General features: G+C 40.3%; 5 protein-coding genes and 2 long non-coding RNA genes across 8 annotated transcripts; 4 read left to right on the top strand and 3 right to left on the bottom strand.

Annotated features, from left to right (window-relative positions):
- The first annotated feature begins 8,679 nt into the window (after positions 1 to 8,679).
- On the top strand, positions 8,680 to 36,728 carry LOC108678238 (extensin-1-like). Its single transcript, XM_018166605.1, has 3 exons — positions 8,680 to 8,786; positions 34,734 to 35,036; positions 35,192 to 36,728. Exons 1-3 carry the CDS (start codon positions 8,680 to 8,682, stop codon positions 36,726 to 36,728), a joined length of 1,947 nt encoding a protein of 648 aa, XP_018022094.1.
- A 25,808-nt stretch (positions 36,729 to 62,536) lies between these two features.
- On the bottom strand, positions 62,537 to 67,179 carry LOC108678237. Its single transcript, XM_018166604.2, has 5 exons — positions 67,010 to 67,179; positions 66,551 to 66,708; positions 65,028 to 65,147; positions 62,926 to 64,348; positions 62,537 to 62,696 (listed from the first exon to the last, which is right to left on the bottom strand). The coding sequence occupies exons 3-5, from the start codon at positions 65,101 to 65,103 to the stop codon at positions 62,537 to 62,539; spliced, it is 1,659 nt and encodes a 552-aa protein (XP_018022093.1). The 5' UTR covers positions 65,104 to 65,147; positions 66,551 to 66,708; positions 67,010 to 67,179.
- A 1,216-nt stretch (positions 67,180 to 68,395) lies between these two features.
- Positions 68,396 to 76,847, bottom strand: LOC108678235. The gene is made up of 10 exons (XM_018166603.2): positions 76,566 to 76,847; positions 75,381 to 75,475; positions 73,827 to 73,966; positions 72,932 to 73,261; positions 72,018 to 72,355; positions 71,238 to 71,387; positions 70,757 to 71,052; positions 70,294 to 70,449; positions 69,396 to 69,480; positions 68,396 to 69,204 (listed from the first exon to the last, which is right to left on the bottom strand). Exons 1-10 carry the CDS (start codon positions 76,675 to 76,677, stop codon positions 68,396 to 68,398), a joined length of 2,511 nt encoding a protein of 836 aa, XP_018022092.1. The 5' UTR covers positions 76,678 to 76,847.
- Positions 76,848 to 85,195: 8,348 nt separating this feature from the next.
- Positions 85,196 to 89,119, top strand: LOC108678239 (glycine receptor subunit alpha-2-like). The gene is made up of 5 exons (XM_018166606.2): positions 85,196 to 85,303; positions 86,493 to 86,820; positions 87,051 to 87,304; positions 87,895 to 88,068; positions 88,606 to 89,119. Exons 1-5 carry the CDS (start codon positions 85,196 to 85,198, stop codon positions 89,002 to 89,004), a joined length of 1,263 nt encoding a protein of 420 aa, XP_018022095.2. The 3' UTR covers positions 89,005 to 89,119.
- A 12,459-nt stretch (positions 89,120 to 101,578) lies between these two features.
- On the bottom strand, positions 101,579 to 107,976 carry LOC108678242 (28S ribosomal protein S10, mitochondrial). Of its 2 annotated transcripts, none has more exons than XM_018166611.2 (5): positions 107,812 to 107,976; positions 104,228 to 104,332; positions 103,659 to 103,792; positions 102,614 to 102,812; positions 101,579 to 101,712 (listed from the first exon to the last, which is right to left on the bottom strand). In XM_018166611.2, exons 1-5 carry the CDS (start codon positions 107,899 to 107,901, stop codon positions 101,620 to 101,622), a joined length of 621 nt encoding a protein of 206 aa, XP_018022100.1. In that variant the 5' UTR covers positions 107,902 to 107,976; the 3' UTR covers positions 101,579 to 101,619. The 2 variants fall into 2 exon arrangements, with proteins under 2 accessions (XP_018022100.1, XP_047736102.1); XM_047880146.1 differs by having other exon boundaries at positions 102,688 to 102,812.
- A 24,465-nt stretch (positions 107,977 to 132,441) lies between these two features.
- On the top strand, positions 132,442 to 136,662 carry LOC108678243. Its single transcript, XR_007156655.1, has 6 exons — positions 132,442 to 132,591; positions 134,576 to 134,688; positions 135,056 to 135,163; positions 135,696 to 135,795; positions 136,097 to 136,230; positions 136,636 to 136,662. It is a non-coding gene; the product is annotated as an uncharacterized LOC108678243 (long non-coding RNA).
- A 5,021-nt stretch (positions 136,663 to 141,683) lies between these two features.
- Positions 141,684 to 143,647, top strand: LOC125177767. The gene is made up of 2 exons (XR_007156654.1): positions 141,684 to 141,787; positions 142,244 to 143,647. It is a non-coding gene; the product is annotated as an uncharacterized LOC125177767 (long non-coding RNA).
- The last annotated feature ends 532 nt before the right edge of the window (positions 143,648 to 144,179 follow it).

The following is a 144,179-nucleotide window of genomic DNA, read 5'->3' as shown; positions in this document are numbered from 1 at the left end:
ATATTTTCCCGATTCATTCGTCAAATACTTCGAAATCTTTCGCGAGTAATTCATAAATAGTATTGAAGGTACCACGGGTACCAATAACAGCCGTACCATCTCCTGCTCATCGCTATTAATTTTATTAAAAGTAAAGCATTATAAATGAAAAAAAATCTTAATTTCAGAACCGGCGTTCATTTCCGTGTGACCTGCGAAGCTTCCTCATGGGCGCTGTGCCATTGGCCACGGCTTCGATTTTCCTCGCCGATTGATTACGGTCATAATTCCGGTATTTTTGCGGTGCCTTCCGCTACCAAGAATTCGGAAAATCTGGTCTTGATAATTCGGTGTAAAATGTTTCCGTGGTCATGATCTTCCCGTGAAAAGATGACATTAGATATGAGTTGAAATTGAGTCCCGTAGCTTGAGAATATGTTAGTAGAAAGGCCGGTGTGACTCGTTAGACTTGAAGCTGGCGAGTCTTGTGGTGGTGAGAACAAGTTTAACTTCTATCGCACTATCACTATTTCCATGCGAGAAATAAATTCGATTTCATGAGAAGAATCTCGCAGCCTTATAAAAATTTACATGGGAATCCGAAGCTTTAAATAATATTTCTTAGTCATTCGTCATAACACTTACAAACGTTAAAGTGAGAAAATTTTCCCAGTCAGGCCTCAAATTTGTTCGAAATGTGAAACTTCAGCAAACATATCGGGCTCAGTCGTCAAATTACTTCGAAATTTGAAACTCTAAAACCTTTTCATATGCAGTTATCGCGTACATTGAAACGTGAAACTCAGGCAGCGTTTTTTTTTTGTTTCTTGAATTTACGAATCGAAACTCCGTTTCTTTATCAATTTCAGACAAGCCAAGTCGATCGTCGCACGAAAGTAGCACATAGTATGTATCAATTTCCCAATCGTATAATATAGTTTACGATAATCTCTCCAGGTATTCTTTCCATCAATGATTTTATTTTGAAATTCGCCCATTCTCCACCATGCGATCGCTTTGAGTTCATTAACTAAAAATCTTACTGTTATTGCGAGCAATGTTTTTTTAATGCCCCTTTATTACAAAATATATTTTTTTACGTTATTTTATTCCAGATCAAAAATTTTGTATGAAGCTTTTCGGCCGTTACTGCTTTCATTTCCTGATTCGCTTCTGCCAAAATGTAACCGAAGTTCGACCGCCCGCACGACCACGCGTGGATAAGTAATTATACCGAGACAGGAAACCGCTATTTAGGAAGATTCAAAACGAAAATCATAAGATTCAAATAAATCTATTACGGTTTTCAAATCAGTTGCCATGATTGATTAATTTAATTTAGTTCACTACAAGCCAGGTCAAATCTATGAGGAAATTCGTCCTTGCCTAACGTGTCGGAATTTTTATCTACACTAGAGATCGGTTATACAAACGATCGGTAGCGGTCGCAAAGGCAGGCGTGGAATATAGGATTTATTTCTGTGTTGTGAAGAAACATCAATACTGAAATTATCTACGGTAACTTAACACGCTCGCTATCATACCAAACGCCAACAAACCTTTTGTTTTTATTGTCGTCTATTGTGTGCTTGGACTTGCCACCGAAAATTCGACAACAACTCCACTGAGCTTACATAAGATAAGTCTGGCTTCTGTGGGCTGATAAAGGTTCGATTTTTCGGTAAAATTTATTGAAATCGAAAATGTAGTAAGAAATGTATTGAAATTTTTTGGAATTGAAATATTGAATTTAATTTATTATTTATAAAATCGGTCAAGGAAGATTATGATAATACATACGAGGATAGATGAATTTTTTTTTACAAAAACAAATAAAGTGGTTCTTCTTTGGATGTAAATAAATTTCAAGAACAAAATTTCGATGTTCGGGAATTATAGAAAATATTTTAGATTTTGACGATAAAAGACCTCCCAATGCTGCAACAAGAGCCATATAAATTAAAAAAAAATTGATACATCTTAAAAAATTTTTATTATTATTTCAGGAAAATGTGCACTATTGGCATGCATTTAATAATTTGGATGTTTTCATTTCTCTAAATATGAATGTGAAGATTCGTATGTTTTTTGTAGAAAAGAGTGCGACTACTAATGCCATTGCCATTGCGAAATAAATATTAGATTGATAGTACCATAGCTATAAATTTATTGTTGCCAATGCATTGCTGAAGTATTTCAAAAATTGGATTCAAAACTCAAAATTAAAAGAGAATTCTTAAATTCATTTTGACTTCAAATTATAAGATTTCACTTCTGGTTAGTTTGGTAATGTCAAGGCATTTCCGGGTAAATTAAATCCTTACGAACGACTGTTACAATTTGCATGCATTTCACCGTGAATAATCCTAGTAAATCCACATTTTTAATCCCTCTCTACACTCATAAAACTGACCGTGACCCGACCGAATCTACCCGGCCTAAGCTGGACATTGGCCTCTTGGCCTCTCTCTTGTAGCTGAAAAAGGCCTGCGCTGTTTGGACCTAAAGGTGCATCAGGCTAACCCACAATAAAACTGTGAGGCCGAGGCTACCTACCTTTTGGCCTCTTTGTGGAGACAAAACGATGCATCATGGTGACCAAAAACAAAGTTTTTTATAACCCATATTAACGAAGCAGGACGAGGCTTCCGGGCTTACGCACAGGGGAAGAACGAGGAACGCACATGAGTTTTTGCGGCTGTCTTGAATTTTATTTTTTTATTTATTCTGAAGTATATCAGATTTTTCACTAGATTTTAAATAAGCTAATGAGACTTGTTAAAGAATTTTTGAAGCAACCTGCGCGGCTTAGGATTGTTTTGAATGTTTTTTTAGCTTTTACCTTGGCTTGATTAAATTTTTTTAATTTTCATTGATTACAATTTTTCGTCTACTTGCGCCCAAATCGTAATTTTTTTTGAGAAAAATAAGGTGGCGTTTGCGATGCACGCGTGTAGTATTGCACTATTCTGCTCTGTTGATAAGATGTCTTGCGTTTCTGTATAATTACGATGATAATTTAGTCAGAAATTCATTTTAATATTATTCAGGATTCAAAGAAAAAGCCGATATTGGGAATTTTAGGTTTTAAAGCAAATAAATTGAATGACAACATGGCGGCAACAGTGACTTTATCAATGAACCTAACACATTTTTTACCTCGGCTTAATCACTAATTTTTGGAACCCAACCCTTTTTTGCATCGACTTAATTTTAATTCCCTGAACAAATATAATCCGGTATTCTAATATGCGCCCTGTACTGTAAGAGATAAAGCGGCAAACGAGAATTGTTTTTCTACCAAATTTATTCATAGCTACCGGACATGTCATTCATATGGAAGGCTCATGGGAATTGTTTCTTTTCTCCTTATATTTTTTTCCGAATTTTCCCTAACTTCAGAATAGGTCGAAGCAATCCATCAATGTCGTTACTTTCATTCTTCATGTCTTTGATCTCTCAAAGGTCTTAAAAACAAAACCAAGTCTCGGCATGAACGACTTACATTTCAGGATAGAGACAAGCCAACAATCCTTGTACTATATACAATGGGATCAAATATCCTTTACATAGTTTGATCTCCTCTTGAATTTATGGTGCGGGCGTTTGGGTGGTAGTTATTTGAAAACTACAATATATGCAGCTACTGGTTGTCTAGTTGCTATTTATCGTTAGAGTAGTTTTATCGTCTAATTTTTATTGTGCGCCGCATTACAATTTTTAGCTTGGCTGGCTGTTTAAGGCGGCAACGATTTCAAAAATCAAGTAAAATTAAGACATCAGTTAGCCAAAGAATTGACTGCATGGAAGTGGAAAAATAAGTTTAAAAGTTGAATAAGGATCTACCAGTTAAAAATGTATAAATAATCATACAATAAACAGAACATTTAACAGCTAGAAGCTCCAATAAAGAACGAAACAATGTATGCACATACCCGCGTACGAGATTTTACTATCTTTCCGAAAGCAGGACTGGAACTATAAATTTAAAATTAATAATTTCTGGACATGTCATTTAAAATTTCAATAATGTGCCATATCTTTGGCATATTTAACACATGTTCAATATAATGGGATGAAGCTCATGTTTAATTTAAGAATAACTGATCTGCTCATTTGTAATCGGATGCCGCACAACGCTGAGAAATCAATTTTAATTTCATTCGAAAAATATTGTACCTATAATCAGGTTTACTCCGTGCCTAAGAACTAAAAAAATTAGACTATTTCAATACTTATGAAAAAATCGCTAAGTGAAAACTTGAAACATCGAGAACGCCGACTCCTAAAACGTGAAAAACCAAAGGCAAAAAATTGTTTAAGACAAAAATTTGGAAGACCCATTGAGGCTGGAAGGGAAATGCCGGCAGTGACCTCGTGCATGAGCCTTGTTACCATTTCCTGACCTACAGCACTTGTTTACGTCGTCCCGAGCCGTCCCGAGATGTCTCGACTTGCCCTATAGCTATTCCAAGCCGTCCCAAGCTGTCCCGAGCCGTCCCGACTTGCCCTATAGCTATTCCAAGCCGTCCCAAGCTGTCCCGAGCCGTCCCGACTTGCCCTAGCTGTCCCGAGCCGTCCCGACTTGCCCTATAGCTATTCCAAGCTGTCCCGACTTGCCCTAGCTGTCCCGAGCCGTCCCAAGCCGTCACGTGCTTTTCCGGCTTGCCCTAGCTGTCCCAAGCCGTACCGTGCCGTCCCATATTTTCTTAGCTGTCTCGAGCCGTCCCGACTTGCCCTGGCTGTATCGAGCCGTCCCATATTGCCCTAACTGTCCCGAGCCATCCCGAGTAGTCCCAAACCGTTTCAAGCCGTCTTAACATGTCAAAAGCCATCCCAGTCGTTCCGAGCCGTCTCGATCTGTCCTTAGCCATCCCGAGCCGACTATAGCAGTCCTTAGCTGTCCCAAACCGTCCCTAGCCGTCTCGAGTAGTCCCGAGCTGTCCTTATAGTCATCCAGAGACGTCCCTTATCGTCTTTAACTCATTCCGGCCAGCTGCATTTAAAAGACAAGTAAAAAATGCATCTTCCATCATAAATTGACTATGCTTTAAATTCCAAAACGTGCCCCTCTTGATAAACACTATAATAAATCAACGATATTTTCGTTGTACGCAAGCAGTTGGACATCGGCACCCTGGTGTTCTTCTCCTCCCTTAACGCTGGACTCGAATTTCAGGCAGAAAAAATTTCCCCTGTTTTCATGCTCTGTTTTTTGGTTTCAATTTCGTATAGTTTTTTTGATAAGGTGGCGGGATGGAGGAAGGCGTCCTATGGAAAATGGACTTTAAAATCCTCAATGGTTACAATCCTGATAATTTCTGTTGTTTCATTTAACTGTGAATTTAACTTAATGGATAAATGTTCACCAACAGGAACATAACATTAATGAATGTTGATCAACATGATGAAATTATTGATCAGAATGATCAATATCTCAGCATAATTGGATTAATATCTTGGTAACGGATTAACAACATTGGATTAACATCTCTTAACAACATCATGTTGATACTGATTAACATCTTGCGAACGTCGATCCATATTTATATGAGCCTCATTTGGGCATTGATCACCTCCAATCAACATGATGACAACATTGATTGGTATGATCAGCATAACTGAAAATTTATCAGCTCGATGGAAACAGTGATTAACAGTAATCAGCGTAATACGAACGTTGACCCACATTGATCAGAACAATGTGAACGTATGCTAACATTGATCTGCATTGATCAGCCCGAAAAAATGTTCGATTTATCATCAACTTTCATATTGTACCAACAGCCCATGTTGTTCCATTAATCTTGATTATTATGTAATTAGGCCATTTTATCAATTAATTCCGCATAATCATGTAATTTTTTATGCGTTTTTCATACCTGCATATGCAGCTATAATCGTTAATTTATTACACAGAAATGACTATTACGTGACATGAAGTTATGACATAAGCATGAGGCCATTTATCCAGAACATCAATCCCATTCACTGTTCTTATTTTTTCTGTCATTAATAACGTTAATTAATATTCCTAACGAAACCGTTAAATGAAAAGGTAAGGTTAAAAACTCTGATTAATCAACCATTATATCAGACAGTTATTTTAACTGATAAATGCTTTTTTCTTCTGTAGCTGAAATGTTTTGGGACAAAATCTAACATTAATGGTAAGACATTTTTAACTAAGTTGTTAATTAGTCCATATTTTCAATTTTCAAAAGTTAAATCATTGAATAAGTAATTAGATTTTCAATTATCATTCCATAAAATTCCAGCCATAAAACGCATGTTTTAATAGAAGCTGAGATATTTGGCCACACAACAAAAGGCTGAGTAAGTTTGGTTGTATTTAGAATGCGGGTTCAGACCTACACACCTACACAGCTACATACATACACAGCTATACACCTGCAGACCTTTCTACCTGCTCTACCATGTACACTTGCCGTACACGTACTGTGTCATGAATCTTGAATGATGAATTGAGGTTAATTCAGTCCAAATTCATGGGAAAAATAATTGAGATTTAAGTGTGAATTGGTTTTTTATTGTGGGATATACAATAACTAAATTTCAAATAAGTTCGTTTGAGTTTTTTTTTCGATAAATCGAATAGGATTTGTAGACCTTTTAGGTTGACGGTACTTTTCGAGATCCTCGTTAGTGTTTTTGTTTTCCACTTTTCTTTTCAAAGTTCTTTAATTTATCTGCTGTCGCTTCTTGCGGTCATGTCATTCTCGTACTCGTATACTCATACGAGTGAACGTTTTCTCATTGTCGTCTGTCACGGTAAAGCGCGTTATTTAATGAAGTGGAATACAAGTGCTAAAATGATTATTGGACCGCAAATTTTTTTCTGTTGTTTTGCTTATGAGATTAACTGTAGAAATAAACTCACCTGTTTACATGGCTTAAAAAAATTGCGGTGGAAAAATTGCGGAAATTGCGGTTAAAGTGGAAATGAAGTTCAGTTTTGCAGGTATTTGAGAATACTTATAATTAGGGACGGCAATCGAAAGGTAAGAAGGTAAGTTTTTATTTTTTAAAGGGAAACCAAACACGACACTTGAGGCTGAACAGCTGGGGACTGACCATATGGGCTTGACCACTCATACTTCTGAATCTTTTCCAAAATAGAAAACATGTGAAATTATTTAAATAATCGAATATTTAATGAAGGAAATATTGAATGAAGGAAAATTGATTCGATTGAATGAAGGAAAAATATTGTTCGGACTTTAGACCACAACGATATTGTTGTTGTCTAAAAATAAATATTTTTAACCTAACAATGGGTTTATCAATGAAAAATACACAGTAATTTATCAGGAGTGTAGAATTACAATACAAATGCCTGTTCTGAACTGGAAAATGGTTGAACTGAGAACTCAGAATTGAAAAAGTCTGAACTAAAACTCAATTGAAAAAGGCTGAATTGAGAACTCATAACTGCAAAAATATAACTCAGTACTCACTGCAGTGAGTGACAGAGAGCGCATTTTCTCGTCGACGAAAACATTAAGTTACGGACGGACAGACAGACGGACAGACGGACGAACATGGCGAGCACAATAGTGCATTTTTTCCATAAATGAGAAAATGCGCTAAAAAGGCTGAACTGAGAATTCAGAAATGAAAAAAAAGACTGAACTGAGACCTTAGAACTGAAAAAAGACTGAACTGAGACCTTAGAACTGAAAAAAAGACTGAACTGAGATCTTAGAACTGAAAAAAGACTGAACTGAGACCTTAGAACCGAAAAAGGTGAAATGAGAGCTCGTTCGCCACAGAGATAACGCTTGACTACAAGCGCAAATTCATCGAAGTTCAAGATCTTGAGACTAAGAGACTTGAGACTTGACTTTTTTTTTAACACAACAGTACAAATTAAACGATAATTTTATATCTTTATATATAAAATAGGTTTATCCGAATTTATTCTCATTTGAAAATAAAATTAAGTATGATTTAAACTGCTAAAAAAGTCATGTGCAACCCAAAGCTTTTCAAATAGAAGCTTCTGATTATCAACCGAAAAGTCATTAGCTCATTATCTACTTCAGGTTATTTATGATCTTGGGTCAGGACTAAAATTCTCATTAACTCCAAAGCCAAGAAAAGGAGACTGAGAATGTTCCTTTCTACCTGCCTTTGCTAATGAATGGAAACTGAAGGACAGTGAAAGGGAAGTATTGAGGCCGGAGAGGCACGTAACGGGTGAGGCTTGATGGACAAGACGCAAGTGAAGGAAAAGTATTGAGGCGTGGGGAGGCACGTAACGGGTGAGGCTTGATGGACAAGCCGCGAGTGAAGGGAAATTATTGAGGCGGAGGAGGCACCTAACGAGCGAGGCTTGATGGACAAGCCGCGAGTGAAGGGAAATTATTGAGGCGGGGGAGGCACCTCGTTGGTGAGGCTTGATGGACAAACTCTAACGGGAAACAGTAAAAGTAATTGTTCAGCTGACACAGTATATTGAATAAGAAAAAAAAAATTTACGAAAATCCAATCGGAAGTTCTTTGATATATTGTAATTATTATACAAACAACAGAATATTACTCACCCCAAATATGAGATGCCTTCGCTATAGTCGAATATTTTACTCCTTACGATTACGAAAAATTAAACTACGCCCTTCTTACGAATAAAAAATTGAAATTAAGTAAACCTACAAATCAGCACAACGTGCATACAACATGTGCGTGTACCACATGTGCGTGTACCACATGTGCGTGTACCACATGTGCGTGTACCACATGTGCGTGTACCACATGTGCGTGCACCACATATGCGTGTACCACATGTGCGTGTACCACATGTAAAAGTTAATGTGCATGTAAAAATTAATTAACTAGCAGAAAATTTCCCAAATCTCGAACAGCTTCGTTACCTTTCGTATCGGAGCTCAACTTCTATACGTTTTTTAATAGAGTAAAAGGTGAATTTATGGGCCATTTCATTTACTTTAAATTTCTGAAAAATGTGCTATTAAAGTAAGCAAGTGATTTTATTTTTTGTGAACATTCAGAGTTCGCAGCAACACAACGAACTTATTTTAATTAATAATTGAAACTATTTACCTGTAAACCGCACTCCGTGTGTGTTTTGTGAAACAATTATATATGAAAATTTCGCGCAGTGCGCTTCGAAACATGACCGTTATAATGTTAACATCTTCTGAAATCTTAGTTAGTCAGGCTTATACAAACGAAACATGAGCTAAAAATTGCCCGTTCATATGAAGACTTTTGCTCAAATTTAATAATTTAATTGAACTTCACTTGACCCACTTTCATAAAAATGGTTGTACAAATTTCATACGAGCTTCACATGACACACTTTTATAAAAAAACTGACCATAAAAACTGCAGGCTCTACGAACGCTCTCTCACGTAACCCTTCTCTGGAGCCGCTGATGGCATTACTGCAGTAATGTCATAGTAACTCCTAAGACAGTTATATCAGTTTTGCTATCACCTCTTCACTTATCTCGTGGCCGTTAGCGTTCGATGCTCCAGTTATGTAAACCACGTCTAAAATGCACTTCAATTGCCGTGCTCTCAAACAACCGTAAAAAATACATGGAAGGGTTACCACGGCTGCCGGTAAATCCGTTTTGGTCTAAAACTAGACGGCTGCTAACCCGAGTTTAAAAAAATCAAAATTTCTGCATTGGGATGTGAAAAGTTCGGTAAATTCTTTGACAAAATGCGAGGAATGAATACTACTTATAAAAGTTACAGAATTAGTTATGAGTTATCATGAATGAGATGCATTGGATTATATCACATAATCGTCCTGATAGCAACTGAATCAATGCATAAAATATCATCCGCTGATGCTACACCTGATCTGTGATACTCTGGATCATCAATTCATGCCCCAAAGTAAGTGCTAAAAAAGTACATTTTTACATGAAAGATATGCCGTGAACAAGTACCATCAATTTTTGCCATGAAAAACTGTTCATTGTTAGAAATGCATTCATGGTTTAACATTGAATATTTGCCGATATTTTGCTACCAAACTCATTCAAGTTTCTGAAAATGTTATTAAATGAGAAACTCATTTTAACAGCCAATCAAAGTTTAGTAGCAAATTCTGGTTCGATTACCTGATTTCTGGAGAAAATTTCTAATTTCTAGAAGTATTTTCTAATATTTACAGGAATTGTGTGATTTCTAGGATTTATTTTCAATTAATAATAATTTTTTAATTTTGTATTTTTAATTAATGTGTGTTTTATTGCAAGCTCGAGTGTCAGCTTGGGTGTATCCTATGCATGTCGTCGACATAACAAAAATTCAAATAATGAAAAACGCGTGTAAAAATTATTCAGTTAAATGATGTCAAGGAACAATCATATCTCGTGCTTGAAAAAATTTGAAGGGAAAACTTTATTTGGAAAGCAAATTGTCGGATATTTACGCGATGTGATAACTGCCTGAAATATATTTTTGAAGAGAAAGAGGTTCTTCAGAATTTATGCATCGTCATGACATTTTATGAATAATTTTTGTATGAGATTAGAATCTGGATTACGTGGATATATTTTTTATACTAATTTAAGAAAGACTTAAAATAAAATTTAACTAAGCCAATTGTATGTTTACATCCCAAATTAAAGTGTAAAAACACTAAAATATAAGAACTTGATGAAGTGCAATGAAGTGAAAAAACTGATGGAGTGCAATTTTTTAGAAAAACCTCTTTTTTAGAACCGCTTCGAACTACTGAATATATTATCTATTCAAATTCAAGCATGCTGCTTGTATGCAGCAAATATTTTTATACGAAGTAAATATTGCATTCGTAATGGTGAAAAACTTTTGGGAGCACAGCGAACTTCTAAGAAAATAATTAACAGAATTTTGATACACATGGGTCCGATAGGGGGGAGGAGGGGGGGGGGTAGACTGGATAGAGTTTTCTCGTATAAAGCGTGACAATATAAAGGGTTAGCACATAAAGGGTTAAGGCGTAAAGGGCTACAGTATAAAGGGTTAGGGCGATGGAGGTTACGGACATTAGTTGCGGTTGTAAAGCAATAAAGCTGCAGTCCTGTTCTTACAAGATTACTTCTGTGACTAACTCGCTGCAGTTGACTAGCCGCAGCCCAACGATGATTCAAAACACGAACTTATTTCGTGTGATGGCTTCATGTGTGACGTAAATTTTATACATAACGACAATATTTGCATTTAACAACAAAATGTAAAAGGAAAATCTCACAATGAAACAAACCTCACATGAAGTGCTACGACTTAAATGAGACAGCATGTTTAACGTGCCAAGGTCTCTGCATAAAAGAAATCGAATAAACATTTTCTAATACAACCAATAATTTCCACCAATGATACAATTTATATATTTCACACTATATGCTCAATTTTCACTCAGACAAAAAATTTCAATTGATTCACCATGGAAAAATATCAGATCCTAGGAGAGCATAGGAATGCATCACAAATCACTTAACGAATGGCATCGCAGTTTTGTACGCGTCTTAACCCTTCAGTTTAAAAACCTGCTCAACCGCAACCCGGCCGCCGCTCCGCAGCTGCAGCAGCGCGGTGATTCGCACTAGATTTTAATTTAATTTGTTTTAACAATTAAAAACTCGTAGTTCTTTGCACTTGAAATCCGTTATTTCATGTTAATTCATTTAAAAAAGGTATTTATTTGCCCAAAATCACTTTAAATCTTATCAACCGGCTTAGAAAAATTTTATTTTATTTTTGTTTTATTGCGTGAGAGATAACAACGATTCTTTCATTTGTCTATTTAACAGAAATAAGTTTAACATTATATTTTTTGACAGCGTTATCACCACAAACGACAGCATATCACTATTACTATGAACAGCAACAATATCATTACCTCTAAAACAACGGCAATATCATCATTACTACAACAACAACAATATCATCGTCATAATTAACAACAGCAATATCATTACCAACAAAACATGAACAATATTATATTAGTATATAATTAATGGCAGCAACCGTACCGTAGTGGGCGCAAATATGCAGTCTGCACATCTATACTCACATACTAAATAAATTCATGAAAATGATGAATATTGTTTATGCTTTTAATCCTCTGAATAGATTCTTTCAATTTTAATGAGCAGAATATTGCATGCTAATGATGAATACTCAGAAATGATCATTTAGATGCTAATAAGTATAATGTTGTATGCTGTTAATTAATCCTCTTACATAATGACTTCGAGGTTAATATATGCTTTTACTCGTAGAATATTGTCTCCTTTTAATGCTCCAATATGTTTTAAAGCTTCAATATTGTATTCTTCTAATGCTTCATGGTATAGAAGAGCGGCAGGGTTCACAAACAGCCATATATTTTTTTGCATTAAAATGTCCTAAAAACGCGAGCCGTGCGTTGCAGGTATCAAAGTCTGTCGGTGAGAGTCGAGAGGTGCTCGGATATGTGAAAGTGTTGGTAAAATGTATAGGCAAAGTGTCGTTGAGGCGTCAGCGAAGTATCAACACAACGTAATAACAAAGAATTAGCGGTTTATAATCAATGTAGCGATGTAGTATCAACGAATTTTCGACATAGAATCAGCGAAATTGCGATGTAGTATCAACGAATTTTTTAAAAAGAATCAGCGAAATTTCGATGTAGTATCAACGAAATTTCCACGGATTGTCAACGAAGTGCGTAACGCCTGAGTTCAGTAAACTGGGCCCATAATTTCATGGAACTAAGCCCAAATAATGAATAAAAACTGTCAAATCTTTTTAAGATCAATCACACATAAAATCAAAATACGGGTACTATTATATCTGAAAATGTGAATTAAAATCAAAACAAATGCAAACGGGCATAACTAAAAATCGGAAAAAATCCTAAGAAGACATAGTTTGTGTTTTCGAACAAAAGTAATGCGAGTATCAATGAACGAGTGAGAGTGAAAGAGAAAGAAAGAGAGTGAGAGAGTGCGGGGGGAAGAGAGATAAAGGTAGGAGAGGATGATGGGGAGAAGAGAGGGGGAAGAATGTTGGGGTTATCGAACCCAAGGTTGCAACGAACGCTTCTAGCGCTGCAACCACAACAGGTTTACAGACTCCAGTGCAGCCCCAACCCCCCGGGGTTATAGCAACCCCACCCTACCCCTCCACACCTTATCTATCATCTTCTTCAACTTGAACATATTGAATAACCGTGAACAATCTATTGATAATGTTTGTTTCTTAACCTGAAAACATATTATAGATATAAGGCAATTAACACGCATTGTCATTCTAAGAAAGCCAGTTCTGTTGCCAATTCTTTTTTTCACTTTCGCAACACAAATTTTCATCTTCTCCTAAAAATTTTTACCTAAAAATTTTGAAACTATGGTGATATTTAATAACCATGAACAATCTGCAGAAATGTGTGTTTCTTAACCTGAAAACATATTATAAAATTAATGTAAGGCAATTAACACGCCTTGTCATTTTTAGTTAGCCAGTTCTGTTGCCAATTCTTTTTTTCACTTTCGCGACACAAATTTTCGTTTTCTCCTAAAAATCTTGACCTAAAAATTTTAAAACTATGTTAATTTTTCCAACGAATATCTCATATGCCATCAGTTCATTAATATGAATGGAACCGCTAATTCGTTTAGAATATTCCATGGATATTTTAATGGCTTTTGCTCATTGTCACATGGAAAATATCCTAGTCTCGACCACATGAAAATTTTTTTTATAACTGAACTTTCCTGCCGCGCCTAATTTTGGCCTAGTCTTGATAACCACAATTTGCATGAATTTGTTTAGCTCGGCAGAAGTATCATAAAATTATAGAAAATGTAGAACTTTGCTCTATGGCAAAGGAAAAAAACTGGAGAAGAATATTCACCTTCATTTGCATCGTGCGGTTGATGCGAGGCCAGCGTCTCTCAGGACTCTTTGATATGTGGCCTCATGAGACATGGGGCCTCTTTGATATTTGGCCTCATGAGACATGGGGCCTCTTTGATATGTGGCCTCATGAGACATAGGGCCTCTTTGATATGTGGCCTCATGAGACATGGGGCCTGTTTGATATGTGGCCTCATGAGACATAGGGCCTCTTTGATATTTGGCCTCATGAGACACGGGGCCTCTTTAATATGTAGCCTCATGAGACATGAGGCCACTTTGATATGTGTCCTCACGAGACATGAGGCCACTTTGATATGTGGCCTCATGAGACATGACCCCACTTTGATGTGTAGCCTCATGAGACATGAGGCCACTTTGATATGTGACCTTATGAGACATGACCCCACTTTGATGTGTAGCCTCATGAGACATGAGGCCACTTTGATCTACGGCCTCACGAGACATGGGGCCTCTTTAATATGTGGCCTCATGAGACATGACCCCACTTTGATATGTGTCCTCACGAGACATGAGGCCACTTTGATCTACGGCCTCATGAGACATGGGGTCTCTTTGATATGTGGCCCCATACGACATGAAGCATTTTTGATATGTGGCCTCATGAGCCTCTTGCGGCCTCTTTGATGTGTGGTGTCCTCATGAGGCATGGGCCGTTTCAATTGATATATGTTTTAATGAGACATGAGTGCTTTTTTTGTTGATATATGGCCTCTTTGATGTTTGGCCTCATTAGACGTAACAATAGTTAATGATTCAAAAATCATGTGTTTAGCCTCTTTTTTTTATCTCACTAAGATCAAAGTCGATATTTTCTAGTTCTTTACGCTTATTAGTTAACATTTTAATAGAACTTTGTTCATCTCATATATTTTTTACGTCAGCAACGTTTATTGTTCGCAGTTCATTACGACGTTACAACGACAGGCAATACAACGCTTTACCGCCTGCACGTACATGATTTATTAACAATTCAGTGAAAACCCATTCATTTTAAAGTTTTTCCGGTTACCCTTACGTTATTTGTTGCCAATTCTTTGAAAATCCGTTAAATTTATGTTTTTTTCCTGCCCGTATTGGGTATTTTGTAAACTAGTACTAGTATATTTTGCAAACTAGTATTAGTATTTTTGCAAGCTAGTATTAGTATTTTTTGCAAGCTAGTACTAATATTTACTGCCAGTTAGCACTAGTATTTTGTGCAAGCTAGTATAAGTATTTTTGCAAGCTAGTACTAGTATATTTTGTAAGCTAGTACTAGTATTTTTGCCAGATAGTACTAGTATTTTTTTGCAAGCTAGAACAAGTATTTATTGCAAGCTAGTACTGGTATTTTTGCAAGCTGGTACTAGTATTTTGCAAGCTAGTATAAGTATTTTTGCAACGTAGTACTAGTATTTTTTGCCAGCTAGTACTAGTATTTTTTGCCAGCTAGTACTATTATTTTTGCAAGTCAATATAATTATTTTGCAAACTAGTACTAGTATTTTTGCAAGCTAGTATTAGTATTTTTTGCAAGCTAGTACTAGTATTATTTGCAAGCTAGTATTCTCATACTAGAGAACCTGCACCATATATAGCGCTGGTCTACCCCCGGCAGGACCGACATAGTGCGGCCGGTTCGTTCTCCGGCTCGTGACTGATCCCAAGGGCAGGGCGAAGCTAGAACCAGTTTTGGTCGTGTGAATTCAAAAATATTCATGCCATCGGTTACAAATTTCGCGTAAAAAATTTGTATATAGCTAGAACTCATAACCAATACTTATCTAACACTTACATCTATCCTTAGAGTAAATTCAGAAATATTCGTGCCATCGGTCACAAATTTTTTGTAAAAAAATTGTACTTAGCTAGCACTCATAACCAATACTTAGAGAACACTTATATCTATCCTTAGAGTAAATTCAGAAATATTCGTTATGTTGGTTTCAAATTTTGTGTACAAATATGTGAGTTAAACTAACACTTGATACTATACCAAAACAACTTATAGCTAATAATGTCACTTGTTTGCTTTAATCGCAAATTCACTAAAAACTTAAAAGCAAAGAAAACTGCACAAAAATTCATAGTATCTTTAAAGAAAACGTTTCGGAGTCCAGCTCCATCGTCAGTTCGAAAATTCTAGAACACAGATAAATCAGTAATTATTACAGTCATGATTGCAACAAAAAACCTAAGCTGTAAAACCTATCTATTTACAATTTCAAGCGGGTAAGAGCTAAAAGCTAAATTCAAACTAGGCCTCTGTTTAAAAATATACAATGATTCTAAAATGCGCAAATCAGAAACACCGGAACTGGAAGCTAAAACTTTGAAGTCACTGTCAGACACTGGAACATCGCACTGCTCGGCGTGAGCCCGCACAGCTGAATGAGGTGGGCGCGACAGTAAGTTACCAGTTCTACAACTCCTGCCCTTATGTTCTGCGACCCTAGAATAAAGATTGCGAGACGTCATCCCGACGCACGCAGATGCACATCGTGCACAACTATATTCATAAACTAGGGACGCTCGCATATGCATAGGGAGAGTATCTTTGTACCTAAAAAAAGAACCGATTTTAAAATGGTTGACCAATATAACACGTAGGTTAACATTTGCGAAATACTTAGTGCATCTGCGTACGTCGGGATGACGTCTCGCAATCTTTATTCTAGGGTCGCAGAACATAAGGGCAGGAGTTGTAGAACTGGTAACTTACTGTCGCGCCCACCTCATTCAGCTGTGCGGGCTCACGCCGAGCAGTGCGATGTTCCAGTGTCTGACAGTGACTTCAAAGTTTTAGCTTCCAGTTCCGGTGTTTCTGATTTGCGCATTTTAGAATCATTGTATATTTTTAAACAGAGGCCTAGTTTGAACTTAGCTTTTAGCTCTTACACGCTTGAAATTGTAAATAGATAGGTTTTACAGCTTAGGTTTTTTGTTGCAATCATGACTGTACTAATTACTGATTTATCTGTGTTCTAGAATTTCGAACTGACGATGGAGCTGGACTCCGAAACGTTTTCTTTAAAGATACTATGAATTTTTATGGAGTTTTCTTTGCTTTTAAGTTTTTAACTTATAGCTATACTAAGATAAAATTTACTGCTGTGAATTCCGAAGTTTTCGTCATGTTGGTTTCGAATATTAATTACAAATATCTGAGCAAAAGTAACACTCAATGCTATACCAAGATAACACATATAACTATATTTAGGAAAAACTTTTACTGATGGGAATTACGAAATATTCGATATTTTGGTCTTGAATTTTATGTGCAAAAATACGATGCTTACATCTATCCCAGTAGCACAGATCAGGGAGAGTGAGGAACTACGGTAAGAGTTCTTAGCTATGACCATACATCTTGAATAACAACGAAGAAAACTATCATGAATGGAAAGTATTTATTTATTAATGTATTACAAAAGACTATTCATGTGTTTATAATATATTAATAAATAACTAAGGAATTATTTGCTGCTCTACTTTTTTATTTCTTCTGTTCACAAAGAAATTTCAACCTTAAAAAATGGTAGGCAGCCTTAAAATTTAAATCCCTTTAAATAGAAATAAAAAAAGATACGATAAAAAATATCATCCTAGGCATTGCTTCCATTGAGCTCTGAAAAAGTTGGTGGATAGTAAAAAGGGAAAGTTTGCGGTTGGAACTTTCGTTCAAGAGCTAAAGATTAGAAAGAAAAACCATTAGAAAAAATTGTTAAGGGTATTTGATAGGATTTTTTGCACAACCGTATCGATAGCTTTTTAGCTTCTGAATTAAATGGCTTAATAATTATCGGGAAATTTGTTGACATTCAAACTCTGGTGTCTAATGACGTGGATAGCTGAAAATTTAAGAATTTGAGGCATTTTTATCGTTCAAGTATTTTGAATTACGCAACGCAATTTCAGTGACACAAGCTGTGATTCATGGGTACCTCATTGTACAATGCAGCGAATTTGAATTTGTATTAATGCCTTATTATTTAGAAAATGGAGGAAAATTTTAAAAAATGTTGTGGCAAGCTAAGGCAAGCAAATTCACCCTATTTTCATTTAAATGTTCTATTCTGCAATGGACGTTTTGGTCTGATGGTGGAGCTGGTCTCCTAAACGTTTTCAATTAACATTCGATGAATTAATTAACTCGTAATTGTCATTCCTTCTCAGTAATTGGTCAGTTTGCGAAATAAATGTACAAACTAAGTAGGTATAAATAAATATTTACCTATTGAACAATATCACCACGTAAACGTTAACTTCGGGCACATTATAAAATTTATTCAAATCCTTCTTTTTTTTGCATGCATGTCCCAATACTTTTGATTTTAATGGTCCATTTCTTTTTTCTTTTCCGCATTTTGAGTCACTTAAAGCAACGGAGGGAATTATAGAACCCCCCCTCCTCCTGGTAAACGATGTTGAAATAACGTTGATCCCGGGATAATTTCGTTGAAACAACGTTCAATCAACGTTATATTATCACCAGCGCCAGTATTGTAGAAGTTCAACCTAAGTTGCGCGACGATCTCGCATTCTAGATCCCTAATCTGGATTTGTGAGTGAAATTTGCAATTAATATTAAACAAATTTTTTTTAAGTAACGCGTACAGGTTGCGACATGCATGTTATACAGGGTGACGTGTGCATGTTGCGGCATGCATGTTATACAGGGTGACGTGTGCATGTTGAGGCATGCATGTTATACAGGGTGACGTGTGCATGTTGAGGCATGCATGTTATACAGGGTGACGTGTGCATGTTGAGGCATGCATGTTACATGTTACAGTTTGGCAGGGTGCGGGCGCAGGCTGAAGGTTCTATAAAGACGTAGGGGTAATGCTGCGCAGAACGCAACGCTGATACCATGTGTAGGACGCAGTATTAATCCTACCTGCATGACTATGTATTAATCCTACGTGCAGGACGCTGCATCAATCCTACGTTCATGACTATGTATTAATCCTACGTGCAGGACGCAGCATTAATCTCACGTGCATGACTATGTATTAATCCTACGTGCAGGACGCAGCATTAATCCTACGTGCAGGACGCAGCATTAATCCTACATGCAAGACGAAGCATTAATCCCAAGTGCATGACTATGCATTTAATCATACGTGCAAAATCATATATTAATCCTACGTGTAGGACGTAGCATTAATCAATCCCACGTGCCATCACTACGTCTTATTTTTATTTTTTTTTGCGTCTCGTCAAGGCAGGAAATTTTTTCCCGATATTTTTCGTGCAACGAAGTCGCTACCCGTATTTTTTCGTATTCTAATGACGGCCTGGTATTATTGTGGCCTTGAAAGTAAGGGCTGGTCTTGCCCTTGAACTTGAGGAGCGCCCTTACAGAGACCTTGAAACTTGGCCGGGCAACAGGCATGCAAGCCTTCGTTGTTTTCTGGTCAGTTTTTAGGCTTCATTTCATTATTCTTGCAGATTTAGAAGCTTAAATTCGGCAAGATGATGGGTTATCAGACTTAAAGTAAGCTGGCTGCCCAAACTCACGTCAACCGAGTCTTAATCTAGGCTGGCTTGTTTTGCAGGTTCACAACTCAGGATGACTGGGTAATTTGTAAGGGGCTTAGGCCCTGGTTTACTTATTTGCAGCTCCACGTTGTTTTCTTTCTAATTCTAACACAAAGATTAAGTTTGGGTTTTTCCAAACACAAACTAGCGTGCTATAGGTGCCAGTATTGAACACAACGTTTCGATTTCAGGATAGAATCAAAGGCATGTGTATTTCCTTTCACAGTAATGAACTGCAATTATTTGCCATTTTTCATTCAAAGACCTTACAAATAAAGACTTCCTGTATTTCCATTCTCCCTTTATCAGAAAAAAGGTTTAGTGCCATATTCCCATTGCAAACTCAACGTTACTTTTTGACCCACGAGTATTCAGGTTTTCATATTTTTTTAATAGCAGGGTTGTAGATTTTTTTGTAATCAATAAACCATTATTTTGTGCTTAGTTTCAATACACTTTTGCTCAGTCACTTTCTTCCAGTAATCCGGCTGTTGCCGGGCTAATACAACAGAAGCGGAAGCTACCGACAAGCCAGGCATCAAATTATCTATGGTTCTCAACTTCTTTTCAAAATGAAAAACTGAAAATTCGGATTTGTTTGGGTTCCTCACAAGTGCGAGCTTTAACTCGAAAGTGACCATGAAACTTTCGTTAATTATAAATTTATAACATTCTTCAACAATAATTTTTTCCGAGGCACCTATACGTATGTTAACTAGAGCATAATATTATATATTCATGAATTTTGATGAACTTAAAATCATTTATGTTGAACGTCCGTACGGGCAAAAAAGTTTGAATGTATCTCCTGGCAAGCCACAGTCGGGCCGCAGGCGCGCGACCAGCGACCGACTGACCGCAAGATTTTAATTCCCATTCATCGAATTCAGTTTTTCTCGAGTGATATTTTGCTCGGTGCACTCATGGGGAATATTTGCGGCCGCATGTTTTATGACCAGAAAAATAATCGAAAAAGAAGCAACGCTTGTTGCCGAGATCGTTAAAAGCCGGTGGTGTCATAAGCTTTTGAATTGCACCGTGGAATGGAAAATTAATGATATTAGATATTATGAGTTTGCGAAGATAACTCAACAATGTATTAATAAAAATTGTATTAGGAATAAAAATTTTTAATGATAGAAAAAATTAATAGAAGAAAACATCGCATGTATCGGCTATGCTTTTGACAAAAAAGTCCTCTTTTGCTACTGAGTTCGTAGTATAATTTTGCATAGCAAGTAACATGAAAAAAACATCTTATTCGTTAAATGTAATTCAATTAAATTGGTATCACAATGTTGTGGATAAGTTGAGTTAGGACGGCTGATGAAAGCCTTGAGTTTTTCCGTGCAACTTCTGAAGAACTTAAATATATAAAATACTAGAAGTTTACCTAGGCGTTGCCTCTAACATTTTGAAAAGCAATTTGGAAATCCCGTTGTTTTGAGTCGAGATGATTTTCTATGCTACCTATTCTCCCATTCAAGTCCCCTTAAGAAATTTGAAATGACTTTTTATTGTTCGAATAAAATTCACATTTATATAAGAAACAATTTTCTAGTCCAACTTCTTCTCCTATTTTTAAAAATCTCGTATCTAGATCACTATCAAATATTTTATTCCATGTAATATCCCGACATGAAATCTGTCACGGATACGCACTCTGAGAACCTCTATATATTAAGTGAGCAAGTTTACAAACACACATAACCTCTGACAAATATATAAAAAAACACTTAAAAAGATGTGCATAAATTAGTTCCCTTATAATATTAACATAGAGAAAGTCTAGACATAAAATTCTCATACTTCTCGCTCTTCTGCTTCACGGCTTTTAGTTCCAGGAAGATGTGAGAGTCTAGGAAGAATGACAGGTTCTAGGCATTACTCGCCTTAATCTTATGCCCTTGAATTCTTCAGAGATCGTTTTTAATGATTTATTATATATATCATACATTGTCTGATGAAATAATTATTGTCAACGTTGTGCATGTTGTGCATCCACACTCCTCCAAAATAACTAATGTAAAGGAGCAGGGTTCAAGTTCATAACTAATGTAAAGGAGCAGGGTTCAAATTCGCTCCACGCAAGGCATTTTCTCAATATGCCTCAATTTTAAGTGAGTCTACTGGAGCTTAACTTTTATACGAATTAATAACGGAGCAGATGATATTTTCTTTCCATAATGTTTTCCTCAGATTTACATCAGTCCTCCCCTCAATTCAATCGGGAATTTATTCTTCTGCAAGCTTTGTCTATTTCTGCAGAATTAAAAAAAATCGCCATTCCACAAAAAATCGTGATATTTATTTACAATACTAGGCGCTTCATTGAATAAATTATTTATTTGTTCCGACTTTGTTGATCCGAACAATTTGAGACATTTCCCTATAATAATTTAACAACATATAAGGATATTTGTTAAAAATATAATTATAGGATATTACAGCAAAAACTCAAGTAAATTCAGCTCAAATTGCAAGTAAATTCATTTTTCAGTTCAAATTGCACGTTAATTACTATCATTGCTATTCGCAAGGTATTAACTAAAGTTGTCTGGAAATCTTGACCATTCCAACACCAAAATGGTAGAAATGATGTCAAGGCACGGCAGGAATGATGTTAGGGCACGGTAGAAATGATGTCAAGGCACGGCAGGAATGATGTCAAGGCACGGTAGGATTCACAAAGCTGTTCGCATGGCAAGGCTTAGGCCTACCGGCGCTTGCAACACGAGGCCTATCCAAATTGGCGAGACTCGCGCACGACACGGACCCCAGACGCCCGTAAGCCTATACAGTTTTTCCGTGTCGCGAATTTTTATAATCGTTCATATAATGGCATCAATACAAGCTATTTCCCAAGCAGAAATTTACACGGATTTATAATCTAATTTTTATTAATTTATCTCTATTTCCTCGTCATAAGCGTAATTTTGCAAATTTAATTGTCCTGAATAATTTTAAACGTGTGTAAGAAATTTTTTTCAAGAAGACATCGTTCGCTCGAGCAACGTGTAAAACAGAGGATATACTCGTTCATATCAATCAAATTTTGCGCTTCAATTAAATTGAACGCCTTTTTTATTAAATACTTCTTCAGAGTTTATTTTCTCAAGCTGTCTAATAATTATAGCTTAGCTGTAGAGTGAACTAGTCTTAAATTTCTTCAAAGAAGAGCTTGGTAAAATCAAGTGACGCATTCGCTCTTTAGTGAAGATATTAAACAAATGTTTAAAAATGTAAAATGAAGAAGCTGAGTGGCAAAAGTGCTCTTTAATCGTACTTGTCTTCATGGGAAGCTCTACTCTAAATATACGAATATATATATGTTTTTTAGAGAGAGACAAAAATATCATTAAGATTTTTTTCAGTGGATGCTCCAGAGTCATGTGAGGAGAAACGAAACAACATTCATTTTGAATTAACACGTACATTTTAACGATGAAAATCGTTTTGAATGATGAAAATTATTTTTGATGATGAAAATTATTATGAATGATGAAAATTATTTTGAATGATGAAAATTATTTTGAATGATGAAAATTATTTTGAATGATGAAAATTATTTTGAATGNAGGCAACAGTTACAGTCATTTCACCACCCCGCACTGTAGGCGACAGGTACATTCATTCCACCACCCCGCACTGTAGGCGACAGGTACAGTCATTCCACCACCTCGCACCTGTCTCTTATACACATCTAGATGTGTATAAGAGACAGAGGCAACACGTGGGGTGAGAAGGCAACGCGTGGGGGCGAGAAGGCAACACGTGGGGTGAGAAGGCAACACGTGGGGTGAGAAGGCTAGCTAACGTTGATTGAAGCTAATAACAAAGAAGTAGCAGCGCAATGATGATAAAATAAATGCTGAATTTTTATCCTGTACTGATGGAATGCAGAATCACGATACTTAAGAATCTTGTTTATAATATACTTGAGAAATATCATCCTGATATCCAGGATTGCATATCACATTTTCAGGCATGCGATTACTGCCTTTTGATGCCTGGGGAATTCTACATCAAGAAACTTCTTTAGAATACGGAATTCTGAGACATTGAAGTACCGAATCATGATATTCTGAAACACTATATTCTGTTATTGTTTATTATGATTTGAAATACAGAATCCTGATATTCTGAAATACTACATTCTGTTATTGTTTAATATGATTTGAAATACAGAATTCTGGTATTCTGAAAGACTACATTCTGTTATTGTATAATATGATATCACCACCCACAGCATTCATCCAAGTCATCACAATCACCCTAGGCGCCTAAACTTTACACTCCCGCTACTCATGCCACTCACTATCGCGGAACTGATTTGTCTGCCACTCAGAACAGACCTGTCGTGTCTGTAATTAGGAGTAGACCTGCCATGTCTGTCATTGACAGCAGACCTGCCATGTCTGTCATTGACAGCAGACCTGCCATGTCTGTCATTGACAGCAGACCTGCCATGTCTGTCATTGACAGAAGACCTGTCATGTCTGTCATTGAAAGCAGACCTGCCATGTCTGTCATTGAAAGCAGACCTGCCATGTCTGTTCTCAAACACTATTTACCTTCCTTCAACTTCCCACTCTCCCCACTCCTTCCCTCTCTCCGCTCCTGCCTCCCCTCTCCGCTCCATGCCCTCCTTGCTCCCCACTCTCCCAACTCCCCACTTCTCGCTCCCCTCTCATTCCTTCCCACTCCCCCTCTCAACGCCCCCCACGCAGATCTGGGTCAATGGATCAGTTTATCGCAGCTGGGCGCTCCAGCAGCCTGGGCTGGAGCATCCGGCATCATCCCTCCTCCAGCCGCCTCCACTTGGCCCCTGTTTCATCCACTCTCCTAGCCGCCTCCACATGGCCTCTGTTTCGTCCACTCCTCCAGCCGCCTCCATGCACTTGGCCCCTGTTTCATGGCCTTCTTCATGTTTATCTCTATCGACTGTTTCATTCCATACTACTTTTGTCCTGGCAAGCTTCCATTCCATCATGAAACGTAGTGCAGCTTCTGAGGTCATCGGGCGTACGCCACCGGCATGTCGGGCACACGACACTGACAGGTCGGGCACACGGGACCGACATATCGGGCCCACGGGACTAACATGTAGGGCACAAAGGACCGACATGTCAGAAACACGGAACCAAGATGTTGAGCCCTCTTTCATTGCAACATTTAATTTTCTCCTCGTCTGTAAGAATTCTCATCATCAAACAATTAAAATACAATTTTCATTTACTGATTCCGGACTACTTATAGGTATAATACCTTATCGGGGAAGTTTAGTTTAGCATGTACATGGCATGTACAATCAACTATCTTGTAATCATCCTCGCCTCATCTGACTATGAGGGATGATTTATTTGCACTGAGCGTTTATTCTTCGTGGACACAATCTGTACACACAATAATGTCTAATACAGGCGAACGCAATCCCTGTGCGCCTAATCCCTTGATTAAGAGCGAATAATCAATAGATTCGGAGCGTATTAGCAATATTTCAGGCACGCATGATATTTACACCAGGCTCGTTGAATCTCGTTATCGTGTATACGCATAATCTTTTTTCAGGCACGCATAATCTTCTGCTCATTTTAGCATAATATACATTTCAGGAACGTATAATCACTAGATCAGAAACACATAATCTCTGTATCAGGCTCCTTAACCCGTACGTGTTACGTATCCTTAACCCTTGGTATGTATTATCTCGCGATCGAATGCGTCTCATTTCTAGATCAGGCACGTATGATCTCTTGATTAGGAGTCGTATAATCTCTAGAATAAGAGTCTATAATCTTTAAATCAGGCATACATAATCTCTAGATCAGGCGCTCATACTTTCTGTATATCCGCCCCTTATGATGCTGCTTTTGGACAAGTTTCATCTGCAGGTCAACTGTTATCTAAAAATTGTGATTTTTTCAATATTATTTATCTGTCGGTCACACGCAACCAATCATGTCTAAGATACACCAATTTCATTATTGGGAACTTCTTCTTTATCGAGAAATGTGACAAGTGACAAGTGCAATTATATGTGTCAAGTGTTATTATATGTGACAATTGTTATTATATGTGACAAGTATTATTGTATGTCACAAGTGTTATTATATGTGGCAATGTTACTATATGTGGCAAGTGTTATTATATGTGACAAGTGTTATTATATGTGACAAGTGTTGTTATATGGGACAAGTGTTATTATATGGGGCAAGTGTTATTATATGTGACAAGTGTTATTATATGTGTCAAGTGTTATTATATGTGACAAGTATTATTGTATGTCACAAGTGTTATTATATGTGGCAATGTTACTATGTATATGTGACAAGTGTTATTATATGTGACAAGTGTTATTATATGTGACAAGTGTTGTTATATGTGGCAAGTGTTATTATATGCTGCAAGTGTTATTAAACGTGACATATGGATATCGTAAATACTCCCTTCATAGCTCACGTATTTTCTAAGCATCGGCCCGTGTCATTCGTGTTTGCGTGCCCATGTTCGTGTTATTTAAACCCTAACCCGAAACTCCATTGAATTTGCGGCGAGAGGTTTGCAGTGAACCGCTTTCGGCCAGACTCACTGAGCAACATTTTCCTCTTAGACGTCGTCTTGTATTCGTCCTTATCTCATATCGCCTTCTGTATTTCAACTGTGTATCTTGTTTATTACTTTTATTTTCATTTTTGGTATTTTTTGTAAATTTTTCACTTTTTTCTCATCCGCCTCCTGCCCCTCTCTTGTATCACTGTTACTTTTCTGCCACAATTATTGTCGCTTTTACTTTTATACAACAATTATTACTATTTTTGCCCTTCATCATCGACGTTTTCTTCCATTTTTCATGCAGCCTTTTTTACTTTACTTTCCTAAAGCCCGTGCCACTTTGTTCTATTTTGGTATCAGAATTTTAGCTTCACAGCACTCATCAGTTCCACTCTCTCTCAATCCTGCCTTCTTATTAATTTCTTCTCTAATACCACGAGTCTTGAATTCTTATATCCTCACTCTCTTTCTCATCCTCGCACTCTCACTCACTCTCTCACACTATCTTTCACACGCACTCTCCCCATCACTTCTCACTCACTGTCCGCATCGCACCCTCCCCTCATCACTCTCCCCCACGCACTCTCACTCACACTCCCACTCAACCTGCTCCTCAGACGCGTCCTCAACCCCTTCACTCTCCCACTCACTCTTCCCCCTCGCACTCTCACTCCACCACTCACTCTCCCCCTCGCACTCTCACTCCACCACTCACTCTCCCCCTCGCACTCTCTTCACTCCACCACTCACTCTCCCCCTCGCACTTTCACTCCACCACTCACTCTCCCCCTCGCACTCTCACTCCACCACTCACTCTCCCCCTCGCACTCTCACTCCCCCACTCACTCTCCCCCTCGCACTCTCACTCACTCTCCCACTCTATCCTGCACAGGCCTAACGGTGACCGGCTGACCGTCGCTGGCATGTGACCTCAGGCGATGTTGCAACTTACGACCGGCCTCAGCGCTGAGCCTTCTTGTGCCCAGCCTATGGCGGGGAGGTACCTTGGTCACAATGTGTTAGCCTAGGTTACTTGGTCAGATTGAGTTAGTCTAAGTTACTTGGTCAGATTGTGTTAGTCTAAACGCCTAGTTCAGGTTATGTTAGTCCAAGTTCCCCGGCCAGATTGATTATGTCAGATTATTTTAGCCTAAGTTCCGCGTTCAGATTATGTTAGTGTAAGATCCCCGGTCAGATTATGTTAGCCTAAGTTCCACGGTCAGATTATGTTAGCCTAAGTTCCTTGGTCATATTATGTTAATCAAAGTTCCAAGGTCAGATTATGTTAGTCCAAGTTCACCGGTCAGATTAAGTTAGTCCAAGCTCCCCGGCAGATTATGTAAGCCTAAGTTTCTTGGTCAGATTACGTTAGTATAATTTAGTTATGTATCGATCCTCTCACGCTGGCTTTTATGCCGCCAAATAATGACAGAAATGTCATTCACGAATGAATTTAGCCGTTTAAACAGGATCACGGAAGCGTTGTGTCAATAGCGTGCTTACATAATTATTTGAATGAAGTAGATTCCAACATTCAAAAGTCTAGTCGTTTGAACTTTTAACAGGAAAATTCCATGTTGAATAAATCTTCAGGTAGTCCTAATTTGATCGGCTATACTAGTCTTGCCGGATGTAAGCTGCGCGCTGGCGAAATATAAAATCACGCTAAAAAATTCTAAAAATAGTTTCTATCTGGAAAAATATTCGCAAATATTTTAAGAAACATGTATTGAAACATTTTGAGAAATAAGTTTTGATACTTGTTGGTTTCTTCTTCTGTAGTTGACAACGGGCAGCAGATATGCGATGTGCAAGATCCTTCCCACGATTTTTAAAAAATAAATTTAGTTAATATAACTGGACGATGTCAACATGAACTGGACACTTAAGTGGAATTCATTATTGATAAGTAAAATACGGTCCGCAGGTGTGAAAGAAAAAAAAAAATGAAAATAATCTGATGAAAAAGCCCGAAGTTCGGAATCCATAATGCAAACCATTTCGCAAGAAATTTATTGCACACAACAAAGTACGCAGCGAAGAATTACAAACTATGATTTCAAAAATAATTTGTCCGAATATCTGACACAATTTTCCGTTACGTGAGCAATGGAAAATTTCTCGTCATCTCGCCTGGGATTCGCGACCAACGTAGACTAGCGGAGCTCTGAATTCCGAGACTCCGGGATCATTTTTTTCATTTCTTCTATTATTGCTTTTTTGCACAGCTCTTACTGTTGCTGTTTTTTTTTGCGCTGGGGCGAATGTGAGGAGGCGCGTTAGGCCTACCGTGAATCCTGCAACACAGCTTACGTTCTGCCGGGACAGTCACAGTCAATTTGCCTACAATCTGTGCTGTAGGCGACAGGTACATTCATTCCACCACCCCGCACTGTAGGCGATAGTTACAGTCATTCCACCACCCCTCACTGTAAGCAACAGTTACAGTCATTTCACCACCCCGCACTGTAAGCAACAGTTACAGTCATTCCACCACCCCTCACTGTAAGCAACAGTTACAGTCATTTCACCACCCCGCACTGTAGGCGACAGTTACAGTCATTCCACCACCCCGCACTGTAGGCGACAGTTACAGTCATTCCACCACCCCGCACTGTAGGCGACAGTTACAGTCATTCCACCACCCCGCACTGTAGGCGACAGTTACAGTCATTCCACCACCCCGCACTGTAGGCGACAGTTACAGTCATTTCACCACCCCGCACTGTAGGCGACAGGTACATTCATTCCACCACCCCGCACTGTAGGCGACAGGTACAGTCATTCCACCACCTCGCACTGTAGGCGACAGTTAGTCTTTCCACCATCCCCGCACTGTAGGCGACAGTCACAGTCTTCCCACCACCCCGCACTATATAGGCGACAGTTACAGTCTTTCCGCCACCCCGCTCTGTAGGCAACAGTTACGACAGTCACAGTCTGTTACACTAACAGTCGCTTATCCGACTTACTCGTCTTCGCAATAATTTAATGCAGCGCTTAAGGCTACTGTCTTTCGGCGACATTCAAACTATTGCATACTGAAGTACTCATTGAATACGATTTTTTTAAAACAGTTTTTCAGTAAAATTAAAGTACAACTTTTCATCCAAAACGTTCACTGTATATTGTACAGTTGCTCGCTGAACTTTTTCATGCCTTAATTTTTGATCTCAGTCTCCAATGAATAATTCGCCTCGTAATTCACTCCCATGAATGAGACGCTAACTCTGCTCGTCGTCTCGGGCGTGAATGATGAAATTTTCATTTAAAGGTGATCACAACACATATCCTAGAGGCAATCAATAAATAGGTACCAAATGGAGCATAAATGTGTCACTAATGCATAGAAATATCTAAATTGTGCAGCAATAATAGGTACCTAATGCTACGGGAGTAGGCGGCACCAATTGCAGAATAAATCTACCCTATGCAGCATAAATAAGTCCCTAAATCATATGAATATGTACCTTAAACAGCAGAAATATTTTGCTACAAGACAAATAAATGAATAATTATCATAAATGATAAAAATAGGCACATAAATTAGCAAAAATAGGCTCGAATAATAGCATGAATAGACAACTTGAACAGCACATATGCAATAAATTTATCTGCAACATCTTAGTGTAATAGTGGCTATTGATAATAGTTACTCGAGATAGGGAAATGTTTCCATATATGTTCAGGAAATCAATGATTATCCACCAGGCATCTGACGTTAAAATAGCCTGGATTCATTCCTGTTTCAACTACGTTATTTTGACTTAATTAACTCGTAATCAACGTTATTTCAACGTGCTTTGTCGGGACAGAAATATATAGTCTCTGCTTCAAATGCTTCCTAGGAGGCATATATATATGCCATCGCACGGATTTTCCCCGTGCATCGCACATTCCTGACAAGGTGAGCGTGTGGTGACGTCACATGAGCGTGTGGTGACGTCACATGAGAGTGTGGTGACGTCACATGAGCGTGTGATGACGTCACATGAGCGTGTGGTGACGTCACACGAGCGTGTGATGACGTCACATGAGAGTGTGGTGACGTCACATGAGCGTGTGGTGACGTCACATGAGCATGTGGTGACATCACATGAGCGTGTGGTGACGTCACATGAGCATGTGGTGACGTCACACGAGCGTGTGGTGACGTCACATGAGCGTGTGATGACGTCACATGAGAGTGTGGTTACGTCACATGAGCGTGTGGTGACGTCACATGAGAGTGTGGTGACATCACATGAGCGTGTGGTGACGTCACATGAGCGTGTGGTGACATCACATGAGCGTGTGGTGACGTCACACGAGCGTGTGGTGACGTCACATGAGCGTGTGGTGACGTCACATGAGCGTGTGGTGACGTCACATGAGCGTGTGGTGACGTCACATGAGCGTGTGGTGACGTAACTTAATTGCCAATAACATCAAACAAAAACGAAATCTTTTTGATGTTGTACATTTTTCGTGGCTATGTAATATAAGATGATATCAATGACATATATGCAGAGGTGGGCAGTAGCGCGCTACATGTAGCGGCAGCTACATTTTCAGTGACGGTAGCGGTAGCGGCGTTACTTCTAAGGCAATGTAGCGTTAGCGGTAGCGCCCGCTACATATTTAAGTAGCGATACGAGGTTTTGCCGCTACAGCGCTACCGCTACATTTATAAATTAAGCCTTTAGATCAGTGGTTCCCAAAGTGGGTGATATCGTCCCCTTAGGGGCAGTAGAAAGATTTTGGGGGGCGGTAAGGAAGAAGAGGGCGTTTGGGGGCGGTAGGGGGGGGGCGGCAGTCCGAAGTCAAAGTCAGAAGTTCCAAAGTTTGTTAGACGATTTGTACACAACACGTGCAGCACATGACTCCCAGCGATGGTTTTTTCACCCAGATCTGCTTTTTTAACCTCTCCTGGGTTTACGTCTCGGACAAATTAACGGCCGGACTATATAGCGGCCAATTTCCAAATTCAATGATCAAGGAATATCTCTCAAACTACTGAACTTAACTCCATGAAACTTGGTACACGTATTCATTAGGATCTAACAATAATGTTTAGCTCGTGAAATTTTTTTTAATTCTGCCTTAATTTTTTTACCACAGTTATATGGCAATACGGGCTGAAATTCACAGGGATCAAGGAATTTCTTCCAAACTATTGAACAGATTCGAACAAAATTTTGAATTTACAGTCCTAACTACCGAACGGTAATGTTTAGCTCGTGAGAATTTATTCGATTGCGTCTTTGTACGCGAGTTTTTTTTTTCATTTCACCTTCATTCGTGATTTAAACAACAATACGTGCTTAAATACGTACAATCAAGAAATTTCTTCCAAAACTAGTGAATAGATTTGAACGAAACTTAGTATTTAAATACCTAACCTCAGCAACGGTGATGTTTAGCTCGCTACAAATTTTTCGTTTTGCTTTCGTTTGCGAGTTATACGGCTATACGATATACGGATATACGTGAACGGCTCCTGGTTAAACCGTCCGGTAGAAAAGCCAGTCGTTCCTCCTATATCTGTATAACTCGCGAACGAAAGCAAAATAGAAAAATTGTCACGAGCTAAACATCACCGTTGGGAGGTTAGGTATTTATATATAAAGTTTCGTTGAAATCTGTTCATTAGTTTAGAAGAAATTTCTTGATCGCCGCGAATTTAAGCGACTAATTATCCGGCGATACGGGCAGAATATAAGGAAGTGTGAAATCAAGAATGACGGTGAAATAAAAAAAAAAAAACTCGCAAACGAAGGTAAAATCTAAAATTTTTACAAGCTAAAAAATCACCGTTTGGTAGTAAGGAATGTATTTTCAAAATTTCGTTCAAATCTGTTCAGTAGTTTGGAAGTAATACTCTGATTACTGCGGATTTTGGCCTGTATCGCAATATAACTCACGAATGAAGGTAAAATTTAATAATTTTTACGAGCTAAAAATCCGCGTTAGGTTATGATGAATACGTTTTCCAAGTTTTATTAATCTGCGTTCATTAGTTTGGGAGATATTAATTGATAATTGAATTTTGAGATTGGTCGTGCGACCGGCCACGAGTCCGGCCGTAAATTTGCTCGAGACGTCCTAGGTTTCTAGTACTGAAACAGTTAAAACAGCTGAAAAACATATTGGTTCACTAGAAGGGGTTTTATTCGTGAAATACACATTTGTGTTTAACCTTTATCTTTTAAAATTGCAGCGTACTAAATTTCAAGAAAGAGGCGTATGATTTTATATGTGTCTGTGGGGGGCGCTAGAAATTCACTAGGGAGCCAAAGGGGGCGCCAGCCTGAAAAAGTTTGGGTCAAAAAAGTCAAAAAGTCAACCTCAGCCTGTTACTTGTGTCAACATGTTAGTTGTTACTTGTTAAGTTGTTACCAGTTACCACTTTCAGGTATTTTTTCATGTTTCAGTTTGCTTACAGTTATTTTTACGCAGTTATTTTTATGTTTCACCTACCCTACATGGATGTCTACTTTTTTCTACCAATCTCAAAAATAATCCACATATATATATATATATATACAAATAAAAGACTGATTTTTATATGTATATGTGGATAATTTTTGAGATTGGTAGATTCAAGTAGACATCCATGTAAGGAAGGTAAAACATTAAAATAACTAACTTTTATTTACTGTATCTAACCCGCACTAGTTCGGTTAGGTTAATTGCAATAAAGTTGCATTGATATGGCTTGAAAATGTTTCATTATCATTAAATGTTTATGAGTAAATCCTAATAGCAGAACAATAAATATTTAGAGGTTTCCAATAATTTTGGCCATTGTAGCGGCTAATGTAACGGCGCTACATTTTACTGTAGCGGTAGCGGTAGCGCTCGCTGCAATCTAGTGGGCGTAGCGGTAGCGGTAGCGCCCGCTACCTTTAGGGCATGTAGCGGTAGCGGTAGCGCCGCTACATTTCAAAGTAGCGCTGCCCAGCTCTGCATATATGAGATTAATTCATGCTGGAATAGAGAAGCAACAGTTATTATATAATCAACTCTAATACGAATTTCCTTCACATCAGGATTAAAAGATTTTACATAAATTCTTCACGCCCATCAAATGTAGCTTAACTTAGAGATCGAGATGAAGGTCGCGCTATCGCACAACAATTGAGTTACCCCTCGAGCAGGAGATTTGTATGACGTACGAGCCCTGCTTGTGGTCAGTCGTCTTGATAATCCAAAGCCAGGATAACTTCCGTTGAGCCGTTCAAGTCTCCTTATTTTGTTAATTATAGTGACATGTCTTTCTGGAAGAAATGATAATAATGTAACTGGCTCTGGTAAACTTTGCATTTAAATGCAACTCGGTTGAAAAATTCTGTTTAAGGCATCCCAATAAAAACGTATTAGTAGCAGTATTAATAACAATATAATCTACAGCTGCCTGAGAGGCAGTGCAACACGGACTGGAACCGATAGTGGCAGCATCAGTACCGTTTTCAATGTCCCCATTCGGTATGCGGTGAAGCAATAGCCTTGAATTTCACAGCTAGAGTTTACTCTAGGATTTACTTGCATAATAATCGTGATCTGAGAATTCAATCACGAGTTGGCAGTTTGCCAGGATGCAAGTTGATTCCTCAACTAGTATACGGTTCCGTATTCGCAATTAATTTCGCTGCATCTTTTTAGAAAAGGTTTATGATAAAATAAACTGCAGCATCGTGTTAATTTGCCATTAACATACATACAAGTAACATAGTCACCTCAGCATCACCTTTGAATGCCTGGAAATCACCTCATCATCACCTCTGAATGCCTGGCAATCACCTCATCATCACTTCATCACTTCAGCACCATCTCGATCAGCATTAGTTCGTACTCTGACCTCATTGAAGAGAAACCTTGCCCCGCTACGTGATAAGTTTGCTCATCGCATCGAGTTGCTCTTCATTTGGCTGCCGCAGGACTTTGACTTCCGGCGGTAGCTTGCTTGTGATAGAGAGGTTATGTATCTAGGGTTGCAGCTACAGCTAGAGTAGTCGCTAGATATGCAAATAGGACATCTGGTAAATATGTACAGCTAAGATAGTCACTAGATATACTGCTAAGATAGTCACTAAATATACAGTTAAGACTGTCATTATATATGCAGCTAGAACAGCCGGTAAATATACAGCTAGAGGAGTGGCTGAATGTGTCTCTAGAAATATAGGTAGGTTAGTTACTATAGATTCACAGCTAGGGCAGAGAGTTATGTCTTCATGTGTTTTCACATGAGCCAGCAGAGTGTCGCATGGACTCACATGAGTCAGTAGAGTGTCGCATCGATTCACATGAGCCAGTAGAGTGTCGCATGGACTCTCATGAGCCAGTAGAGTGTCGCATCGATTCACATGAGCAAGTAGAGTGTCGCATGGCTTCACATGAGCATGTAAAATGTCGCATGCATTCACATGAGCCAGTGGAAGGTCCCATGGCTTCACATGAGCCAGTATAGCGTAGCAGCCTGTCACATAAACAGACATTGAATCACAATCAACTGCTCACGGTTTAGAACAAATTATCTCTTCCCGGCAGATTGCAACGCAATTCAGTGATTCCAGGAAATAGTGACGTGGCTCGTACTGTTTTGTTTACATTCTAACAGCGCGGTAATGAATCTCAGGGCCATTGTTTGCTCGGCTGTGAGTTTGTATAACGTGCAGGCGTTGCATGAATTGCAGGGCTGTAGCATGTCTTATATTCCTGACCAGCGTGACGTGATACTTGCTTATGGAATTACTGGTTACTGCCTCGTCTGTGAGTGTCTGCAGTGACACTACTGCCTCTAGCAGCGGCAGTAACAGCAGTGTTGCCACTCACTGCCGCCGTAGCAGCGGCAGTAACGGCAGTGTTGTCGCTCACTGCCGCCGTAGCAGCAGCAGTAACGGCAGTGTTGTCGCTCACTGCCGCCGTAGCAGCAGCAGTAACGGCAGTGTTGCCGCTCACTGCTGCCGTAGCAGCAGCAGTAACGGCAGTGTTGCCGCTCACTGCCACCGTAGCAGCAGCAGTAACGGCAGTGTTGCCGCTCACTGCCGCCGTAGCAGCGGCAGTAACGGCAGTGTAGCGCAGGTCAGGCAAGTAACGGCATGGCGCGGGTGAACGAACCAACGTCGCTGCAACGTCACCCGCCCGCGCTCTTTTACTTTCAGCCTGCGCGCTGTACTCACTTCCACTTCCCACTTCCCTTGTCTTCCACTTGCTTCTCTTCCACTTCCCCACTCTTCCACAGCCCCACTCTTCCACTGCCCCACTCTTCCCTCTTCTACTTACCCACTCTTCCACTTCCCTACTCTTCCACTTCCCTACTCTTCCACTTCCCTACTCTCCCACTCTCCTACTCTTCCACTCCCCTACTCTTCTACTCCCCTACTCTTGTACTCCCCTACTCTTCCACTTCCCCACTCTTTCACTTCCCCACTCTTCCACTTCCCTACTTTTTACTCCCCTACTCTTCCACTTCCTTACTCTTCCACCTCCCTACTCTTCTACTCCACTACTCTTCCACTTCCCTACTCTTCCACTTCCCTACTCTCCCACTCTCCTACTCTTCCACTCCCCTACTCTTCTACTCCCCTACTCTTGTACTCCCCTACTCTTCCACTTCCCCACTCTTTCACTTCCCCACTCTTCCACTTCCCTACTTTTTACTCCCCTACTCTTCCACTTCCTTACTCTTCCACCTCCCTACTCTTCTACTCCACTACTCTTCCACTTCCCTACTCTTCCACTTCCCTACTCTCCCACTCTCCTACTCTTCCACTCCCCTACTCTTCTACTCCCCTACTCTTCCACTTCCCTACTCTTCCACTTCCCCACTCTTCCACTTCCCGACTTATTTACTCCCCTACTCTTCCACTTCCCCACTCTTCCACTTCCCTACTCTTCCACTTCCCTACTCTTCCACTTCCCTACTCTTCCACTTCCCTACTCTTCTACTCCCCTACTCTTCCACTTCCCCACTCTTCCACTTCTCTACTCTTCCACTCCCCTACTCTTCTACTCCCCTACTCTTCCACTTCCCTACTCTTCCACTTCCCTACTCTTCCACTTCCCCACTCTTCCACTTCCCCACTCTTCCACTTCCCTACTTATTTACTCCCCTACTCTTCCACTTCCCCACTGTTCTACTTCCCCACTCTTCCACTTACCTACTCTTTTACTCCCCTACTCTTCCACTTCCCTACTCTTCCACTCCCCCACTCTTCCACTCTCCCACTCTTCCACTCCCCCACTCTTCCAGCTCCCTACTCTTCCACTTCCCTACTCTTCTACTCCCCTACTCTTCCACTTTCCCACTCTTCCACTTCCCCACTCTTCCATTCCCCCACTCTTCCACTCCCCCACTCTTCCACTCCCCTACTCTTCCACTTCCCTACTCTTTCACTTCCCTACTCTTCCACTTCCCTACTCTTCCACTCCCCTACTCTTCCACTCCCCCACTCTTCCACTTCCCCACTTTTCTACTTCCCTACTCTCCCACTCATCTACTCTTCCACTCGCCTACTCTTCTACTCCCCTACTCTTCCACTTCCCTACTCTTCCACTTCCCTACTTTTTCACTTCCCTACTCTTCCACTTCCCTACTTTTTCACTTCCCTACTCTTCCACTCCCCTACTCTTCCACTCCCATACTCTTCCAGTTCCACTTTTCTGCTTATTCGCTTCCACTTCCCGCTCCTCTGAGCCCTCACTCGCTGTTTTTTCCCTTCCTGCTTTACCAAAATTACCAAGACCACCACTGCCCAGGATGTATTGGACCATCATGATTCCTGCCTTCCGGAACGTAGCCTTCAACACTTCAAGCCGTCCGTATCTAAGCCGTGGGTCGAACCAGCCCTCGGTCGAACGGTCACTCGTCGAAGGACGATAAATTTTGGAACAAAACTTTGCTATCTGAAACCTAACCTTAGATACGGTGAACGTAGAATTACGTAATTTAACGATGCCCGGAAGTCATATTCGATCCGCGGCCTGGTGGTTCTCGGCAGGTTTTATGCCAGGCCGGAGGTGGACAAAGCCGAGTGGTTCACGGTCGATTGGTGGATGTCCGGAGAGATCCAAGGCGTTCGATTCTGGGCTTGTTGGTGCACAAAATTGGTGGTGCACGGCTGCGCTCCCTCGGAACGAACTGATCAGCAACAGGATTGGGACATTTATGTCCGCAAGTAAAAGTTATGAAAATTGCGGACCAGCAAGATATTCGTACACATAATCCGTAATATGATCTTATGCTGTTATTGTTGCACTTATCTGCTGCTGTTATTGCTGCAGTTATTTGCTGCTGTTCTTGCTGCAGTTATCTGCTGCTGTTATTGCTGCAGTTATCTGCTGCTGTTATTGCTGCAGTTATCTGCTGCTGTTATTGCTGCAGTTATCTGCTGCTGTTATTGCTGCTGTTTCTGCTACCGTGATTACTGCTGTTCATACAGCTATTCCTGTTGTTATGGCTGCTGTTATTTTTGCGCTTATTGCTGCTGTTCTTGCTGCTATTCTTGCTGCCGTTTACGCTGCTTCTATAGTCGCTGTGTCTGCAAGTAGAATCTCTTATTCTCTCACTAGTTAGTCAATTTACGCGATGACATTAACTTGTGCCTGGTTACTTGTAGAGTCCAGTGGTTCCCAAAGTGGGCGATATCGCCCCCCTGTGGGCAGTGGAAAGATCTGGTGGGGGGGGGCGGTGAGGAATAAAGGGGCAGTTTGGGGGCGGCAGTCCGCGAAGTCGAAATCAGAAGTTCGTACGTTTGTTTGACGATGTGTATTTTGTACATAACACATGTAGAACATGACTCCGAATCGAATAAATTTTCACGAGCTAAAAATCACCGTTTGGTATAGTTATTAATTTATATTCAAAATTTCGTTCGAATCTGTTCAGTAGTTTGGAAGAAATTCTTTGATCACTGCGAATTTCGGCCCGTATTGCCATATAACTTCCGAATGAAGGTGAAATTTAAAATTTGTCACGAGCTAAATATCACCGTTAGGTCCTAATGAACACGTGTTCCAAGTTTTAACGAGCGGCGTTAATTCGTTTGGGAGATATTCCTTGATCACTGAATTTGGAGATTGGCCGAGAGACCGGCTGCGAGACCGACCACTAGTCCGGCCGTAAATTTGTCCGAGCCGTCTTGAATTTCTGGTGCTGAAACAGTTAAAACTGTGAAAAAATATATTGGTTTACTAAATGGGGCTCTATTTTTGAAATACACATTTGCGGTTAACCTTTCTCTTTTAAAATTGCTGCATACTAAATATCAAGAAAGAGGCGTTTGTTTTTATGTGTGTCTGTTGGGGGGGGGGCGCTGGAGATTCACTCTCGAGCCAAAGCTAGGGGCGCCAGCCTGAAAAAGTTTGGGAACCACTGTTGTAGACGATAAGCATTCACTTATTAAACTGTTCAACTGCCTGCTCTGCAAGTCATTGACCTTCGCTGCAAGTCATTGAGCAGCGCTACAGGCCAACGACCTGCTCTGCAAGTCATTGATCAGCGCTACAGGTCAACGACCTCCTCTGCATGTCACTGACCTGCGTTGCAAAAGTCATTGATCAGCGCTACATGTCAACGACCAGCTCTGCAAGTCACTGACCGGTAGACATGAGGCGAGGCTTGGTTCGTTCTCAGGTACTCAGGTTCGTTAACCTTCAGTTAGTCAGACTTGCTGAGGTGAGCGACCTGAAGCCTGCGGAAATGCCCTCGACGTCTGTTACTGGGTCAGCCCTACAGTGCGGTGGTGGAGGGGTGCAGTGCTGCTGTACTGTGGCAGTTACGGTGCAATGATACCGTGGGGTAGAGTGGTGCTGTTATGCCGCAGTGTGTGGCAAATGATAGTGAGGCGGAGCAGTAATGCAGTGCTGCTGCGCTAATTTGTATGGGTGCAGCATTGATAGTGCAGTGTCGTCGGTGCAGTGGTTTAGAGGTGCACAACGTACTGGCTGCGGTTCTGTGGCGATACAGAATCAACTGATAACAGCGCTTCATACACATGGTCGCTCCACTCAACCTGCATACTCGATCGGTGCTGTCAGCTGTAAAAAGGATATAAATTAATATCAAGTGCGGTCCTCAATGAATAATTCAATAAATTTTCCATTGAATAAGGATGTAAAATTTACCTTCTAGCGTTTTGTATCTAGGCTCCGTCGCTGTTGTAAGTGGTCGCTATAGCCTGGAGTGGCGCCAGGAGTTACCGCTATTATCAGTGTCCGAAGTAATGGTGGCCAACATTGTAATTTATTCATACGTCACTTCATCGCAATTAAGTGACTGCCGCAATTGTAAGTTGTTGTCATCGTCACAAGCGGTCACTGGAGCCGCAAGTGGTAGTGATGTTACTAGTGGTTGACGGGAATATAAAAATGATAACGCGAGCTCGAGGAGGCGCCCCGAGGTCGGCCGCGTGGGCACCAGAGTTCGTCGACCTAAAAGTGGAAGTGAAGCTCCCAGCGTTGGAAGTGAATCTCACAGCTTTAGAAGTACTCTAGCGTAGGAAGTGAATCTTACAGCTTCAGAAGTAAAATTCCAGCGTTGGAATTACTATTCTATATAGAAGCTAACTGAGATGAAAGCTGATAGCCCGCATAAACATATTCAGCTTTATATTACATATAAAGCTGAAAGTAACTCAGCCTGCATATACGTATGGAGCTGAAAGTAGTTTTAGCTGTTTATCTTATCTATCTGAGGCTAAAAGCTGAAAGTAATTCAGCCAGCTTCCATGAGCTGGGCGTGCAGCGTACTGCATCCTGATGCGCGAGTTGTCATCTCTCGGGAAATTCCCTGAAAATATTATCACTTGCCTATTAAAACCGTTCAGATTTGTCACTAAGGACTTTTTTTCTGTCAAATCGGAGGTGGGAATTATTTTTAAATAAGAATCCTGATCGGTAGAGATCACTCATATTACAGAGATCCTTATTGTTTTCGTTTCCACAAATCACTTAGAGTTTTTCAAGTGAATGAAATACCGACGAAAAAATGGTATAATGCCTCAATAATACTTTTCATTATAATTTCATTATGGTGGAACAAAACAGCACCTAATGCTGCTGTTGATACCTGCATTCCTGTTACTTTTGTTGGTTCTACTAATGCGGTTAAGTTTCTATACGGAAGTTTTTGGTCTTGTTGCTGGTCTATCAAACGTACTATAAGTTTTTTTTAAAACTGTTTTTACCGCTATTCGTGGAGTCTCAAGCATTGTTGTTACGACTGTTCAGACGAGAATATGAAATGTAACACGCAGCGTTAGCTCTCGTAGGTAATCACCGAGCCTGGCGCGTTACGCCGGCCGTTGACACGACGGGGATGACAACACGACTTTACCGCAGCCTCTGATTGGCGGAGACGACGTCGGTGCGCAGGTGCCGGACGCGCATTCCCGTTGCTGATCAGCGGAACTGTCAGCTGTTGTCTCTCATATGTGTTTTATTAATGAAGAAATGAATGAAAATATGTTAACCATATTATAGACTGAAAATGTTTAAATCATAGAATAGACCAGGCAAAAAAAGATTTTATATATATTTTCAATATCTACCTAATGTCATTGGTAACAGCGTAAAGCAGTGAAATCGATGGCAAGAAATTTTAATTTAGGAAAGGAAAATTAGCTCTATGTTAAATTCCATTCAGCATCAAAAACTCTATTAAAATCAAAAAATTTCAGAGTTTTCTACTTCGGAATTTTTTTTGCTCAATTCTGCAGACAATAGTTCCAGGATATCTCTGAACGTTCTTCTTAACTTTCCCATGTTGACTCCAGGCGCCGGCATAGCGCGGGAACTGGACGCCCCGCCGCGCCAAACTGCTGCTCCATGCAAATGTCGTTGAAACAACGTTGATAGCGAATTGATTTTATTGAAACAACGTTTGTCGTAAGTCAATGTTATTGAAACAACGCTTATTGCCAATTGATTTTATTGAAGCAACTTTTTGTGCGAGTTGATTATTGAAACAACGTTTATTGCGAGTTGATATTTTTTATACAACGTTTATTACGAGTGTTTTTTTTAAACAACGTTTATTGCCAATTGATTTTATTGAAACACCTTTTAGTGCGAGCTGATTATTTTTATCTAACGTTTATTACGAGTGTTTTTTTTTATTGAAACAACGTTTGTTGCCAATTGATTTTATTGAAACAACGTTTATTGTAAGTCGCTGTTATTGAAACAACGCTTATTGCCAATTGATTTTATTGAAGCAACCTTTAGTGCGAGTTAATTTTTTGAGACAACGTTTATTGCGAGTGGATTTTTTCGAAGCAACGTTTATTGCGAATTGATTTTATTGAAACAACGTTTATTGCGAGTGGATTTTATTGAAACAACGCTTATTGCCAATTAATTTTATTTAAGCAACCTTAGGAGCGAGTTGATTTTTTGAAACAACGTTTATTGCGAATTGAGTTTATTGAAACAACGTTGATAGCGAATTGATATTTTTGAAACAACGTTTATTGTAAGTCGATGTTATTGAAACAACGCTTATTGCCAATTGATTTCTTTTAAACAACCTTTAGTGCGAGTTGATTTTTTTGAAACAACGTTTATTGTCAGTCGATTTAATTGAAACAACATTTAGTGCTAGTTGATTTTATTGAAACAACGTTTTTTGAGAATGGATTTTATTGAAACAACGTTTTTTGCGAGGTGATTTTATTATAAGCTATTTTGATAAGCAACGTTAAGCTCTATTTCAATGACTGAGGGACTGGTGATCTGCAGCCGTACGGCGAACGGTATTAATGACGGTACGATCGATTTCTGTTTTCTGCGTCGCTGTAGCGCAAATAACCGAATCTATGTTAACAGCTGTAAAGAGCTGCGGTTATGAGCGGGAGCAGCTGTGAGCAGAGACGCGAGCAGCAATAAATAGCGGGATGAAATGAAAACTTCGGGCACGAGGGTAAACAGCAGTTCGAGCAGTTATAAACTGCGTACGAATCCATGAAGGAGAGGATCAGTTGTAAGCAGTGGAAGCAACTGTATAAGCGGAGTAACTGTAAACAGCGTGACTGACACAAATGCAAAAGAGCGACCATCGGACGATTGTAGCTGTTGTTAACTAGCAGATAATGCAACAGTCTCCATACAGCTGCTGGATAATGGAGTAGTTGAATCACCGTCCCGTACAGCTGCACTGCAGGGACCACAGCATGATCTGTGCACAGCTATCGTACAGCAGTGCTCGGTGAGAAAATACACATGGAAAATGATAACCGGAATGGTGTCAAACTTCGAGAGCGAGACCTTCAGGATTAATACATATCACAACGAGAGAAGGGGGAGACTGTGCAAGATCCACCCCCCCCCCCCTACGTAACAGATCCGCAGTCAGATGTCAATCCCTGCGGGAAGGATCACTCTCCGTGGCAGGGTCAAGGCTGTTCAACGCCCTACCAAGGGATCTAAGAGAGGGGGAGTTCACCCTGGAGACCTTCAAGAACCAACTAGACGTTTTCCTGGGCACAATCCCAGATCGACCTCCCCAGCAACACTACCAGCGGCAAGAAGCAAGCAACAGCATCGTGCATCAGGTGGCCCAAATGAGGGCGGATGAACGATAATCAGAGGCGGCGATCCATCGTGGCCTGGGACTGCTATGTCCCAAACAAATACTAAGGATACTAAGAATACTAAGGTGCATAGCACTCGAGTACAGTTTCTGTATTCTCTGCAATTCACTTTTGTATGGCTGATGCTCAGCAGGACCAGCTGCAGCTGCTGTACATAATTCTCGCTTCACCACACTCTTGTACAGCTATTCTACTACAAAGTCCACTCAATTGCACTCTTTTACAGCTGCAGTAAAAGTATGAATAGCTGTAATTTAGTTATGCACTCTGCAGTACACTCGTGCGCAGCTACTGTACACACTACAACCCACTCATGTAAAGCTGCTACAGCACAACAAACTGCCGTGTAACTGCCATGCACAGCTGCCGTGTAACTGCCATGCACAGCTGTCGTGTAACTGCCATTTACAGCTGCCGTGTAACTGCCATTTACAGCTGTGTATGCACAGCCACTTTCCGTGTTTCGTGGGAGCTGTGGTAACGGGACTCGCGGTTACGGAGTAGGAGTAACCCAGTTACTGAGTAACGGACTCCATGACCTCCTCCACTGTATCGCGATACGGCTGCTGCCTTCCTGTTATATCTTCACTGTTATTGTACTCACTGTTCTGCTGTTATTGGTCTCTCTGTAAAGTCATAACTACTGTGGTTTTCTAAGTTGAATCCTCTGTATCGCGGCTGCAACGGCTGTATCCCTGCAACGTCCGAACTGTTATTTTCTCCACAGTTTTTCAGTTATTGGTTACTATATAACCAGGCCTTCTATATTGTATTTTATATTATATACATCATTGGTTTCTATATATGCCTGGCCTTACTACCTGAAACGTCTTAACAGTCATTATGTTCCCGTTACTTTATTGTTTTGCTGCTAGTCTTTTCGGCTCTGATCTATAGTGCTTCACTGTATCTTATATTCGTTAAGACACCCTTCTGTCTTTAGCAGTAGACAAAATTATGCATTCAATAAAGTTATATGTAAAGACGATAGAAATAAATGAATTGAATTTAAATTAATCGAATAGATTTATATATAATTAAGGCCGAGGTTAGTTACAGGCAAAGCCGCGCTGGTCACGGCCTCGGCGGCCGGAGGGATGAAAGGAAAATTCTGCCTCGCTAAGCAACGCCCGTCTGTCGTGTTTACTTTCAATACCTCGACATCGCATTACTTACGACCACGTCTGAGTATGGCAGACTTTCGATGCCGCGGCAACGAATAACTTACGACCATCGTGTACAGCTTTGTACACTGTACGTGTACAGCTTTGTACACTGTACGTGTATAGCTTTGTACACTGTGCGTGTACAGCTTTGTGCACTGTGCGTGTACAGCTTTGTACACTGTACGTGTACAGCTTTGAAGGCTGCATGTGGTTCAACCAGGATTCATACTACGTATTAATGGAATCTTTAAGAGTAACAAAAAAAATGAAGTTGTGCATTGACATGATGTGAATCATTGACATGATGTGAATCATTGACATGATGATGAAAATATTCACGTCTCTGATGACCAGAGATAACAAAGGTAATCAAATGGGCGGTGACGGTTATCGAATTTAAAAATTAAAAATATAAAAATTGGCCTGGATAATGTTACCATTATCAATAATTACAATCATGTTCTATCTGATTAAAGGTATTAGAGGGAACAGGGATTCCCTTAGTTAAAAGTCCGCTTTAATTGGTAACGGAGAGGGCAAAGATGGCGGGAATTGGAAGGAGGGGAAATATACGAGGGAAGCGAGGAGCAGAGTGGAGCTGTGTAGAAGGGGATGGAATGGTTAGACGAATGGTTAGAGGGAGGAGGGATGGAGAGGTGGAGAGGAGTTGAGGAGGTGTAACAGGTGGAGGGAGTGGAGGGGCGTAAGACTCTCACAAAGAAGTGTCACCTAACGGACTCCCTGACCTCATACGGCTGCAGGCGCGCTGCTGCGCCGCGTAGAGCAACGCTGAGATGGTGTTGGTGCCACGGATAAATAACTGTAACTCAGCACCCTATAAAGCAGCTGCTGAGTACCTATGTTATTGTTATACATCGCTGATTAATTCAGCATCGGGACACCGATTATATCCAGCGTCTGTGAAGTAGCTCATTCAGCAGCTGTATACCGATGATGTAGCAGCTATACACCAGTAATTTACTTGCAGTGCACATCTAATGTAGCATTTCAGTGCAGCAGCAATGTTCGATCTCACCATCAAGCCTTCTGCTCACCATCCTCTCGCCATGTCGTGTGTTCGTGCCGGCGTCTCATTCGTAATCGCGAATTTTATTCAAGATCCGATCGATTTCTGACATTGCGTTCACATTTACGCGTTAATCGACATATTCATTGGTAGCAGAGCAGTTAAATCGTTAATTTAAAAATTTATTTTTCAAATTAAGTTTAGATTAAAATCGTATACAGGCCGAAGCAGGACAGAAATGTTTGAAGAAAATTTGGTTGCCATGATAGTATTGTGGAGATCCTGGGTATGCACTGAATTTTGAAAGAATATAATATATAGCTAATATTGAGCATCACCAGAGTGTGTAATACGTGATTACAAGTCGTCTGGATTGCGCTCAACTGACTTACCTTTTGATTGAAATTTGGACACAAAGGACTTCATGATAGTGGTTACAAAACTCAAAATATTATAGCGCAGTGTTTTTATGCACTTCCATGCAATTTAAGATGCTTCTGGTGTACGCGACTAGTTCAGGTGATGAGCTGATGAAATATGTGACCTTTTTGAGTAAAATAATTCTTTAAATTTTATAAGAGCTTGCACTAATTCCGCGAAAGTTATTTTTTCTAGCATCCAGTTCGATAGCCTCTTCTGTTACTGGTGAGAGGTGGGGTTTTACGGAAGAACCCGGGACGTTGGCTTTCGCTAATTCCACTATAAGGATCATTCTAGCGTCTTGTTTGGTAGTATCTCATGTTACTAGTAAGAAGTGGGGGATGTTTAGGAAGAACTCATGATGTTGACTTTCGCCAATTCCACTAAAATGATTATTCTAGAGTCTTGTTCAATAGTCTCTCATGTTACCAGTAAAAGGTGGGGGATGTTGAGGAAGAACTCACTAAGTTGGCAACAAGTTCGTCAATGCGTAGCAGGCGAACATTGACGTCACGACCAACTTTCTTTTCCCGCTATTCGGCGCCTCTAGCCTCGCGCGACCGACGCTCGGAAACAGAGAGCTGCTGCTGCTGCTGGCTTACGGTGCTCGTTTTTACGAAGGTTGAGGTGAGGCCGAAGAGACTTCCAGAATTTGGCGTCGTAGGTATTTCAACGCACAGCAAAATTGCGCGATATTTTCTCTTTTTTCCGCCGTAAACTTATGTGATCGGAGCCCGGTTGGTACTTCGAGGCGGTAAATTTGATGGTTTGTTGGTGCCGATTTATTTCGACGTAGTTTAAACTTCTCAAGACCATTTAGAAGAGAACATTACTGGCTGCGCTTTAGTTTTGTAGATAGTGGAAGTTGCTTCATATACGCGATTAATGTTTATTAAAGAAAAAGAAATCCAGGCTGGGGTCACACCTAATAGATTGCCATCAGGCTCAAGTGCAGCGAAGTCCCAGCAGCTTGAATTTAGACACGAAAAATAGTTGCAGTCGAAACATTGATGGAACCTCTGATCTCACCAGGCATCTGACTAACGTTGAATAAACGTTGTTTTAACATCAATTGGTGATCAAAGTGCCTGATCATGCGCGAACTTTCGTTAAGTCAATGTGGTAATGGGATGGGCATTTATACTTTTTTACAAAGTTTCGCTTGGGGAGTGCAAGGTAGACGCTCCCGGATATAGTACATGTTTTTTTCAACAAAAATGTGAGTCTTAATAATGAAATATTTAATGCGCGGCATTTATGGCTTCTCTTCATCTCTGCTAACTATTTTCTTTGCCTCTCGTAGTTAGTTCTCTTTATATTGAATCACTTTATTCGCTTTTGTTCACTTTTCAGTGTAATTTTTAACTACGTTCTATTTTTCAAGTTTATATTCATTGTTGTTGCATGTCGCTAAGCGGGCAATCAAAATGTTGTAATTGTTAAAGCCGTGATTAGAGGATTGATTTATAGAGATTAAATTGGGATAATTTTCTCAGTGAAAACGAGTACTAGCTGACTGTTGATTGGAGACTAATGATTTTGTGACAGACGTATTAGGTGCTCATGATCACAGTTCTGTTGACATGCATTATTGAAATTAAAATGACTGTAGTATACAGATGATTTAAGTACCGAAGATTTAAATACCGATGATTTAAATACCGATGATTTAAATACCGATAATTAGAGTATTGATGATTTAGGTACAGATGATTATAGTACCGATGAATGAAGAACCGATTATTAGAGTATCGATGAATGAAGTACCGATGATTAAAGTACCGATGAATGAAGAACCGATTATTACAGTACCAAAAACTAAAGTACCAATGATTGGAGTACCGACAATTTAGTACCAATGGTTTTACTGACGGCAAATAAATCTAGGTTTATCAATAATTTCTATGAAATTAGCCTGGATATCCTTGATCATTTTCTTAATCTGAAGAGACGAATCTTTCCATGAATAATACTAGATGAATTTCTCTAGTTGACTGCATTTCTTACTTGACCATGAATTAAAAGTCATCAAATCAAGTAAATTTAATCAATATCAGTTGAAGCATATTTTGGCAATGGAATAATCATATTTCAATTGCTGTAGAATAATCATTTAGAATAAAATATATCATCAATTGTTTAGACATCAATAATATCGATCGCTTAAACATCAGTAACATCGCCAAAACATATCAGTTTCTCCTCTCTAACTTTTTTCTCTAATTAAATTGTAATTTTCCAAGATTCCCGAAACGGATGCATGAAACCATTTCCATGTGCACCGAACTGCCAGTCCAAAGGAAAAGCCAAAGTTGTCTTCGTCATGACAGTACGAAGAACACGAAAATATTCGCCTCTGCGTTACGGGTTCGTAATTTCCGTTAGACCGAATAGAAAGCGCAGGTTCCCGCTAGCAGCCGGCAGAGGAGTTCCCGCTAGAACCTTGGAGGTGACTTTGAAGCGCGCCAGACTTCAAGGTGAATAATAATGAGACTCTGAGACGAGCCTCACTCATGTCGGCCATTCAGGCGAGCATGACAGTTTCCGAGTCATTGGCTATCCAGACTTTCAGGACACGAGGCAGAGATGAGCGCACTAAGGGAGGTAAGTGTGAATTTGTTCAAATAGCGATGTACTTTTAGACATTGTGTGCGTCATAATGACACGGTTTGGCCCGATAAAATGACGAATTAGTGCTACGTCGTCTCTTTGCTCATGCGGTGGGTAAAGAGTCACTATTTGGACATTGTGACACATTTATTTCTCTGAGTATGGTTAGCCACAGAAACCAATGTATGAACAAATAAAAGACTTAATTATTCTCAATTAAGAATGTTTCCTAAACACAGAGCTGTTCAGCGCTACTTTGAAATGTAGCGGCCGCTACCGCTACCGCTACATGCTCTAAATGTAGCGGGTGCTACCGCTACCGCTACACCCACTAGATGGTAGCGAGCGCTACCGCTACCGCTACAGTAAAATGTAGCGCCGCTACATTAGCCGCTACAATGGCCAAAATTATTGGAAATATCTAAATATTTATTGTTCTGCTATTGGGATTTACTCATAAACATTTAATGATAATAAAACATTTTCAAAACATATCAATGCAACTTTATTGCAATTAACCTAACCGAACTAGTACGGGTAAGATACAGTAAATGAAAGCTACGGTTATTTTTATGTTTTACCTTCCCTGCGTGGATTTCTACTTTAGTCTACCAATCTCAAAAATTATCCACATATACATATAAAAAATCAGTCTTTTATTTGTATATATATATGTGGATTATTTTAGAGATTGGTAGATTAAAGTAGAAATCCTTGTAGGGAAGGTGAAACATAAAAATAACTGTGTAAAAATAACTTAAAGCAAACTGAAACAGGAAAAAATACTTGTAAGTGGTAACTGGTAACAACTTGACAAGTAACAACTAACATGTTGACACTAGTAACAGGCTGAAGTTGACAACATTACACCGAAATCTTTCGTACAGTTTTATCCTGTAATTTATATTATGTATGTATCATGCTGGTTTTTAAATAACATTTAATACTATTAAGGAAAATCTAAAGGCTTTATCTATAAATGTAGCGGTAGCGCTGTAGCGGCAAAACCTCGTATCGCAACTTAAATATGTAGCGGGCGCTACCGCTACCGCTACATTGCCTTAGATGCAGCGCCGCTACCGCTACTGAAAATGTAGCGCGCTACTGCCCACCTCTGCCTAAATACATTAAGGGAACATCCTTCTCAGGCATTCATTGAAAAAATATATTCTCTAGAAGGTTAGTGAGCATGAGGCATGAAAAATAAATGAAGAATCTCATTCAGGGTGCGGTTATGAAAATTTTTACTTTCTTTAATATGATCGGAATTCATGACACATGAATGTTTGAATTGCAAATAAACTATATATATATATACGTATACGAGTTAACTCAGCGGGAGCTAGTTTTGGCACGACATGGAGTGTATTTATTAAAATGATTATGTAGAAGAAACTTGAATTTCAGAATTTGTAAATTATTTCAAGAGATTTCTGTCATTTATTTCCTGAATTTGAAGTTGCATCTTACACAGAAATTTGAATAAAATCACATTAATTATGAATGTAAGAGCAAAACTAATTACCGCGAACGTCTTATTTCAAATGAAAACATTTGCAAAAGTTCCCAAAAATGAAATGATTAAAGTATCATTAATTATATCGACTAAATTTACGATTAATAAAATCTAAGTTACACAATAAAAGGGACAGTAATAAAAAACGATCAGTTAACAGTTTAAAACGGGTTTAAACTGCAGCCATTGTTCAAATAGCCTTTTCATGTAACAAAATTTATCGAAATCAAAATTTTCAAATCCGAAGCCTTGAGCGGGAAGTTGAGATGTTAAAGCTCATTTGGACACCAGCATGCACGACTGCTTGAAACTGGGGCGTTAGAATTCCTAAATCAATATGCACTAAAATATTGAAAACTTCTAGGCTTTGCTAAAAGTATAATTATCGAAATACTCCAGCTATATGCTTATATATTCATAAAAGTGCACAGCTGAATGAAGTAAAGGTGCAAGTTATTTTCCATTACGACCAACCCCATACCACTTGCGGGAATTGTCCAAACTTTAATTATACCCAAACTTTAGCGGTTGTAAAGTCGATATTTTTCAATATTTCAAGTAGTATTCTTACTTGACATTAATCCCCGAAAATCACATAAAATAATGAGTGTGACTTTGTCCATATAGCAATGCACTTCTTCCCAAGTATGGGTCATCCTGATCTAGTTTGGTTCGGCGCTGGCAAAAAGTCATTATCATGACCAATCGGTGCTACGTCTGCTCTCTGCTCCTGCAATGGGTGTGAAAGTGTGTCATTATTTTTCTGTGTTTGAACACACGACCCATTAACCGCCGGAAGTCACAAAATGTTGATTTTCCCTTGATTACATTATTCACTTAGTTATGTACTACATTTGATGGCAACTCAAATTAAATGTTTGCTTTGTTATATAATACCTTTAATGGCAACTCAATTTAAATGTTCACTTTGTTATATACTACTTTTGATGGCCACTCAAATTAAATGTTTACTTTGTTATATACTGCATTTGATGGCAACTCAAATTAAATGTTCATTTCGTTATAAATTACATTTGTTGGCAAATCGAATTAAATGTTCACTTCGTTATATAGTACTTTTGATGTCAACTCAAATTAAATATTCACTTTGTTATATAATACCTTTGATGGCAACTAAAATTAAACGTTCATTTTGTTCTATACAACATTTGATGGCAACTCAAGTTAAATAGCAAGCAGTTCCACATTTTGCTCGGCTCAATGAGCACATCGGAATAAGAGCTCAAGCGAGTAAATTAAATGCTGGCAGTAAACACCGTGGACTATTTCGCGAAGTTCACGGCTCCATAAGTTCCCGAAATAATATGATATTGCGTTCTATTACAAACTTGCAAATAAATAAAAAACGTCTTCTGTGCCTTTTGAGTAAAATCTTAATTCTAAATGATTGCATTACAAGTTTTAGATATATTGATAATAACAATTGTGGTAGAAAAAGATCGATAGAAAACTTTCAAACATCATTGTAACATCTCGTCCAAATTATTTTTTATATGCATTATTTTATACAGTATTTTGAATGGCAAACCCAAACAATGTATGAAGAACGCTTCATGGTGAGCGAAGTATGAAGCACGTTTTGAGCTCCACGATGCATGAAGCTTTAGGCTTACTGCACGACGCATGAAACACGCTGTGAGCTGCACGATGCACGAAGCACGCTTCATTCTGCACGATGCACGAAGCACGCTTCATTCTGCACGTTGTATGAAGCACGCTTCATGTTGCACGATATATGAAGCACGCTTCATGCTGCACGCTGTATGAAGCACGCTTGACGCTGCACGATGTATGAAACACGCTTCATGCTGCACGATGTATTAACAGGGCCGATGTAGGTCGCGTGGCGGTAGCGGGGGGAGGAGGGTTGTGATAGCAAGCTCGCTATTCATCCCGTAACGGTGGTGGCTGAGGCGGGTAACCGTGCAGATAAGGTGGGTAATCGTGTGGCTGGGTAGCGGTTTATGTGGGTAACGGTATGGGTGGGCAGTGGAGTGGGTGAGTAACGAGGGTAGAATTAACTCTCGGTATATGCTGGTGTAATTCCGGAGTGAGTGAATTGTGTGTGAGTAATGAAAATGGATAATGTGGGTAACGAGAAATCCTCAATAGTTAGTCTTGATAGCCAAGTAGGTAGTACCGTACGCAACGGGCTTGGGTGAAGCGGGTAATGAGGGTGGGTGAGGTTATAAACGAGGTGGTGAAGTGATAAATGAGGGTGGGTGAGGTGGGTAACGAGGGTGGGTGAGGTGATAAACGAGGGTGGGCGAGGCGGGTAACGGAGCTGGTTTCTCTCGACCTGCCGCACTTACACTCAAGTCACCGTTAGCACAGCCACTGCTGCTGCTGCTGCTGCTGCTGTTGCTGCTGCTGCTGCTGCTGCTGCTGCTGCTCAGTGGTCTACTTTCTTCCACACGCGTTACCTCAGCACTGCTGCGGCTGGGTGATGCTGCTGCAACCCACCCGACACCTGACATTGAAACAACTTCAATCACGGCCTGATGTTATAGTACAAAGTTACATATCCAGTCACGGTCTGATGTTATAGTACAAAGTTACATATCCAGTTACGGTCTGATGTTACAGTACGAAGTTACATATCCAGTCACGGTTTGATGTTACAGTACGAAGTTACATATCCAGTCGCGGTCTGATGTTACAGGACGAAGTTACATATCCAGTCACGGTCTGATGTTACAGTACGAAGTTACATATCCAGTCACGGTCTGATGTTACAGTACAAAGTTACGTATCCAGTCACGGTCTGATGTTACAGTACAAAGTTATTATCCAGTCACGGTCTGATGTTACAGTACGAGGTTACATATCCAGTCACGGTCTGATGTTATAGTACGAAGTTACAAATCCAGTTACAGTCTGGCAATCGAGTTGTCAACAGCGCGTAGGAGTTTTGAAGATCTTGTGCCAAGAAGGAAATTGAGGCAAGAAAATAAAGCAATATTTGTTTATATTTCTTGCTATCATCTGAAGTCAGCAATGAGCTGCGATGGTTCAATTAATGAATTTTATGAGCACCAACGTCAACCGAAAACACACTCCAACATAACATCAACTTATTTCAACGTCAACTGAAAACCAACTTCAGCACATCAACGAACTGCAACGTCGATATTTTCCAGCGTAAATGAACATATTTACAAGGCCGTTTGTGCAAGAATACTTGGATGTAGTAATCCAACATCAACATGAAGTTACGTCAATACAAAAATCCAGTAATCTCGGTACCTCAATTGGAAGTTATTATAATGAAATTGCACCAGCTTTTCGACCGATGCGTTCATCGTCATGATTGAACCGTCGATAAATGTGTCGGTATCAACGTTGATTCACTCTATATATAATTCACTTGAGATTCACTCCAGGCGAGAGCGAATATCCCGATGACTGATCTTGTACTTATAATTTTACTTACATGGAAACATGGTTCAGCAGCTGCTTGTTCCACAGTTGCTGCATCTGTTTCTTTAACAACTGCGTCAGCTTCTTTCCCACAGCAGCTGCAACTGTTTTTATCTACAACTGCAACAGCTACGTGCCTCGCAGCTGCTGCACACACTTCACCCACTACTTCTGTAGCTGCCACTCTTACAACTGCCACTCATATAACTGCTGCAGCTGCCACTCTTACAACTGCAACACCTGCCACTAATATAACTGATGCATTTACTTCTCCTAAATATACTGCAACTGCCACCCCTATAGCTGCTTCACCTATAGCTGCTGCAGCTGCCACTCTTAAAGCTGCTGCAGCTGCTGACCTTGAAGCGGTGAGGTCTTCCAGCGGACTTACGGTACCGGAGAAACTCTCTCAAGCCGCTGCTGCTGCAGCTGTTGTTGCTGTTGTTGTTGCTTTGCTGTTGTTGCTGCTAATGTTGCCGCCGTTGATGGTGCTGTTGTTGTTGCTGCTGTTGTTGCGGTTGCTGATGATGCTGTAGTTGCTGCTGCAGAGGTAGCTGTTGATGCATTGGTCGTTGCTGTTGGGGATATTGTTGTTGCACTCTTGCTCTTCAGAAGCCTCCATCGATGGTTTGCTATGTCTTCTTTAGCCTCAATTTCCAAGAGATTTCGAGCTCGTGGCTGCAATGTGATCTAAATTATTGGTCCTAGTATATTTTTGCTGAAAATATTTGCTCTGAGCTCGTTTTCACCACAGTCAATGTTTACTAGAGTTATCCGTGCAAGTTTACTATTAATGATAATAACGTAAAAAATAGTTTAGATTGAATTCATCACAGAATGTTCTTTTTTGGAAAAAATATTTTTATAAGGTAAAATATTATTCCTATCTCTTCCTAAGACCGTGGAATGACTTATAGTCTCAGACTAAAGCTATAGTGCCTCTGGTGTGCTTCACGATGATTTGGTCCTGAAAATTTAACCTCGATCAACTCTCCCAGTTGTGAACTCAGACGATGAGGACTTTTGGCTTCGTCAGTAACTCAACCTTTAACCCACCTATTTGACCCATCGAGGGTAGTACAGCACTCGTCATTGACATGAAGTTGTACTTTCAAAACTGGCTTAATTAACGCTGCAGTGGTTACGTAGGTTAAATATGCGCATAATCCATGAGTGCGAAAATCGACTCTAACGAAAAGGTCCGGAGAGCGACCAGGCTGGGATCAGATTTTAGCATGCGACCATTGTAGGGTTAAGTAATGCACGTAGCGGCATACGTGCACGTAGTTGCCTAAGTACACGTAACGGCCTACGTGCACGTAGTTGCCTAAGTACAAGTAGCTGCCGATTTCTCGACTATGATTGGTGGGTCAAGCTTTTAAAGCGTCAGTGATTGTCTGACGGAGTTACGAACACGAAAACATTCACGATAGTACGGTCCCTGGAGTGTTGCGTAATCCTTCGTTGTGTATTTTTAACAAATTTTGGCCTAACAAATAATAGCCGTCGATTTCTGACACTAATCCTTACACTGTAAAGAGCGTACTTATTTTACATGCTATCTATACTAGCTCGAAGAGAATAGTGATTGATATTTTACTTGAAGAGGAAAATAATAATCAAGAAAAATAATAATTGAATAATTTACACAGAACACCACTAAAGTTACCGACAGCGACGTAAAAGAGGGGAAATGACTGCATCGGAGAGATTTGGATGAATGGGCGGAATGAAATACGGATGTACTCTTCGTGAATGAAATGATAATAAAACTCTAAAAGTCATCAGATCTTTGATGATTGATCTTCAAGCGCAATTTTGCCCCTAAACTCCCAGTTGGTTTTTAGGATTAATTTAGTTCTAGTCTCATTCTGGAGCAGGTTTAAGATTGTTTTCTGAATATTTTTAATGAATTGCTCGTGGTCGTTAGTAGGACTTGCGTCATTTTATTTTCGATGCGTCGTCCACCGTAGTGGCGCGCGTCTCAAGTTCATGACCAGCGAGCGACGCTTTCTTCTCGTGAACTCAAGCAGCCAATCACAGAGCGAGGAGACCATGACTCGCTCTTATCCTTACTTTCTATTGGACCATCGAAATAAGATCTTCGTCTGACCAATGAAACGCACGGTTACAACTGCACATGACCCTCGCTTTCTATAAGCCAATCATTTATCAATTCGTATACGCGTTTGTAAGCGCGTCGCTCATTTGTCGAGCGTCCGTGGGACAGGATTGTATTTTTCCATACTTGGAAGAGTCTCGAAATTTTGGCACGGCTGGGGTGTCGGACGTACAATATGCTTCGGGCGCATCATTGACAACAAGCTGGCAACCTGATGGCAACACGCTGGCGACATGCTGTCAACAAGTTGGTAACCTGCTGGTAAAACGGTACCAACATGCTGACTACACGCTGGCGACATGCTGTGAACACGCTGGCGACATGCTGACACCAAGATGGTAACCTGCTTATAAAACGGTACCAAAATACTGACAACACGCTGGCGACATGCTGACAACACGCTGGCGATTTATCAATGGGCCGGCCGAGGCTGCTCTCATTTCGACGCCGAAGACGTCGTTCGGCTTCTGAATATAAATACACTGAATGACCAACTGTTTCTCTACTGTGAGCAGTTATAAATCTCCTAAATCTGCAGCAGCGCTATCTAGTGAATTCAATTAATTGGTACCGATATGCAGACTGATGTATTTATTAATTTTTTTATCTAAAGATGTACCTCCATTCTAATAATAACTTGTGGAGTTGTTGAAATGAAAGATTGGACGTTTCATGAACACGTTTTTGTCGTGAAAATTTATATTATATCTAGGACGTTCAGATTATCTGAGTTTAGGTCAGTGTCATTAATACGAGGTCTCACTTCAGTGTTAAAGCTGCCTCTCTGTGATGCTTAGTTTATTACTATGATAGTCATATGTATTACAGACCATCTTAGGCGTATGTGACTCATTCGCAAAACATTTCCGACGCTTCATAAATTTAATTTTCACATTAATGCACTTATTATTATATTCGTTATGATATGAGAGTCCGTGTTGATATACGAATGATTTTCTCGAATAGTCTTCCTGCCAAGAACTCGGCTTAGACAAAGCGTATTCATGCAACTGTCAAAACAGGCGCTGATTTTCTGCCCACATGCTCCCGGCCGTGACTGAGAGCGCTACACTCACAAAATGGACAGAATTTTTGCGAATAGCAATGCACTTATTGCTTTTGTGCGTGCCATCCTGATCCAGTCTTGCCCGATAAAAGGGCGTATGAGTATTACGTGCAAAAACTGTCACTTTTTGGACAAAATATCCCATTTATTTTTCCGAGTGTAGTGGCGCTGAAAGCTAAAACAATGCCAGGCTGATTTCAAGCCGATATGCGGCTCTAACAACGGCGCTAGCGTTACATCAATGGCTTTACTGATCAACGATTTTCGTTGCGGCAGCGTAACTGTAGACTAACGTTCGGTTATACGTAATATCAACACTAATTTTTATTTGACATTGACAGGAATTAGCGTGTGGACATAGCTGGATACTTTTCTAACAAGCGTTGTAAAACAGGACGCCGTTACATAATAAAATTAAATTGCGGTAACCTGATTTTCAATCTACCAACGCCTAAGAAAATATAGCAGGATGCAAGACGTCGGCAGGCCTGAGGATGAAGGGACGTGTGACTGGTACAGAGGAGTAACATTCGGAAGGATCAAGCATAAAGTGAACTTAGCTTTCGACTAGCGAGAGGCTACCGATAAATCGGTCAAGTTGACCAAGCGCATGAAGTAGACTTTGGAAACCGCGCTGCTGCAGCCCCACTTTTGCCTTCTCTCGGAAAGACTGAAAGCGCCCGATGCCTATCAACACTTTTGCCGTCCGTGTTATATGTTTGTTTTTCTTGGTCCTCGGGTTCTTTTTAGCGCATTTTCTCATTTATGGAAAAATGCACTATTGTGCTCGCCATGTCCGTCCGTCCGTCAGTCCGTCCGTCCGTCCGTCCGTGACTTCACGTTTTCGTCGACGAGAAAATGCGCTCTCTGTCACTCACTGCAGTGAGTACTGAGTTATATTTTTCTTGCTCCTCCTGTGCAGTTTACTGTTTTCTGGTTGCTCCATACGACTCTTGTCCTCACCCTTCGATGGTCAAAACAAAACTTTCGCATCTGCACAATCTTCCTCACATTCCTCATATTCAAACACGGCTGCTGTCGAACCACCCTAAGCATCAGAAGCGCATGCAGTGTCTTCCCTGCCTTTGCTAGTCAAAGTCTTTCTCGTGCGACGAGCTTAAACTAAATATTTTCCCTGTTTACAAGATGAACAAATATGGATAGTCTTTAAATTTTATGTATTTATTTTGCGCACACATTAACGCGAACTTTAATAACCTTGTGAGATTACAAGATTAGTAATCTTCCCTCGTAAAGAAAAGTAAAAGACAGGTAAGAGCACTTCTCTTCATTAGATAATTATAAGTCTATTGCATTCCGCATTATTGAAATTACTTATTAGGCAACACTGATGCTCAGGAAGAGGCTATAAGTAACTAATGTGGAGGAAATTGCGTAGACCAGTGGTTCCCAAATTGGGCTGTACTGCGCCCTCCTGGGGGCGGTGGAAAGATATGGGGGGCGGCGAGGAAGAAGGGGCGGTATAGGGGCGGAAGTGCTGAAACCATAGAAAACCATTCTATGATGCTGAAACAGTTAAAACTGCCTAAAATTATGTATATTGGTTTACTAAATTGGATTTTATTTGTAAGATACACATTTGTGTTTAACCTTTCTATTTTCAAATTGCAGCATAAAAACATCAAGAAAGAGGAGTTTGTTTCCATGCGTTTCTGTAGGGAGGTGATAAAAATTTACTGGGGAGACAAAGGGGCGCCAGCCTGCAAAAGTTTGGGAACCACTGGCGTAAACTAACGTGCTGGAGACGAAAGCGAATACAATTTGCCGGAGGGAAAGACGGAGGCTTGGGTTCATAAGAGTGATGCGTAGACTGACCTGTAGGAAAGTATACACTTTCCATACTAATATGCAGGAAGGTAAACACTCTACTTACTAATATCTAGGAGGGGACAACATGAATTGATGTTCAGGAATGGTCTGAGTGGATTGAGTGCTGGAAAAAGATGTATGTACATGAGAGGAGCACGTGGACAGATTGCTGTCAATGGAGGATTGAGTGAATTTATAATCAGATGGGAAGATAGGGGACGCATGCAGCGACACTGCAGACCATGTGGACTGCAGCGACTAGCCCAAGGAGGGCAAGGACTTTCATCTCCAACTTTTTTTTCAAGTTGCATGACAACATCGATCCTGGCGTCTGCGGAACCGAATCGAATGAAATTGTGACCTGAATTGAAGGCTAAGTTCTCTGACGTTACCCTACAATATTTATATAATACTATCGGAATTGCAAGAAATCTATATGTGACTAGTCTCATTCTATTATTATATTTCTAAGTTATCTCGTATTCATGTAAGATATCAATTAATAAATCTCAAGCCGCATCTAAACGCAAGAATACATCTTCCATCAATTAAGTTTAACAACCGTCAGCACAGCACTCGTGAACTGCGACTGCTACTCTCAAGTAACAGTAATCCATCTTTATGTCCTTACATTACAAATTATTGTCAAAAATAACAGCAGTCAAACCCTTCGAGTAGGTGTGCTGAGCAGCAGTAAAACCCTCTGAGTCAGAGTCGCGATCAGCAATCGAAACCTCTCAGTCAGTGTTCTGAGCAGCAGTCTATCCTTCTGATTACCGTACATCGGTTTTTAGAAATCCTTTTACTGATTGTTCAGCGGCTCTTGACGAGTACTGAACATCCCATTAAAACAACAAGACGTTGGAAGAACAGAACCTCTTTGTGCACTGAATATTTGCGGAATAACCTTTGGAGTAATGAAATTTTTTGAACAGATCTTTACAATACTATATTACATCTAGATCCTGATTCAAATTGTTATTGAATGATTTTTCTATCTGACAAAGCTGAATAGAGGCATAAATACACTATAGAGTTATTTAAACGAAATCCGTCCAAGCACAATAAATAACAATTCAAGGTTTTACTTTCTAATAAATTTAAGGGTCTTCTCCAGGCGGACTTCAACAAAGCAGAATCTCTTGCCTTGTACTTCAGAGTGCAGGAGTTTAGCACATAGGCTCTTTTGAGAGCAAAGGAGCTGTCCAAGTAGCAAAAGCCTTCAACGGAACTGGAGCGAATACTCCTATACGTGTGCCATACGCGCAGTTGTAGCTCATGTTCAGTAGCTCCCACATGCTGCTGTATAGGTTGCATTCATAGCTGAAGCTATGTTCAGTAGCGACTTATATCGTGTACAGTAGCGACTATGTTCAGTAAATAACGGTACAGCTGAACATATTTCAGCTGTTGCAGAACACTTTACAGTTGCTTCCGATATTCAGTATCAGTAGCTATTCTGTGCTGATGTTCTTCCAGTTTGTTCTACTTGCTGTTGCCTGCTTCAGACGGTTGCCGTCATTAATTGTTACTTCCCACCGTCAGCGGCAGAAAATAATGCTACTTGCTTAAGTCAGCTGTAATCACTGTTACTAGCTGCCGTCAGTTGCAGGTTGTGGTACTTGACCGCAACAGCAGCGATGAATGTCCCGAGTTCTCCCTAACTCACGAGCTGTCGTCTTGTCAAAAACCTAATACTCTTGAAACATTTAAACATGTTGCAAAACTAAGAGCTGGAACGAAGAAACTCACTATAAGTTATCCCGTGTAGTCCCTCCATTTTTGCATTTGTTATCACCCATCTTGAAATCCCTCCTTCTTTCCTTCACTCCCTCCTTCTGTCCCTTGGTTACTCCATCCAACCATCCTCCTCGTTCTCCCACCCTCCCTCCTCCGTAACCGCGTGTTTAGTTTTCACTTGCCCGAACAACCTCATTCTTGGGCTGCCGCTGCTGGTGCTGTTGCTGCAATTGCTGCTGACACTTCTGCCAGCTACTGATGGTGCTGCTACTGCTGATACTTCTGCCAGCTACTGATGGTGCTGCTACTGCTGCTACTTCTGCCAGCTACTGATGGTGCTGCTACTGCTGCTACTTCTGCCAGCTACTGATGGTGCTGCTACTGCTGCTACTTCTGCCAGCTACTGATGGTGCTGCTACTGCTGCTACTTCTGCCAGCTACTGATGGTGCTGCTACTGCTGCTACTTCTGCCAGCTACTGATGGTGCTGCTACTGCTGCTACTTCTGCCAGCTACTGATGGTGCTGCTACTGCTGCTACTTCTGCCAGCTACTGATGGTGCTGCTACTGCTGCTACTTCTGCCAGCTACTGATGGTGCTGCTACTGCTGCTACTTCTGCCAGCTACTGATGGTGCTGCTACTGCTGCTACTTCTGCCAGCTACTGATGGTGCTGCTACTGCTGCTACTTCTGCCAGCTACTGATGGTGCTGCTACTGCTGCTACTTCTGCCAGCTACTGATGGTGCTGCTACTGCTGCTACTTCTGCCAGCTACTGATGGTGCTGCTACTGCTGCTACTTCTGCCAGCTACTGATGGTGCTGCTACTGCTGCTACTTCTGCCAGCTACTGATGGTGCTGCTACTGCTGCTACTTCTGCCAGCTACTGATGGTGCTGCTACTGCTGCTACTTCTGCCAGCTACTGATGGTGCTGCTACTGCTGCTACTTCTGCCAGCTACTGATGGTGCTGCTACTGCTGCTACTTCTGCCAGCTACTGATGGTGCTGCTACTGCTGCTACTTCTGCCAGCTACTGATGGTGCTGCTACTGCTGCTACTTCTGCCAGCTACTGATGGTGCTGCTACTGCTGCTACTTCTGCCAGCTACTGATGGTGCTGCTACTGCTGCTACTTCTGCCAGCTACTGATGGTGCTGCTACTGCTGCTACNTCATCGGTGGTTTACTTCCAACCACAACCATCTGCCTCATCGGTGGTTTACTTCCAACCACAACCATCTGTTTCATCGGTGGTTTACTTCCTACCACAACCATCTGCCTCATCGGTGGTTTACGTCCAACCAGAACCTGTCGCTTCACCTTTTGGTCTACTTGCCACCGAAAGTAAAATGGCCGAGTCTATGGGCGTGAAGATCGGAGAGGTTGTAGGTTTTATAAAAATTTTGGTTGGAAATGCGCGATATGCTAATTATTTGGCAGTGGCGGCTGAACCGCTGCCGGCATCTCACCACGCAACCAAAGCGCCACAATCCCACCGCAACCATCCCACCACCACCATTGAATCATCCCACCTCCTCAGAATCACCGCCACAACAACACCACCGCAGTACTACCAGGTCAGTACCATCACACCACCACGACCACTGCTCAGTTACACCACTGGCACTGTTCCCACAACATCACCACAACAGCTACACTCATGCACTATCACACCATCATCCCTGCGCCACCGCATCATGAAAGCAACTCAACCTATAAGCAAGACACTGAAGACAGGGATTCTTAAGACAAAACTGAGCGATGCTGGAGATTATCACTATTTAATACCACAGGCTAGATATAAACCATAGGAGTCTTAAATTACAAATGCCCAAAGACTAAATTTGCTTGCCAACATAGGTACTAAGTGACCGAAATCAGATATGCCAACTTGGTGACACAAAAAACATGTCTGTCAAATTAGATAGTTTACGTTCCAATAATTTTCTCTGTTCAAATTCATTTTCTACGTTCCATTTTACGAGGGGGTAACTACCGCAAAGACGGGCTAGAGGAAATTATAGACTGAAAAAAATATATTATTGTGGAACTTTACAGCGCTCAACTCCAATGCAAAAGGTTTTGCATTAAAATTAATATACATTTAATTAATAGCATCACGCCACGAATATTTTTCCAACTAATTTTTACGACGTTTAGTTTCCGATTAGCTCGCTTCACTTCTCATTCTCGCGACTTTTTCGTGGAGAAAGTAAAGGCTCATAGGTTGATAGGCTAAGTTATGAAAGAAATAAGTTATCAATTAAACTTGCTAGCAAGCGCTGCATGATCTTCATTTAAATTGGCGTAGCAAATGTTATAGCGATGCATTTACAGTGATGCATATACTTTAATAATATAATAATATGATAATATATTATATAGTGATGCATTTTTAATAGTGATGCATTTTTAATAGTGATGCATTTTTAATAGTGATGCATTTACTTTGGCAGCAATTTGATGAGCACAAGTCATTATGTAGCTCTAACATAATCCAAGGCTCGGCTAACTGAAGAAAACTTTTTTTAATCGTTAAATAACTTTAACCTGTAGAATTGACTTAATTTAATGCCTTATAATTTCACAGATAGTGCCTGGCACCGCGCTCACTTTCTTTATTCACAATTTAGGCGGCGTTTACATATATTTGGTGTTAATACTAACGAATCACGAAAAGAAAGTAAAAATTGAAGACACCGGTAAGAAAGTTCAAAACTTTTACTGAACATAAAATCACGAGACAGGATAGGGATATTTACTTATAAAATTTTAAAATTTGAGAACAATAAGCCAAACTCCACAATTCCAAAGCTTGAATAAATTAAAACCTTGCATGTTGTACCGCAAATGATCTGACGATCGAGCATGCAGATTAACTGGTACACAAATTAGCCAAATTAGGAGAAATGGTAAATATCAAATGCCTTCACTGGCAGAACCTAGCCTACGGTTCACTGGCAAACCCTACCCGCGGTTCGTTGAACCGCTAACAAAGCCTGACCCTCGGGTTCACTGACACCGCCTGACCCTCGGTTCACTGACACCGCCTGACCCTCGGTTCACTGACACCGCCTGACCCTCGGTTCACTGACACCGCCTGATAACGTCCAAACCAGCCCAACGTCCAAACCAGCCCAACGTCCAAACCAGCCCAACGTCCAAACCAGCCCAACGTCCAAACCAGCCCAACGTCCAAATACAGAAGCATCGAAGACGTACCTGCAATTTAGGAAAATCTTCATCAAAGGACATTCAGTGCGCATTCAGTATATAATATGAACAAGACAGGGACCGATATCTCTCAATCAGCCGTCTAATTATAAAGCAAATATCGAAGGATGGAAATCTTGCTCGAGACAAACGAGATAAATCGCTACTTCTCAATCAAAGTCTGAAGTTCTGAAGTCACTTCATATTAAAATCATCAATGAATGAAATGCTCACTCACCTTCGAGTTTTGAGTTGGGCGTCGAGTTTTAGAATGGCGATAAGAGCATCTAAAAGTTTCTCAAGAACGGTTTTAATTTTTTGAAATTTCTTTTTTACATCGAATTGATGCGAGTCTTCTGATGGGAATTCATTCAATGAGTGATCCAAGAAATATTTGAGGTAAGGATGATTGAATTGCAATTCTCGTTTAAAAGCTTGCTCGTCTTCTACGACGTAGGGTTCGACGTTAGTGAAGAGTCTAGGCTTATTTTTCGATATTTCGTTAAAGTTGAAATTTTCTTTCACAACTATTTGCTCATCAAAATTATAAAGAACCTCTTCATGATATTCCGTGTACTGGTCTTCCTCTATGGTCAACCGACCGACGAAGCTTGCCGTACTCACAGTATGAGCGTTAAGTTGAGAAATCCGTTCAACGAAGGCCCCACAGATATCTTTTAGGATTTTTGCTGGCGAGACTGATCCTTGTCTCGTATTCAACTTATTCAGTATACACCAAGCAAAATTCAAAGTCAGGTTTTCAATGAGCTCCATGCCCCTCGTCAATTCGAGCTCGTCGTGGTCAATTGGAGCCGATATTTTAGAGTCCATCATGGAAATTAAAATGTCCTGTGTCAAGTCGAGATTTGGTTCGAAATTAGGAACTTTCAATTCGATATTTTCAAAGAACTTCTGAACACGTGTTTCAGAGTCCTCATGTTCCCGGGCTCCGAGACATAGTTGGTCGTTCAACTTCAGTGAGATTCTTGACGAGATGCGTTGAGCCCAACAGTCGTGCGTCGCATCACCAGGTTTCGTCAAGCCCCAACCATACATAGCCCCATAAAAAGCGGCAATTACAGACACGACAGCTGATAAACTCCTGATGAGCGTATCTCTAAGCAAACGAGTCTCTGTATTCGGCGGCTTGAAAAGCCATCCATCCAAAATTCGTATCAGTGATTCTCCTACGCAAATTGCAGTCGTTTCAGTCAAGATACGAGCATCACAAACTTCCTGGGCATTCTCCCAGTTCTTCATCGGTTCAATGATATCAGAGAAAATTGAAGCCATTGTGCAATAATCTTCGACAATATGAGCCTTGAATTCTTCTTCCTCATAAATGAAATCGAAACTTATCGATTCTTCCATGCAGTGAAACAGTTGCAGGACAGCAGCAGCTCTCGATTCGTGAAATTCGTTTGGGTTATTTACTTGAGAAGAATGAGGATGTTGAAATGCGCCTACTTGATGTGGCTGAGTGCTGATTTTAATAGAAGACACAAATGGTGGCAAGTAAACGGGTATTTTCAGTTTGTGTACAGCAGCAGGTAAGTCCCGAGATTTACACAAGTATTTACTATCCGTATGCTTGGATTGAGTGGCGTTGAGATCTCGTTGATAAATCGGCAATTCAATGGCATCCATCACAACTCCCGAGTCTACAGAGTGGGATGAAATGTAAACAGACAAATATTTAAATTGAAAATATTTACTTTGCTGAGAAAACAATGTCATCCAAAGCCCGCAAGTTAGTTGATATATGGTTTAAAGCGTTTGGGTTTGAAAGTTCATGCAGCACTCTCTCAGAACAAGTTTTACGGATGGAAACGTTAAATTTTCCAGTTTTTCAGTCGTCACAGTTGCCGGTACGCACCGGCTCTCAGGTCACGGCTAGAGTATCGACGGTATACTTCAGAAGGCACAAACTCTGAACCTTGCAAATTGAGCATAATTCATCTACTGACGCAATTTTGTAAATCATCACATCCAAATTTTAATTTTTATCTCTTCAAATACTCGGTCATATCTCATACTTGACATTTCAGGGGCCTTGCGCTCCCAGTTAGATATGGCAAGTAACAATGGATGAACCTCATTAACTGAAAGTCATGCATTCACAGTTAAATTAGTTTTTCATTACCTCAGTTTCAATTTATATTATATCATTAATCTCCAATGATGAATAAAAAAGTTAGTCGCTATTAGGCTATATCAAGTGCTCGAAATACTTTTAATCCTATTTTTAACTCGGCTAACCTAGACGTTTACAGAGAGATATCAATTGTTATACTCTAATTTTCCACTGTACAGGAAATCGACATTCTCCACATGACTTACAATGGCAGGGTCCCCCCGGAACCTGGTAGAAGATAGCGAGTTCCCACAAAATGGGTAGAAGTTGAACCAGTTTCATGATGTGGTTGATCGTGGGATCGATTTCGTCATAGTAAGATGAATCTATAACAAGGGAAAAAGCAGAAAAATTGGCATTAATTGTATAAAACCCTTAAAGGTCGTTAAAGTAGTTTCCGGTACCAAACATGTACTTTAGCCAATTTATTTTGTTGATAACTCTAAAGCTAGCTAAAACGTTTAGGCTAACTTCAATATTCCATGCTGCTTGGCGCAGTTAGTGCTAAATTTTCATGTATAATTTTTCGCCTCGATTTCAGCGTCATGATACATGCATAAAAAATGGCAACAACATTTCATCATCATTTCATAACATTCTTCTTTGAATACATTAAGATACAGAAATGCACTAGTTTTTAGAGACCGGAAAATTTTCGTTGGTAGAGAAGAATTAAACCGCAATCGAATTAAACCGTAAACCGAAACGTAAATTATAGAATGGTGAAGACTGTTGAATTCCAGTAAGGTACTTATACACTGGAAAAGAATTAGCCGATAGTAATTACGACAAGAACTTTCTACTTCAAATACCAGATATGGGACGCCTGTCGGAGACCATCACTGTCGTGCTTCCAATTGACTATCATGATCCCTTCCCTCAAGAACGTAGCCTATAACACTTTTTGACAAACATTATCAGCCGCAAGCCACCAGACAGATCACATCCATTGAATTAGATCAATCAGCCCACAGGACAGTAGCCTGACGTAGTATGGCCCAGAATCGTCTGCCAGTACGCGAAAAATTTTACACCACCCGGACGGAGCGCGCCGGAGCCCTGCAATGAATGTGATGCCCGCCACCGACCCATCGGTATCTGTCCCGTGTGTCGCATCAATCTACGGTCGTACGGCCACTCGTAGGACGATAAATTTTGGAACAGAACTATGCTATCTGAAACCTAACCCCAATGCTGTGAGCTAAAAGTGACGGTCTTGTGGTGCACGGCAGGATGCATGCAGTTCCACTGGCGACCTGGGCTGGTTGGTCGCAGTCCGTTGTCCGCATGTTACAGTTCGAGCTCAAGTCGGGGTAGGAAGTGATGATACGAAGCAACGTTCAGTGGTGGACAGCCATTACTCTCTGGGCTATTGGCTTCAGAATATGGTGGCGTAAAGCTAATATTTAATATTTAAAGCAAGATGATGTCATGGGCTGGTTATTGACGGATGTCTAAATCCGCGGCTGATTGGTTGTCATCCGGAAATATGCTAGGCGTTCCTTCCAGGTCTGATTGTTGCATTAATTTGGTGGTGCACGGCTGCGTTCCCCACATTGGCTATTGCAGATGAGAAAATACTGTTTAGCTAAACTTTTTCGTGTACAAGCTCACACACGGCAAAAATAAAAAAGCAACGTACTTACCGCTAATACTATCGTCTAAAACTTTCCAGGGGTATAAGCACCTTAAGTTTGACAAAAATACCATTTGATAAAAGCAGACTCACATTGAAACGGTTGAAATCTTGCGTCGAGAAGCTGGGAATAGAATTGGTCTACGATATAAAAGAACAAGCTGGGTCTGTGGCGGCAGAAATGAGCAGCACAGAAAAGGTAGTAGCGCGCGTCGCGAACGTTAGAGTTGTCGCCAGTGCCGCTTCCGTCGCTATCAGGGAATGAACATGAAGAAATAACCAACCATTCATGGCGTCACAAAGTCATGGACAGTTAAGCTGTGGTTCAACGGATATTCTTCTCATTTTATATAAATAGCAGAGCAAGCTAAAATTTGAAACGTTTCGATAAGGAAATCTTAACAAAACCTAAACATTATATCATGACCGGTCCATTGAAAAAAACACTTTGATTATACTAAAACAGAAAAATTTCATTTTCGGGGGGCAAACATGATCACAGTTAAGTTATAATAAACTGCTGAATACGAAATGAACAAGAGATTTACTTACCGGCTGTGGAAGCCGAGGTAGGTCAGTGACAAGCCATAGAAATAGAATGCCAAACTCTCGGCTGATTTGTCACCGTCGAAAGATGGCGTTACAGCGTCGTGTGTTGTTCGTGCTTGATCAGCGCTGTGTGTTGTTCGTGCCTGATCAGCGCTGTGTGTTGTTCGTGCCTGATCAGCGCTGTGTGTTGTTCGTGCTTGATCAGCGCTGTGTGTTGTTCGTGCTTGATCAGCGCTGTGTGTTGTTCGTGCTTGATCAGCGCTGTGTGTTGTTCGTGCTTGATCAGCGCTGTGTGTTGTTCGTGCTTGATCAGCGCTGTGTGTTGTTCGTGCTTGATCAGCGCTGTGTGTTGTTCGTGCTTGATCAGCGCTGTGTGTTGTTCGTGCTTGATCAGCGCTGTGTGTTGTTCGTGCTTGATCAGCGCTGTGTGTTGTTCGTGCTTGATCAGCGCTGTGTGTTGTTCGTGCTTGATCAGCGCTGTGTGTTGTTCGTGCTTGATCAGCGCTGTGTGTTGTTCGTGCTTGATCAGCGCTGTGTGTTGTTCGTGCTTGATCAGCGCTGTGTGTTGTTCGTGCTTGATCAGCGCTGTGTGTTGTTCGTGCTTGATCAGCGCTGTGTGTTGTTCGTGCTTGATCAGCGCTGTGTGTTGTTCGTGCTTGATCAGCGCTGTGTGTTGTTCGTGCTTGATCAGCGCTGTGTGTTGTTCGTGCTTGATCAGCGCTGTGTGTTGTTCGTGCTTGATCAGCGCTGTGTGTTGTTCGTGCTTGATCAGCGCTGTGTGTTGTTCGTGCTTGATCAGCGCTGTGTGTTGTTCGTGCTTGATCAGCGCTGTGTGTTGTTCGTGCTTGATCAGCGCTGTGTGTTGTTCGTGCTTGATCAGCGCTGTGTGTTGTTCGTGCTTGATCAGCGCTGTGTGTTGTTCGTGCTTGATCAGCGCTGTGTGTTGTTCGTGCTTGATCAGCGCTGTGTGTTGTTCGTGCTTGATCAGCGCTGTGTGTTGTTCGTGCTTGATCAGCGCTGTGTGTTGTTCGTGCTTGATCAGCGCTGTGTGTTGTTCGTGCTTGATCAGCGCTGTGTGTTGTTCGTGCTTGATCAGCGCTGTGTGTTGTTCGTGCTTGATCAGCGCTGTGTGTTGTTCGTGCTTGATCAGCGCTGTGTGTTGTTCGTGCTTGATCAGCGCTGTGTGTTGTTCGTGCTTGATCAGCGCTGTGTGTTGTTCGTGCTTGATCAGCGCTGTGTGTTGTTCGTGCTTGATCAGCGCTGTGTGTTGTTCGTGCTTGATCAGCGCTGTGTGTTGTTCGTGCTTGATCAGCGCTGTGTGTTGTTCGTGCTTGATCAGCGCTGTGTGTTGTTCGTGCTTGATCAGCGCTGTGTGTTGTTCGTGCTTGATCAGCGCTGNGACGCATAACGCTGCTGATCGCTGGACGCATAACGCTGCTGATCGCTGGACGCACAAGGCAGCTGATCGCTGGACGCATAACGCAGCTGATCGCTGGACGCAGAAGGCAGCTGATCGCTGGGCGCATAACGCTGCTGATCGCTGGATGCACAAGGCAGCTGATCGCTGGACGCAGAAGGGAGCTGATCGCTGTAAGCAGATGGGTGCCGGTTGCGAGGGGAGGAAAGTTGTATCCCAGCAGCTCTATAGGGCGGCTCACGAGGCTGATCGTGAGACTCGCTTTGAGAGTGCATACCAGATGGTTGGCCAACGGACGAAAGCGTGTCACTCGGGTGTATAAGTTTTGGTAGTCCAACGCTCTCACACACACCCATGCCATTAGCGGAGTTTCGTCGAAATAATTTAACTCCACGAAAATCCAAGTTATCTCGCTTTCTCTCAATTAGCAGCAGTTCATGCAGTAGCTTCTGTAAGGAATCTTGTTGTGAACTGGAAGGTGATGAACCGTGAGTTGTCGGCTGAGTGGTCGCTTCACTCAAGGATACGTTAGTTTTCGATTGACCTTTATCCATCTTTTGCTTGTCTACAGAAATTTGTTGTGAACTGGAAGGTGTTGAACCAGGAATCGCCTTCTGAGTGGTGGACTCATCCAAGGATACGTTAGTTCTTGATGGGCCCCCAATTTTTATCTGTTTTGCGGAATAACCCGTCAAGTCTTCGAAAATTTTGTTTTTTATCCCTGCATGTGCTTGCTTAGAAGGACCAGTTTCTGCAACGTTTCCAGGATTTGTCTGTAAACCTGGTATAACAAAACGAAGAGGACTGAAAATGTACGTAGTAAAACCTTTGATTAAATCGTTAACAAATTGTTCTAGTTGGATTTTTGTTTACTTTAGGCTGACCCGTGAATGGCGGTGGTATGTAAAATCTGTTGCTACCTAAGTATATTATATTGTCAGAAGTCAAGCCTTAGACATATACAGTTCAAACCTCCTGCCTTGAGAGTTTCCTCTACTTCGCAGATTCTGACGATTCTCCGCCAAGTGTCCAGAATGAGCATATGTCCTCTGTCGTCCTGTCAAGGGGCACAACTTCATTACTTTTATAAATAAATGTTCATCAGCGTGGATTTTTGGGAGCGTCTACCCCAAATTTTATCTTGGTTATTTACAGACAGATCACTTTGAAACTTGGTACGTATATGTAAAACAGAATTCTAAGACTTTTTTGTTCGTGTGAATTTTTGGAAAAAAATGGAAGAAAACGTGAAATTCTTAGAAAACGGCCAAAATGGAGGCCAAATCTCTTCCTAGGATTTTCAAGCTACAACATCGAGACACATATCATTCGATGCATAAAGACCATATCAAAAACTGGTCTTTTGTGGTTTTTGCAATTTTTCATTTTTGTGGGTGTGGGGGCATTTTTTGCAAATTCGTCAAAAATTTTTCGATTTTGCCCATTTTCGACAATTACAAAATCACTTACACCAATGCTCCTTGATTTGCGTTTAACACTTTTAATTGTGTGTTATTATACAAAAATTATGTGGGTGGTTGATCGAATAAATAATAGTTGCATTACGCTTTCCTATAAACTGACATCAGACTCGTTGATATTCCGTAATCAGCAAATAATACAGGACGAACGTATTCTCCCAATTCCCACACTGATGAAGCGTGGACGAGTCTTTACCTGACAATTCAGTCCATAAATTAATTCGGGGAATCGAAGGCGTCGGTTCGTCCAGCTTCGAAGTCGAGACTTACTATGCAGCTGAAGCAATACGAAACTCACGCTTAATCAATACGAAAGTTAATTTGAGCAACACGAAACTTAATTTGAGCAATACAATCACGAAACTTAATTTAAGCAATATGGAACTCACGTTCATATCGACGGACTGAAGTTGAATCATGGTGGTAATGACAACAGCTTTCTGAAGCACTCCGATGTAGCTCATCTTAGCAGCGGGCGAACTGGTCTCCCAATGGAAATTTTCGTTATCGAAAAGAGCCAAAGCATTTTTCAAAGAGAGCAGGCACTGGGGAAAAGCGGAATAGAACTGAATGCTCATGCTATGGAAGGGATTCAATATGAAGCTACAGGAAATCTCGGAACCGAGACGGCAAACAATATTACTCGCCGTAATCCCCTATTCGAGACATTGATTTCAAACAGATAAAAGGTTCGAGCCTCACCGAGCCTTGTGATCGATCAATTGCTGGACAACTTCCAGTAAAATCGTACAGAAAACAAACGCTTAAAACTGCATAGCAAAAATTTCGCACATTATTGTTAACGGGTCAAATGTCTAATGTAACGAGTGATACATGCAAACGTCAACTTACATTTTCTTGTAGATCTTGCGGCGACTGCTTGACTGGCTTGAATCTCGACCGCACAATTTTGTATTGCCTCGCCAATTCCATTGTGACGTTGGGATTAATGGGCGATGTAAGAGCAGCAAGACGTTGGAATACATTTGCCATGTTCATGTGATGTGCCACTCTTAGATCACCGTTCACGAGATAATCGACCTCCATCAGCTGTTGTTCGAGAACGTGAGCGTTAGCGAAAACTTTTCTCAGCCGGTCCAATTGACTCTCTTTTGTCGTGGATGTTTCATTTGGTGGCATTTGGAGAGCTGAAAGCAAAGGAAAATTTCAGTTGAGCCTGAACTCAAGCCGAAACTCAAATATACAAAAACTGGTATTGGCATTTCAACAGCAGTAAACTACAGAAGAATCGAACAGAATAACCTTATTATGAAAAATGAGAGGAATTAAAAAATTTCACAATATTTTTACAGCATCATCTACACGATTTTACCTCGAAGAATTTTTAAAAACTGCATGAGCTGTGCAAAGAATTTGGTTCTTTTGAACGAATCTGGAATGTCCAATCGTTCGATCACGTCTCGAGCTTTGACGATACATTCTTCAACGGAGAATTTATAGCTGCCCGCGATGTCAACACAGCCTGTACATGACAGCCAAATTTTACCAGCCGGACGCAAGACAAAATAAATATAAGCATTGGGTTTCCACTATGTCCGTCCTATATGATTATATACAAGTTCTTCACAAATGTGCAGAGAAACATGATAAAAGGAAAACTGCGACGCTCCTCCGGCGTAATGAAGTTGAAATTAGTTTTCACAGAAAACCAGTGCAAAATAAGAAGAACGAAAAACAGAAATATTTAAACGTCAAAGTAAATTTGCCGCCTTCAAAAATTGGTATTCACTGTCCCAGAGCTCTAATGAAACCGTGCTGATTTTTGAAAAAGTATCCATAGAAAATTATGGCCTATATTTTCGCACTTGACCAGCAACTAATCATACGCTGGTGCAGAGATATAAACAAATTTTTATTGGACGACACCTGAGTAATAACTTCTGGTCAATGAATCGATCATTTATCTATGAATATATTAACCGTTGGAAACATTAGAGTTTCACAAGACTTTGCAAATTGTGTTGTCATCAGTAGACAAGAAGTTTAAGAGGCAATTGAATTTAGCTGCATGTCTCGAAATAATAACCAGGACAGGCATACTCAAGTAATACTTACAGAAAATCGTGCCATCATATTCCAGTGCTTTGCGTACCGATTTTTTGTAGTTGATTTAGAAGAGGTTTGAGCTCATCACATACAGTCTGGCACCGTTTCTTGTGATGCTCAATAAATCGCTTTTTGTGTATATCTAGATCTTCATCGGGACAAGCATGGGCATTTATGTAGATGCTTATGAGGCACTTGGCGAACATCCAATTGGTGGTCACGTGTGTATAGACGCTGTCAATACCGACAAGTGGTGCTGGCCAATCCTTGCCTCTCAATTTTTTACGTTCGTTGCCAGGGGGTTCTTCCTTAACGCGCAATAGATTAGTTATTGTTTTCACAACGTGGAACTGGGTCTGCAACAATGCATACGCGCTGCCCAAGCTGAAAAATAGAAATGATTTGTTAGAAGTTGATTGCCTGAAATGTCATCATGAAGAAAGACCATTGTTATACAAGACCATTGTAATCCAGATAATTAAATATGATGACATTTAATCACTTCATAAAATAATGGGGTAGATTAGCAAGGAGTGTCGTCCTTGTCAACCCCTAATTATCTCATGAATCCAGGAATTATGTAAAAAAGAGCAAGTACATGATAAATGGATTTATATTACTCGTTTTAGAGATGAATATACTCGCGATTAGATGAAATCTTGTTATCTAGCCTCGAGTTCATTGTTTAATTGCTATTTGAATAAAATAATCTTTTTCTGGCACCATAACCCTTCAACTAACAAGTCAAAATTTACGAATTAAGATCAACTTATTGGTTAAATCGCATATTTACCAGGAATTTAAAAGCAAAAAATGACCAAAATATTCGCAGTTTCATTTTAATAGAAAATCTTTCGGAGTCGAGCTCCATCGTCAGTTGAAGTCTCTAGAACACAGGTAAAGAAATGGTGACTTTTTGCCATTTTCTTTGATTTTAAATTGCTGTCAAATTAATCTTACTCATTGGCTGCTAGGGCGGCATCCGAGAGTTGCATTAGAACCAAGCAGAACTTCTCAAGTAACGGCAAAACCTTAACAAGAACGCGGTTTTCATTTAATTCGCTCGTTCTAGGTGCGATTGCCTTGAAGAAATTGGTTGAAAAAAGGGGCTTGAAATGTACTGCAGGGCGATCTAGCGCCGTGTAGACGTCTGGACATTCTACGGTTACAAGAGGAAGTATTTTTTCTTGAGGGCCACCAGTCGCCAGGACCTCCTCGAGAGCGACGTGGATGTCGTGTAAGGCGAGCTGACAGTGCTGAAGGCTTGTATTTCCATTCCAGCGAGGTATCCTGTCCAGTATAAAAGTTCTCAATGACGTACTTCGTTGTTTAAATTTAGTTTGATTAAACGTGCAAAATAGAAAAAAAGATAAAGGATAAAATCGTGAGTAAATTCAATGGTGGGAATTACATGACAATAAATTTAATTGAGGAAACAAGGTGACCTTAATTGCACGTTTACATCAATACACGCGCCATCCTCGCACGTTCACATGAAATTCATCCTCGCAGGTTTATATCAACTGACGGGTCATTCTCGAACGTTCAAGTCATGATATCTACAAGAAATAGTATAATTAAATATCGAAGTGATTATGTACATACGGTCAGAAACTATAAAATTTCGTCGAATTTTAGCTTTCCTAGTGGTCATTACGACCGTTGTTCAGGAGCCATAGTTTCAAAATTAGCTAAGTCAACGTAAGTACTTATAAGATCTATTTTCTTGTCTATGATTGATAGATCTAGCTTGAAAGGCCGTCAATGATTGGCTGATGAACTTATGATCTCTTAACTTTTTTTGAAAATATTGGCCCGGGTCTACAACTACAGTGACATAAGAAGCACCACTCACACCACGGTCTCCATATTTTCGTTGTTCAGGTCCATAACCCCGGCAACGCTGGAACGAAAACTCTTGACAACGTTGGATTTTTCATCCCGTGATCTCAAGATGGACACGGAGTGATCCAGCAAACGGGTTACTCGATTATGCTGAAAGAAAAGTGCAAGAAAATTTTCTTGTATGACTGTAAAAAATACAGACGAAGATTGTTAAGATTGTTCTAAATCATTTAAAAGATGATAATACAATAGTATTGATAAGAGATTGTATAGATTGATTGATTCATCCAATCATTGATTCATCCATGAAATCACTGTCACGCATATCAATGGATGCAGTGCGGCAATTGGAGGCAGTCCATCGAATGTTCACATCATGGATCAGCGTGTTGCGTGAGTAGAAATATTGCAGGCACCTAAAAATTTATGGAAAGATGAGTCAGGTTATCATGTACGCGTGGAACATGATAGTCAAACTGGCCAGCAACTTTGGAAACGAGACTTATTGTGACTAATAAAAAGAGACAAAGGCTAGGTTCCAGAATACCCTCATCATTTAAAATAAAGCTGCTGTCAGAAGAGAGAGAATCCCATTACGGTGTTGAAGTGAGGATGTTTAAAACCTGGTCGACAGATCTGATAAATGGTTAATTGGTTCTCTAAACTTATACGACCAATGGACCCCAGAGCTATCGTGGCGAGGACAACTTGCCTTCCAGCGTCTGGGAGACGGCATATGATGTAGGCAGCGACCCATCGTGACTTTTTATAAAGACGTCCAATGTTACACAAAGAAATGTGGGGTATAGATGAGAATATACGTTGGGTATTAAGTTTCATCATACTGATGTGGAAGCTTGAATGCTGTCCGAATGTACCTTAATGGAAGCTTATCGGCCACGTCTGCACTTTCAGAATACCCGTGTATAAGAACATACATTTTTTGCTCTCCCACTGTACCTGTGTGGAAGCACACACGCCATATCCACCGTTTCATCATACATGTCTTGCAGTATATACGAGACGTATATTGCTTCATCATACCTGTGTGGCAACATATACAAGTCTATTGCTTCATCATACCTGTGCGGCAACATATAAAGTCTATTGCTTCATCATACCTGTGTGGCAGAATATACGACAGTCTATTGCTTCATCATACCTGTGCGGCAGCATATACACGTCTATTGCTTCATCATACCTGTGTTGTAGCATATACGACACGTCTATTGCTTCATCATACCTATGTTGCAGCATATACAAGTCTATTGCTTCATCATACCTGTGTGGCAGCATATACACGTCTATTGCTTTATCATACCTATGTTGCAGCATATACAAGTCTATTGCTTCATCATACCTGTGTGACAGCATAAACACGTCTATTGCTTTATCATACCTATGTTGCAGCATATACAAGTCTATTGCTTCATCATACCTGTGTGGCAGCATATACGACATGTCTATTGCTCCATCATACCTGTGTGGCAGCATATACGACATGTCTATTGCTCCATCATACCTGTGTGGCAGCATAAACGATATATCTGTTGCTTCATCATACCTGTGTGGAAGCATAAACGCGGCTTCTGCTGTTCCACCAATCGTCCGTTGTGCAAGGCCTTTGCAGGTTCAAGAAATCGATGCCGGCACGCAGGACTGCATCGGATATCAAAACAAATTTGCGTAAGGAGTCGCTTATGTTTTATATCAAACAATGCACAAAATCACAAAGAAAATTTTACTAAACAAAGAATAATTACAATGAAACAACCGACAGCTCTATAATGAGGCAACTAATCCGCAGAAAATAGATCCGTAGAGCAGCTTATAAAAAAATTTTAGCGGCACTTTGAGGATAACATAATTATGGGAAAGAAGAATTAAAAATAACGATGTGAAAAAATATATTACTGGATTTTTGAGTTTCGCTCAAATGAATAAAACGATTAACATTTTCCCAAGATGAGAGTGAACTCCGCTGACTTTGCTGACAAATAGAGAGCCGCGATGGGGAAATTAGATAGTACCGAAAACGGTTTTCAAGTGATGAAGCATGAACATTCTTCTAATTTGCCATGCCTTTTTTATTTAATAAAGTAGCTGAGAAGATTGGTTTAATTTTTGTCGGCGTATTTCAAATTTATAGATAACGCCAATGTTGCGAAACTATATATTTGAACCATATAGATTACAAGGGAAAGTAATTATTTGATTAAGAAGTCTTGCTGATTTATTTCAAAAGAAAACGTACGAAAACGTCTTCATTCATCGATGACTGAATGTAACACTGACATCAGGTGCTTTGAATTGACTGTCAACTGCCTGATCACGATGGAAACATTAGTCGATAATTTGATCGGGCTGGTATTAGGTGTGAATAATTAATTTGTCGCAAAGAGGTACACTGTGCTTCAGAGGAGAGCAGCGGGAGTGACTAACCGTTATGTGAAAGACAACTTCACAGCAGGGAACAGAATTTTTGAAACACGTTCAACGTCAATGGAAGCTGCATGCGAGTTAACAGGCTCATTTCTATTATAGGGTAATTGTTTAAACATGCTTGAAATTTCCTACGTCTATGTGCTTCTAATCGGCTACGGGTTCAATATAAAATTTATCAATATCATATTAGCGGTAAGAAAAACCATACTTTATCAATACAAGCAGTAAACAATGAGAAATAGTGCTAATAAGACTGAGTAAAATTTTAGCAACTATCAAAAACTACACCTTTACATTTACTCGCCTGGTAATTTTGGTGACGCATATAATTTTGGTTTCACAGATTGGCCTTCAATCCAGATTGGTCGCACTGCATATCTCTCCGCGAGCTTTTGGAGGTCTGATACGAGCGCCATACTTCCATTCACAGCAACAGATTCGGTCAAGCCTATATCAGAAATCTGAGTTTCGAGCAAGGGACGAGAAGTTAATGAAAGTTTCGTACGATCGTACTTCCTGGATAATAAACACTGGTGATAAGTGTACAAGTGAATGTGGATTCTGACAGGGTACTTACCGAAATTTTTAATGATAGTTATATTGGTCACAGGAATAAATCCAAAGAAAGATAGTAGGCAGAAGCTGTTATGGAAAATTGTGAGCTCAAACATTCATCAAATTCCAGATGTATTAAAAAAACATTGGGAGCACGCGAATTGCATTCATTTATGTTAAATGCTTAATATTTTATCATAGTGTTTGGAGGAACCACCAGTGCTGAAACCACACATCTCAAATGAAAACCTAAACTAATTTTAGAAATTTACATAGCGCAGCCATACGCGTGAATTAAATGATATTTGAAATAATGAATTTGCACCAAATATTTAGATTAGAAGATGCTAAAAAATTAGCCCTGCGCAGCGCTTGGTCCATCTTTGTCGGATGGCATAGGGACAATTATACCTGAACGGACATCTAAGTGGAAGCATTAGTACGCTTGTCCAGATAAGGTAAATCAACTGTACAGATTAAACAACTACCCAAGTCAATTTTAAAACTAATATTAGTCTTCCGTCAGTCATTGAATGCGTTTAATGCAGTTCTCAAAAGGCGCAATTCAAGTTGACGCCCTTCCCTCCGATCTGCCTTGGACCCCTTATAACGTTAGCCGCAATAGCCTGGGTTCGTATCATACTGCCTGGTATGGGCCACGTATATGCCAGTCACGATATTCTTCAATGACTTTCTATAGAAGCATTCACACTAGCCGTGCAAGGCCCCTGCCTTGACGTGGTTAGGACGAATTTGATTAGTTTTCCATTAATTTGTATTAGTTTCCTTTGAATTTGGCGATTGGGAATGACAATGACCATCACCATTGTTCACAAATTCCGTAACTTTGTCGAGACGTAGAGCGGTACGCGGATAGCCGTTACATTACACTTCCTTGGAAATTGGGGTTAATTAGCTGAATTATTCGGTCAAAAATTAGCTAACCGAATACCACATATAAGAAGCGGAAATGGAAAGAAAAAAATATCGACCGAGCAATTTCGAGAGAATTGCCATGTTTCCTAATTCAGTATTAATGAATCAAGGCAAGATGGCGCTGTTGGTATCGATTTCCGAAAGAAGGCAATCATGAAAAACGACCTGTACTTTTATACCATTGGAAGCGTGTCAATTATCGCTAAAACTACAAATAGTTACAGGACACCAGTTACGCCACTGCTCACGAAAAGTATCGAATTCGGAACTGAATCTCATTATATAGTGTAACGCGATGTCCGTAGCACTGATACACACAAAAAAGTTTACCCCTACCGTGAAACAGTAAACATGGCTACCATCTCGCGCAACCCATCACTACTATACCCATGCTCCATGAAGACGGATGAAAGAAGAACGTCGGCACTCTGCAGTGAAGATCCTAGATAACGTCAGGATTGCCAACCTCACGACAGGGGTTGTCAGCCCTGCTCGATATCGAGGCTCTTGCAGGGCTTACTCACCATCAAAATATCGAAGGGTCAGATAATGGACACTCTGCTGCATCAATGCAGTTCTATGAAATAATACATTTTTATAGCAGAAAAAGCTTCAGTAACAATTGAACCTCTTCTTTCGCACCAGTCGAAATTTCAACAAATTACATTCTCACTGTTTTCGCAATCCCAGCGAAATAATCTATTTTCTACTGCCAGTGGTTGCGCTTATTAAAATTGATGCAGATAGAAAAAATATACTCACTGCAGTGAGAGACAGAGAGCGCATTTTCTCGTCGACGAAAACGTGAAGTCACGGACGGACAGACAGACGGACAGACGGACGGACGGACATGACGAGCACAATAGTGCATTTTTTCCATAAATGAGAAAATGCGCTAAAAATAATCATCTGAATACACTCGAACGAGCATAATATGAATAAATAACTACGTTTTTAATTTGATCAAAATCGGGTTTGATTGAAATTTAAGCTTAGAAAACCTGCTATAAAATTCGTCCCAAAAATTTATCTGAAAAGCATAGGAGTGGTCCATTAACTCAGTTATTTCAAAAATATGCTGACTGCGGATGACCTTCAGAATTTCGGAGACATTTTAGACCTAAGCGTGAAATTTTGTGTAGAAAGGACTTAAAAATCTCTAACCAAGACAAGCCTACGTAGCGGCTGCAGTTATGAATTGTGACTCTAGATAAGCCTATAGCCTAAATAAGCCATAGCCTATATAAGCTTATAGCCTAAATAAGCCTATATCCTAGATAAGCCTTTAGCCTAAATAAGCCTATAGCCTAAATAAGCCATAGCCTATATAAGCCTATAGCCTAAATAAGCCTATATCCTAGATAAGCCTATAGCCTAGATAAGCCCATAGCCTAGATAAGCCAATAGCCTAGATAAGCCTATAGCCTAAATAAGCCTATAGCCTAAATAAGCCCATAGCCTAAATAAGCCCATAGCCTAGATAAGCCTATATATTGCAAAGATATACCTATGTAGCAGGTACAGACAGAGCTCTGACGCGAGTTTAAACATGTAGCTAGCTAAATCAGAGCACATAACCAAGTAATATCCTAATTAGATGACGATCATTTTTCTCGTTGGCATTGGGAAGGGAAAATAAAAAATAAACGAATAAAAAAAGAAGAAAATAATCTATGATTCATTGGATGTTGTAATCACATTTCGAACGCCTTTAGACGGGAGATTATATTAGTTTTGATAGATAATTTAACCACTGTCAGGTTTTGAGGACGAGCTTCTTTGAAAATTAAAGAAAATTGCTTAATTTACGCGTAGTTTCTTCCCTCTGATGCCCTCAAAAGAAGGTCGTCGAGGGGAGATGATGTCTGCAGGCTGGCGTTCGATCAGTTCAGTTGCTCCATTTGTTTGCTCATGCGCCGCTGTCACTTCCAGCATCAATAACAATACCCAGACTTCAATACTGAACATTCAACACGATGTACAGTGTTTTACCAGAGCTCATCAGTTATACGTCAGGAAATCCTCAACAAATTACGGGACCCTTACATTTGTACGAGTATCTTCGTCGATTACAAGTCTGACGTGAAGTGTCATTATCGATTCGTAATAACTGACTTCATTTTCTGAGTTGTTATGGTTCTAATGACTATGACGAAAGAGCGGACACTTGTGCTATTAGATTTAAAAAGTAATCGATTAAATTCATCATCACCTGATTTGATTTAGCGAAATAAAACTTCACAACCGGGAAGTCAAATCATGCACGCAACCATCAGGTGATCATAATAATCCTCACGCTGAATGGTCGTTTTGTTTAAATAGAATTTCCATTTCGCCCTTTCAATAAAACTAAATATTTCTTGATTGTTATTTGACTGCAGGAACTCAAAAATAATTTTTACAAATTAAAATCTTGTATTGAAATTTCGTGATACCATTACGTAGCAGCGACAAGCCAAACAGATTGTAACAATTTAGAATGAATGTTATACCCTGATTTTTAGAAAGAACTGCTGCCACCGTCAAGTTCACCTTATATTCCATAGAGTTGCTGCAAAGAATAATTGTGCATTGTTCATCAATATTGTTCATCAATATTTGCCGCCTGAGGTGGAAATCATTCACCTCCTCATCTTCCTGTGACATGTCAAGCATTTTATCATTTCGTTGATTACTGAACCTCCAAGACGGCCTGACTATAATGAGGCACATTGAGCATAGTATCGTTGATACATAGTATCGTTTCTACATGGTATCGTTGATACAGGAAACATCAAGTAGCCTTACTAGTGGTTCGTATCGAGCATCATTCTGTTGATATATGAACTTACAAGACAGCCTGACAAGCGCGCGCTCTGGTTTGGTTTTGCACCTTCATTATGCAGGCTTAGCTCCAACACAGGTTCCTGCAATAAGTTTGTCATGAAAAATGTGGCAAAAACTTTGCAGTGATTCGTCACGGCCTTGATATTTCAGTGGGAAGTAATATATAAACGACAGGACGAAAACAATCGCGGGAGAATAAAAACATCGCCTGGTCAGTCGGTGTCTCGCTTTTGTCTCTCGAGACTTGCCGAAGGAAGGAAGTTCGTCTGTAGCAACCGGACGAATATACATTTTCAAAAATTTTCCTATCCTGGAAAAATTTGTACTCCCAATGAACAATGAACGTATCTCGCTGTAAAGACTTGATGGCAAATTTTCTCTTTCTTTTTCTCTAAAAAGCAATTTTAGTGTTTTTTTTGCAGAAAATCTCGATGAGTTTTTTTCTCGCTTCCAGCCCCATGTGAGGTTCTTTGGATAGTTTAGGATAGCCTTAAATAGTTTAGGCATCATAACTCCGCAGAGACTCGTGATAAATCCAGCCTTCATCAGCCGGTAATGTATTTTAAAAAACAGTTCCTTAATTTGTTTGGCTAATTATTAGCTCATTTATTATTAACTAATTATTAGCTCATTTCATTTAACTCATTTCGTACAGCCGAGAGAACATCGCAAATGTTCGAAAATATTTGATGTATATTTATAACAAAAAATTCACGAAATTATTTGCATAAGAAACATGATTCATGACCAGCTCCAATTTTATGCTCCATTCGCAGCAATATTTCTAGCTGGAGTCGTGCAACAATATAATTGTTTTGACATTCTTTCTTGACAGAGTTGATCTCGGGTCTCTGCCTGGGCGTTGGGTGGCGGAGCAGAATGTTGGGCGCGGTTGGGGCTACCTTGCTACTGATATTTGCACCTGCAGCAGGTTTGTCCCTTCTTCAGCACCTGCAGCAGGTCAGTCTCATGTACAGCACCTGCTACATGTCTGCGCCACTTGAAACACCTGTAGCAGGTTAGTTCATCCTGTAATACCTGTAGCAGGTCTGTCCGACTTGCTGCACCTATGGCAGGTCAGTCCCCCGTGAAACACCTGCAGCAGGTTAGCCTCACCTGCAACACTAGTAGCAGGAAAATCCAACCTCCATCACCTGCATAATAATGATTAAGGACAATCCTACTTACAGCGTCTGCTACAAGTCTGCACCACCCGCAACACTTGTTACGAGTCACCGTCTCCTGCCTCACAGATGGCAGGTTTTCTAAGATGCTCCTCAACGTTTTTTGTGGCATTCGGTTATTTATTTCATCAAAAAGAACGGCTCATTGACGAATTGGTTGAAATTGTTTTGAATTGTATTCATGTAAATTTCAAGAAAATTCATGTAGAGCAATTAGAGGCTCGATCTGTTCTATTTAATTTTTTAAAAAAGTGACTCAACTTAGAATTTTCAATTAACCGGCTCAAAAGAATAAACTACAGGAAGATTTTTCTTGAAATCCTGTTGAAATTTCGCAATAATTTTTTCATGAATCATGTTGACATTTCGCAATAGTTTTTTCATGAATCATGTAGTTTAATGAATCATGTAGTTTAATTAAAGAAAATTGCAATTGTGGAATACTCGCTACACAGCTCAGTTAATTCTTTCACTGCGTTTCACGGCTAGTGATATAAATTGTAATAAAACTATATATATTCTTATGATATAAATGATATTAGAAAATTTTAGACATTGTTGCAAAGTGAATTCTATTGGGAAATCATATTTATTTATACAAATTATTGATACAAATTATATAAGAAAATTATATTGATTAGACCGAAATAAATTCTATATCACAAACATGTTTGGCTGGGTTTCAGAGGCGACGCTGGTGCTGAACTGCAGCAACAACGCTCACAGCGGCCAGTACTCAGGAGCCTTCAGCGCGGGGGCCGCCGTCTCATCCTTGGACTCCTTCACCGCCTGCGTCGCCTTCTCCTTTGACAAGCTCAGGGCCCACAACCTGCTCTTTGATCTCTATGAGCCTGGCGATCGACCGCTTCTGCAATTAGGTATATTTCAGTTTGTAGCTAATTGAAACTTTTCGACGAATTTACCCTCTACAGATATAAAAAAACATGATTTAGGAATACCAATTGAATTAAGTCCATGCACTAAGTCCGTAAAAATTGATAAAATTTCATAACTTTAGAATTTAGATAACATTTTTGCGTCATACAAAGTATCGTTATTCGACGTTTAAAAGTCTTCATGGAGCTCGCGAGGTTGAAACCCATTTTTATAAGCAGCATGTGTTGGAAATTGGTACAAAAAGAATATGTTTAAACGCTATATGCAATTGTGAAAAAATATGCGATATTCTGTACGTGAACACGGTCATTGATGTAAAAAAATAACGTAGAATTCCTCACAAGAACGTTGAAATTCAAATACTTGCTTGTCTTTGCATGACAATACTTAATCCTCAGATTTCACCAGGAAAATGTCATATTTTTTATAAAAAACGAGACAATATGCAGCGTATAAATTCTTTTGAAACATGTGTGTCAAGTCAAAAACATACATATTACTTCATTAATGAATAAGTTACTCGTGAGCAGAAAGAGGATTCAGCGAATGTAAATGTAATCTTTACGTCAAGGTTTGTTCATCTATGCTCTGAATCTGTTGATAGGAAATCAGTTCTGTATCTTCGTTGCCTTTTAACCTTCAGGTTTGTACGTGGACAAGCTGAGGTACGCAGTTGCTCATGAGTACAAGTATCTCATGTTGGAAGGTAAGTGGTTCCAGCCGATGGTCTGGTACCACGTCTGCATAGCAAGGAACGCAAGTGAGATCAAGTTCTACCTTCAAGGTCTTCTCATTCAGACCGAAAGTCTACAACTTGGTGTCAATGGACCGGCTTCTATCTTGGATATCGGTTTCATCGACCCGAATCGATACCCAGGATTGAAGTTCGTTGGAAGACTTTCACAGTTCAACATATGGCGCAGGGTCTTAGAAGAAACAGAAATAACTTCTATGGCCAAATGTGAAACTGAATTAAAGGGAGACCTGTTTTCTTGGGATGAGAGCTCATTGACGATCAAAAACGCTAATACATACAATGTGCCATTGAAGTCACTTTGTTCTTTGGAAACTTCGTACAATGTTCAGCTTTTACCCGAAACTGATTTCTACGAAGGTGCCTACGTATGTGAAGGTTTGGGAGGTCAGATGCTCATTCCATGGACGTTTCAAGAAGTAAATGGGATTTTCGCCAGCTTTCAAAAGGAGGTCGGCGATTGCCATGTGTTTTGGGTTGGCCTATGGGACGAGGAAGAAGATGGAGTTTGGGTCCAACACGGGAACGGATATGTGGTTAACAACCTGCCATGGGCGCCTGATGAGCCTAATGGTCTCAAGTTCGAGAACTGTGGAGGACTGGACCGAGAAGGGATAATAGATGACGACTGCTCCAGTAAGAGGTTCGTGTATTTGTTATGATTATTTTTATGATTTTTTATGATTCTCAATTCCTCCGTAATATTTCATTCAAATTTTGATGAATCAACTAAAAAAATTATGGATAAATGTTTGTGTTGAGAGTACATTACTCTATGCGAAACCGTACTGACTATAAACTGTATCATGTTTAAGGCAATCAGAATTAATACGTTATAATAAAGTTCAAAATTGTCTGAAAAAATATTCGTAAAGTGAAGAGAGTTGGGTCGCTTAAGGGCCTCATTGATGATCATTTTCGAATTTCGCAATTCGTAGGTATCGAATAATAAAAAATTACGAAAGCCAGTTCACTAAGTATATGTCCTTTACAAGTGCATCCATTGTTTCTCCATTTAACTCATCCATTGTAGCACACGACATAACACAGCATGGGCGAAGGTGTAATGCATCTCAGTCTTCAAAAAAAAAAAAATAGTTTCTGTTATTTAAACATAGACTGATACCCGTCCATTGCTGGCATATTAACAATCAAGTTCACTTGCAGTAAACACGATCGCGCAAAATCATCTCTGAGGAATAGTTTTTCCTATATTACTTCCCAAATTTATTTTTATGTATACAGTTATTGCTTTTATTCGCTACGTGATAACCGATGCAAGATATAAAATTACTTTAAAAGATGTTTAATCTAAAAACATTTGAATTTCAATTATTCGGTTGTATCATGTTTATTGAAAATTTAATTTTTATTGCATAGTTTCAACTCTCTGTTACACTGGTCACTAATTTTTCAATTTAAATTAAGGATAGTTTTAATCGTTGGTTTAATCGTTGGTTCTTGTAACAGTAGTGATAAATGAAACCCTTTCGACGGAGCAAAAGCTGAATTATAATAGCAAGAAACACAATAATTACTATCACTATTTGGAAGAACTTCTCGATTTAAATTAATAAAAATTAGAAATTACTAATTTATCTTCTCTTTTCCATTTTGTAGGTGCACAATTTGCGGCATGACGGTAGGGAAGCCCTGGAAGATGCTTGGTTCTTGTCAAGACTCTTTGTACAATGAAAATTATTTGTTGGAGAAATCGTCTGGAGGCATCGGCGTCTTCAAAGGCTTCGGGGACTACGTGATTGAGCGCGACGAGGATGACGGATGGCGGTGGCGCGACACTCGGACCGGGAGAGTCCTCGCAACACTCCTGGTCACCGGCTACAGATATCCTATTGGTACAGATATCCTGTTGGTACAGATATCCTATCGGTACAAATAGATATCCTATTGGTACAGATATCCTATTGGTACAGATAGATATCCTATTGTTACAGATATCCTATTTGTGTAGATATTTCATTGGTACAGATATCCTAGGGCCTAGAGGTACAGATATCCTATCGACAAGTCCATGCTGTTCCAGAGGGATCTGACGCTATAGTGTCACAGACTCGAGTGCTCTGGCCCTAAATTATCATAACTTATCACTGACTCGAATGTTGTAGCCCAAACTTATATTAACTTGTCAGAGACTTGAGTCAGAGACTTAACATATTGAGTCAGAGACTTAACTTATTTTAACTTAACAGACTCTAAAGCTCCAGCAATAATTTTTAACTTGTCGGATGCTGTATGTTGATAGGTTGGTAATAGCTTCAGGTCACTGTTGTTGAAAAGGTGGTGATAGCTGCATGTCAATGTTTTCGACAGGATGACAATAGCTTCAAAGCAGTGTTGTTGAAAGGATGGTAATGGCTCCAAGTCAGTGTTGTTGACAGGATGGTAATGGCCTCAAGTCAAAATTGTTGATTGGATAGTAATAGCTTTAAGTCAGCTTCGTTAACAGGATGGTAATGGCCTCAAGTCAAAATTGTTGNTTCATTAAGATGTGTATAAGAGACAGTCTATGAACAAGGCACGAAAAGGAAAAGAATCGGCGACAGGCCACATCAGGCCTACATTTCAGCGCCGACATCATTATGTTATGTTATGTTATGTTAAGGGACTGGTAACTTGCGTTACATTCAGTGGACGAATGTTATTTTGACAGTCCTCACTCCTCAGAGCTATTCCTATCGAAGGTCCAGGTAACTAATATTACATGTATTAGACATAGCTCATGCTTACTGTCATTCGTGACTGGAGACTATTCGTATCGAATAAACAGGCAACTAGAGTTACATTCAGTTAACACAGGGTATTTTACTTGTCCTCGGAGTTTTTCTTATCGATTGCCCTGATGACTAATGTTACAATCAGTTGGTATAGCGCATGTTAACTGTCCTAAGTGCCACTCGTATCGAAGGCAATTCTAAATGTTCATTTCTCTCCCTATTGCCAGATAAGCCAGAGCAGCACTGCATTCATTCTATATAATTTCATTTTCTTGTCTCTCTTTCCAATCCACATACCAAAACACATGCAAAACATGTCTTTAAATGCTGTTTTTTCATCCCAGGCTAGCATTCCACCGCGAAACGCAGCCGGCGACTTGGCTATCTCTGCAGATATTTCGATACACAACATCTTTGTCGACACGCAGTCCATGATCCTAGCAACGACGTTTAATCTTACTCTGGAGTGGTACGAGTCGAGGGCGACGTTCAGGAATCTCAAGAATGACACCAGCCTCAATGTCGTCACTCGCAACGTCAGCATTTGGTTCCCAACCATTGCTTTCGTCAATACAAACGATCACAGCTTCAACCAGATTGACGAGAAAATGTCAACTTATGTCAAAAGACAAGAGAAGTCATCTGAAAGAGATAACAGTTTGGCAGAAGAGGGTAAGAGCAGCTTAGAAAAAGATTCAGTGATTTAGAAAAAAATTTGATTGCATTTGAATTGAATGGTAAGTGGAATAAAATCACTTTCCTCGAGAAGAGCTGTGGGCTAGTAGGAACGAGTAACGAACAACAAGCCAAAATTTCATAATAAAAAACTGAAACCACTATGTTATTCCATGGTATTACGAATATCATGATTATTATCATTACTCATTTTATATTGCCTGCAGTGGAGCTGTACCCTGGCTCAACAAACAGTATCCTGAACCACCGGCAATACCAGGCGTCGTTCACATGCGACTTCGACTTCACGCTGTACCCGTTCGACCGTCAGACGTGTAGCATGGTTTTCGAGCTGCGGGATGCCTGCTGTACATACTTCCATCTCGCCACTTCGGCAGCGTCATACCAGGGCGCCAAGCTTCTCATGGAGTACGAAGTGGGTGATGTCAAGCTCGTGCAAGATTCGCCGACCTCGTTCGTGGTAAGTTTAGTTCCATTAATAATCTGGCTTATGAATTATATATACTCAGTACTTAATAATACTCAGTAATAATAATACTCAGTCTCAATATTATGAGCCTGTAAGGCTGTAATTAACGAGCATCACAGATACTCAGACAAATCTGAAGTAAACATCGTCTGTTTGCTATTCACAAAATCATAACATTTTCTCATAACTTCTACACGGTTCTTATATTTAGAAAAATATTTGCTATTCATGTCTTTCCGTGTGCTACTGAAAATTAGATAGTAACCCGTTCACGGTGAAGTAAAATCGGTATATCCAAGTTTCACAAGATACCATATTATCTCACGACATTCAACGCGCACCTCATACTGGAACTTAGATTGGTTAGAATTAAGAATTCACATTCCTGCAGAGAATGATTCCTACAGAGCAAGGAAACTTAATAAACGCATCTAATGAGTTCGTCCGATGTCGTCCATATGTAGCTAATTGGCCCTTCTCAAGGACCATTTCATATTGGGGTGTACATAATGAACTAATGTCATGTCTATTCGTCATGCTTGGACAATTTAATACAACTGTCATTCCCGTCACGACATGAGGTGCTGGTGCCGCTGACACGTCTGCACGGCTACGCCTTCATCAACATCTACACGCCGTCGTTGACGATGCTCTTCATTGCTTTTATGACGCTCTTCTTCAGACGCCGTTTTTTCGACTCCCGCGTCATGACCGCCCTCACTACCCTACTCGTCATGGCAACTCTCTTCTCGCAGGTGAGCAATTCTGTAACAACTAATTGGTTCTCTGGTACTTATTCAAGATAAATACTTACAGAAATTAACCCAAACCAACGTTTGGTTTGCTATCTCACACACCTAGCACGTGCTATTCGCCTATTACCACCACCACCACCATCGGTAGGATTTCCTATGTGCAGCCATTAGGAGCCTCAGCAATGCTATCACAGAACGCAAACCCCACGCCACCTTCTCATGAAGATTTATATTATTACAAATTTATATTATTGGCGCAGCATAACCACACGAATTATTAATAAGATCGGTCCGGCGCTCCTTACGGACAAATTAACAAGTTTGAGACGCCGGAAAAAATCATAATTTCAGAGTGACTATTTATTACCTTACGAATTACGTACAATTTTCCAGCAATATTGACAGTGTCTGATCATCGGCTAACGAAGAAGACTTGAAAATTTAGATATCAGTGAGAAGGTAGGCGATGAATTCAGGACGCTGTAAAAATAAAAAAATTGATATTCGGCTAATAAACTTGGTTAAATTTTCGTGCAGACGTCCGCAGCTTTACCCAAAACATCGTACTTCAAGATGGTCGACGTTTGGCTGCTTTTCTGCATCTTCACGACGTTTATAGTAATTGTTTTCCACGTGCTGGTAGAGAGGAGTGATGTTGGACTCCCTTCGACCATGAGTGATTCGGGAGAGAATAACACAAAGACTATGGGAGCATCGAGGACGAAACATTTGAAATTCTCTCATAAAACAAATGGGACTGAATTACCAGTTAAGGAAGCATGGCAATATCATTGTTTCCACGAGCTAAAACACAGCGACAGTGGCTGTACCATGTCGCCGCAGGCTCTGGAGTTGGTGAGTCGGTTGGCGATATCAGCGGTGATGGTCGTCTTCAATCTCATGTATTGGTCCATAATTTATACAAAGTATGGTTAGCTCGATCAGTTAACTGCGTTTATCTTTTCATAAAAGTACTAAATGTGCATAAACTCAAGACCAAGACAAAGCCAAAAAATTATATCAGTACTTGTAGCGACTTGAATTTATATCTCGCACTAGTATTTCTATTGAATGTCATAATTAATTTTATTAAACCCTCAAACTCGTGATTTTCAACCTCTGCAACAATATCCTACACAATTATCTTGAACTCGATTGTTTATTTCGTGTTTCATCATTTCACTATTAAATAATTATAAAATAATTGGTAATTAAATCTTGTCAATTCTTGAGCACGGATAACGCCCGTGTAATTTCTGAAGAATTAAAATTCAGTAAACGACGAAATTATTTTACCTTCAAAATTGTACCATCAATAAAATCAATTCAATCAGCTAGAGAAACAGTGTGGTGCGAACTTACTCTAAAAGGCAAAGATAGCCTTGTCATAGGGGGTCATTTATAGATCACCTAGCAGCTCCTCTGATAACAATAAAAGTAACTAAAAAGTACTAAACAGCCTTTTACGGAGCATGGCTTTCAGCAGGTCGCATACGTTGATCGTTGGTGACTTTAACAATCCAGAAATAGACGGGGCAGATGAATCTTTTCCAAGAGATGGGAATCACTCAACATCCCTGTTCTTGGAGTCTGTGAGAGACTCATGTTTAATCCAGAACATCACCAAGCCAACCCATTTTAGGGGTAAACAGACTCCAAATATTCTAGATCTAGTGTTTACTAGTGAAGAATCAATGATACAGTACTGTGCAAATTAGTTCGGACAGTGGTTGAAATAACACAATTATTTGCCACATTGAAGTTTTATTTGAAAAAAAAACATGCCAATGGGCCAAATGTGATATAATTAATAGCAGATATTACCTACTTTTGCTTTTACACGCATTTGAATACAATTTGGCATGGATTCGACCAATGTTGAACACATTTTAGTCACTTGCTCATCATGAAACTAGGTCCTAATTACAGCAGAAATTAGCTTTGCCATTGTAGAACAGTCTTCTTTCAGGAGTCTTTGTTTGATTATAGCCCATGAGTTTTTAATGGGATTGATGTCTGGAGAATTTCCAGGCCTGTCTACAATCTCCAGTCCACTTTCTTCAAAGAATGTGCGCATTTTACGTGAAGTATGGCATGGTGCGTGAACCTTGCGTTGGAGAAAGGAGGAATGAGCACGAGGAACTTTTCGTTATATATTGGTGATCTTCGGGCGATACACATTCCACTGTACAAGGCACACAATTTATTAGGTCCAAAAGCGCCCGGAAACTGGGTCTCAGCCTCAGGGATACAACGTCGAGGAATCCTAATAAACTACAGATGACCACAAAAGCGGACAGCAAGGATACGGGCACGAGCCGCACCACAAAACTGACGACCTTACAGGATTGGACAGCAAGGATACGGGTACGAGCCGCACCACAAATCTGACGACCTCGCAGGAGTGGACAGCAAGTATACGGGTACGAGCCGCACCACAAAACTGACGACCTTACTGGATTAGACAGCAAGGATACGGGTACGAGCCGCACCACAAAATTTACGACCTCGCCTGGAGTGGACAGCAAAAATACGGGTACGAGCCGCACCACAAAACTGACGACCTTACAGGATTAGACAGCAAGGATACGGGTGCGAGCCGCACCACAAAACTAGCCACCTTACAAGAGTGGACAGCATGGATACTGGTACGAGCCGCACCACAAAACTGGCCACCTTACAGGAGTGGACAGCAAGGATACGGGTACGAGCCGCACCACAAAACTGGCGACTTTACAGGAGTGGAGAGCAAGGATACGGGTACGAGCCGCACCACAATGCCGGCAACCAACGCAATGATCAGGGGTCCGAGCCATAAAGCACTGCCAAGAACATAGAACCGGGGTGGCAGTTACGCCTCAAACGCACGACTATTGAAGGGTACGAGCTTCCAATGAGCCGCTGACAATTTACTCGAACCCAGAGGTTATTAGCCTCTACGACACGAGGGTGCGAATGGAACGGCTGTTAACCGCCCAACGCATCCAAAATCTGGAACTATTCAAGAACTCCACCTATGCCGTCATTAATCTCTTACTGGAACTCATTAGGAGTTATACCCAGAACTGCGGTGGAGTTTATTTTGCAAGCCCAAATTTGGCTCAGCCTATTTCGAGTCGAAACCGTGTCACCCCAACCCAGTAACACTGAGCACACACAACTTTTCCGCGAGGGTTAACTCAGCCAAGATGAGCTTACCTCAACATCACGTTTACAATGTACAAAACAGACCGTAAACACTTTCTAAGTGCAAAAAAATAGATAATATAATACAATACAATAACGTCATCATATTTTTAATCATTTGGCAAACTATTCACAGTTAAAAGTCGAATAATCTTAAACTAATTCCAAAGTGACCTAACTCTCCATCGTTCATGACTACCTAGCGCGCACCGTCGCCAGGCCAGGAGCAGCTCAACCAATCACGTTGGAGCTACACATTCAGTCTCGTCCCAAGACACTGACAACTAAATCCTACAAATATCACAGCTAGACGAGATTCCATAATCACAGCCAGACGAGAGTCATGAAATAAATATTTGTTTACGCATTGCTTAGTCATAAATAAATTAAACCCTTGTGTTAACAAAATAATATCACAGTAAAATGAGATTCCATATTACAGTCATGAAATAAATGTTACCAACAATTGACTAGTCACTAATCTAAGCACAAGATTAATAGAACGTACAGTTGAACCAATACTTCCTAGAAACAAAAAAAAAATATATACCACAAAATAAGCATCCCGTCATACACATTAGATCTGTAGTCATTTTTTGCGTAAGAAGAAAGAATAAACGCTACATTGCAATTGCGAAGAATATGCCAAATTGGCGAAGATTCAAGCCAGCGATACTGTAATTACGGCAACTAGTCAATTCGAGGTGACCTGCGAAAATTCGACGAAGTTCTATATTTAATGTCAAGATGATTTAATATCAATGGCCAGTTTAGGGAGTTAATAAGTATCAATTTTCAACTGACTCGAATAAGCGCTGTTCTAACTCAAGACTAATAATATAATAGCTACTAAGTAGTCGCCAAATATTAAAGTTTTTTTTAAATTTTTTTAATGCATAACGGCCAAATAATTTTTCGCTACCGGTCCGTAGCTACGTGATATTTTTGCGCATAAAACAAACCATTCGCATGGATACCGAATTTTTTCGCCTTGATCTCATGACTCATAATAGCAACTAAAAAAAAGGCGATTAAACTTCAGGTAACATTAGTAGATGACAAAATTAGGTACATAGTATTAATTGGCTGAAGTGAAAATAGCAAATCATTTTTGGACACATTTTCCCCGCCCAAAAATCAAGTATGGTCAAATTCCCCGACACGTAATTCAACCACAATGTGATCGAGTGACATTGTTGCGTTATTTATATGAAGCCTCATTTTCGGCAGAGGAACCATTAGTAAAATGTAAATTGCGAATGCATTCCATATACTGAATTATCAATGATGTTGAATCGAGCTTGAACACCTCTCTGTGAACAATGTTGTCATCGAATTCATATACTTCTACTCATGTCGTCTGAATGTTTCATGTTTGATTATGCAAAAACACCTATCTTATTCTAAATCCCTTAGAAGTTAAATTCGTTGTGATGAATGCGATGAGTCGGCGTTGTGGTGGTTTAAATACATGAATTTATAATTTATCAAAAATTGTTCTAATTTATGTTTCCCGTGTCAGGAAGTGCAACATGCAATTTTGAATTAAATTTTATTTGACTTTGCCTGTGCCACACCTGCGGTTATTTCGTTCCTTTATGTGAAAATGTTTTTGATGTGAACTACTCAGTCTTCAGTATTATCAGTATAGCATGTGTTTTAATAGTGAGGTATTCACTATAAATAATACTCTATTTGAGTATATTTGTGAAAGTGTATTAGTATTACGTCACGTATTTATTAGTGGTACGTCACGATACAATGATCCATATAGAATTATTAAGAGCAAATTTATTGCAACCTGCTTGCATGCTCATTACAATGTCAGAGTAAACAATCTTATATATTGAACTGCAACTTTCCTCATAGTTAACAGTAAAGTTTGTCGTAGGAGAACATCGAACTTTCTCATTTATTTGAGATTTATTCCAACCAAAGCCTCGCAGCAACTAAAAATTTTGTAGTACACAATTTCACCAAGAAGTCCTCAAATAAATTAAAACATTAATTTCCATATACAGCATTGATATTCTTGATGTCAAACGCAATTGAGGGGTGTACAGCAATGATCCGCTTGCCCGAAGATTTTAAACCCAAGATCTTAAAATTGCAATAAACAAGAGTTAAATAATTACTTTAACCTATTTATCTTCCTATGCATAATTTCATAATTAACGCATAAATCAAAACGTACCACAAGCCAAATTTTTATCAAGAGAGCTCAGCTCAGACGAGATTTCGAACAAATTTCCAAGCTCCAAATTGCAAGGTGTGGCTGAATATGGATAAGGCATATATGGTACTGAGGAGCAGAAGCTACCAGTCCTATCCCAATGAATGACTGAACATCAATAAGTCCTTGACAGCCGATTCAGGTTTCGGCACCTCACAACTGTCATTATATATACTGTCATTAAAGATGTAAATTGTTCAAATTTAATTATTACAATAAAACATCGTTAGTGTTTTATGCCTTAAAACGTCGTTAGCCTCAATGGTGCCAATGTATATCAATGTTGTCTACATTTTTAATCAAAATATCAACTTCAAATTAATCATTTCAACCTAGACTAAAAGCAAACACATTCGGTAATCATTCCCCTACATCAGAGGTCACCCGTAACCTCACGACATAACTTCCTCTTACTTGCACCTCCTGAACGAGATAATTTACTAATTTATTTCGACCTAAACACTATAAACGGGAGCTTCACTTTTGAAGCTAATTAATTTTATAAAGTACTTATATACTCTTTGTCGCCAATCATGAAGAATAAGGCCCAGTAGCATTCAAATCCAATTGATGATGACTGAACAAATCGAACAGCATTTTCCCAGTTAAACGTCACTGATATATCAAGCTTGTACACATAAAAATCAGCAATAAACGAAACTTATTGAAAATATTAGCGCTTGCTCATAAACTAGATTTCATTCAGCAATTGTAATCAGCCAAGCGTTGGCTGCCAAAATTCGATACTTCTTTTGGAGAGAGTATAGTCAACAATTTTAACTGGAATTTCTGTTTGTTATCTGTTCTTACTGAACACGTTGTATACTCGTTATACTAACTGAATTAATTACTTGGTCAGTGGAATTAAATTGCCGAATTAAATTGCCGTTGCTTCATGATTCATAACTATATAAAAATACTATATAGATATAACTATATATAATCATAATATAACTATATATATAATCATAACTATATAGAAATCGCATCGGCTCTATAGAAATAACAAATAATTATTAGACACATTTTCCCCACCCAACACCTCCACTTATCAAATCCCCTTAATTATACCGGTTAATGATTGAGTGATAATTTTGCTTTATTTATTAGAAGACTCGTTTTCTGAAAAAAAACCTTTAATAAAGTGTGAATAATGAATGCACACCATATAATAAATTATTAATGATATTCAGTCGAGCCTCTCCGTCAATGGCGTGTAGTCATAGAATTATATTCATATATACAAATTTTTTCACCATATTTTAATATTGATTATCTGGAAAAACTATAGGGAAATGTCCTATCATAAGATACGGAAAATTTAAATTCACTATTATGAAGAAGTTATAAGACATATTTAATAACTTAATTAACAATATAAGACGCAAAACTCGATTTTCAATCGTACAGCAGTAGAAACATTTTACGTTTTCTGTGAGCTTATGAACATGACAAAAAATTTAAGGATTCTAAGGCTGACGTTACTAGACGTTTCATCCATCCAGAACGCAATCATCTCTCATGTTGATTGAAAAACCAGCAAAATAAATTCAAACAGGGAACCAAGCTCAAGGCTATCCTCATAATTTTTTTCAACTAAGATTATCATACATTTATTTATTATGTTTTTAATCACCCATTATTGGGCAATGAGTCATTTAGCACGTCATCACATGCAGTATATAAATACAAATACAACGCAATATTCTGAATTTGTCAGAACTCGGAGTCTGTTTTCAGAATAATTTTTGGGCTCCAATTTACGACCTTTTACGGTTTCAAATAATTTGTGGGTATACAATAAAATCAGCTTAGTGTAATAAAAAGCTCGTATACTGTAATTGCCACAATAAAACCTGTAAAATGAAATCCGATTTTACATCGACCTGATGGGACATGTTCAGAGAGCTGTGTTGTGATGAGACTAGTAGGAATAACAATAAATATTTTTTTATATACCAATCAATGTCATGCTTTTTCTTCGGATTTGTTACCCCGTAATATCACTAAGGGTGCGTTTAAGGCCTGGGCTATATCTTGCATATGAATTATTACACTTGCATTGTTGAATACTTCAATTTGAATTTAAAGTTATCTCAAATGCTTAAAATTTTATTATTTTATATCCTACACGAAATATTTACCTAGCTTTGAATTTGTGTCATCATTCGCCTGTTTATGGAAAGAGTTCTTACGAAGTTTTTCAATAAATTATTTATCACAAGCATTATTCCATTCCGTCGTCCGTGCCGTGAGGCTCCCTCATAGAAGCGCTCATATTTTCGACCTCACGGCAGCCTGAAATACGCACTCACAGCAGCCTGAATTACGCACTCACGGCAGCCTGAATAACGCACTCACGGCAGCCTGAATTACGCACTCACTGCAGCCTTAATTACGCACTCACGGCAGCCGGAATAACGCACTCACGGCAGCCTGAACTACGTACTCACGGCAGCCTGAATAACGCACCCACGGCAGCCTGAATTACGCATTCACGGCAGCCTTAATAACGCACTCACGGCAGCCTGAATTACGCACTCACGGCAGCCTGAATTACGCACTCACGGCAGCCTGAATTACGTACTCACGGCAGCCGGAATAACGCACTCACGGCAGCCTGAATTACGCATTCACGGCAGCCTGAATTACGCACTCACGGCAGCCTTAATTACGCACTCACGGCAGCCTGAATTACGCACTCACGGCAGCCTGAATTACGCACTCACGGCAGCCTGAATTACGCGCTCCGGCTGACTGATAGATCGTTTTCCTCGCCTGCCCGCGAGCTTCTGGACAAGCCGGGATAGACAGTCGCGTCGTCTGTACGCAGCGATTTGTTTGAGTGCACCGATGATCCCGAAGTGTGCATCATTCAAACTATTTTCACGATACACGCGTGACATATGATTTATTCTCCAACGATCGATGTGCCATGTATTTCTGAATCAAAGTATTTATGGTAAGTACGACTAAAGAACTGCAGAGTCTTAAGGGATGGAGGGCGTCGGTGTTTCATGGAAACAGCGGACGGCTTGAGGTGACACGATGGAAAGTTTACGCTTCGGTGGCCCTTTTTATTGTCCATGCAGCTTATTCTATTTTTTTCTGCATGAACGGTTTAAAAATAAATGATGCTTGATTTCACGAATATGTATAGCCTGTTTCCTTTCACTATATATGGATTAGTTTCACTTTGAAATTTTGGACTTCGTTTTAACTGGAATCTCGAAATAAAAGATGCAAGCATATGCATTTTCCCTGATCGGTTTGTATGTATAGCATTTATAATCACTTCAGTGCATTGACAAAATTCGGTTCTAATTTTTAGAATGCGCATCATAAATTCTACTCATAATATGAATTATAAGCAATATAGGAGTCTCAAACATTAATATTCATACGCATTCAAAAATTATCAGTTCATAATGCAAACGAGCAGAGCAAATTGTACCCGGTTCGTCACCAACTACATTATTCACTCCAGCACTGCACCTTACATGCAGTCAGTGGCTTTAAGAATCAGGAGTGCATTAAGAAAACGAAGTATAACATTCCAATCAAGACCTGTAAATAAATAACAGAAGAAAATTAGAGTAATCTACCTCAGCTCCGTTGAAAATATTAGAAATAGTTATTACCAATATTTTCCTAATATTTATTGAATTTGAAAATTATTTGGAACGTGCAGGTAATTTGATGCCGGCACTTATCCACATGTTTTCTTATCCACATCTAATGCGGTGGTTCACAACCTGAAGGTAAATATGATGGTAAAATATCTACTGATGTATAACATTTTTGGGTTTAGTTGAGAGGCGATGGGAGTTTCTCAATGATGTCTAATTTTCCTCAAAAGCTTGAAGCTCCCATTCCCATCCATCACATTATTGTTAGGGCCATTCTACACAATAAACATAAGAGATGAAGCTAGGTTGAACGCAACAAATAAAATGAAAGTGATTTAGTTTATTCACACATTTAAATGATGTCTACATATGCAAAATGAACATTATTAACTCAAACTTGATAATATCAAAACAGACTGGAAACAAACACATCCGGGGCCCATCAATAGAGGCCCATCCGTAACCTCAAGACATAACTTACGCTCACGTTGACCTCCAGCATGAGACTTCTACTTGATTGTGGGCTACACCTTCTGAACGACAGCTACGTATTTGAACCCTGAGACAAAAAATGTTTTCAATGTAAGTCCACTTATAACAATAATTATCGAGTATCCCGGCATGTAGTATGCCATCAGTTCCAATCGATAAGGAATGAACAAACTACTTTTTTGCATTAATAATAAATAAATAAATAAATAAATAAATAATAAATAAATAAATCTATCAGTCAGCCGGAGCGCGTAATTCAGGCTGCCGTGAGTGCGTAATTCAGGCTGCCGTGAGTGCGTAATTCAGGCTGCCGTGAGTGCGTAATTAAGGCTGCCGTGAGTGCGTAATTCAGGCTGCCGTGAATGCGTAATTCAGGCTGCCGTGTGAGGAAAGTTGCAGTTCAATATATCAGATTGTTTACTTTGACATGGTAATGAGCATGCAAGCAGGTTGCAATAAATTTGCTCTTATTAATTCTACATGGATCATTATATCGTGACGCACCACTAATACTTTTGGTTATGCTATCCCTCACACTCTCTACTTTTTCTATTTCATTAATATACTCAAATAGAGTATTATTTATAGTGAATACCTCACTATTAAACGACATACTGATAATACTGAAGACTGAGTAGTTCACATCAAAAACATGTTCACATAAAGGAACGAAATAACCGCAGGTGTGGCACAGGCAAAGTCAAATAAAATTTAATTCAAAATTGCATGTTGCACTTCTTGACACGGGAAACATAAATTAGAACAATTTTTTGATAAGTTATAAATTCATGTATTTAAACCACCACAACGTCGACTCATCGCATTCATCACAACGAATTTAACTTCTAAGGGATTTAGAATAAGATATCTTCACATAGGTCATGATAGGTGTTTTTGCATAATCAAACATTAACCATTCAGACGATATGAAGGTGTAATAAAGGCATAGGTGGAGTTCTTGGATAGTTGCAGTTGCTGGTAGTGCGCATTATTAGATAATTCATACGTGACACCATTACGATGACTCAAGTCAATGCAAGGCGGCGACAGCGCGACCGCGTTACTGTGTCTGTGGAGAACGACATTGTAATAATATGCGTTTAAAAATTACCTTCTAAAGACAACACTTCTAAAGAATACAGTGTCTCCGATGTTACACATCTACAATGAATTTCTAATTTTATTTCCATATATTAAAAAAATAATTTCAAAATTTTTGAATATGAGAAAAATTTAAATTTTCAAAATTATTTATAGTGTCAATTGATTCATGCATTGTCTCCGACTTTATGCAAGTGTGCAAAATTGCAGATCGATTAGAGGGGTAGAAGTGTGTTGAACATCGATTATAAGATTTGTAGAAGACAGACAAACAAGAAGTTAAGTTAAAGAAAGAGGTGTTGTAAAATATCAACTTGAATTCCTTAGCAAACTAATTAACGATCTTCGTGATTCCTTTAACTAACTAACGATCTTCTTGATTGAGTTAATCAGCAAGAATTTCGCACCTTATGGGAGCTCATCGAAAATGTTTCCAACTCAAAACGACAGTTGCGTATAAAAAAAATATTATCCTCGAACCCGTTTCTTTTGGAGGTTCGTGTCCGCAGCGCACCAGCATTAGTACTATAAGTCCATTAATAAATGAAATTGTATTGTTATGTCGCACTACGAAGTTAAATATGAGCAGCTTTGAAAGTTTATAAACCGTTAAAAAAAATGTCGTTCACGTTAGCAATTCGAATGCAGAACAAGCATCGATATAATTTATACATTTTATAGTATAGGTAAAATTAGGAGATTATTTCAGAGTAAATAGAAGGATATTGCAATGCAAGGTACAAATAATATAATATAATAACTGGCACCCAGTACACCAGTGCACGCTGTTGCCTGCCACATTTGCCTCATTGGATCAGCACCAATAAAGTCAGGAAATGCAGTATCATAAGTTAATAAACTAAACAAACTTCTGGCCTAAGAAATAAAAATCAAATTTTTTTCTCGAAGTTTGCACCGAAGTCGCGAGTAAACAATCAAATATATTGACTTTATTTTTCCTCGTAGTTAACAGTTGAGTTGCTCGTATGAGAACATCAAACTTTCTCATTTATTTGAAGTTTATTCTCAAGTCTCACAGGAAATGAATTTTTTTTGGAACACCACAAAATAGGGCGCACAAGTTGACGTTTCATGAAAATAGAAAGAATTTTGTGTTTATTAACTATTATGTGCTTTACAAGGTGTATTACTTCATTTCGACGAGCAGCACATGAACGTGATCTACGTTTCATGGTGACAAATAATTTCATTTTAAGGCAGTTATACTTTAAATCGTCAATTACCGAGGATTCATCCTATTACTATTAGCCTACAGATTCAATCGATTATAAGTTAACAAATACATTAGCATTTATCGCAAGTAGTCGTCACTATGTCAAGATTGTAATATTTCGCTGGCCAGTTTAGAAAGATTGCAACTATAAATTACTAATTCACTTAGTGCGGTTACGCTTTCCGGCTAGAGAGCGAAGGAGATTCCAATGTTAGGACTGGTTTGTGCGTCTGCTGCACGATGCAAGACGCGTTCGCCAGGTGTTCCTGGCGTGGGCCTGTATGGAGATGCCGATTTCCAGGTTGAGTTCTGGGAGCCGGGGTCGGTTGGGTTGCGCGCCCTGATGTCATCCCGTTGCTCGATGAGCAACCGGGTGCCAGAGTTGACTGAAATGGAGAAGTCCTTCCGTAATCCAGCAGGGATAAGCTGTCTGGCAGCGGCCGTCAGGACTTTTCTCAAGGTTGACTCACCGCCACACGAGGTGGGGGGAGGGACCATCTCGAGTGCCGCTTCGATGGCTGCCGTGTAGGCGGGCCAGTCAGCTTTCTTAAAGTTGACGTAGGAGCGGGCGGCCCGGGGGTCGGACAGTTGACGGAGGTAGGGAGATGAATCAGAATGGGCAGGTGGTCCGAGTTGAGAGCGACTTGAGGAGTCCAGGAGGTGTTGAGGAGTAGATGACCGCTGATGATGGCGAGGTCCGGTGAGGAGGGCAGGCCATGGGAGGGGAGGCGGGTCTGGGAGTCTTCATTGAGGTAGGCGATGGAGGAACCGGCGACGAGGTCGTCGACTACGGCTCCTCGCGCTGCGGCTCTCTGGTCTTCCGTGTGGGAGAAACAGGGGGGATGATGGGCAGTAAAATCGCCATCAGACAGTCACCCAGGATGGAGACAATGTCTGAGAGCTCCGGGGGAATATCCAGGGGGGCAGGAGGAGGCCGGTGGGATCTAAACATTGATGATGCAGATGGGAAGCCATTAAGAGGGGTGGAGATTGCTATGGCCTCCATGGTGGAGTCGCCGCGTAGGAGGGGAGAGATGTCTCGCCCGGTGTACGGGACGTCGTGGCGGATCAGGATGAGGAGACCGCCACCGTGACCTCCGGGGCGGTCCCTGCGCTCCAGCGCGTATCCTGGGAAGGTGAGGGGGATGCAGCTGATAGCTTGGTCTCTTGGAGACAAGCAACCGCCACGTCGTACTTGGCGAGATAAGCAGCACGGAGAGTGACATACGGCGGTAGAGGGTTAAGTCTCTCGAGGTGAAATGTGGAGCGTGACTCCTAGAGCGCGAAATGTTTTAGAGTAATTACCGACAACGAAGGGAATCGTACTGAATAAAGCATAACCCAATTTTGAGACGATGTTAATGAATGTATATTGAAGTAAATGCATCGTGTAAAATTTTACATTGCTTTGAAATTCGTGCATTCAGGGTATTTTAACCTCACTGGTTGACGAGAGCGGGGCTCAGCATCAGAAAGACTAAACCCGAAAAACGTTGATGAACAAAAATGGACAAAATTCACAACACGTCACTGCTCGACGCTGCGTCGTCACACGTCAGCGCTCGACTCTACGTCGAGCGCTTCTCACATTCCCAGCATCGACAAGCGAGAAATTGAGTAAAAAGAAACAAAATATTTAATTTGAGTTGATTTTTTTTACAAAGTTTCTACACAGTTTAGCGATGTAACGAAGGTTGCTCCGAGCTCCTCGTCGCCCGGGCGTCTCTCAGGACGTGCATCGTTGCAGTCGGAAACTGCCTCAGCTGATGCTGTGGGAACATGCACATAATTAAACATGAACATGATGAACACGTACATGGTGGATACGCACGTTTGTCCACGTAAACACTTGTGGACAAACACACAATGAACTGTTTGTCCACAAGTCTTTGCGTGGACACACGCCTCCGTGACACGCATGACTCTCAGGACACACCTCCGTGACACGCATGACTCTCAGACACACACCTCCGTGACACGCATGACTCTCAGACACACACCTCCATGACAGGCATGACTCTCAGACACACACCTCCGTGACACGCATGACTCTCACACACCTCCGTGACACGCATGACTCTCAGACACACACCTCCGTGACACGCATGACTCTCAGACACACACCTCCATGACACGCATGACTCTCAGACACACACCTCCGTGACATGCATGACTCTCTGGACACACGCCTCCGTGACACGCATGACTCTCAGGACACGCCTCCGTGACACGCATGACTCTCAGACACACACCTCCGTGACACGCATGACTCTCAGGACACACCTCCGTGACACGCATGACTTTCAGACACACGCCTCCGTGACACGCATTACTCTTAGGACACACCTCCGGGACATGCATGACTCTCAGACACACACCTCCGTGACATGCATGACTCTCAGGACACACCTCTGTGACACGCATGACTCTCAGGACACACACCTCCGTGAATCGCATGACTCTCAGGACACACGCCTCCGTGACACGCATGACTCTCAGGACACACACCTCCGTGACATGCATGACTCTCAGACACACACCTCCGTGACACGCATACTCTCTGGACACACACCTCCGTGACACGCATGGTCCTCCGGACACACACCTCTGTGACATGCATGGCACTCAGGACACACACCTCCGTGACACGCATGACTCTCAGACACACACCTCCGTGACACGCATGGCCATGCCCTCAGGACACATGCGCTGCGTATACTCGAGGAAGGTGTCGGCAGTGGAGCCAGTGAGGTGGTGCAGGGTCAGGGTCATAGGGTACGTCTGCATCTCGTACTGCACGCGGTGCTTGCCGTGGATGTGGATAGACTTAAGCAGCGTCAGACGCTCGTGTGTGGGCGTGCCAAACTGCCTGTTAGTGCGTAAACGTTTATTTTTTGGCAATGCATCCATAGTAGACCTAAATACAACATCATTTAGTGGCGTCATAAACCTACAAAAAATCGTATAAAACTAGACGAATCATAACATAGTAACTGTAAGGAATTTAAAAGCAAAGAAAACGCCAAGAAAATTGACCATATTGATATTGAAAACGTTTCGAAGTTCAGCTCCATCATCAGTTCGACTAAACTAAAAATGAATAAATCACTTTAAAAGTCAAAATTCAAAGACAGACATAAAACCTAAACAAGACCTAACATTATATAGAAATAAACAGGACTAGTTTAGAACAACTTAGTCTTAGGGGTACGACAAGAATATAAAATCCTAGCAATTTTATATTCTAGGATTTTATATTCTTGTCGTACCCCTAGGACTAAGTTGTTCATAACTAGTCCTGTTTATTTCGATATAATGTTAGGTCTTGTTTAGGTTTTATGTCTGTCTTTGAATTTTGACTTTTAAAGTGATTCATTTTTAGTTTAGTCGAACTGATGATGGAGCTGGACTCCAAAACGTTTTCAATATCGATATGGTGAATTTTCTTGGCGTTTTCTTTGCTTTTAAATTCCTTGTGAACTTGCGATATAAGCAGACTAATAATATAGTAACTGTAGAAAAGTGAAAATTTGTTATGACACCAGGTGCTGTATAGTAGAAACAAGCTACAATAACATGATTTCTAAGTTACCAGGGTAATAGGTAATAGGGTAATAAACAAATGGAGGGTAACTTAGGGTAATAAACAAATGGAGTAAATAACTACCAACTATAAGGCAGTAAATCATCAATCTTACATCAATAAAAAACTTACACTGGCTGGGCATTTATACCCAGGTGGGCACAAGTCATTGCCATAAAGCGAGAGTAGCTCTCCAGCACAGACTTCTCATGCCCTTCGCAGTGAACTTCCAGCTTCCAGATGAGGCGGTCATGCACTGCATTTTCCTGTGAAATGCAGACCTATGTTATATTGTGATACTTTCTCTATTGATATGCCAACAATATGTTATAGTTTGATATTACCATTCATTTAAATAATACCGGTAATTTGAGTGATGCTCACTCTATGGGTATACCAAAATATGTTATACGGTACCGTACCAGTAGTGTGATGCTTGTTTTATTTTTATATCAACAATATAGTACAGTCACTGCAACATATTATTGTTTTGCACTGTATTAAATGCAGTGTGATACACAGGAGCTCATTGACGTACCTACTCCTCTGAAATTGATATTTTCCAGCCTTGTGTGGAAAAATTGGTATAAATGAAAAAGCTGTAGTATATAATAAGAAGCAATTAACAGGACAGCAATAGTGATTACTTCAGTTTTTTATAGCTTATAAGTCTAGACATGAACATGAAGTAAAAATGATACCTTGAGTGGCAGGGCAGCATCATTAGTAACAGGAAGAGGGGAAGAGGTGGGTGTGCTGGAGCTGGACAGGTATTGGGCTCTCAATATTGACCATCTGTGCCCAGGCTGTTAAAGTATGAGGGCCATTCAGAAACTGGGGAACGTTTTGTAATAAAACAAAAACTAGGTCCAGGAAAAACATTTTATTATATACATCTGAAAGAGTGACTAAAATGCTACCTTTCTACATAGTCACCAAACAAATTATGGTGCTTATTGTAGTGGTGGACTGGCTTTAAAATTCTTTTGCCATAGAAATCTGCCTCCTGCAATCTCAGCCACTCAGTGAAGCATGCCCATTGCCCAGAGCTTGTCATCATCATCAAAATGCTGTGTCACTAGCCAGTTCATCTTTTGGAACAAGTAAAAATCACTCAGTGCTAGGTCTGAACTGTACAGTGAATGTGGGAAAATGCATTTTGACAACAATAACAAGCTCCAGGTGTGCGTCACTGAGTGGCTGAGATTGCAGGTGGCAAATTTCTATGACAAAGGAATTTTGTAGCTTGACCACTGTGATGATAAGTACACTCATTCATTTGGTGACTATGAAGAAAAGTAGCATTTTAGTCACAATCAGATGCATGTATATAATAAAATATTTTTTCTGTACCTAGTTTTGGTTTAATTACAAAATGTTTTATAGTTTCTGAATAGCACTTGTAAATGGACAGTTGAGATAATTGAACATTCAGACCCCATTCATAATACAAAGCTACATCAATATTATAAGTTATTATTGATAATTAGCAGCACAATGTTCAATTGAAAAAAAAATCTGCAGAGATTGCTTTTGTCAAATTGGATATTTTAGCCATGTTCATCTCAACTGGAATTAAAATGAAGCTGCAAAATTCTTTGGATTGTTGAGAAAAAAAAAATAAGGATTACTTGGTATGGTAGTGTCTCTACAGTAGATATCAAATTGAATAAAGAAATCAAAAAAATTATACTTCAACTACTTCTCAAACACAATAGAAAAAAATCTTGAAATTTTGCAGCTTGTTAGATATCCAAGTTTTTCTCAATGATGCTGATCTTTTACTTTTTAAGCAAGTGATAATTATAAGGTAAAAACATGAGCTGAAAGCATTGTGAACTTCCAGCCAATTAATAAAGTTGGAAAAGCTTGGCACATCATCAATGGTTGTTTCAGTACCCTATGGATATGATATGCACAGATGCATTAAGTTTGAGACTCACTTTGAGTTAATTAATTTTGCAGTTGTGAAAATTTTTGACTTGACACATATTCATTTGGTAATACTTTAGATTAAGTGCATCCAAAAAAAGGGTGTTTTTTTAATTATATGTTTTTTGGGGCGTATATTAAGAATCTGAAATCCGTTTTTGTCGGTCAGCATCGGAAAGCCGATTTTTTTCCAATTTTTTATATATTTTTCATAGAAAACAACAATGGGGGACCCATGGGGAACTGGGGGTCCCCCATCGGGCAAAAATTGGCAAAATTGGCGAAAAATGCACTTAATCTAAAGTAATACCACCTAACCTAACCTAACCTAGTGCGATTTTTGGGTTTTACATAGGTTTAGTCATTCCCAGATCAATGTAGATCATTTCCAGTCAAAAAACAATTTCCCGATTTTTGCCAATTTTTCACAATTTTGACAATTTTTGCCAGATTTATTTGACAAATTAGAGCCTTGGGCGTGTCACCCCCACCCCCCCTAAAACCCCCGGTTCCCCACGGGTCCCCCAGTGTCATTTTCTCTAGAAAATATATAAAAAATCAGAAAAAATTGGTTTTCCAATGCTGGCCGCCAAAAATGCATTTCAAATTCTTAATCTACACCCCAAAAAACATATAATTAAAAAAACCTTTTTTTTGGATGCACTTAATCTAAAGTACCGTAAAATGGGGTTACGTTGACCGGCGGTGTAACTTTGACCACTTTTCATTTTTTTAACAAAAACCCACAAAACTCAAAAACGATTTGACATAGAAAAATTTTGTCAATGGCCATCAAAGGCCTAATACTGAGGCTACGTAACACAATAGAAAGATTTAAAAAGTTTGCATATCTAATAGGTTAAAAAATTAAAAATGTGACCCACTAAAAAGAGCTATTATTTAAAGCCTGTCGGAGTACCCCCTCAAATTTTTTTTATTTTTTGGTAAAATAACTCCAGGTTTTGATGCATTGTAGTAGAACTCTTCTAGTTACATATGCAAAAGACAAATTTTAGAAAAGTGTCATGGTTTGCAAATGGGGGGCACCACCTCCCAATGGGGTAACTTTGACCACCTAATGGCAGCCATGATGGGGTAACATTGACCGGCTTGGAAATTAAGTTAAAATTACCATAGGTACCTATATAACATATTTTATGTTTGATACGGGTACACCCATTAATGTTTTTTTCTTTATGTTTCAGACTCTACAGAGTCTTATATATGGTAATTTTAACTTAATTTCCAAACCGGTCTATGTTACCCCATCACGGCTGCCATTAGATGGTCACATTTTGCCCATTTGGGGGCTGCGCCCCCCATTTGCAAACTATGACACTTTCCTAAAATTTGTCTTTTGCATATTTAACTAGAGGAGTTCTACTACAATGCACCACAACCTGGAGTTATTTGGAGTTATTTTACTAAAAAATAAAATTGATTTTACCACCCGGTCAAAGAAACCCTAAGAGCTGGGGTAACAAAGACCATTACTTTTTTTGAAATTACATCAAAACTATGAGAGGCAGGAGCCAGGAATTTATGGTGAGTAAAGCTAGCGTATAGACCTGTATTTTGCATGTTTCAATTTAAGTTCAACTTATCTAGTAAAAAAATGGCATCATTTTGAAAAAAAAGTGGTCAAAGTTACCCCCATTTTACGGTAATACCATTCATTTTTAGAGATATGAATATATTTTATAAGACATGAAAATCTGTTTTAAGCAACAAACTCATTTGACATTTATTAAGAGACAAAAACTTCAACAGGCAACTAGGCAAGATAGGAAAATACCAACTTATTACTAGTGGCACACTGGCACTAGCCACTATGCCCCAAAATCTAGCATAGAATCTATTTCTCCAGAAAATCCTGCCAACACATTTCTATTCCAGTTTAAATACCTCTTCTATTCCAGTAAAATACCTGTATTCTGTATCTGTAAGGTACTAACTAAGTAGGCTAAACTAACTAGTAAGTACTAAGTAGTAACTACTAAGGTTTACTGTTTAGGTAGTTATCATTATGAATTATGATAGGATAGAGAAATTGTAACCTAAATCTGTGAATTTTTAGAACAAGATAAAAAAGTTAACTAGTTTTTTGAAATCAAGTTTGAAAAGAATTGTTTCAATTTTCATGATGCCATTTTCTGATGCAACAAAATTGATTTTCAATTTATTTTCATTTCATATCATAAATAATTTCTACTTTGGCTGAATGAAATCATTTGATTCATTTCAAGTTGCATCAGGAGTCTGTTAGCCAATAGTACATACTACCTGGATACCAGGTAAGTCCTGAAATGAAACGTAGAGAGATAAGTGATTAAGTTAGGTATTCAAATCTTACTTCAGTCAGAATGGGGCAAATTATACCTATTTGTCTGAGTGGAATCCTAAAAATACAATTTGAGACAGAATAACATTTAAGGAAGGACATTTTAATGCCGGTTAATTACTGATAGATGCAATTTCTTTTTTATAGATATATGTAATTCGAATGAGAAAAAATTGATTAATGTGAAATATTCATGCTGGTGAATTTCTTCTTTCTTTAATTGGAATTTATGGGAGCCTCTGAAGACTGGTTCAATGCGGCCCCATCCCATGTCAGAACAGTTGAAGGAACTTGACTGAATTATGTTTTCTTGTACGTACAAAATTGGGTGTATCAAAAAAAAAATAACTCAAGATTTCTCAATGGCTGATGGGCTACAGAACGGGGCCACCAAAGTGGAGACCACACCGGGGCGGAGAGCACCACTCCAGGGCAGAAAGCCCCACTCCAGGGCAGACAGCCCCACTCCAGGGCAGAAAGCCCCACTCCAGGGCAGAAAGCCCCACTCCAGGGCAGAAAGCCCCACTCCAGGGCAGAAAGCCCCACTCCAGGGCAGACAGCCCCACTCCAGGGCAGAAAGCCCCACTCCAGGGCAGATAGCCCCACTCCAGGGCAGATAGCCCCACTCAAATTTATATTGAGGTATTGTTATTCATGCTTTAGTATAAATGTACTATGAATGACAAATTGGTATGTAGACTTGCTGCCTTTAGTGTGTATTAGGTTCCAATAAATTGAATGTTTTTGGTACAGAGGCATCAAGAGTGCAATACATTGTACACAACTAGCAGCTTAGCTAATTCTTATAAGGCTATAAGTAGTCTTTTAACTATCTGACTATTTGTTATATATTGATTACAATATACAATTTAAATATGTTAGCTAGCTTATACAGGGTGGGGCAGAACTGATTGAACAGTTTTGAGGTGAGATAAAAGAGTAATGGAGGTACATAAAGAAGAAAGTTTATATTCCTCATGATTAGCATAACATACCATTTAAAATACTTATGTTTTGAAAACAATATCAGGAAGATGGTGTCCTGTAGCTGCATCGCACTGTTGGAGTTGTTCTCGGAAGTTTCCTACAGCACATTCACACATATGGCGAGGTATGGCCATAACCTCTGCTGCAATAATCCGTCCCCTTAGCTGTGGTAGGGTGCAAGGGTGACTTTTGAACACCCTTTCTTTTAGATGTCCCCAAAGAAAGAAATCACAAATGCTCAAATCAGGTGACCTCACAGGCCACTGTAAATCACCCCTCGGAGACAAAAGACATCAGGGAAACCTGCATTTCAAAACATTGAGTGACATTCAGGTTGTGTGAGCTGTAGCCCCATCCTGCTGGAACCACACATCTCCCAATGCTTCATTTTCAACAATGTTTTCCATCCTGGGCTGGAAGAAATTTTGCATCATTGCAGCATAGTGATCGAATTTCACTGTTACGGTTACTCCCTCCTCTGAGAACGACTCCAACAGTGTGTCGCAGCTAACGGCCCCCATCTTCCAGATATTGTTTTCAAAACATGAGTATTCTAAATGGTATGTTATGCTAACCTCTAGAAAAATAAACTTTCTTCTTTATGTACCTCCATTACTCTTTTATTTTGCCTCAAAACTGCTCAATCGGTTCTGCCCCACCCTGTTATTTGAGAGGTTGACATTGTATTGGCCTTTTAGGCAATTAGAAAGAATTTCCACCCTAATACGAGTATTCTAATTAAAATATTTAATTTCAATCTTTAAATAGCTATGTGAATTTGAAACTAGTAACAAAACAATTACAATTATAAGACTATAGGATAGAATAGTTAAATGCAGTGAATGGATATAAAATATTTGAATTGTGCACATGTTTATTTCAAACAGTGTTAGATTTTCTCATAACATAAGTCTCGTTTCAAGTCGTATGAGGTTTGTTTGGTTATCGTTCAGTTTATGTTTAGTATTGGTTTATTGGTCTGAATTAAATGGGAACAGTGCAGTGGTCAGCTCACCTTTCTTCAGAAGTGTGAAAGCTTTTGCCGGTGAAGGTGTGTTTTATGATCGGTCCGTAAAGAAGCGTTGATCGGTTCAAAATGACATTGGCTAAGAATGGGTTCTTTTGAATAACCTATGGATTGGCACCATGGACTGCAGTCAGTCACTCAGTCACTACCAGTCGGTGTGTATAGACTATAAAGGGTAGAGTCTGGTAGATTTATAGGACATAAAACTAGTAGATCTATTGATAGTGCTGTGCACTGTGCAGTGTGCTATCAGCTACCTATCTGTTATGTGACTCTTCAAAACTTCAATCATCAATGTTTAGGAGGAGAAAGTCAGTTGCGTTCATTGCGAAAGCATGTGTACGATTTGCGCTCTCTAACATTCAAAATCTCTTTTGGTATTTTGCATTCGAAGGTTCAATTTCTAAAGTAATATCTCACTATTTGTAAATTAAATATTTTTTCCAACACGACTGGCTTTCTCCCTCTGAGGTTTGCCAGTCCTTTTTTTCAGTTCTTTGGTTCAATTGGTTGTAAATTCGATTTTTCAGTGACGAGAGGCCGGCGCTGACTGTTGATTCTTTCGGTTGCCTTGGTATGGAAGACTCCGGCTGCCTTGCTGGTTCACGGTTTGGCCCTCCTTCAGCCTCTGGAGCAATGGAGACTGGTAAGGAGGCTGTGTTGTTGGGTGTGGATGATGCTACTTCAGCTTCAGGTTCACTTATTGTTGAGGAGTCTGACTTGGAGAGTGTTATTGATGCTACCCCTTTTGTAATTGTCACTAGCCGGAAGCGCAGGGATCGGGAGTATAGTGGATCTGCTGAAAATCTCTATGGTGCCAAAGTTAAACGTGTAGCTGCACCTAGACCTAGTCAGGAATTATTGAGTACATCTCAATATTCTCACCCTGGTAATGGGGCTCAAGTAAAGCTTCCAAATAATGCCAACCTGCTTAGTGCTGGATCTGGGCAGACCATTTTGGTAAAGGCACAGGGTCCAAATGCCCTGACATTTCTGAAGGATCCAATTGGCCTGGCTAAAGGTATAAAGGACTCACCTTTTGGGGCCATCAATGATCTAATTGTGCGCACAAATCCTCGTCGACAATTAATTGCTCTGGAATCACCTTCACTTTGTGGTCAGCAAATGTTCCATTTCCTCTCAGTGACTACAATTGGCAAATGGTCAGTTCGCTGCTACCAACCTGGGTCTGATGTGAGAGTCTGCGGTGTTCTTGGTCCAATTGATCCCAGTGTTGATGTAGAAGAAGTGAAGGAAATAGCTAGTGCTGGTGACTTTGTTATTGAGGATATCATCCGTTTAACTAGATTCCGCAATGGAGGACGAGAGCAATCCGCTACGCTTAAGGTCTGTCTCTTATACACATCTAGATGTGTATAAGAGACAGGTCGAGGACACTATTAATCATTTCATCTTGCATTGTTCGCTCTACACAAATCAGAGGCGCAAGTTTCGCTCCAACTTGGAAAATCTTTCACTTCCTTGGAACCTTGTGTCAGCTCTTGGTGGAGGAGATATCCCTCAGAAAATACGCACAGCAGCAATTCGTCGGCTGGGACAATACCTGCTAAGCTGCAGCATGGTAAACACCCTATGAAGATGCCCAGTAACTAATCCTTTTATCTCTTCTTTCACACAACAACCACCGGCTGGTGAGAGTGAGCTAGAGATTAATCTGTGAACGACTGTTGGCAAGAGAAAGAAAGGCTCAGAGAAAAATCAAGTTGTGCTCAGACTGGGAGGTGTGATCTCATCATACCCGAAGTCTTAAAATCAATTAGAAAAAAAAAAGTGATAGCACAAGCTGCACAATAAGTGTCACTTCAGTGTGCGGGAGAAAGTCAGTTGCGTTCATTGCGCAAGCACGTGCACGATCTTGCGCTCTCTAACATGCAAAATCTTTTTTCGTATTGCTATTTGCATTCGAAGGTTTAATTTCCAAAGTAATATCTCACTATTTGTAAATTAAATAGTTTTACCATTTACCAACACGACTGGCTTTCTCCCTCCGAGGTTTGCCAGTCCTTTTTTTCAGTTCTTTGGTTCAATTGGTTGTAAATTCGATTTTTCAGTGAAGTGAGGCCGGCGCTGACTGTTGATTCTTTTGGTTGCCTTGGTATGGAAGACTCCAGCTGCCTTGCTCTTGCTGGTTCAGGGTTTGGCCCTCGGCCCTCCTTTGACGTCTGGACTCTGGAGCAATGGAGACTGGTAAGGAGGCTGTGTTGTTGGGTGTGACCGTGTGGATGATATATCCTACATGATGCTACTTCAGCCTCAGGTTCATTTATTGTTGAGGAGTCGGACTCGGAGAGTGTTGCATTGGGAGTGCATTGTCTCACACTCGGAGTGTGAGACAATGCACGCTACCCAGTGAGATCGAAAAATGTTTCAAATTTGACAGTTGACCTTGCTCTACCAAATAGTGAATAACTGTTTGTATAGGAAGAATATTATGGTTTGAGACTTTTAAATACATCTGTGAATATATTAGGAATCCTTCAAGTATACTTGTATTCACTGATTTCAAGTGGTAAATAAATTAATAGATGATTAAGTTGAGAAACGAATTTAGACACATGAAAACTAATTCCGTCACAACTTGAATTGGACACACACAGATCGTTCCAAGCTATGTACAAAAATTAAAATTTGCTTAATTAAAAGCTTAATAGTTGTTAATTAAAAGCGTAATTAAGTAGTGTTCAATATTCATTAGTGTTCTAATTCAAAGCCGTATTGTATTCCAATACAGCTCACACAGCGAACGGAATTCGAACACTTGGATGACGGCATTATGCATCAGTAGAATTTGAAGCGCGGACGGAATACGCCTCACCACATGCCGAATATTGCCACACACAGTGCCGGAATATAGGGATTTGGTAGGTTTGCATTCTAACGGCTTTTAAATAAATATGGCAACATTTTGTGAGGTTTCATCATTGCTGGCACGTATTACGGTGTTTTGCGAGTCACATAAAGCAAACAGAACTCGAGTAATGCATATGGTTATTTTGTTATAGTTTTTCATTTCTCGATGCGTCCTTAATGTGTCAGAATATACCGTGTTTACCCTTTAAAGGAGCCATCAATGATCATTTGGAGCCATCAATGATCTAATTGTGTGCACAAATCCTCGTCGACAATTAATTGCTCTGGAATCACCTTCACTTTGTGGTCAGCAAATGTTCAATTTCCTCTTGGTGAATACAATTGACAAATGGTTGGTTTGCTGCTACCAACCTGGGTCTGATGTGAGAGTCTGTGGTGTTCTTGGTCCAATTGATCCCAGTGTTGATGTAGAAGAAGTGAAGGAAATTGCTAGTGCTGGTGACTTTGTTATTGAGGCTATCATTTGTTTAACTAGATTCTGCAATGGAGGACAAGAGCAATCCGCTACTCTTAAGGTTGTCTTTCAGGGAAGAACTTTGCCTAGCAGGTTAAGAATTGGATGTGTCATACCCTGTGAGACCTTTTGTGGCTCCTGCAATGCGATGCTACAGCCTCTACAGGTGTCAGGTGGGGCACCTTGCTGAGGGATGTGATGGACCCAGAAGGTGTCTTCTATGTGCTGGTCCCCACGAACACTCTGTGTGTACATCGGCTGAAAAACGTTGTGCCAACTGCAAGGGACCTCATCCTGCAAATTCTTTGGAGTGCCCATTTATTGCAAAAGCCATTGCAGTAGAGAAACTTTGGGCAAATGGTCGTTCATATGCCCAGGCTGTTAAGGAAGTTGAGTTGTCAGTAGAAAGACAAGCTCCTGGTCTGGTTGCGCCAAGCTCGCATGCTTCCTATGCTTCAATTGTGGCAGACTCCAGCCCTCCTTGTTCCTCACGGGTAGCTCTTACCACTGACAATCCTCCCCAACGCCGTCCACAGCACAGGAACACCAGAAACACCAGGGCTCTCATTATCCTGCAACTTAACATAGACGGCATACGCACCAAACACCAAGAGCTCAAACACCTAATGCACAAGCACAACATACACGTAGCACTAATACAAGAAACAAAACTACAACACACATAAAACACCCAACATCCCGTCCTACTCCACAATGCGACAAGACAGAGCCCATGGAGCTGGCGGGGGCCTCATCACATACATACATGAGAGCGTCTCATACATCGACACCACACAACAGACGCGCAGAGACATAAACGCAGACCAACACCTTGAACTTCAATCACTCAGAGTACAGACNGTTTTTGTAAGTGGTATAAATTAGGAGTTGATTTACATTTTCACACGTCGAATATGAGTCGCGGTCAAAAACAAAATTACTGAATAAAAATATCTGCTCCATGTGCAGCGAAAATCGCTTTTAAAATAGTAGGTGCTTGAATTGCGTGGGAAGAAAATGGATGAGCATTGATTACCTTAGTTGTCACTAGCTCCAAACTCGATTATTGCGACACGCCCGAACGAAGCCTGTTAACTTCTTTGTACGTTCATCAACTGCTGCTGATCGCGTCTTGCAGGACTGAGCGCCGGTACCGTGTTTGTGACGGCAATGCTACGAGCTAACCGACGCACACATAACTGAGTTTTTATGCCGCACTCTACACGCTCTTATGCTTGCAAATGCCCACAAACTGGCGCCCGTAACTCCTTGCCTCACTTGTTCTTGCATTGTCGCTCAGGCGCAGATTTTGCGTGGTTACCTCAGATGTGCAATTAGCCCTCCAATTGATGTCTTGCACTTGCTAAAAAATGCTATTACCACTGCTCGAACTGGTCATGAATACTGCCTGGTTGTATACTTGGATATTGAAGGAGCATTTGACAGTGTCTGGCATGAAGGACTGCTTTTTAAATTGCAACGCATTGGAGTTGGTGAACAAATGCTGTCTTGGTTGTACAACTATCTTCAAAATCGGACTGTTCAAGTACAGGTTGGAGTTTCTAAATTGTTGTGCCAGCCAGTGAGAGTAGGAGTTCCACAAGGAGCTATACTCTCCCCTACCCTCTTTAATGTGATGCTTCATGACCTTCCAATTTCTCCACATGTGACACTGGTGGAGTACGCGGATGACATAACACTTTTTGTTACTTGTTCTTCCTTGGCTAAGGCTAGGCATCGTATGCAGCGGTGTCTTGATGAGATAAGTGAGTGGTGTACTCGATGGCAGTTTCGGCTTAACCCAGCAAAGTGCTCGTATCAGGTACACACATCACACCGGACAGCCCCTGCTACCACACTTAAAGTCTGTAACAGGAATATTCAGCATGTGGCCTGTCAAAAGGTGCTGGGATTTCATTTTGACTCTCCACGCCTTACATTTCGGGAACACGTCAGGATAACACGCAATGCTTGTCTGAAACGAATGCAGGTGCTTCGTGCACTTGGCTCGGTGAAGTGGGGTGCCTCTCGGCGATTGTTGCGCAGAATATATGTGGCCTTTATAAGGAGCAAGATGGAGTATGGTTCAACAATTTTATGGCACATTTCTAAAGTTTTGTTGAAACAACTTGAAATTGTTCAAAACTCTGCCCTCAGATACATCCAAAGAGCTCGCCGTACAACACCAATAGTGTCTCTGCAAGTTGAGAGCTTCATTGCGCCTTTGAAACTGCGCCTCATATCTGTTCATTAAATGGGTCATAAGGTATTTGTACATGCCTGAAGGTGACCAAGTGCCAACCATGCTGGGTTTCACTGACCAGGGACTTCATCGTGACACACCATTTGTCAGCAGAGCTCGTGACTGCTTTCGCAAAATGGGCCTTTCACTCCCTCGGCGATCTGCGACTCCCCTGATAAGTCCAATCCCTCCTCAAGTGGATCTCACTGCAAACATTCTTCTCAACTTGAAAGAAAACCCCTTAATTAATATGCCTCATCATCTTATTCAGAATTGCTTTAGTGACTTTCTCCTGGGTCACTATCAAGTCTCAAGATGGGTCTGTTTCAGCTGGACTTTTTGTTCCTTCAACCCAGTTGGCAACTGGTCGGTTGCTCCGGCAGGAGCACACGGTTCTGGGTGCGGAGCTGTTTGCTTTACACAAGGCCATGCAACTTGCCACCGAGGATGGGTCTCTGAGGGAGCAGTCAATCCTAATTCTGACAGATTAAAGGTCTGCTCTGCAGCTTATATCCAACTCATCTGGACACTCATACCGCACAATTATCTTTGAGATACAGAAGCTGATGCTGGTGAAGGGACTTGGTGTTTTGCTGGGTCAGAGGCCACAGTGGTGTTCGTGGAAATGAGTTCGCAGACAGAGTAGCAAATTTGGCACATTCTAACAACCGCTCAGCAAGATCTCAGCTGTGTTTTGAGGAGTGGATCTGTGGACACGCCAATGGGCAGCTGACGTGCTAGAAACAGGCAAGGGGACCTTTCGAAGAAGTTTGGGAACTGAAATAGCCTTTGTTGATTACGGAGTGCTGCCACGCTCAGTTGAGTGCGCTGTGGCACGCCTGCGCCTGGGACATGCTGGTGTCTACGCTCATTTGGCAAGATTCAACCTGGCCAATTCAAGTAACTGTTCAGTATGTAATGTGGAGGACACAATTGAGCTTTTCATTCTGCACTGCACACAATTTTCCAACCAACGAAGGGAATTCCGCTCAAGACTGGAAGGCCTCTCACGACGATGGGATCTTTTCCCAGCTCTCGGCGGTGGGGACGCCCCAACAAGGAGACGCACTTCTGCCATCCGTCATCTGGGTCAATATTTGCTAAGCTGCAATATTGTGACCAGGCTATAAAGTTTGTAAGACGTGGGAATGCTAGCGGCGCGGTATTGAGTCCCTTAAGGTCTATGACTCGTGCCAAACGTTTGGTTGTACCAAACGCCCTATGGTTCGGCTAAGGCGTGTCAGTCAGAGACCAGACTGCGCTAGCGTCTTACAATTGTGTTTCGATTTAGGGAATGAAACACAGAAGTAATTCTCCTAATTTACTGGGTCAAGGTCATTTTTGTGCACTTTCACTTTGATTCATGCGTTTATTTCTTACATTATTTACAGGTCTGGTTCTATGGACATGACTTCTTACTTGTCTTTCAGCTCCGCTGACTTGTCTTCCAGCTCCCCTGACTGTCACAGCCAAGCCATGTTTCCATCATCACCCATGGCCGGCAGTCCGTCTCAGACAGCGCAAGACATCTCTGTCTGTTGCGTTTATAAAATAAATATTAACACAAAGGTACAGAAAAAGAAAACTTCTCGCCAACTCCGAGGATTTTTCCTGCGAGTCGGAAACAGAACCGACGCTAACATTCAAAACTGAACATGCTCTACCGCGGGTCGCGGGAGAGGAGAAAGTCAGTTGCGTTCATTGCGAAAGCACTGTTCCGCTCTCGGAGTAATTATGTTAGTCCGGGAGCTTTGTGTCGCACGATTTAATAAGGGGGTAATGAAGTCGGCAGACTCGATCCTTGTTTCCTTATATTTCGGCGTCGAAACCTGCACGTACAGGATTCTATATGAGTGTGAACATACAAGAAACCGAGATCATATAATGATAATTATAGTTTAATGAACGCAGTCCTAGAAGAGAGCTGCTTTAAATCGAGAATACAAAGCACCATGATCATCTAGGATGATAATTAGTTTTATGACCACAGTTCCAGGAGGGAGCTGCCTAATTTCAAGCGAGTGCAACATTCAAGATACGAGATCAATCGTACTCTACTTAATCTAATTAATCTCGTCGGTCTGTCTCATGACTCTAACTGAATACATAGCTTATAGCCTCATTATAAGACACATAGAACGGAGCGGGCAATAATGAACGGTAGAGCGATCACATCTAGCCGACCACAAATGATTCCGACAGATTTAATTATTCACTATTACTCTCATTAGCAATAACAAAATGATTCTTTTTGAGGATCTGACAAAAGCAGGCTACTGCTAGAGTACTAGGTTACTGGCACCTTTACATACAGGCCGACTGCTAATGGTAATTAACTACTGCTAGGTTACTGGCCTGGTTTTCCAAACTGGCTGACCACGGTAATTAACATGACACAGGGTAAATTCGTAGGTTCTTTAACTTACGGTCTTTGAGGCTCTGGAAAGACGAACGTGGACTTCAATTCTTCAATGCTTTTCTAACGAATAGCTTTTACTACTAGAAATGCCGTACGATACCTGCAAATATGGAATAAAGTATTTAGACTGGAACTATAGAACATTTAACTTCACAGCACAGCAGCTTTTCTGACAACCCCATTCATTCTCAAATCGACGATATTTCCATACAACCAAGGCACACTTGACACGCATCAGCTTAAAAAAGAAGCCAAATCAATTTGCAATGATTAAATGATCATCTGTAGCAACTAGCCATTACAAACCATTCTCCACAAGATTTCTATTTTTAGGGCAGAACAGAAACTACTAGATCTAGCTCACGACAATTATCGCCTTGAGATGACGCTGTATTAGTTGATTTACTAAGTTAATTCAAATCAAACACTAATGGATTGAACAAATAATTCAAATCTAACGGACATTCTGTGATATGCCGCTGGCTTAGAGGCGCCCATCTTGACTAAGTGACGTACAACTTCACACAACAGCTTCAGGAATAAAAAGTAATCACTGATATTCTCACTAACAGTTTCTGCTCGTTCATAAAATCTCAATCACCCAGTAAATACACATATTTCACATTTAACACATAGACACACAGAAATAAATTTGGCACAGCTTCCCTCGTTGCCGATCCAAACTTCAACTGTGCGCGCATCGGGTGCGTCGCTGCTGCCGGACTTGAATTTTCCGGAATTAGCAGGCAATTCGATAATTTGCATACTACGATACACGTTTAACATTATATTTACTCTACAGTTTAAAGTTACTATCTCGAGCTCCTCGGTCAACGATATATTGATACTATTTTTACACGTTGAAATGAACGTGACAAGCACGTGTACGATCTTGCGCTCTCTAACATTCAAAATCTCTTTTCATATTGATATTTGCATTTGAAGGTTTAATTTCCAAAGTAATATCTCACTATTTGTAAATTAAACAGTTTTACCAACACGACTGGCTTTCTCCCTCCGAGGTTTGCCAGTCCTTTTTTTCAGTTCCTTGGTTCAATTGGTTGTAAATTCGATTTTTCAGTGAAGAGAGGCCGGCGCTGACTGTTGATTCTTTCTGTTGCCTTGGTATGGAAGACTCCAGCTGCCTTGCTGGTTCAAGGTTTGGCCCACCTTCGGCCTCTGGAGCAATGGAGACTGGTAAGGAGGCTGTGTTGTTGGGTGTGGATGATGCTACTTCAGGTTCATTTATTGTTGAGGAGTCGGACTCGGCGAGTGTTATTGATGCTACCCCTTTTGTAAGTGTCACTAGCCGGAAGCGCAGGGATCGGGAGTATAGTGGATCTGCTGAAAATCTCTATGGTGCCAAAGTTAAGCGTGTAGCTGCACCTAGACCTAGTCAGGAACTATTGAATGCACCTCAATATTCCCACCCTGGTAATGGGGCTCAAGTAAAGCTTCCAAATAATGCCACCCTGCTTAGTGCTGGATCTGGGCAGACCATCTTGGTAAAGGCACAGGGTCCTAATGCTCTGACATTTCTGAAGGATCCAATTGGCCTGGCTAAAGGTATAAAGGACTCACCATTTGGAGCCATCAATTATCTAATTGTGCGTACAAATCCTAGTCGACAAATAATTGCTCTGGAATCACCTTCACTTTGTGGTCAGCAAATGTTCAATTTCCTCTCAGTGACTACAATTGGCAAATGGTCAGTTCGCTGCTACCAACCTGGTATTAGAAATTTTACTTATTCTGTTATTCACGTTCCATTTGGTTGAAATTATGTTCCGTTTTACTGTAACGGAGACCTTAAAGATTAAGTTAGTTTAAGTATTGATTTCGAGAGACATAATAAAGCATTAAACGCTGAACTTTTGACTGCTTATGTGATACGGAGGTGACTCAGAGGGTGTTCTAGGCTACTGTATTGCTCACAGTGACCCGAGTGCAATTCACTTACCCTTTTGAAAGTTAATGCTTTTTTCGTTACTATTTTGGTCTGACCCAACTGTTTAAGACGTCTCTGACGCATTGATATACTTGGCAGTATTGCCGGCTTTCGAGCCCTTAACTTTACGCCCTGTGGCGCTTTAACCTTATTAACTTTGCTAAGTTGGGTCGACCAGTCATTCATTAATACACTAACCTTTGCACTTAATTGCACTGTCCAACACCTTTGTACCTCTAAAAGGCTTTAATGCCACTTCTAAATTGACCCCAGCGGTAATAAATTAGAAGGTTAGTCTCGAAATACTTAATCTCGAACCATTTATTCTTTGTATAAATTGATCAATATATCTTGATCCTCATAATGATTCATTGCATACGATACAATAGCACTTGTTCCATCAATCTAATCTTGGTTTATAACTGTTAATTTTACAGTATAACCTCCGGTTTATTCTCGTACGTCGCATCTCTTTTGCCGAGTGCTACATGCCTCCAGTGCAGCCAGCGCGACATTATTTCTGCTGTACGCGTTATTTCATTTGAGGTTAGATTGGGAATATGCGTTCACTGTCAAGTTTTGTACCGCTAAATTGGAATAACTGAGCATAATTGGTAAACTCATTTATCAACTCCGGCATTCATTAAGTAAGATCTCTTTTTCTACTTTCAGTTTCCTCAACTGCAACCAATGTAGTTCCGGTATTCTACTTCTCTGGATCCGAAGCTTATCCTTTAGAGTTTCAATAAAATTGTTAGCAGTTATGTTTGTATGTTGTTTGTATGTGTTTGGGCCTGTCCTTACACTGGGTCTGATGTGAGAGTCTGTGGTGTTCTTGGTCCAATTGATCCCAGTGTTGATGTAGAAGAAGTGAAGGAAATTGCTAGCGCTGGTGACTTTGTTATTGAGGATATCATTCGTTTAACTAGATTCCGCAATGGAGGACGAGTGCAATCCGCTACTCTTAAGGTTGTCTTTCAGGGAAGAACTTTGCCTAGCAGGGTATGAATTGGATATGTGTCATACCCTGTGAGACCTTTTGTGGCTCCTGCAATGCGATGCTACAGGTGTCAACGGGTGGGGCACCTTGCTGAGGGATGTGATGGCCCCAGAAGGTGTCTTCTATGTGCTGGTAACCATGAACACTCTGTGTGTACATCAGCTGAAAAACGTTGTGCCAACTGCATGGGACCTCATCCTGCAAATTCTTTGGAGTGCCCTTTTATTGCAAAAGCCACAGCAGTAGAGAAACTTCGGGCAAATGGTCGTTCATATGCCCAGGCTGTTAATGAAGTTGAGTTGTCAGTAGAAAGACAAGCTCCTGGTCTGGTTGCGCCAGGCTCGCATGCTTCCAATGCTTCAATTGTGGCAGACTCAAGCCATCCTTGTTCCTCACCGGTAGCTCTTACCACTGTGACAATCCCAGTGGATGTTCATCAATCTCAAGGCAGCTGATCAGGTGTAGTACTTACCAAGCAGTCTCAGCCTCTTGTGAGTCAACGGGGTCAAGCTGTTTCCACGGTTGTTGCTGCAGAGAAGCGGGGGGGGGAGTGGACACCTTTGCAGACTTGAGAGGGATCATGAAGGAGGAGCTGGCTTCTAGCGAGAAAAGACTGGACAATATTATTCGTGCTTCACTTACTGGTTTTTCTATTATATTGGGTCAATTTTTGAATGAAGTGTTTAAGCTGAATGGCTGAATCTAATGAATGAGGGTTCAAAGGAAATATCTCTGCTGCTTATTAGTTTACTGAGGAACGCTTTTGGACCGGAGGTTAGTGAGGCACTGCAGGGAGAGTGGCTGCCGGCCAATAGAGTTGTCTCTGGACAGGATCAGACCTCAAGGAAAAAGACCTCGGAAGACTGTGTCACAACCACTGTGCAAACAAAGAAAGTGGCTGGTACAGAAGCAACGAGAAGTTTGTTGCCCTTGGAAGGATCAGCATCTTTGCAGTTGGACCGTGTGCTTCCTAAACAAGGTGGATGCTCTAGGGAGCGAGGCAAGGGCAAGTCTGCAAGTGGTAGAGAACTATCTCAACGAGTTATAGACTGAAGTCTCAGCATTCGACCCGTCCTCCTAGAAGGGAGCTGGGATTGGAGATTGTGCAGCTAAACTGTCATGGCCTGCGTGGGAAACTAACAGAAATAAAGCTTTATCTATATAGAGAAAAGCCAGATGTTGTGTGCCTCTGTGAGACTTGGTTGGGAGCCCATGGAGCCTTCTTTCGTTGGTTATTCTGGAATGTGGTCACATCGGGAAAATGCATTTAGGGGTGGCATGGCAATTTTAGTTCGGAGAGATCTTCAACAACAACAGTTTGATATCCCAGTATTTCCAAGAGGTTCCAATCTTGAATTTCAGTCTTTAAAGATCAACACTAGGATGGACTGTTATTGGTAATTTCTATAATCCAGGTCATAATGCAGCCCATGATGAAATTAATTTATATCTATCTCAACTTGGTGACAGCTTTGTGGCTGTTGGAGACTTCAATGCCCATTCTCCTCTGTGGGATGCCAGGGGCAGATCTAATGTCACTGGAAGATCCATAGAAGTAGCAGTTGAGGCCTTGCCCATATGTCTCTTGAATGATGGAAGCTTCCCTACGTATATAGACAATCAACATGGTACTACATTCTGTTTGGACCTGGCCATTTTGACTTCAAATTTGCCAACTCGTGCCATTTTGACCCAAGGTCCAGATCTGGGTAGTGACCACTTTCCTATTTGCTGCAAATTAGGCATTAAAATTGTCAAGTCTCCTGAAAAGACACCAGTTCGGTGGAAACTTTATCAAGCTAACTGGCTATATTATCAGCAACGCCTTGACAGGACACCTGCCCCTTCAGAGTATGGCCCTAGAGATGCTAATAGTGCTTACATTTCGCTGTCAAATTCCATACTGAAAGCTGCCTCTATGTCGGTGCCCCGCAATTCTGGACAGAGGCACTGTCGCTTCTCCACACCATGGTGGGATGTAGAATGCTCAAGGCAATGGCTCTAAGACGTAAAGCTAAGGAGAAATTATTGCGTTCGCTCACTCCAGCAAATCTTATTAGAATAGAATAGAAATGTCGGCACTGAAGAAATAGGCCCATGGCCTGTTGCCGATTCTTGAATTTTTCGTGACTTTATTCACAAGGGATCCGGCCTTTAGAACCCGATCTTTCCATAACTGACGATTGATTGAGATAGCTGCTGGACTTATTGTCTGGTCCGTAATTTGCTAGGCATTTTAAAACTGAACATATGCTCCTGCTTAGCTTCGTCTAGTCTGTTCTTGAAGGCGTTCATACTCGGAGCGTCAACGATGCTATCAGGACGGCTGTTCCACATGTCGGTGACTCGAAGCGAGAAGAAATGTTGTCGCATGGATGTGTTACAACGCAGTTTTTTTTAGTTTATAGCTGTGGCCCCTGGTGTTGGTTCTTGTTCCAAATTCTAGTAATCCTTCTGGAACCTTGTATAAGCCATGAGTATACTTGTATGCAAACGTGAAGAGCAACATGCATATGATCTCTATTGAGAACATGGCCAGTTGTTTCAGGAACTCGTTATAGTGATCGCGAAGCCGCCGTAATGCTCGAATTAATATGATCCCGAATTAATTTCAAGGCTAACGAATTCCACAAATAACACTCGAATGCATTGTCTGTTGTATTAACCTGTGAAAGCATCGACAGCCCTTACAGCATGCTAGTATAATATTGGTAGACTACAGCAAGAGGAACGAAATTAACTGTGAGATGCACAGTCTAACAGAATGAAAGTTTTGAAGTTTTTCTAAGAATTTGTAGGAATGAATTGTTGTTAAGTAATCTCTGATGGTGAGTTGAGGGCTGATGAAATGTGAATATGAACGACTTTGGCGTCATTTAAAATATGAGTGGGGAAACGTCGGTATTATTTTTGAATTCTTATAACAACAATTCATTCTTCTATTAGTGTTTCTATCTTAGCTAAATCTACTCTGTTCACTTATTAACCAATCAGTATTGACGGTCAAAAAACATAGGCTGAAGTGTGCATCTCTCAATATAATTATCATAAGTCTCTTTCGATGTGCGTTTTTTTAAAAAACCGGGCCACGGGCGTCATTCGCGTCAACTTCCGAAAGCGCGGACATAGTCGAAACACTGGATTCCTAGTTTCCTACTCCTGATCAAAAGTCGCTTTCGAGGAAACCTCAAGAACAGTTGACAGGATACCGCCCCATCACCCTCCTTCCGTGCATGGGTAAACTCCTGGAGCGAATGGTTCTGCGCCGTCTGGAGTACACTCTGGAAAGCAAAAGCGTTTTTCCCTCTCTACATCTAGGATTCCGTAAAGGAAAAAGTACAATTGATGCTTTGCACTTGCTGAAAAATGCTATTACCACTGCTCGAACTGGTCATGAATACTGCCTGGTTGTATACTTGGATATTGAAGGAGCATTTGACAGTGTCTGGCATGAAGGATTGCATTGGAGTTGGTGAACAAATGCTGTCTTGGTTGTACAACTATCTTCAAAATCGGACTGTTCAAGTACAGGTTGGAGTTTCCAAATCGTTGTGCCAGCCCGTGAGAGTAGGAGTTCCACAAGGAGCTGTACTCTCCCGAGTCTCCCCTACCCTCTTTAATGTGATGCTATATGACCTTCCACACTCTCCTCATGTGACTCTGGTGGGGTACTAGTATCATGGAATATATCTACTTGGCGAGCCGCGACTGAATTTTTCGAGCAGTGGTTTTATGGATTTGCCAGCCGTGATTNGTGTCACGCCTGCGCCTGGGACATGCTGGTGTCTACTCTCATTTGGCAAGATTCAACTTGGCCAATTCAAGTAACTGTTCAGTATGTAATGTGGAGGACACAATTGAGCATTTCATTCTGCACTGCACACAATTTTCCAACCAACGAAGGGAATTCCGCTCAAGACTGGAAGGCCTCTCACTACAATGGGATCTTATCTCAGCTCTCGGCGGTGGGGACGCCCCAACAAGGAGACGCACTGCTGCCATCCATCATCTGGGTCAATATTTGCTAAGCTGCAATATGGTGACCAGGCTATAAAGTTCTTCAAAGCCTAATTAATCCATCTCTTTCTCTCTTTACAATTTACTGCCACACTGGCTGGTGGAAGTGCTAAAATTGAATAAAAACTAAGTAGAACCAAAAAGTGAAGTGGAGTGACCAAAATCCCAGTTGTGCTCAGGCTGGGAGGTGTGCTACCAGCATACCCAAAGCCTTCAAATCAAATTAAAAAAAAAAAAACACCACAGTGGTGTTCGTGTAAATGAGGTTGCAGACAGAGTAGCAAATTTGGCATATTCTAACAACTGCTCAGCAAGATCTCAGGCTCTCAGCTGTGTTTTGAGGAGTGGATCTGTTCCATGAACTATGAAGACAATAGCGGCCAATGGGCAGCTGATGTGCTAGAAACAGGCAAGGGAACCTTTCAAAGAAGTTTGGGATCTGAAATAGCCTTTGTTGATTATGGAGTGCTGCCACCGTGCCACGCTCTGTTGAGTGCACTGTGTCACGACTCACACCTGGCAGGTCGCCTGCACGGGCTGCACCTGCACGGTGCACCTGGGACATGCTGGTGTCTACGCTCATTTGGCAAGATTCAACCTGGCCAATTGGCCCAATTCAAGTAACTGTTCAAGTGTTCAGTATGTAATGTGGTATGTGGAGGACACAATTGAGCATTTCAATCTGCACTGCACACAATTTTCCAACCAACGAACAGAATTACGCTCAAGACTGGAAGGCCTCTCACTGCAATGGGATCTTTTCTCGGCTCTTGGCAGTTGGCGGTGGCTGGTGGGGACGCCCCGACAAAGAGACGCACTGCTGCCATCCGTCATCAGGGTCAATATTTGCTAAGCTGCAATATGGTGACCAGGCTATAAAGTTCTTTAAAGCCTAATTAATCCATCTCTTTCTCTCTTTACAATTTACTGCCACACTGGCTGGTGGAAGTGCTAAAATTAAATAAAAACTAAAGTGGAACCAACAAGTGAAGTGGAGTGACCAAAATCCCAGTTATGCCAGGATTTGCCAGCCGTGATTCCATTTCTTTGAGTTTGAGCCGTGATTCCATTTCACCGAGCCGTGAATTCCATATCTTGGCCATGAAAAGCCATTTACGTGGCGCGAATTTATTTACAAAGTCCATGTACGTGTTACCCCAAATCTCTAATTTTACCCTAAAACAGTCAAATGGCAATGATAAAATTTGTTTTTACTGTAAGTTGAGCACGTGTTAGGTGTTAATGCAGTCTGACCGCTTTGACATGACCGCAACTATGCGCAATCTTCAACAAAACGTTTAGTTGATTTGTTTACATTATGATGTTTATGTTTTTTCTGCAGGATATTTTGGCAGGAACGGTAAAGCAATGCGGAAGTTGAAAATTTTGTGAAGTGCAAACCGCGATTTTTCAATTAAACAAAAATTTATGACATTCAAGCCACGAGATTTCATACCTAATGAAATAATATGATATTAGAGCCGTGATATTTCAGACAAAAATAGGACTTTTCCAGCCCTGTGTGCTCAGGCTGGGAGCCTGGGAGTGGGAGGTGTCAGGGTGGAATTCTAGAAATGGAAGTTCACTTATAAAAAAGCTTTCCACCCAAGGTGGAATGCTTTCCTTAGATACAGTGCTCTGCCAAGTGCCAGGTGACTGACTATAAATGAAAAGGAGGATCAAAAGTGGACAAACTGTTTCAATTGTACAGTACCTCAGATTTGTTGTAAAATTGTTTGATAGATATTTTCTATTTTTCTTTTATTTAATGGATTTTTTGAAAATTATCCAGGCTTTTTGTTTGTAATGATCAAGTTCAAGTTGAGTATTTAGTTAACCAGTACAGTACTGTAGACATATACCATATTTGGAGGCAGGGCTTATGTGCACAACCAATCACAGCTTGAAAGCATCTCCATCAACCAATCACAGCTTGAAAGCATCCCCATCAGCCAATCACAGCTAGAAAACAGATAACATTACAATTCCATTAACCAATCACAGCTGGAAATCTGGAAGGGGCTAAAATCACAATCCAATCAACTAATCACAGCTGGAATGTGATAGGTTATGTATATGATATGATGGACTGAAAGTGGAAAGTTCCTGGCTTTTCCAAGCTTTCAGGTCCTGCTTTCCAATATGCTATGTGTACTGGTTAATTTAATATCCCTCTAGAATTCCAAACTGGGAGGTGTGCTACCAGCATACCCGAAGCCTTCAAATCAAATTAAAAAAAGTCGGCCTGACTGTGACATAGTGGAGCGAGGGCCGAGGGGCAATGAAATTGCTGATCGCGTGGCTACTGGCTAACCTTGCACATGGTGTGGACAGATCATCTCGATCAACACTGTGCTTCAGAGAATCATTGTGCCAGTTGCAAAAGTCTTTCCTCAATCAGTGGAAGGAACAATGGCATAGAGAGGTGGCATCAACAAGCATTGGCCGCTTCTGACTAAGTTTAAAGGACTCAATTAATTATACTGATTATAGTGGTCTCAGTAGGAAAATACAATGTGCTGTATCACGTCTGCGCCTAAGCGCCTTGGTCACGCAGGCATGGGTGCTCACCGCACTCACTTCGGGATGGCCCAGAATCCAGTATGCCCCATTTGTAACCAGGAAGATGCTATCGCACAGTTGCATACTTTTTGCTAACATGTTCCAGATTTGCAGTGCAGAGAATAGCTTTTGCTGCCGTGCTGACAGACATTGGAGTACCTTGGAGACTTAACACAGTCTTGGGAGCTGAGATCCCTGCAGAGTGCAGCAGGAGCAGAGCACTCTCGTGTATTTTCTAACCTGGCACAATATCTGTTGCAGTCTGGCATGCTGGATTCACTGTGAAGCCAAAGGAGCCATAAACAATTGATTTATGTCTTGTTCTAACTAACTTGTTCTCAGATTCAGACAGTTGCAACTCTCCCATCAGGGCCTCCTAGAAGTGTGTGGTATTAAAATTTACATGAAAAACAGGATGCCAGTCTCCATACTGAACCTCTACAACCCTAACAAAAATATTTCTCAGCAAGCCTTCTCTCACTACTTCTTCCAACTGGAGCCTTCCTGCCTCATAGTAGCCCATAATCCGGGCCACTTTAATGCCCATAGCTCAATTTGAGAGCCAGGAAAATTTTCAAATCAAAGTTGCAAGAGCTTAGAGAATATTCTACTCAATAATACCATGCTTTCTATGCTAACTCCTCCATCTTTGACAACATTTGATAGTGCACATCACAACACTCTCTCTACTTTGGACCTCTCAATATTCTCTGCAAACCTCTTACCATTAGATTCCATGCACATGGGAGGTGACATGGGAAGTGATCACTACCTGCCTTGGTGTTGAGATCTCAACTGTTCAGTACTGAGCTTGACCCTGCTGGAGGTTCAAAAATGAGTCATGGGGTGCATCACTCGTGCACGGTCTGCTGCCCTGCAGCAGAGAGGCACAGTACCATCTGACATTAAGGTCAGTTGCACAAACTTTGCAAATCATACCATCTCTGCCAGTACAAAGTTATTTTCACAAACTAAGGCAATTATTACCCCAAAGTATAACAAGCCTTGGTGCACACCAAGCTGTGCCCAGGCTGTTGAAGCTAAAATGGCTGCCAAGAGAGTATTGATCACAGCCTTCTCCAACCAACCTAGTAGCATTCAAGAGATGTGAAGCTAAGGTTAAATGGGAGGTTAAAGAGCCAAACAGAACTCATGGAGGAGTTACTGCAGCAAAATCACATCCAGCACTCCTAGACATTTCTCAGCTGTAGAAGAAAGTAAAATCTCTTTGCACACCATTTGTCCATAGGTCCCAATCTGTAATTTTGCACGACTCAATTTTGAGTGACACTCACTTGGCAAAACTCTAGCTCTCTTCCTCCACAATGAAAAAACTTTCTTGTGTCCAGCCCCATCTCCCTATCCACCAAATGTCACGCTTCTCTTGGGCATTGCATTTAGTGACAACTTGAACATTCCCTTGAATGAACCTTGTAGAATAAATGAAATTTTCTGTGTTTTTTTCACTTGTTTTCCCATCATTGATATGATATTACCATATCCGTACATTATTGTATTATTGATGCAATATTACTGTATCCATGAACATACCATTGTGCAATTACAATGACCTTATCCACTGCAAGTTTCATATCAGCAGCCTTGTAGCATTTCTTCTGATTTGTAAGCTTGAAGGATGGCTTATAATTTCACATCATTTTAATTGGGTTGAATGAATTCACTATAACAAAAAAAGATCGTAATAACATGCCTGAAACCAAAAAGAATATTTGAATGACAACCAAAATATTTTTTGGAGAAATAAATCACAGTTTAGGATAATTACTTTTCATTCTATGTTGCCTGGTGCACAATTCTATCTATGACATTCTCTGCACAATTTTGTGATGACCGATGATGCATTAATTTTTCGTTAAGTGCAACTTTTTTTTGCTGAGCAAGGTAAATGAAATCAAAATTTTTTGTTGTTAATTGATTTTTTTGTTAACTGGAGCCTTTGCTAATTAAGGTTTTACTGTAAAAGCATTTTTACAGACTGTGTCTCATTTAACCCCGGGAGGGGTGTCCCGTCTCACAGAAATCGCTGCCATTTTTGGGAATGAGATATGAAAAGTCTGTCAATCACGTTTTTAAGCCAACACCTGTGTGCAACTTTTATGTAAGTAAAATTTTTTGATACGGCAAAATTTTTTTTTTACAGACCTTAGCAAATCTCGCTTTTCACACTTTATTCAGGGATTTTTTAGGGGTAGTAAATGTATGAATTCCTAACTTGCTTTATGCTACATAGATAGTAGAAATGTTGAACTTTATGCCACTATTTTTAGTTTTGCAGGATTTTGATTGGTTAAGCTGCTACAAACTTCTACAAAATGTGGGATGCCTGTCCTGATTTACCCCACCTGTCCCTTATTACCCTGTTTAATGGTAATACATGCATGTATTAGTAACTTCATACATACATGTTCAATAACTGTGGCATTTTAGTTGTTGTTGCAGTATTCAGTGCCAACTGCCGCTGCCCATTCTGTGCAGCTTTCCTGCAATGGCATGGTCCTACGCAGTATTGAAGTAGTTCTGTGCTGACTGTGCAGTTCATTGATTTTGGGTAGGCCATTTTGCACTGGAAACTTCCTCAGAGACTATATATATCTCATTTTGCACAGGAAACTTCCTCAGAGACTATATATATCTCATTTTGCACAGGAAACTTCCTCAGAGACTATATGAGTGGTTTAATTTCACCCATATATATATAGTCAGATGGGGTAAGACAGGACCGAAATCACTAACAAGCATGTAGCACCTAAACCATGAATAATTGAAAAACCTTGAACCTACCAAATGGTATGTTGGTGCAATGGACTTCTATCCCCCAACTCATATTTTTTGAAAACTGAACCTTTTTTTGCACAGAGCAAAAAAAGTGGACTGGTCCCATCTTACCCCACTGGGGTAAGATGGGAACTAGGCGGTACCAAATTCGGCAAAAACAAAGAAACACTAGCACCAACATACAAACAGTTCATCAGAACAGTGCTGGCTTATGCCAGCCCCGCCTGGGCGCCCGCACTATCCAACACAAACATACAGAAACTCCAAACACTACAAAACAAAGCACTTAGGATAGTCACAGGCTGCACACAAAGCACCCCCATAGAACACCTTCATGCAGAAACAAAAATACTTCCCATAAAAGCACACCTCGACATGAGAGGAACACAATTCATAGCCGCAGCCATAAACAACACACAACACCCGTGCCACTACCTACGCAACCACCCACCTACACACAGACAAATAGTGCAAACCCCACTCAGATATTACACCAACATACTAGACACAATACCCCCACCCCAAGGCAACACCAGCACAAAAAAACACTTGCACACAATTATGACACTTAGATCGCTGGAGCTGGCCGGCAACAACAAAGTCCTTGGACACCCACCACCTGACATAAGCAGCACAGAAACACAGCTCTCTAGACTGGAGAGAGTACACCTAGCCAGGCTTCGCTTCGGCCACCACCCCTCACTGCAAACATACGCAAACAGAATAGGCCAAGCAGACACAGACACCTGCCCATCCTGCCAGAGAGCTCCCCACACAATCACTCACATTCTCCTGGAATGTCCGCTCTGGCAGGACCTCAGACAACACCACCACATAACCTCGACCCTACAGCTCTGGAGCGACCCCCTGTCAGTGGTGTCGTACTTGCGCGAGGGGGGTCTCTAGTAAAATTGAGACCGGGGAACCACAACAACAACAACAACAACCACTGACAATTCCAGTGGATGTTCATCAATCACAAGGCAGCTGCTCAGGTGTAGTACTTACCAGTTACCAAGCAGGCTCAGCCTCTTGTGAGTCAATGGGGTCCAGCTGGTTCCACGGTTGTTGCTGCGGAGGAGCAGGGGGCTGTGGACACCTTTGCAGACTTGAGAGGGATCATGAAGGAGGAGCTGGCTTCTAGCGAGAAAAGACTGGATAATGTTATTCGTGCTTCACTTACTGGTTTTTCTATCAGATTGGGTCAATTTTTGAATGAAGTGTTTAAGCTGAATCTAATGAATGAGGGTACAAAGGAAAGATCTCTGCTGCTTATTAGTTTGCTGAGGAACGCTTTTGGACCGGAGGTTAGTGAGGCACTGCAGGAAGAGTGGCTGCCGGCCAATAGAGTTGTCTCTGGACAGGATCAGACCCCAAGGAAAAAGCCCTCGGAAGACTGTGTCACAACCATTGTGCAAACAAAGAAAGTGGCTGGTACAGAAGCAACTAGAAGTTTGTTGCCCCTGGGAGGATCAGCATCTTTGCAGTTGAACTGTGTGCTTCCTAAACAAGGTGGACGCTCTAGGGGGCAAGGCAAGGGTAAGTCTGCAAGTAGTAGAGAACTATCTCAATGAGTTATAGACTGAAGACTCAGCTTTTGACCCGTCCTCCTAGAAGGGAGCTGGGCTTGGAGATTGTGCAGCTAAATTGTCATGGCCTGCATGGGAAACTAACGGAAATAAAGCTTTATCTATAAAGAGAAAAGCCAGATGTTGTGTGCCTCTGTGAGACTTGGTTGGGAGTCCATGAGCCATCTTTTGTTGGTTATTCTGGAATGTGGTCACATTGGGAAAATGCATTTAGAGGTGGCATGGCAATTTTAGTTCGGAGAGATCTTCAACAACAACAGTTTGATATCCCGATATTTCCAAGAGGTTCCAATCTTGAATTTCAGTCTTTAAAGATCAACACAGCACTAGGATGGATTGCTATTGGCAATTTTTATAGGTAATCCTATAAAAATAGGTAGCTGGACGTCATAAAATAGGTAGCTGTCATAAAATAGGTAGCTGGACGCATGGCCCAGAATAGTTTGAACACGCTTCTACAGTCCACACAGATGTTAAGCATTCCATTTTTTACATTTCAAGTTTGTTTTTCTGGATTAAACACCTGTGTGTATAGGCAATACACATAAATGATAAAAATGAATACAGCATTCAAGCACACAAATTTCATTAGTTTTTTCACCAAATAACATGTGTATTTGACCATTAGCATTCATTTTCTTTATAAAAAACTGTGTAAATATGTAGTTCTGTTGAATAATGTTATCCAAAATATTTTGTTTCAGAAAACAATAGGTAGCCGTAATGTCAGGTTGTGACCGTTGTGGTGATGTTATTGCACAAAGTCTCTTGACAACTGATGAGCAAGGCTACACTGCTATTCATCGTGCCGTTATTGCAAACGATCTTGCAATTCTGAAGTAACTTCTTCCATATGTAGGTAAGTTGACAGCAATAATCATTATATGAGTCATGTGTAACAATTATTATTTTTTATCTTATTTATCCATTGGTGCTTTGAGTTGCTGTTGCCAGCTAGTGCTATCCAGCTGCAGTCCTGCAGATGGGGTAAACTCATCTATTATGCTTTACTGAAATTTTGCTGTAAGTGAATGCTCCATGAAATATTTCTGCTATTGAATAATAAGTATTAAATTATATTATGAGAGTGTGACAATAGTAAGAACAGACTCATAAGCAATGACCCAGGAGTAATATGAATGCAGAAGAATGAAGTAAGAAGTTAACTCCATGGAAATGAAGTTAGGTTGTTAGAACTACAACAGATTATCATCTTTGTTGAGCCTAAAAGGATCATGGGGTGAATAGGTTGTAAACTCACACATAAACAACCCATTGAAACAGGCATTCAGCTGGATGCAATGGCAGCTTATTTTTAATGCAAACCTCATGGCAGTGATTTTCTCAAACCAATCTCAATGGAATGTTACAGATGGAGACAGAACAATTGAAAAACCTCAAACAATTTCAGGTTAAGCAAAACTAATATGATTGAAAATAAAGGTTTAGGAGAAACTAATAATAATTAATTTAGTTATCATTGATCAAATTTCTACTCTCATAAAATAATGTAAACTGATAGACTAACTAAGTATAAACTACATTTTTTTTTTTTTGCAAAACACAGGCCAGTATAAAGTTTGTAAATAGAAGAACCATATGCAAAAGTAAACAAAGAATAAAATACTTAAAAAAAACTTTTCGACCCACGTTTTTTGGGCGAGCCACAATTTATTTTCTACTTTTTAGTCCACAAGAAAAACGTGGTTTTTTAAAAAGTTTTTTTTAAGTATTTTATTTTCTACTTTTTAGTCCACAAGAAAAACGTGGTTTTTTAAAAAGTTTTTTTTAAGTATTTTATTTTCTCCTTTTTAGTCCGTTGCTACACATGAAAAACGTTGTTGCGAGCCAATTTACTTGACTTGACGTATGTATCGATGATACGCAGCGTAAGCGCCTGCTGGTCTATAACGTCAGCGCCCGCACGTCATACTATATACATATATACTATTTATATATACTTTACTCAATTAAACTAATTTAGGTCTCTAATTGCTAGTTTTTATGATTGTATCTGAAATTGTTAGGCGAAAATAGCCTGCATGCCGAATTTCAGATCTCTAGAGCAATCAGAAGTGGGCTAATTTTCGTTGTCAATGTTAACAACAAACAAACAAACAAACAAACGCGAAGCTAAGCTAAGAAAAACGTGTTAAAAACAGTAACAATCACCAGTACTGTATGGTAAACAATCAAAACTACCTTCCTCTTACCAGTGCAACTCTGACTGAGGCAATCTCTGATAATTACTCTACAGATTGACATGATATTCTGTATGAGCTGGAGAGATTAAAGTGTTAGTTTAATCATGTATAATTTATCAAGAGTATGTGCAGTTATTGTTTGGTCTCTGCTATTGTTTGGTCTTTCTTTTGAAGTTTTCTTCTGGTTAAGGGAGATAAACAAAATACGTTTTTAACACATTTTCTCATTTATGGAAAAATGCACTATTGTGCTTGCCATGTCCGTCTGTCTGTCCATCCGTCTGTCCGTCCGTCCGTCCGTGACCTCAAGTTTTCTGCGACGATAAAATGCGCTCTCTGTCACTCACTGCAGTGAGTACTGAGTTATATTTTTTCTAAATATGACTCCCAGCTCTTGACACTCATGATGAATAGTCGTCTCATCTGCTCCAAAATGTGATAAATGCTGCACAAAAAGTATTCTAGTTTGAAAAATCACTTCTGCTTTTAACCAATTCACACCTTTGAATTGATGTTAATCAGTGTCACTTTTTTTTTTGGATGTGGTGGAGAATTAAACAGACATTACATTAAATGATCATGAGAATATAAAAAAAAAACGAATAATACATTACTACTAAGCACTGTTGTCCATTTCAGATAGAAGGTACATCAACAAGGAGAGCTATGATCGATCCACTGCACTCCTGCTTCTCTGTAAAAGATTCACCGCTCCAGAGTCTGAGGCAGAAAAGCCTGCTCTGCAAACAGAGGTTACAATTTCCTGCACTTATTATGAATTATAATGCTTGACATTTAAGGTTCAACTATTTGCAATTAATAGCTTATAGTACTACATGTTGCTGGAAAAGAAACTTTTTTTATGATGTACAATAATTTTATTTACAGTTCCTTGCTTCAGCTTTCATTTTACAAGCCCATAATCACATTTATAGTAATTAAAAACAAAAACGAGTTAAATCATTTCTAATTATATCATACTTGCATATTTTCTTATTTTCTCATATTTATGCACTTCATTTCCAGATAATTAAATTTATAAATATCAAGCTTTATTTTAAATCCTTTTCTGATGCATTATCATTTATTTTAGCTTTGTTTTTGTTGATGTTCTTCCAGGAAGAGATTCTAGTGAGCCTCCTTGCTGCCGGTGCTGATCCCAACCTGCCTCAGCCTGAGCCTGTCTCCCTGCCCTTACTGATCAAATTTCTACTCTCATGAAATAATGTAAACTGATAGACTAACTAAGTATAGACTAAAATTTTTTTGCAAACCACAGGCCAGTATAAAGTGTGTAAATAGAACAATCATATGCAAAAGTAAACAAAGAAAAGCAGTAACAATCACCAGTACTGTACGGTAAACAATCAAAACTACCTTCATCTTACCAGTGCAACTCTGACTGAGGCAACCTCTGATAATTACTCTACAGATCTTATATATGTGTTATATGTGCTGTTATTTCTTTGAGATTTTCCTGCATGTTAGCTTTTTGGAGTAGAGAATGATTGTATATGATATTTTACAGGAAAATTTAAGATATTCAGTTGTAAGTATTTAAGGAAACCCTTTAATTTACTGCTGAATTGTGTGATTTCTGAAAATAAAAAAAAACTATTTATCAGAGAACGAGATTGGTATTTAAGTTACTTGTACAATGCTATGAAATTTTTCACTAAGATAATTGATCATTTCTGCCTTAACAAAGTAAAATGCACTAGGTGAAGTAGCAGCTTTTTACTAGATGCGCGTTTTCCAGCGTTGGTGGCGGGGCGTGGAGCTACTGTTGGATGCTGGGCGTGGAGCTACTGGCCGTGGATGTAGAGCACAACCTGCAGCCAGCCATATTCTTAGCCAGGGTACGAGCCTCCTTTGGTTTAAATTGGTACTTTTTTAATTAAATATAATTGTTATTTGTTTCTTTGCTTGGCTGACATTTTGCAGACTGTGAACAATATTTAACTTGCCCATTCTTGGATGGCTCTGGTGAACTTTAACTTTTTGGGTCTATGTCATTACATCATATCTTAATACGTCATTCATTTTGATATCCTCCTAATGTATTTAGGAGAGGAGGATATAAAAAATCTGCATAAATTGTTTGCATGAGCTTTTTCTGCATTAATTGTGTGAAGAGTAATATATATATCTGCCTCCCAGGTCAATGTTGAAATTCTCATAAGACTTCTAGAAGAAGGCTGTGCTAACGATGAGGTCTGCTCGTGGATTGCTGATGGAATTTTCAACAAAGCCCAAGTGAAGAAGCTGGTAGAGGCAGCACACGAGTTCGGACCGTGAGTGCCAAACAGCATGTGATTTAATACTGGCCCTGAGGTTATAAAACATACGTTAGCTTGTGACCAATCCTGTAGAACATAGGATCAAAAGTAGTAGCAAAATAAGCGATCATCAGTATGACATCAGCTAATCAAACATATTACAGGTGGTCAAATGTAAAGCAGCAGTTGATCATGATTAGTTTGCTAGGTAATCAATATCAGATATTGAGCAAATTTGATAAAACCTTATCTACTGAAGTGTCAGCAATGTCATTCCTTTAGGATTTTGTGTTCAGCAATGGAGAAACTCTGGCAGAGATAATGCCTTTTTTATGTTCTGTTCTGATTTTAATCTAATAAATCATTATGTATTAATCAATCATTTGTTCTTTGATATTGGTCTCTGAATTTCTGTTCTAGAGGGTTTGTCACAAAAAGTCTGCTGTAGGTATGAGATTTTGTTACTAAGGGACCATGACAGTGCAATTTACCTGCTGGATAATTTCAAACTGCCTGAACGCGACCTATATAATTTCATCAATGACACTGATTGGTGGCAAACAGTTACTGACTGGAACCTAAAATGAAGTAAGGGCAAGGAAATTTGCTGAAAACGAAGTTTATGGTAAATTTCCTCGTTGCCCTGTCCTGGTTTGCATTTAGAGGATATTGTTGGTATATTATTCTGACAAATGAATGTGATGCACTAAGATGAATGCCTGTTATGTTTGGCTAAATTTGTGACTAAAACATTGCGTTGAAAATTAGGAATGATATGTATTGCTTGAACCTGGCGTCAAGCGATAATTGGGGTCATTGCTGATAACGATAATTGTTGCTGAGGAACAGGAAGCTTACACGTATACTTCTAGAGCAGGGGTCTCAAAACTTTTTTCACCAAGGGCCAAGATCAAGCTTACTGAAACCTCCGCGGGCCGGAGAAGTTTGTGGGCGGAGGGGGGAGTTGTACAAATTATGAATAAAATACGATTGTCAAAATTAGCGCACGAATAACTATTTTATTCTGCACTTCGTCTTGCGGAGCAACTGTACACTATTTTTCGACGCTTATTCTCCGCTTAATCTTGAATCTTTATCATTAATTGGCGTGATAAGCACGGTTTCTATATACAGAGGGAGAGGGGACATAATAATTATGACTATAATTATTAGAGTGTAATCTTAACAAATATTCAACGTGAAACAGCATTAATGAAAACCATTTAATTGTTTCTTTTCATACAAATAGCATTGAGTTATGGATCAAAATTACTGCTTCCTATCATCAGAATGGATTGTAAATGTTCGTCGGATAAGGCTGCCCTGTAGCTAGACTTGACATACTTCACATTAGAAAATGTTCGTTCACATAAATAGGTTGTGCCAAAAACGGAAATAAAACCACTAGCAAAGACTTGTAGATGAGCATATTAATTGCTTGGCAGACACTTGTAAAAGTCGATCAGTTTACCTTCTCTGAATCTGTCCTTCAATGTGTCATTCATTGGCTTGCCATTGAATTGCCAATTGAAGTTCAGATGACAAATCTTCACTGGCACAATCAAATAGATTTTGGAAAATATTTAATTGCTGCAGATGCAAAGCGTTCTTAAAATTACTGTTTCAGATTGCAAATAATGCCTTGCGCAAATCTTCTTGGGATGAAGATTGAGTTTTTCGATCAAATTTTCACAACATGGAAAGTGCTTGAAATAGTTCCTCATCAACTGGGTCTCAAACAAAATAAAATACCCTTTGTCGAAACGCCTTCACTTGGGTATACATGTCGCAAATGTCGCCTCACAATCGAAGATTTTACTCATTCATGTGTGTGGTCAGATCCACAGAAAAAGCTAATTTCCAATGTGAGTAGCGGCTGGGTCGATTCTTTTCATTCAGGAATATTTCAATTTGTGCTCGGAGTTAAAAAAATCGTGACGACACCTTGCCACAGGTAAGCAAACGAACGGAAGTGTGAAACGGTAAATCTGGATATTCTGCTTCTATCTCCTCCAAGAAAGCACGAAACTAACGATGGTTAAGTCCGTGATAACGAATGTAGTTCACTATTGAAACAACAAGTTCCATCACAGAAGATACATCCATATATTTGCCACATAGTGCCTGCTGGTGAATAATGCAGTGAAAAACCAAACGCTTGGGACAGCCCTCAATTGCAGCAGCTTTGTACATCTTCCCAACTAACCCTGCAGCTGAAGATCCGCACATGTTTCTTCCACTATCGGTTGTGACTCACTTTAACCTTTTCCACTCCAGGCCGTAATGCAGGAGATTTCTCGACTTATTCGAAAATTTCCTCCCCTGTTGTTTTACCTTGCATGTCCTGCACAGTGGCCAACTCTCAATCACTTCAAAATCTTTGCTGACCCCACGAACAAACAGCAAATGCGAGGTAGAAGTGACATCAGTTGATTTATCAAGCGCGAGAGAAGAGTGCTTGAATTCTCTGGCTTTTTCTTTGAGTTGAGACACTATATCTATTCCAATATCCTCAACTCGACGGGCAACTGTATCTGCCGAAGGGCTGATAGTTTTAGGTAAGTCTACTTTTTCCGGACAGAGTTCGTTGGCTGCTTCAATGATGCATAATTTAATTAACCCACTATCGGTAAAGGCTTTTCTCGCTTTGCCAAAAGATGTGACACACGGAAACTTGCTCTTGTTGCAGCTTCAATCTCGACATTCTTTTTCTCGAACAAAAATTGTTGCGCTGCCAAGTTGTGTCTCGGCGTTTTCAGCTTGTCTGTAAGAAGCTTTCCTTTGAGTTGCGAATAGTTTGATGAGTGTTTTGTATCATAATGTCTCCGAATGTTGCACTCTTTCAGCTCTGCAATACTATCTTTGCATATTAACTATAATGCTCTGTTGCCAATTTATTAGACTCGATAAAAAAGTAGTATGCAGCCCTCTTTTCCTTGAATTCACGGCATTCAGAGTTCACATTTCTCTTCTTTCCTTGTCCCGACATTATCACCTGAAACACTTCCAAACTTGGGTTCACACTGGCAAGCAGACCTGAGGACGATAATGTTCTCCTCAATCAAAGGGTCTTGGGTGGTTCATGGCAACATTTGTAAATATTTTATCACATTTTAGAGACACCAGTCAGGCAGTCACGCACATTTACTGTTTTTTAGTTCATGCGTAATCAGAGATGAGCGCCACATTACGAGATGTACACATTATGTTGAAATACGAGATATACTCTGCGGGCCGGATGGAACCTAGCCGAGGGCCGGATCCGGCCCGCGGGCCGTAGTTTGGAGACCCCTGTTCTAGAGTGAAAATGTTGTTGCTGAGGAATAGGAAGCTTACACGTATACTTCTAGAGTGAAAATGTTGTTGCTGAGGAACAGGAAGCGTGCACATATACTTCTAGAGTGAAAATGATGTTGCTGAGGAATAGGAAGCGTGCACATATACTTCTAGAGTGAAAATGTTGTTGCTGAGGAATAGGAAGCGTGCACATATACTTCTAGAGTGAAAATGTTGTTGCTGAGGAATAGGAAGCGTACACGTATACTTCTAGAGTGAAAATGTTGTTGCTGAGGAATAGGAAGCGTACACGTATACTTCTAGAGTGAAAATGATGTTGCTGATGTTACGGCCGGCCTCTCAACAAGCCTGTTGCAAGCCTGGAGGACAACATACAATGAGGCTCGTTGGTAGCCGAGATTAAGCATGCTCTGTTCAGCATCGGCTATGAACGCATATCCTTCTTTTCCTTGCCAAATCGCATATTCTCGCCTTACGCATATCCTTGCCCTCTGCGGTACAAAAGCATCTTGCCCACCACGAATCCTTCCGACCGCTCCCATATCATGTTTTGTTTCAATCCCAGCTTCCACTTTATACCCCAACCCCAATCTATAATATTGGTCTTCTATTAATGTAGCTCTCAAGCAGGCTTCATTGTTGACTGACTCAAAATGTGTGAACTCCTCAGGTGTTCTACTCACGGCAGCATCTGTAGCGGCATTCGTTACAAATGGGCACATTGTAAAGCTCTACAGGAGAATCATGTCTGGTGCCTCCGATGCTATTCTGCACGCGCCGGAGTCTGGATACAGAATATTACTCTCCGAACTGACGAAGAACTGCTGCCGTGACGGCCAGTATTGGTTCAGGTGTGTCTGTGGTAATTGTTAGGATGAATCTTGAGTTCTATTGGAATCTTTGCGCAATTGGGTTTCTTTTAGCAACTGCTTCTTACTCGGAAAATTTTAGTTTTTAGTCTTCAGTTCATCAAGTTTCTAATATGCAATGTTGCGTTTGTTGCTTCTCAAATTCACGTTTTTAGATACTAACAGACTTCAAACATTACCTAATAATCCTATATTTGTATATCTCAGGTCGTCCATGCTGACTGGTCTTTGCAGGGACTTTATGGCGTATGATGATCCTACTGTTACAGCGCTGCTGCTGCTACACTTCGGCGTTCACGACTTCACTCAGTACGAGGAGTGAGTGATAAGGTCAGACTCGTATTTTCAAGTATGATAACCTTGTGGGGTTCATGGCATTCCTAGCAGGATTAGAAGTCTTGCTCGTGAAAGGCTCTAAAGTCTTACACTTTGAAGTCCTTCTCTTACATCAATCCTAACTGTGAGCTGAGCTCGAACTATACAGGGTGGTCCTGTAATTGAGACCTACTTAGGTGCAAGAAAATTACCTACAAAGCAAACAAAAAAAATATAATTCAGTACTCACTGCAGTGAGTGACAGACAGACGGACAGATGGACGGACGGACATGGCGAGCATAAAAGTGCATTTTTTCCATAAATGAGATAATGCGCTAAAAAGTTGCTATGTTCCATGATGCGTTTTATGGTCCTCGTGAAATTAACGTATCAATAAATGAATCGTCAAAACGGGTACAATATCGTATCAACAAAACGCGTACAAAAATTTATATACTTGTCTGCAAAGAAAAGTTCCTCAAATCTGCTGTTGCGTGAAACTACCAAGTACGGAAATCAAACCTAACCAATACCAGAAAATAATGACATATTTGATGCGTGCCACACATATGTTTAATTTGTTCATGACTAAATTCATAAGTGTTTGGTCTAAGGCGACGACACAATGGCTCTTTAGAAAAGTGGTGTATATTTCAATATTTTTTTATATATATTTCAAATATTTTTTATATATCTTTTGTTTATATATTGATTTTTTATATCATTTACCTATCATTTATGTTTATTTATAATTTGTATATTATTCATATCATTTGTATATTGATGTAATTTCATAAAGATTTTTTTTTATATTTATAAGCGGTGTATATCGGCTTAGTAATTAGTTGGTTTTCGGCAGGGTGGAGGTAGATTGCAGCTCTGAAGGCCCTTCCGGGCTCTCTGCTATGTCCGTGTTGCATCGCTACGCCCCCCGATGTTGTAGTTGCCCATCCTGGTAGTGGCGACCAGGGAGGGAGGGTGATAGGTCAGTTTTTCCGGGCACTCGGTAACTCTGGTAGTTCTACGACCATCACTGGCGCCCCCCGATGTCGGATGGTGGTGACGAAACCTGCAGTTTATCCACCGCCAGGTGAGGACGATTCTCTCATCCTTAATGAGCTCTCACAAAACGAGCAAAGTTTGGGTTAAAATATTTATTACGCAAATTGTCTTTTTGTTGACGAAGGTAAGTATCTCACTGCCTAGTAGATCGATCGCTCAAAGCGAGATACTGGAGTTCTTTTACTTTAAGTTCATTTAGCTCGAGACATTACCCAATATTGCGTAAGGCAGGATGTGGGAATACATATATAGAAGTGGGAACCTATTCTGGAGACGAGCTCTGTGACTTCTATTTGTTATCGATGATTTATTTCAATATGACCCATATCGGCGAATTAATCCGCTATACTAAACTACTGATTGTTAACGTAACAAACGATCAAATCCTCATTTGAGTCACAAATCACTTCATTATTTATCATAAACATCAGTCAGTGACCTGGTCACTTGTCAACCAAGACTCAGAGCCTGTGTTGGTGTGCAGATCCGCTGCGGTCGCTGAAGGAGCTGCGCCGCCTGTCCATCCGCGCTGCCCTCGGCCACTGCAGGATTGAGGAGAAGACGGAAGGCTTGCGAGGCGTCTAGCCCGCCACTCTCAGGGAATACCTTTACTTTCGCCACGACTTCTCCATTTTCCCTGTGAGGAGAAGACGAAAGGCTTGCGAGGCGTCTTGCCCGCCACTCTCAGGGAATACCTTTACTTTCCCCACGACTTCTTTATTTTCCCTGTGAGGAGAAGACGGAAGGCTTGCGAGGCGTCTTTCCCGCCACTCTCAGGGAATACCTTTACTTTCGCCACGACTTCTCCATTTTCCCTGTGAGGAGAAGACGGAAGGCTTGCGAGGCGTCTTTCCCGCCACTCTCAGGAATACCTTTACTTTCCCCACGACTTCTTTATTTTCCTTGCGCCCGCCAATTGAAAGGAAAGTTTGACGCATCCTCAGACTCTAGCAATTTGTTACGCTTCACCTCAGCATGAGTTTCCTGCTGGTAATTAATAATTTCTCTAATTTTTAGGCGCTGTAATCTTACCAAGGATCACGAGTCTCTGAATTATTCGGTTGATGTTTTTTCCGGAATAATTATTCCAGTAATTTGCACGAAATGTTTTATTCTTGGATTTCAGGGTAAATTTCTTGTATTTAATGAGAAACTCTTTAACCGTTTGTCTTGACCAAAGATGAACCACGTCAGTCCTGCTTCTATTTAAAACAGGTGACAGGAGCTGCTGTTGACCTGTCACTGTTGCCTTGCTGTCTAGTCGTGGATCCGAAATGAAATCTACAGCACTTGTCTAGAGCTTTGTCGATAGTTTTTAGATGTCATTATTGAAGTACTAGCCTTCAGTATTTCAGTTGTTAAACAATTGAGTTTTTTAATATTTACTAAAAAAGTTTAATTCTGATTATCTTCAATTTATGTTCGTACGCATTCTCTCTCTGATCTAATCAAGTCCAGGTTCTAAGACCAACATTTTAACACTACGTTTGCCGGGGTCCACACTGGGTGGACATAAAGCCACAGGTCTGCCTGATGGATAACCTGTTAGGTGCCTTGTTGGTTAGGTTTTTAGCTTCTTGGTACAGGAAGCTAGTCAGTGCTTCCTTGAGAGAGATCAGTTCTCTAGTAGGAGATATTCCTTGTTCACTGAATTTGGAGATTTGCCGCGAGTCCGGCCGTAAATTTGTCCGAGACGTGAATCAAGTCGCGTACGACAAAAACTAATATGATGAACTAAATTTTCTATATAATTTTATTATTGCTAAAATTACAAATAGTGCAAAACTTTTAGTAATATAATATAAATTCTCAACGCATAAATGACTGTAACAATGTGTCTACTTAACAAGTAATAAATAAGATAGAAATAAATTGATCCCGTAACTGTTGCCGTTGGTATTCCTTCAATATTCTTCGATAAGTGATTCATAGCTGAATAAACAATCATCAAACGAAACACTGAAACATACCCTCATGTGTTGTTCAAAAAAAATAGGAACTGAGTGCAGAACAATCGCTCCCACTCTCGTGTTGAGGAGCGAACGTACCGAGAACTGTTGCCGCCTCAACTTGTACTGTCTTATCTTCACTCACCGACACTTCCACCAACTCGCCTGCGCACGGAACGCAAAACCTAACTTTACGCTCAACTCGCCCAGTCATAACTCCTTCAATGCTGAACGGGTTTCATTCAAATTTGAAATATAAGTAGGTATTACCAACGCGCTGCGATAAAAATTATAAAATATTTTACAATAATTCTTTTTTTTATTAGGAAATAAAACTAGATTTTAAAAATAGATTGAAAAATTATGTCGCAGAATTTTATTCGTAACTGGAATAAGCTCACTGTAACATGCATAAAAAATCTCCTCGAACCTGCCACAGAAGTTACGTTCCGTGGTGTTTCCCTCTGTAGT

This window comes from Hyalella azteca, unplaced genomic scaffold (genome assembly GCF_000764305.2).
Source record: "Hyalella azteca isolate HAZT.00-mixed unplaced genomic scaffold, Hazt_2.0.2 contig493, whole genome shotgun sequence".
Classification (NCBI taxonomy): Eukaryota; Metazoa; Arthropoda; class Malacostraca; order Amphipoda; family Hyalellidae; genus Hyalella; species Hyalella azteca.
Note: the sequence above shows the minus strand (reverse complement) of the source record. Positions and strands in the feature narration are given on the sequence as shown.

Bases quoted from the DNA above. Each gene is read 5' to 3' on its own strand.
- LOC108678238 (XM_018166605.1), top strand. From the start codon at position 8,680: ATGTGCGTGTACCACATGTGCGTGTACCACATGTGCGTGTACCACATG. The intron at 8,787-34,733 runs GTGCGTGTACCA...GAGTGTCTGCAG, and splicing joins CACATATGCGTGTACCACAT to TGACACTACTGCCTCTAGCA. The intron at 35,037-35,191 runs GCAAGTAACGGC...ACTCTTCCACAG, and splicing joins GGCAGTGTAGCGCAGGTCAG to CCCCACTCTTCCACTGCCCC.
- LOC108678237 (XM_018166604.2), bottom strand. From the start codon at position 65,103: ATGAAACTGGTTCAACTTCTACCCATTTTGTGGGAACTCGCTATCTTC. The intron at 64,349-65,027 runs GTAAGTCATGTG...CCCACTCTGTAG, and splicing joins TCCGGGGGGACCCTGCCATT to ACTCGGGAGTTGTGATGGAT. The intron at 62,697-62,925 runs GTGAGTGAGCAT...CCTAAATTGCAG, and splicing joins GCCCAACTCAAAACTCGAAG to GTACGTCTTCGATGCTTCTG.
- LOC108678239 (XM_018166606.2), top strand. From the start codon at position 85,196: ATGGCGGTGGCGCGACACTCGGACCGGGAGAGTCCTCGCAACACTCCT. The intron at 86,821-87,050 runs GTAAGAGCAGCT...TATTGCCTGCAG, and splicing joins TAACAGTTTGGCAGAAGAGG to TGGAGCTGTACCCTGGCTCA. The intron at 88,069-88,605 runs GTGAGCAATTCT...ATTTTCGTGCAG, and splicing joins TGGCAACTCTCTTCTCGCAG to ACGTCCGCAGCTTTACCCAA.
- LOC108678242 (XM_018166611.2), bottom strand. From the start codon at position 107,901: ATGTCCTTCCTTAAATGTTATTCTGTCTCAAATTGTATTTTTAGGATT. The intron at 103,793-104,227 runs GTATCATTTTTA...TGCATTTCACAG, and splicing joins ATGCTGCCCTGCCACTCAAG to GAAAATGCAGTGCATGACCG. The intron at 101,713-102,613 runs GTGTGTGTCTGA...ATGTTCCCACAG, and splicing joins TGGCCATGCGTGTCACGGAG to CATCAGCTGAGGCAGTTTCC.